Source organism: Nicotiana sylvestris, chromosome 10 (assembly GCF_000393655.2).
Source record: "Nicotiana sylvestris chromosome 10, ASM39365v2, whole genome shotgun sequence".
NCBI classification, from domain to species: domain Eukaryota; kingdom Viridiplantae; phylum Streptophyta; class Magnoliopsida; order Solanales; family Solanaceae; genus Nicotiana; species Nicotiana sylvestris.
In genome coordinates this window covers 2966216-3088111 of record NC_091066.1, presented here as the reverse complement: position 1 = coordinate 3088111, position 121896 = coordinate 2966216, and the positions used below count along the sequence as shown (strand labels likewise).

General features: G+C 37.6%; 7 protein-coding genes, 1 long non-coding RNA gene and 1 pseudogene across 11 annotated transcripts; 4 read left to right on the top strand and 5 right to left on the bottom strand.

Moving 5' to 3' along the window:
* Positions 1 to 924: 924 nt before the first annotated feature.
* LOC138880400 (uncharacterized) lies at positions 925 to 8588 on the top strand. Its single transcript, XM_070160496.1, has 7 exons — positions 925 to 1566; positions 1610 to 1832; positions 1882 to 2569; positions 2788 to 3019; positions 4091 to 4804; positions 6606 to 6736; positions 8318 to 8588. Exons 1-7 carry the CDS (start codon positions 925 to 927, stop codon positions 8586 to 8588), a joined length of 2901 nt encoding a protein of 966 aa, XP_070016597.1.
* A 10008-nt stretch (positions 8589 to 18596) lies between these two features.
* Positions 18597 to 41570, bottom strand: LOC104223926 (pleiotropic drug resistance protein 1-like). Its single transcript, XM_070158497.1, has 20 exons — positions 41137 to 41570; positions 40450 to 40570; positions 40209 to 40382; positions 39887 to 40046; positions 39740 to 39816; positions 28819 to 28872; positions 28329 to 28721; positions 27959 to 28240; positions 27542 to 27858; positions 27283 to 27443; positions 26939 to 27199; positions 26687 to 26862; positions 26257 to 26589; positions 25850 to 26140; positions 25674 to 25757; positions 25241 to 25602; positions 24977 to 25148; positions 24634 to 24888; positions 24104 to 24548; positions 18597 to 18695 (listed from the first exon to the last, which is right to left on the bottom strand). The coding sequence occupies exons 1-19, from the start codon at positions 41484 to 41486 to the stop codon at positions 24291 to 24293; spliced, it is 4281 nt and encodes a 1426-aa protein (XP_070014598.1). The 5' UTR covers positions 41487 to 41570; the 3' UTR covers positions 18597 to 18695; positions 24104 to 24290.
* Positions 41571 to 43999: 2429 nt separating this feature from the next.
* LOC138880331 (uncharacterized mitochondrial protein AtMg00810-like) lies at positions 44000 to 49429 on the top strand. Its single transcript, XM_070160176.1, has 2 exons — positions 44000 to 45948; positions 46325 to 49429. Exon 2 carries the CDS (start codon positions 47321 to 47323, stop codon positions 48311 to 48313), a length of 993 nt encoding a protein of 330 aa, XP_070016277.1. The 5' UTR covers positions 44000 to 45948; positions 46325 to 47320; the 3' UTR covers positions 48314 to 49429.
* On the top strand, positions 44315 to 45283 carry LOC138880399 (uncharacterized). Its single transcript, XM_070160495.1, has one exon. It carries the CDS (start codon positions 44315 to 44317, stop codon positions 45281 to 45283), a length of 969 nt encoding a protein of 322 aa, XP_070016596.1.
* Positions 48832 to 50151, bottom strand: LOC104247414 (pleiotropic drug resistance protein 1-like). The gene is made up of 5 exons (XM_070160494.1): positions 50059 to 50151; positions 49880 to 49963; positions 49447 to 49808; positions 49185 to 49356; positions 48832 to 49107 (listed from the first exon to the last, which is right to left on the bottom strand). Exons 1-5 carry the CDS (start codon positions 50149 to 50151, stop codon positions 48832 to 48834), a joined length of 987 nt encoding a protein of 328 aa, XP_070016595.1.
* Positions 50152 to 64639: 14488 nt separating this feature from the next.
* Positions 64640 to 64952, bottom strand: LOC104247419 (uncharacterized). The gene is made up of 2 exons (XR_011402917.1): positions 64858 to 64952; positions 64640 to 64742 (listed from the first exon to the last, which is right to left on the bottom strand). It is a non-coding gene; the product is annotated as an uncharacterized lncRNA (long non-coding RNA).
* A 12517-nt stretch (positions 64953 to 77469) lies between these two features.
* LOC104247415 (octanoyltransferase LIP2, mitochondrial-like) lies at positions 77470 to 80118 on the bottom strand (annotated as a pseudogene).
* Positions 80119 to 81406: 1288 nt separating this feature from the next.
* On the bottom strand, positions 81407 to 86053 carry LOC104247416 (uncharacterized). Its single transcript, XM_009803429.2, has 8 exons — positions 85688 to 86053; positions 84480 to 84589; positions 84337 to 84393; positions 83956 to 84255; positions 83360 to 83607; positions 82371 to 82677; positions 81996 to 82269; positions 81407 to 81754 (listed from the first exon to the last, which is right to left on the bottom strand). Exons 1-8 carry the CDS (start codon positions 86012 to 86014, stop codon positions 81500 to 81502), a joined length of 1878 nt encoding a protein of 625 aa, XP_009801731.1. The 5' UTR covers positions 86015 to 86053; the 3' UTR covers positions 81407 to 81499.
* Positions 86054 to 100022: 13969 nt separating this feature from the next.
* LOC104247418 (non-structural maintenance of chromosomes element 4 homolog A-like) lies at positions 100023 to 102192 on the top strand. Of its 4 annotated transcripts, none has more exons than XM_070160671.1 (6): positions 100023 to 100136; positions 100724 to 100994; positions 101082 to 101175; positions 101326 to 101551; positions 101685 to 101753; positions 101884 to 102192. In XM_070160671.1, exons 2-5 carry the CDS (start codon positions 100969 to 100971, stop codon positions 101744 to 101746), a joined length of 408 nt encoding a protein of 135 aa, XP_070016772.1. In that variant the 5' UTR covers positions 100023 to 100136; positions 100724 to 100968; the 3' UTR covers positions 101747 to 101753; positions 101884 to 102192. The 4 variants fall into 4 exon arrangements, with proteins under 4 accessions (XP_070016772.1, XP_070016771.1, XP_009801732.1 ...); XM_070160670.1 differs by having other exon boundaries at positions 100023 to 100142; XM_009803430.2 differs by lacking the exon at positions 100023 to 100136 and having other exon boundaries at positions 100497 to 100994.
* Positions 102193 to 121896: the final 19704 nt, after the last annotated feature.

Genomic DNA, 121896 nt, shown 5'->3' with positions numbered 1-121896 from the left:
TAAGCAGAGATGGTTCGTTGCTTAAATATTTGAATTAATATTTGATTATAGTATTGCTTTTAATATTTGATTTATTTAAATATTTGAATTAATCAAAAGTATTTGGTCATGTTTAGTGATCGAGTGCCGGTCTCGGCTTGTTCAGAAAATGGGTTGTGACAAACTTGGTATTAGAGCCTCAGGTTTATGGAGTCCTAGGGGTCTATGAAGCCGTGTTAGTAGAGTCTTGTTTATGTGTATGAAGCGCGCCATACTTATAAACATGAGGCTACAAGCATTTAGGAAATGTCTCTTTTTTTTCATACTTTAGATCGTGCAATAGAGTCTACCTCTAAGAAATTATCTAATTTATTCGTTTCTCCAAAACATGCAGAAATGGCTCGTACTCGCAACTCTGACACCGACACTTAGGATGCTTCTTAAGAAACCATCGCTACTATTGTGGCTCAAGGTAGAACTAAGAAGGCTTCGACTCAGAAAAGGAGGGGAAAATCCGCAAAGGGAGTCCAAGTACCCCGGGTTGAACAAGAAGAAGGGGTAGAGCATGATGATCCAGTACCTCAGGATCCAATACTGCCCCCAACAGCAGCCCCGGCTCAGGCAACTATATCTCCCGAGGTGGGTTAGATGTTTAATGCTGTCAACAATGCTATGGAGATATTTAAAGCCTTTATGGCCAACCAGAATGAGAGAAGAGATGAGATTCCACCTCAATCAAATAGACAGAGTCATCCTGAGTCCTCAAGAGTGAATGAATTTTTGAAGTTGAGTCCTCCAGTGTTCTATGGTTCTATAGTTGATGAAGATCCGATGTTATGGCTGGAGGGTGTCAAGAAAGCCCTCCGAGTGATGAAATCATTTGATGATGAAGCTGTAGAGCTAGCTGCTTACTAGTTTAGAGATGTGGCCGGCGCTTGGTTTGAGATGTGGGAAGAGGAAAGAGATGAAGATGATGGTCCGCCTACTTGGGAAGAATTTGAAGAGGCCTTCATGGCTAACTTTATCCCAGAAGAGGATAGGGAAGCTAAGGCTACAGAGTTCGAACAGCTCAAGCAAGAGAATAAAAGTGTGCAAGAGTACTACATGGAATTCATAAGGTTAGCTAAGCATGCTCCTCACATGGTTAAGACTGAAAAAACAAAGATCCGTACGTTTGTGGGCGGTTTAGCTTACCACATTAAGGATACGACATCAGCTGCAGCAGTAGGGATGGAAGCCTTCTCCTCTGTTGTGGGATTTGCCAAGCATTTAGAGAAAGACAGACAACTAAGGAGAGAAGAAAAAGAGCTTAACAAGAAAGCCCGTACAACGGGCAGGTTTAATGGTACATCCAGCGGAGGTGGAAGAGATTCCTCTAATAAGGAGTCATTAGCACCATCTCAGTTCAGTCATCAGTCAGGTGGTGGGTCTTCCTTCAGACGTACTCAGAGTAATGGAAATCAGTCTCGCCAGAATCAGAATTTTAGGACATCATCCTCACATAGCTGGAATCATGCTGAGCAACATTCACACCAGCAAAGTCTTTGTGGAACATGTAAGCGGCAACATTCAGGTGTGCAAGCTCGGGTTTCATGGTTGCTACAATTGTGGAAACATTGGTCATATAAAGGCCAACTGCCCAAAGTTGCGATGTAATCTCAGTGGTGGACCAACTCGTCCTTCTAGTTCCTCAGCTACTACAGTTGCACCACCTCAGGCTCGTGGTTCTCATAATCAGATCGGGCATGAAGCAAGCAGAGGTGCAGACCGAGTTAATCAGGGAGGGGGACAACCCCGTTTGTTTGCTACACTTGATCGTCAGAGTGCAGAGGCATCTGCAGAAGTTATTACAGGTAATACTTTTAGTCTGCTCACATAATGCTTATGCCATAATGGATCCAGGTTCAACATTTTCATATGTGACTTCATACTTTGCAATTAACCTCGGACTAGAACCTGAACAACTTAGTGAGCCATTCCTAGTATCTACTCCAGTTAGCGAGTCAGTGAAAGTCACCAGAGTCTATAGAGGTTCAGTCCAAGGTCGCAACACCAAAGCCAATCTCATAGAATTAGAAATGGTGGATTTTGATGTGATCATGGGTATGGATTGGTTGTCTTCCTGCTATTCCATATTAGATTGTCATGCTAAGATAGTCAGGTTCCAATTTTCAAATGAAAAAGTCTTAGAGTGGAAGGGTAGTTCAACATCGCTTGTAGGTAAGTTTATTTCTTACCTTAAGGCACAAAGAATGATCGGTAAGGGGTGTCTCGCCTATTTGGCTCACATTATTAATCTAGAATCAGAACCACCAGCTCTTCAATCAGTGCCAATTGTTAGAGAATTTCCAGAAGTTTTCCCAGATGACCTTCCCGGACTTCCTCCCGAAAGAATCATAGACTTCGGCATTGATCTCATGCCAGACACTCAGCCCATATCTATACCTCCTTACAGGATGACTCCAGCAGAACTTAATGAGTTGAGAGAACAGTTGAAAGACCTTCTTGACAAGGGTTTCATCAGACCGAGTGTTTCACCATGGGGTGACCCGGTCCTATTTGTAAAGAAGAAAGATGGGTCTCTCAGAATGTGTGTTGACTATCGGCAATTGAATAAAGTTACCATTAAAAACAAGTACCCATTGCCAAGAATTGATGATTTATTTGATCAACTTCAGGGTGCAAAGTACTTTTCAAAAATAGACTTGAGGTCGGGGTACCATCAGTTGAGAATCAGAAAGAGGATATATCTAAAACAGCCTTTAGAACTCGCTACGGGCACTATGAATTTCTAGTGATGTCCTTTAGGTTGACAAATGTTCCAGCTGCATTCATGGACCTCATGAATAGAATTTTCAAGCCATTCCTGGATACCTTTATTATTGTGTTTATAGATGATATTTTGGTGTACTCTAAGAGCAAGGAAGATCATGCAGAATACCTCAGAATAGCCTTGCAGACCTTGAAGAAGAATGAGCTTTATGCCAAGTTTTCAAAATGTGAGTTCTGGTTGCAGTCAGTGGCATTCTTAGGCCATGTGGTATCTAGTGAAGGAATAAAAGTAGACCCTCAGAAGACAGAAGCAGTCAAGAACTGGCCTAGGCCGACAACGCCAACCGAAGTCAGGAGTTTCTTGGGGTTAGCTGGCTACTATAGAAGGTTTGTAGAGGGGTTTTCCTTACTTGCAGCTCCATTAACTAAGTTGACTCAGAAAGCAGTTAAGTTCCAATGGTCAGACGCTTGTGAGCAGAGTTTTCAAGAGTTAAAGAAGAGGTTGACCACTGCACCTGTACTAACCTTGCCGACAGGTTCGGGTGGGTTCACAGTGTATTGTGATGCCTCCAGAGTGGACCTTGGTTGTGTTCTTATGCAAAATGGAAAAGTTATTGCTTATGCTTCCAGGCAGTTAAAGAATCATGAAAAGAACTACCCCACACACGATTTAGAGCTCGCAGCAGTGGTGTTTGCATTAAAGATATGGCGACATTACCTTTATGGCGAGCATTCTAAAGTGTTTACAGACCACAAAAGCCTCCAGTACATTTTCAAGCAAAAAGAACTAAATTTGAGACAGAGAAGGTGGCTCGAGCTATTGAAAGATTATGACATCAATATCCTTTATCACCCGGGCAAAGCTAATGTGGTAGCAGATGCACTTAGTAGGAAGTCAATGGGCGCTTTGGCCCATCTTGCAGAACAAAGGCGATCTTTGGGTCGAGAAATTCAAAAACTAGCAAATGATGGAATTAGATTGGATGAGACCGAAGAAGGAGATATAACTACTTATGCCTTAGCGCAATCCTCCCTTGTTGTGCATGTTAAGGCTAAGCAAGACGAAGATCCGCACTTAGTGAAATTAAAAGAAGGAGTCAGAAACAAAGAAATCATTGCTTTCACTCTAGGAAGTGATGGAGTTTTGAAGTTGAATGATCGGTTATGTGTGCCTGATGTAGGTGGTCTTAGGAAGGCCATAATGGAGGAAGCTCACAGTTCGAGGTACTCTATCCACCCAGGTGCTACCAAAATGTATCTAGATTTGAAAGAGTTGTATTGGTGGAAAGGCATGAAGAAACAAGTAGCAGATCATGTGGCTAAATGTTTAAATTGCCAGCAAGTCAAAGCCGAGCATCAGAGGCCTAGTAGCCTAGCTCAAGACATAGAGATACCACAGTGGAAGTGGGAGATGATTAATATGGATTTCGTAGTAGGTCTACCTCGCACATACCGTAAGCATGATTCAATCTGGGTTATTGTAGACCGACTGACAAAGTCCGCACATTTCCTACCAGTAAAGACGACAGATTCTGCAGAGCAGTATGCGCAGTTGTACATCAAAGAAATAGTTCGATTGCATGGTACTCCAGTTTCAATCATATCTGATAGAGGCCCTCAGTTCACAGCGCATTTTTGGCAGGCATTTGAGAAAAGATTAGGTACCAAGGTCAATTTAAGCACTGCTTTTCATCCACAGACCGATGGCCAGGCAGAAAGGACAATTCAAACTCTCGAAGATATGCTGCGTGCGTGTGTTATAGATTTTGGAGGTAATTGGGATGATCACTTGCCACTTATAGAATTTGCTTACAATAACAGCAATCAGGCCAACATTGGTATGGCTCCCTATGAGGCGTTGTATGGGCGGAGGTGTAGGTCTCCAGTGGGTTGGTTTGAACCAGCAGAGGTGCCGTTGATTGGTCCAGAGTTTGTTTGTGAGGCCTTGGAAAAAGTTCAGCTAATTAAAGAAAGACTTAAAGCGGCTCAGAGTCGTCAAAAGTCTTATTCTGACAAGAGGCATCGTGAGATAGAGTTCATGGTTGGTGATAAGGTATTTTTGAAAGTTTCACCGATGAAAGGAGTTATGAGGTTTGGTAAGAAAAGGAAACTTAGCCCTAGATTTATCGGACCTTATGAAATTCTAGAAAAGAAAGGAAATGTGGCTTATAAGCTAGCGCTACCCGTTGAGTTGTCCTCTGTTCATCCTGTCTTTCATGTGTCTATGCTTAGAAAGTACATTCATGATGAGTCGCATATAATACCTACCGATACTATAGAAATTAAAGAAGGCTTGACTTATGAAGAGGTACCTATATAAATTCTCGATAGGCAAGTAAGAAAGTTGAGAACAAAAGATTTAGCATCGGTAAAAGTTTTGTGGAGTAATCATGATTCAAAAGAGGCTACATGGGAGGTCGAGGAAGATATGAGAAAGAAATATCCATATTTATTTGAGGAAAAAGGTATGTGAACCTAAGTTTGGTTTGACATTTATATTTCATTTATTAAATACAAGTTAGCAAGTGTTTCTGTCATTCCTAGATTATATGTAGTTGTTGTAGTAATTTAGTTTATGTCGTAGTATATTTAATTCATTAAAGTGATTTACTTGTGCTAAAGTTTTTGTACCTTAGATTCTTGTTAGTTATTGTGGTACCTCCTTGCTGGAGTGTGAGTAATTAATTTATGAGCTGTGTATGGTGCCTATGAATGGCCTGTTATGGTATATTTGGTTGTTGTTGGTGTATTTGTGGTATTTGTGACAGGGATATTTTTTTGGATAGTCCAATTTACAAGGGAAACTCTGCCGAAATTTTTGAAAATTTAGGGAGTTAGCCAAAATTTTGAGTCCCTTGGAAGAGTTAGTAGTGCCAAGAAAATTTAAGAGGTTCAAGGACCTAAGGTATGATTGTTAGCTTAAGAATAAGACCCTAGTAACATTCGAGGACGAATGTTTTTAAGGAGGGAAGATTGTAACACTTCTCAAATTTATAAAAAAAATAAAAATTCGAAATACGCTATTTATAGAATTAAATTATTATTATTATTATTTTTTCTTGCCTATAGTGAAAACATATAGATATATACACTTAAGTAGTTGGATGTACAATTAGGAGAATATTAATAATTTTGTTATTATTAAATATTAAAAGTATATATAAGTTAATACTAGTTAAGTTAAAACCAAAAAAAAAAAATGAAAGAAAAGAAAAGAAATGGGAAAACAAATAAAGAAAAGGAAAACGTGAAAACAAGTCCTAACCCATAAAGGGTTATGGACTGCAAAAGAAGTAAAAAGGTTTTAGGACTAAGAAACAGAATACGCTGAAACGCTGAGTTAAAAAAAGGGCCCTCGTTCACGCACAAACGCAGAATCGTAAGACAGAGTCTTGCTGCTCAATACTCCCGCAGGCAACGCGAAGTTTAGGTTTCTTTACAAGTCGCTAATTCTTGAACTCAGGTATGTAAAATCCCCTATTATCAATTACCCTACAGTAGTAATAGGTAAGATTGAATAGCTAATTCCCTTCTTCCTCTATATCATCAATAAATTTCATAATTAGGTGTAGTACTTGAAATTAATTAAAATACACTGGTTGTTGTAGAATCAATTGTTTGACGGATATAAATTGGATTGGAGCCTACGTATTGGTTCGAGAAGTTTTGAGGTGAGTTGACATAACCCTTTACTAAAGTGGTTTAACTCACAAAAGCACACATACAAGGTGTTTGATGAATTGCTTAAAAGAGTTTATCTTTATTTAATTAGAGCGAGTGAGTACCCATTAATTTAGAATTGTTCTAGCAAAAGTTTAAATGATCTATTATGCTATATGTGCTTAAATTTTCAGATTTTTGTGTTGTTCTTATATGCTATTTTCATGTTGAAAATTATGAAGAAGAAAGAATCTTTGGAAATATTTTTATATGTTTATTTCATTCTTATGCCATGCTTTACATTTAAGGACACCAATATGAGCATGTACATAATGTTCTTTAAAGAAAAGATTTAGACTTGAAAAATCACAAGAAGAAGTTTTAGAAAGAAAAGATTTTTGGAGAGTATCCTTTATTCTGAGAAGGGGTCATCGTCCAGGCCGAGGGTCCTGACCAAGGCGATGACTTCCTGAAACTACTTGTGCCAAAGTAGGGAGCATACGATCCGAGGGTCTTGTTGCTGAGAATTTACTTAGCCATGCTAAGGTATGATACATGAGCGCTGAGAACCATGAAGCGAGTGACACCTCGTGGATTGGGCCTATTCGATCAGGTTGGGATCGAACCCGTGCCGATCACACGGTGACTGAGACAGAATTAAGTCAGGATAGTTGGAACTCCCAAAGTATAAAGTGAAGTATTTTTTTTAAAGAAAGAAAAAAAAGAATTTCTTTTAGAATATTCATAAATTGCTATTATGCAATTATTTTAGAATTATTCTTATAAGCTTTATGTTTTACATGCATTTAGAACCTTTGCTTGTAATGTATATGTTATTAAAGTTTCTCCCCCTGCTGTTGAGACTCACTGAGTACAGTGGATGGTACTGACGTTCTCTTTTGGGAACCTACATTGGTCTGCGGTACAACATAGGAATCAGATTTGCAGGCGAGCAGGCTACGAGTTAGGACCTCCATCCCTTCCAGTGATATTGGTGAGCTCCGCTTTTGTTCGTGGAGTATTCTTAGAGTCATTTTTATTTAGCTATTTCTTTGTTTATTTAGAGAACTGGCCAGGTAATCTCATGTCCTGAGCAGTGCATCAGTTTATCAGTAGATGCTTCATAGACATAGTCATTGGGTTGAGATTCAGATGTTATTTTGTAATAACTTAGCAGTAATTCAGTAGTTACTACGAATAAAGCTTTTGGAGTTGATTTATTTAAATATTTGAATTAATCAAAAGTATTTGGTTATAGTATTGCTTTGTTGTATATAAAGTTTGGAGTTATAATAGGTATGATAAGCAGAGATGGTTCGCTCGGTCATGTTTAGTGATCGAGTGCCGGTCTCGGCTTGTTCAGAAAATGGGTCGTGACAGGAAAGACGTGATTGGTCGAGAATCACGACGGAAATCTTGGAACAAATTAAGTCAAGGATGGTTATTTAGCTAATCGTGGGATCTCATTCTATAATTGGAATTATACCATAAATAGGGTTCCTCTACAATATAAAGAGGGTCTTAACCATTTGTAATCACCTTACATTCCCGCATATCAAAGCAATACATTACATTTTTTATCTCTTGCAAGCTTTGTTGTTCAGTTCATACTTTTAATAGTTCGTTCGGTTGGTTCGAGGGCAATTAGTTCAAGGGCCATAATTATTCATCACACTGGTTTGCTTTATTTCACTGTAATTTCTATCATTAATTCTTACATTTATCAGTTTGTGCCAAATGAAATCACATATCCTTAAAATCACTTATAAGTTTAATTGTTATATGATTTTAAGGGTAAACAGTTTGGCGCCCACCGTGGGGCTAAGGATAACAGTGATTGCCTGGTATTAATTCTCATAACACACACTGCTTTACGCTTATTCTCATAAGTATCTTTTGATTTCAGGATCAACATGTCAAACTCTCAAGTAGGATACACACATACAGACAACGGCCTTGGTCTTCATGGAGAGAATGAAATCATAGCCGCCCAGGGAAACGGAGTACCTCCAGTCAACCCCGATGGACCGCCGTCCATAGACCAGTCGATGTCAGCTCCCTTATTGCCACTAATGGGAATTTGGGCGTCGGCCGTAAAAATAGCATCCATAGAGACGCTCGAACATCTGATCAGAATGCACCAAACGGAGAAGAAGGCAAAATTAGCCTTAGAATGATATTCGAGATGTTGCAGACTCAACAAGCTCCAATAGCACAACTCCAAAATCAGAATCGTGCACCAAGCAGAATCGAGCTCGAGCCATCGCAAGAAGTTGTTCATAGAGCCGAATCCGTGCCAAAGAGATCGAACGAGTGAGAATCGGAGACTAGTCTTGCTATCGTAAAGATGCACGAGGAACTAACGAAGCGAATCGAGACAGGGGAAAAGAAGATTGAGGAAAATGATAAGAAGGTGGAAACTTATAACTCCAGGGTCGGCCAAATTCCCCGGGCACCACCGGCATTGAAAGGACTTGATTCCAAAAAGTTTATATAAAAACCTTTCCCCCAAGTGAGGCTTCGAAGCCAATCCCAAAGAAGTTCCGTATGCCCGAGATACCGAAGTATAACGGGATGATAGATCCAAACAAACATGTCACTTCACACACGTGCACCATTAAGGGAAATGACTTGGAAGATGACGAGATTGAATCCGTGTTGCTGAAGAAATTAGGAGAAACTCTATCGAAGGGTGCCATGATATGGTACCATAATTTACCACCTAATTCTATTGATTCATTTGCTATGCTTACATATTCTTTTGTGAAGGAATACGCTGGAGCCATTAAGGTTGCAACTAGAAAGTCAGACCTATTCAAGGTAAGGCAAAAAGACAACGAGATGCTCAGGGAATTTGTATGTCGATTTCAAATAGAACATATGGATTTGCCACCGGTAACTGACGATTAGGCTGTTCAATCTTTCACTCAAGGTCTCAACTAACGGAGTTCCATAGCTTCGCAATAACTAAAGCAGAATTTGATCAGATATCCAGCCGTCACTTGGTCCGATGTACATAATCGATATCCAGTCGAAGATTAGGGTCGAAGAAGATCAACTGGGGGCTCCAATTGGTTTGATTTATCCCAACAGGCCCGTGGACAGAGTTAAAAGAGACGTCGATCGGGAACCGTGATCGAATAGAGACTAATAGCAGCCATACGATGGAGATCAAAGAAATAACGGGCATGGGCACAACCCCGCTCAGAATGATAGAAGGAATGATCGGGGACAGAGCTCCCAAGGGCTCATGAGCAAGAGTGGTTTCTATAGGGATACCGAGTCCAAAGAAGCACCTTGATTATTAGAATATAACTTCAGCAGATGCTTCCATCATAGTATCAGCCATTGGGCGTATCAAAGATACCAGGTGGTTGACCTCTGCAGAGCGATCCAGCCTAGAGAAACCCAAACCAAATATGCAAGTATCATGGAACCCATGGCCATAAAATAGAAGATTGCAGACAACTAAGAGAGGAAGTAGCCTGATTGTTCACCGAGGGGCACCTTCGAGAACTCCTAAGTGATCGATCCAAGAACCACTTCAAAACAGAGATTCAAATAGACAAAACGAGTAGGAATAGCCACAACATGTGATTCACATGATCGTTGATCATTGGAGGAATCGATATTCCTCAAGGACTAGTATTCAAACGCACCAAGGTGACAATCACAAGAGAAAAACGGACTCAGAACTATTTACCAGAAGGGACCTTATCTTTCAACGACGAGGATGCTAAAGGGATCGAACAACCTCACAACGACGCGCTGGTTATATCTATCCTTATGAATAAAATTCAAGTTAAATGTATGTTAATTGATCCAGGTAGCTCGACCAACATTGTTCGATCAAGGATCATAGAGCAACTCAGACTACCAGATCAAATTGTGCCAGCAGCTCGAGTACTTAAAGGATTCAACATGGCAAGTGAAACCACCAAAGGGGAAATTATTTTGCCAGTAAATATGGCCAGGACCATCCAAAAAATAAAGTTCCATGTGATCGAGGGTAACATGAGGTACAACACACTGCTCGGAAGGCCTTGGATACATAACATGAGGGCAGTACCCTCGACACTTTATCAAGTCCTAAAGTTCCCAACATCGAAAGGATTCAAAATGGTGTACAGTGAAAAATCCGCCACCAAATAAATATTTGCAATCGACAAAGTGGTACCAGTATCTGCGCTTTTATCAACAAAGGGATCGGAGTCGAAGGGAAAGCAGGAAGTCAAATAGCAATTACAGTCACTGGCCTCGGCCCAATCGAAGGAGCAGGAAACTTTCGAGGATGATGATTATATGATACCTCGAACCTTCATAATCCCCGATGATTTAGACGCAACGAAGTCAACGGTCGAAGAGCTGGAACAAATCATACTGATCGAGCATCTGCCCTATCAAAAGGTATACCTGGGCACAGGGTTAACTCCCGAGCTTAGGAAAAAATTTATTCAATTCCTTTTAGATAACATAGATTATTTTTCTTGGTCCCATCTTGATATGATAGGGATCCCACACGAGATCACCACCCATCGACTAAGCTTGAACCCGAACTTCCGTCTAGTAAAGCAAAAGAGAAGACCCCAGTCTGAGGTTAAGCATATATTCATCAAGGATGAGGTAACCAAACTTCTCAAAATAGGGTCCATTCGAGAAGTAAAATATCTCGAATGGTAAGCAAACATAGTAGTAATCCCTAAAAAGGGAAATAAACTTAGAAGGTACATAGACTATAAGGAATTGAACAAGGCCTGCCCTAAGGATTCTTTTTCTTTGCCAAACATCGATCACATGATCAATGCCACGGCCGGCCACAAGATTCTCAGTTTTCTTGATGAATATTCCGGGTACAATCAAATACAGGTGAACCAAAAGATCAGGAAAAAACTTCATTCATCACTAAATATGGCACCTATTGTTATAAAGTAATGTCGTTCGGACTAAAAATGCTAGTGCAACTTATCAACGCCTAGTAAATCGAATGTTCGAAGAACAAATAGGGAAATCTACAAAAGTTTATATTGATGACATGCTAGTTAAGTCCCTGCGAGCAGAGGACCATTTGAAACATTTGGATGAGACTTTCGATATACTAAGGAGGTACAACACCCAGAAAAGTGTGCATTCGAGGTCGGCTCGGGCAAGTTTCTCGGCTTCATGGTGTCTAACGGGGGATCTAGATCAACCCCAATAAAATCAAAGCTATTGAGGATATCAAAGTCGTATATAATGTGAAGGCCGTGCAAAAGCTGACCGGGTGCATAGCCACCCTAGGACGATTCATCTCGAGGTCCTCAGGTAGGAGTCACCATTTCTTCTCATTACTTAAGAAGAAGAGCAATTTTGCATGGACTCCGGAATGGCAACAAGCCTTAGAAGAACTAAAACAATACCTGTCAAACCCTCCACTGCTTTACACCCCGAAAACGGACGAGCAACTCTACTTATACTTGGCGGTCTTAGAAATAGCGGTAAGTGGGGTACTAGTCCAAGAAGAACAAGGTACGCAATTCCCTATTTACTATGTTAGTCAGACCTTAGGCGAGGCTGAAACTAGGTATCCTCACTTAGAAAAATTAGCGCTTGCTTTAATAAGCGCCTCTAGGAAACTAAAACCGTATTTCCAATGTCACCCAATATGTGTTGTAACGAACTATCCCCTTTAAAATGTTTTTCATAAACCCAAACTTTTGGGGCGATTGGCCAAATGGGTCGTAGAACTCATCGGGTACGATATTGATTATCAACCCCGAACAACCATCAAGTCTCAAATCTAGGCAGACTTCGTGGCTGACTTTATGCCAGCCCTCATACCCAAGGTCGAAAAGAAACTGTTATTAAAATCAAGTATATCATCAGGGGTATTGACCCTCTTCACGGACGACACTTCGAATGTGAAAGGGTCCAGGTTGGGCATCATTTTGAAGCCGTTCACGGGTAACATAATTAGACAATCCGTCAAAACTTCAAAGTTAACTAACAATGAGGCCGAGTATGAGGCCATGATTGCAGGTCTCGAACTTCCTAAAAGTTTGGGAGCAGAAGCCATCGAGGCCAAATGTGATTCCCTACTTGTGGTAAACCAAGTCAACAGAACTTTCGAAGTTCGAGAAGATCGAATGCAGAGGTACTTGAACAAGTTACAGGTAACTCTACATCGATTTAAGGAGTGGACCTTACAACACATACCTCAAGAATAGAACAGCGAGGCTGATGCCCTTGCAAACTTGGGGTCATCGGCCGAAGATGACGAGCTTAACTCGGGGACTGTCGTACAACTCTCGAGATCAGTAATCGAAGAGGGCCACGCTGAAATAAACTCTTCAAGTTTGACTTGGGATTGGAGAAACAAGTACATTAAATATTTGAAGAACGGGATGCTCCCATCAGATCCGAAGGAGTCGAGAATTCTAAGCACGAAGGCAACACGGTTCACTTTGGCCGAAGATGGAACGCTATTCAAGAGGATGTTTGATGGGCCAGTGGCGATATGTTTGGGGCCAGGAGACACCGACTACATTCTACGGGAAATTCATGAAGGCACTTGTGGGAACCACTCCGGTGCCGAATCACTGGTCCACAATGTTACCAAAGAAGGGTACTATTGGGTTGATATGGAAAAGGATACAAAAGACTTCGTTCGAAAGTGCGACAAATGTCAGAGATATGCACCGATGATTCACCAGCATGGGGAGCAACTTCACTCGGTCTTATCCCCATGGCCGTTCATGAGATGGGGAATGGACATCGTCGGCCCTCTACCATCAGCCCAGGTAAAGCTCAGTTTATTTTATTTATGACTGATTATTTTTCTAACTAAGTTGAAGCACATCCTTTCGAGAAAGTCAGAGAAAAAGAAGTCATAGACTTCATTTGGGACCACATTATATGTTGATTCGTGATGCCTGCTGAGATTGTGTGCAACAACGGAAAGCAATTCATCGGCAGCAATGTAACTAAATTTCTCGAGGATCACAAGATCAAAAGGATTCTATCAACGCCATACCATCCTAGCAGGAATGGACAAGCCGAATCGACCAACAAAACCATCAGTCAAAATTTAAAGAAAAGATTGACCGACGCTAAGGAAAAATGGAGAGAAATATTGCTCGAGGTTCTTTGGACGTACCGCACGATTTTGAAATCCAGTACGAGGGAAACACCGTTCTCTTTGGTCTATGGCATCGAAGCTCTTATCCCAGTCGAGGTCAGGGAACCTAGCCTCAAGTTTCGATAAGCGATAAAAGAATCAAATAACGAGGCTATGATCACGAGCCTAGAATTGTTGGATGTGAGGCCGCCCTAGTTTGATTGGCCACATAAAAACAGCGGATCGAAAGGTACTACAATCGAAGAACCAATCTTCGACACTTTAAAATAGGGGTCTTGGTGCTAAGAAAAGTCAGCCTCAACACTCGAAACCCGAATGAAGGAAAACTGGGTCCAAACTGGAGGGACCATATTAGGTCCTCGATATTATTGGAAAGGGATCCTACAAGCTCGGCACGATGAACGACGAGCAACTGCCAAAAAATTGGAACGTATCACTCCTAAAGCGATACTACTGCTAAGGTACGACCTTCTCCATTTTCATTTATATTTTAAGCTAACCAATTGCAGGTATTCGATCAGGAATGGCGATGGATCCTTCAACACAAAGTCTTTAGGTCTGAAAGCATGCGTCGTACTCTTTTTCCCTTGGGTTTTCCGGTGAGGTTTTTAAAGAGGCAATCATTGGTCGTGGTAACTTAGACTAATTCAACTGTATCCGAGGTTTCTTTACAATCAACCTCGAATACTGGGGGGCATTACCCTCGAATGTCAACTTTGTTGTAAGGAAATTACTTCATAACAGCGGGGTCTCGATAGGTAAATTTTGTAAGGGCCAAATGGTCGAATAAACCATGCTCGTATAGGTTACTCGAGCCCTAACATCAAACATGTACGCATGTATAATTATCTATTGAAAGAAGTATTTTCCCTTGCCGACATCTCATGCCTTAGAAAATTTTTCTACTTTATTTCATACTCTTGATCTATTGTGTAAACAGGCTTAAGGTCTGATCATAACGGAATGCCACACTCGGGGACTGCCGTTCGAAAGACAAAAAACATCGAATTATAAAAACTTTGAGACCATACGACCTTAAAAGGCGACCCTTGATTTTTATAGGCCACGACCACCACACTCGGTGACTGACATTTCGGGCAAGCGCGAAGTAAAACAGGAAAATAAGCCCAAAGGGAAAGTCCCAAATAAAAAGGCTACGACTAAATTAACACGATTCGGAGACGTCCGAATTTCGTAATAAAACAGGCCTTCGAATATTCTTATAAACCGGTTAAAAGGCTACCCTCAGCAAAATGACAAAGGGCTTCGATAATATCAAGCCTCAAGTACCCAAATGAAAGCCTAAGGACCATCTTTCATTTTGAGTTTGAGGGATCATCCTCACTTAATTAAAAAACCTAAAGATTACCCTACTTCGCAAAAATGACAAGGGAAAGAAGATCCTTTGTATAAAAAAAATCATTTACGAAGGCGGCATGGCCAGATCTGAACTCTTTACAAAGGCCAAAACGACCTTAAAAGAAACACTACTAGTCCTAAGTCCTAGTTTTCTTCGCGAGCAGCTTCTTCGCCCTCGGAGTCTTCCACTAGATCTGCTTACATCCTCGGAATCCTTATCGGGAAATGCTAACTTCCGAGCCTTTGCTTCCTCAGTCTTGGTAATCTCGAGATCAGCAGATATGTCAAAACTATGAGCAAGAACCCCCTCGAGAGCCTCCCTTCGAGCTTGCCATTTCGAATGATCTACCATGCCCTTGGTTTGATCGAGGGTGGCTTCGGCGTTGACTTTGTATTGAGCCGCAGTAGCCTGGGTCTTAATATTCATCGCGGCCACTTCAGATCTGGCAACCTCGAGGTCCTTTGCCAATTTGGCCAAATTGGACTCGAGCTCCTCGACCTTCTTCACCTGGACCGAGGCATTGTTCCTTACACATCAAAGTTGTGACTTGGCGGAATCCAGCTCTAATTGAACGGTCTCCTTTTGTGCAGCCAAAATATCCATACATCCCTTGAACTATTCGGCCTCGGCTTGCACTTTATCTATTTGCTCTTGAAGGCCCTTGATCTGTTCGAGCCTCTGTCGAACCTGCAGAATGGGATTGTTAGTTGTTATCTCTGACTCATCCTCACTATCATGAATAACTCGGAATATCTTCTCGGCCATCTCTTCATGCGCATCTCGAGCCTCCACCAGGTCTACCTGAATCTTCTCACTGAGAAGCATGTAAGTATTGCATTTCTTAGTGAGACCTTGGACTTCGGCCTTGCCTTCCTCTCGGATTCGAAGAAAGGCCTCATGATGCAACACCGAAGCCTACGAAAAAGGAAGAAAATGTTAGAGATATTTACAATTCAAAGTCATTAAAAGATAATGGCCCTTGAACATACCCGATTCAGAGCGTGCTGGGCCTCGTTGAACAAGCAGGCAACGTCCACTGCATACATTATGGCTTGGCCCTCTTCATTGAATAAATATCAAAGATAGCTAGCCACCCCTATAGGGTAGAGAAACCTTGAGTATCTTCCGGGAACGAGATGATAAGTGGTCGCTTACGCTCAGGATCGACGCTGGGAGCAGGAAATTGGTTGGTCAGTTTAAAGCTCGAGGATGCCTCATTCGAGCTCTTCCTCGGTACGACCAAGTCACCCAGACCGTTGACATCTTCCACTTCGGTAAAGTAGTCAATGAAAAGGTCTTCTGCTTCATGCGCCTCTCCGCCTTGACAAGTCTCCACAGCCTGAGTATAATGTATCATCGAATCCGAAACTGGAGGGAATGAGGAAGAGCCCCCGATCTCTATTGACCCAAGTGGGTCCTTCGAGGCATCATCTTCATTCTGAGGGGCTTTCATCTCAATTTCTGCACCAGTAAAGACCGCCTACTTGACAGTCTCCCTATCTCAAGGTGAAGCATCTTCGGTTTTTTCTGGCTCAGACCCATTAAGTCGGGGCAAAGTAGTTTCGACTGCCGCCGGTCCAGTGGCTCCTCGAATCTCAGTGCCAACTCGCGCATGAGGCACCAATCTATAGTTTTATTCTTCTTCATTTTCGTCTTCGGTCTCATCCAATAGCTGGTGGGCGAACACTAGAGTTACGTGGATAACATCCCACTTAGGTTTGCGGGGCCTCCTGGCCAGCCTTTTCTTTTTCGGGATTGGGGAACTCGGAGCCTCCTTTATTTTCTTCTCTTTGCCCTTATTCGGGGCAGACGGGGAAAGGAGTGCCTCTTATTCAGCAGAGATGGGGCTCATTGGCACATCCTTCTCGAGGCCTATAGAATGAAAAGGAGGAGTAAGTACAATAACAAAACCCGAATGAAAACCTTTCTAAGGAAAGAAGATTACCATGATTACGAGCCTCCTATTGGCCCCTTGACACCTCCTTCCAATCATGCTCGGAATAAGTTTTTTGTGACACCAATCCCTCGACCCATTGCCTCAGGTCAGAGATCACTTCCGGCACAACAACCACAGCTGCAACACAAAGATTTGGGTGAGGGGAAGACAAGAAGTAAAACGGCAAAAATGGATATTCGAAGGTAGAACAGTACTTATGTTTCATGTTCCACTTTTCAAGGAACGGCATGTCTTCGGCAGGAATTAGATCCTTTGTCTTTATTCGGACAAATCTACCCATCCAACCTCGTCTTGAGTTTCGTCTATGCTTCAGAACGGGGGTCTGGTGGCTTAGCGGTGGAGCTTGATCATGCCTCCACGATAAAGCCGAGAGGCGTAGAGGAGCATGAGGTGATCGAGAGTAAAATGATGCCCCTCAATCTTGCTTACAAAGAATCAAAGGAGGATCATGATCCTCTAAAACGATGGGTGAATTTGGCCCTTAGCGACATCGTACCTCTTACAAAAGGCAACGATGATAGGGTCTAAGGGACTTATCATGAAGGGGTAGGTATAGACACTCAGATACCTCTCCTTGTGAGTTGTGATGGATTCCTCGGGGCTAGGCACTACTACATCCTCTCCTACCTAGTTGCACTCCTTTTTCACCTTCTCGAGAAGACCTTCTGTGATCGTGCACATGTACCTCGATATTGGTTCACACCAACCCGGTGTCGGGGGTTTATTCTCCACCTTGAAATCAGTAGCAGTGGCACACTTCGTCAGAACAAAGTCCGCAAGGGGATATTCCGTTGTGGCCGCAGTGCCGACGGATTTGATAAAGAAGCCTTTTCCTTCAATGGAACAGTTTTCGATGTTTTGGCCATTTTGTTTTTGCGAACAAGGAAGAACGGGGATTAGTACCAAGATCATAGAACATTGTCCGTATGGCCAAGGCGACGAAGATTGTAAAGAGAAATCTGATTGCAGTATAAGCAGGATTACGCCAGTATGACCAGTGTTGCTTCCAAAGGTAAGCCATACATTGGGTCCAAAATGGTTGTGCATATTGGCTGTTAAAATGCAGGTTTTTCGTACCTGGACAAGGCGCGTTGAGTTCACAAATCAACACTTTATTACACGACATAGTGGTGGTTCTTTTTGTTTTCTGACAATATCTATTGCTAGCAGCTGGAGAAGGAACTTTCCAAGGTAGTGGTGTCTAAAAAAGTGATGCTTTCAACAATTTTAGAGATGGCTTTGTCTCTCTGACTCTGCCAGGGTTTTACATATTAGTTAAATATACTTTTTCTTTTCGAATAACTAAGAGTAGAATTTCATTTTCTAGCTTATTAGAATATCTTTTCATCAACTCACAAATGCTGCTAAGTGAGTGAGTTCTTGTTTTAGTGAGTAGAATTTCACTTATTTTACCAAAAATATGTCTTTAAATTCTCTATCTGCAACTTCAATAATATTTTTGTGTGGTGGTGGTGGGTCACTTTGTAGTAGAGGCGGAGCTAGAATGCTGGGAGTGGGTTCGACTGAACCAGTAACTTTGATTTGAACCCTGTAGTTGTCTTAAAAAATCTATTGAATATATATAAATTATTAATTTAGAACTCAGTAACTTCAAAAATGATTAGAATTTCGAATCCATAAGTTTGAAATCCCGACTTCGCCTCTGCTTTATAGGAGCAAAATCTTAGAATACTCACTTTCGTTTCTTTAATTTTGCTAGGACAAACATGAAAATATGATTCTACTTTGCATAATAGTAAGAAAAAGGTTGTATTGTATTCCTTTTCTTTATCATCTGAGGAAGAATTCTCTTTACTGAAATGTGCTTCACAATTGTTACTGATGATGTCCATCTCATTGAAGAAGTATTAGGCATGTGCCTAATAAGAGTTTTCTTTGGTTTGGTAGCCAACCTTGTTGACTTGGTTTGGTTGGTAGCCAACCTTGTTGAATTAGTTTGGTTTGGTAGCCAACTTTGTTGAATTGTGAAAAGTGTGTGTAAATTGTTGAATTGTGAAAAGTGTGTGTAAATTGTCAAATATGGTAGGCTTTAGAGAGTGAAGCTTTGGCTATAAAAGGAGAGCTTCAACTCTCATTTCCACACACCAACAAAGAGAGAAAGAAAGAGTGAGGTTTCACAGACAAGGTATAAGAAAATAGTCTGTGAGGAAAATAGAGAGTGAGCGATATTGTAGTGAGATGGGAATATCAAAAGAGGGTTATTTCTTTTGAGTGTTGTAGTGGTCTTTGGAGTATTTATCTCCGACCTACAAAGTGTAAAATTCCTTACTATAGTGATATCAGTTGCTCCTCTCGGGGTCGTGGTTTTTTCCCTTATTCAGAAGGGTTTTCCACGTAAAAATCTTGGTGTCATTGTTACTCTTTTATTCTTGTTAATTACCGTATCTCGGTGCTACATTATTATTCCGCTTTATTACCGTGAATATTATTTTGGTAAGGGGTTTATTCCCAACAACTGGTATCAGAGCACAGGTTCTGCTCGTTCACTGAAATACTATTCACTGTCGGTAGTACTATACTTGGTGAAAAATAAAAATGTCCGGAGTAAAGTACGAGGTAGCAAAATTCAACGGAGATAACGGTTTCTCAACATGGCAAAGAAGGATGAGAGATCTGCTCATCCAACAAGGATTACACAAGGTTCTAGATGTTGATTCCAAAAAGCCTGATACCATGAAAGCTGAGGATTGGGCTGACTTGGATGAAAGAGCTGCTAGTGCAATTAGGTTGCACTTATCAGATGATGTGGTAAATAACATCATTGATGAAGACACTGCACGTGGAATTTGGACAAGGTTGGAAAGCCTATACATGTCCAAAACGCTGACAAATAAATTGTACCTGAAGAAGCAGTTATACGCCCTACACATGAGTGAAGGTACGAATTTTTTGTCACATTTAAATGTGTTTAACGGACTAATCACACAGCTTGCCAACCTCGGAGTGAAAATCGAGGAAGAAGATAAAGCCATCTTGCTATTGAACTCGTTGCCATCTTCGTACGATAATTTGGCAACAACCATCCTGCACGGTAAGACTACTATTGAGTTGAAAGATGTCACATCGGCTCTTCTACTCAATGAGAAGATGAGAAAGAAGCCTGAAAATCAAGGACAGGCTCTCATCACAGAAGGTAGAGGCAGGAGTTATCAAAGGAGTTCGAACAACTATGGTAGATCCGGAGCTCGTGGGAAGTCAAAGAACCGATCCAAATCAAGAGTCAGAAATTGCTACAACTGTAATCAACCAGGTCACTTCAAAAGAGATTGCCCAAATCCAAGGAAGGGCAAAGGTGAAACCAGTGGCCAGAAGAATGACGACAACACAGCCGCCATGGTGCAAAATAATGATAATGTTGTCCTCTTTATAAATGAGGAAGAGGAATGCATGCACCTGTCAGGTCCAGAGTCGGAATGGGTGGTTGACACAGCGGCATCTCACCATGCCACACCGGTAAGAGATCTTTTTTGCAGATATGTAGCAGGTGATTTCGGCACAGTGAAAATGGGTAACACAAGTTACTCAAAGATTGCGGGGATTGGTGACATTTGTATCAAGACAAATGTCGGATGCACATTGGTTCTAAAGGATGTGCGGCATGTACCTGATTTGCGGATGAACTTGATCTCGGGAATTGCTTTAGACCGAGATGGATACGAGAGTTATTTTGCAAATCAAAAGTGGAGACTCACTAAGGGATCATTGGTGATTGCAAAGGGAGTTGCTCGTGGCACGTTGTACAGGACAAATGCAGAAATATGCCAAGGTGAATTGAACGCGGCACAAGATGAGATTTCTGTAGATTTATGGCACAAAAGAATGGGTCATATGAGCGAGAAGGGATTGCAGATTCTTGCCAAGAAATCACTCATTTCTTATGCCAAAGGTACAACTGTAAAACCTTGTGACTACTGTTTATTTGGTAAGCAGCATAGAGTCTCATTTCAGACATCGTCTGAAAGAAAATTGAATATACTTGATTTAGTATATTCTGATGTTTGCGGCCCAATGGAAATTGAATCAATGGGCGGTAACAAATATTTTGTTACTTTTATTGATGATGCTTCACGAAAAATTATGGGTTTATATTTTGAAAACCAAAGATCAGGTGTTTCAAGTTTTCCAGAAATTTCATGCTCTAGTAGAAAGGGAGACGGGTCGAAAGCTAAAGCGCCTCCGAAGTGACAATGGAGGTGAGTACACTTCAAGGGAATTTGAAGAGTATTGTTCAAGTCATGGGATCAGACATGAAAAGACAGTTCCTGGAACCCCACAGCACAATGGCGTAGCCGAGAGGATGAACCGCACCATTGTGGAGAAGGTGAGAAGCATGCTCAGAATGGCTAAACTGCCTAAGTCATTCTGGGGTGAAGCAGTTCAGACAGCCTGTTACCTGATCAATAGGAGTCCATCAGTTCCGTTGGCGTTTGAAATCCCAGAGAGAGTTTGGACCAACAAGGAGGTGTCCTACTCGCATCTGAAGGTGTTCGGTTGCAGAGCTTTTGCACATGTACCAAAAGAGCAGAGAACAAAGCTGGATGATAAATCTGTTCCCTGCATATTTATCGGATATGGAGATGAAGAGTTCGGGTACAGACTGTGGGATCCTGTAAAGAAGAAGGTCATCAGAAGCAGAGATGTAGTCTTCCGAGAAAGTGAAGTTGGAACTGCTGCTGATATGTTAGAAAAGGCGAAGAATGGTATAATTCCTAACTTTGTTACTATTCCTTCTACTTCTAACAATCCCACAAGTGCAGAAAGTACAACCGACGAGGTTGCCGAGCAGGTGGAGCAACCTGGTGAGGTTATTGAGCAGGGGGAGCAACTTGATGAAGGTGTCGAGGAAGTGGAGCACCCCACTCAGGTAGAAGAACAACCTCAACCTCTGAGGAGATCAGAGAGGCCAAGGGTAGAGTCATGCAGGTACCCTTCCACAGAGTATGTCCTCATCAGTGATGAGGGGGAGCCAGAAAGTCTTAAGGAGGTGTTGTCCCATCCAGAAAAGAACCAGTGGATGAAAGCTATGCAAGAAGAGATGGAATCTCTACAGAAAAATGGCACATACAAGCTGGTTGAACTTCCAAAGGGTAAAAGACCACTCAAATGCAAATGGGTCTTTAAACTCAAGAAAGATGGAAATGGCAAGCTGGTCAGATACAAAGCTCGATTGGTGGTTAAAGGCTTCGAACAAAAGAAAGGTATTGATTTTGACGAAATTTTCTCACCTGTTGTCAAAATGACTTCTATTCGAACAATTTTGAGCTTAGCAGCTAGCCTAGATCTTGAAGTGGAGCAGTTGGATGTGAAAACTGCATTTCTTCATGGAGATTTGGAAGAGGAGATTTATATGGAGCATCCAGAAGGATTTGAAGTAGCTGGAAAGAAACACATGGTGTGCAAATTGAATAAGAGTCTTTATGGATTGAAGCAGGCACCAAGGCAGTGGTACATGAAGTTTGACTCATTCATGAAAAGTCAAACATACCTAAAGACCTATTCTGATCCATGTGTATACTTCAAAAGATTTTCTGAGAATAACTTTATTATATTGTTGTTGTATGTGGATGACATGTTAATTGTAGGAAAAGACAAGGGGTTGATAGCAAAGTTGAAAGGAGATCTGTCCAAGTCATTTGATATGAAGGACTTGGGCCCAGCACAACAAATTCTAGGGATGAAGATAGTTCGAGAGAGAACAAGTAGAAAGTTGTGGCTATCTCAGGAGAAGTACATTGAACGTGTACTAGAACGCTTCAACATGAAGAATGCTAAGCCAGTCAGCACACCTCTTGCTGGTCATCTAAAGTTGAGTAAGAAGATGTGTCCTACAACAGTGGAGGAGAAAGGGAACATGGCTAAAGTTCCTTATTCTTCAGCAGTCGGAAGCTTGATGTATGCAATGGTATGTACTAGACCTGATATTGCTCACGCAGTTGGTGTTGTCAGCAGGTTTCTTGAAAATCCTGGAAAGGAACATTGGGAAGCAGTCAAGTGGATACTCAGGTACCTGAGAGGTACCACGGGAGATTGTTTGTGCTTTGGAGGATCTGATCCAATCTTGAAGGGCTATACAGATGCTGATATGGCGGGTGACATTGACAACAGAAAATCCACTACTGGATATTTGTTTACATTTTCAGGGGGAGCTATATCATGGCAGTCTAAGTTGCAGAAGTGCGTTGCACTTTCAACAACTGAAGCAGAGTACATTGCCGCTACAGAAACTGGCAAGGAGATGATATGGCTCAAGCGATTCCTTCAAGAGCTTGGATTGCATCAGAAGGAGTATGTCGTCTATTGTGACAGTCAAAGTGCAATAGACCTTAGCAAGAACTCTATGTACCATGCAAGGACCAAACACATTGATGTGAGATATCATTGGATTCGAGAAATGGTAGATGATGAATCTCTAAAAGTCTTGAAGATTTCTACAAATGAGAATCCCGCAGATATGCTGACCAAGGTGGTACCAAGGAACAAGTTCGAGCTATGCAAAGAACTTGTCGGCATGCACTCAAACTAGAAGACAGTGCTACCTCCTCTGGATGAATGAGACTGGAGGGGGAGATTGATGATGTCCATCTCATTGAAGAAGTATTAGGCATGTGCCTAATAAGAGTTTTCTTTGGTTTGGTAGCCAACCTTGTTGACTTGGTTTGGTTGGTAGCCAACCTTGTTGAATTAGTTTGGTTTGGTAGCCAACCTTGTTGAATTTCTTTGGTTTGGTAGCCAACTTTGTTGAATTGTGAAAAGTGTGTGTAAATTGTCAAATATTGTAGGCTTTAGAGGGTGAAGCTTTGGCTATAAAAGGAGAGCTTCAACTCTCATTTCTACACACCAACAAAGAGAGAAAGAAAGAGTGAGGTTTCACAGACAAGGTATAAGAAAATAGTCTGTGAGGAAAATAGAGAGTGAGCGATATTGTAGTGAGGTGGGAATATCAAAAGAGGGTTATTTCTTTTGAGTGTTGTAGTGGTCTTTGGAGTATTTATCTCCGACCTACAAAGTGTAAAATTCCTTACTATAGTGATATCAGTTGCTCCTCTCGGGGTCGTGGTTTTTTCCCTTATTCAGAAGGGTTTTCCACGTAAAAATCTTGGTGTCATTGTTACTCTTTTATTCTTGTTAATTACCGTATCTCGGTGCTACATTATTATTCCGCTTTATTACCGTGAATATTATTTTGGTAAGGGGTTTATTCCCAACAACTGGTATCAGAGCACAGGTTCTGCTCGTTCACTGAAATACTATTCACTCAGTTTTGTGCCTGAACTCCAATATATGGCTAAACAAATATAGTAACATGATCCAATACAAACAAAACATATATGTATACTTCTTCAAGTGGTAACCTGTATACACTGAGTTTTATAATCAATCTATTCTTCGATTTTCCTCGTATAGATCTTCAGCAGGTATAACATCTTCTATCTTTTCTGGAAGTTGAATACTTTAATAGCCAAAGCAAATGTGAAGGCAAAAACAACAGCATATGCAACAGTCACAACTGCAACTACTCCAAGAAAATCATGTTTGAACCCGAAGTAACGTCTCAAGAATTGTTCGACTGTTTCATTATCAGTTATTTTGTTTTGGAGGTCTCCAAATTGTGATACAACCAAACCATACAAAGTCCAGGAAACAGGACAACCCCAATAGTACCATCTCCACCATATGGCCATACGCTGTTTTTCGACGAAAAAAACATGTCATTTTCGAGCTCTAAATTGATGTTCATGTAACAAAAATGGAAGCGGTTTAAGAACTTACAGGTCGTGGAATAATGAATCCTGAGAAAAGATTCCACATGGCAAAGAAGAAGAGAGCAACAATTTGTGCAATATGTTGATTTGGAGTAACTGCAACGCTCATCAAACCATAAAAGGTGAAGTACAAGAGAGTGAAATACGTGATGAACAAGTACCAAAAGAACTTGGTTACTGTCCATTCAAATCCAATCATAGCATAGACAATGACGCCATACAAAACAGCTTGCACAAAGACATACGGCATTTCAATGAAAACCTGCAAGATAATTAAAAAGATAATATGTAATTTAGACTTTTTTTTAAAACCAGTAATTGACCTATAAGAGGTTAAATTCTCTGCTTACTTGTCCAAAGGCATAAGGGAAGGCAGAATACATTCCAGCAGCTCTTTCTCTGTAAAATACTGTACGCTCAATGGCTACAACGGGCAACACTGATGCTGTATTTTGAAAACCAAGGAAAAAGACAGCAGCATACATTGATCCCATAGCATTAAATACATCTTGGCTCTTACCCCTGTGAAAAAAAATTAAGCTTTTAGCATTAAGAACTAAAAGTATTTTCCAGATTATATGAGTACTTATTTCATCTCATATGTTTGAACTTACACTTTAGTACCAAGATCCCAGAACATTGTCCCTATGGCCAAGGCGACGAAGACTGTAAAGAGCAATCTGACTGCAGTATAAGCGGGATTACGCCAGTATGACCAGTGTTGCTTCCAAAGGCAAGCCATACATTGGGTCCAAAATGGCTGTGAATATTGACTATCGAAATACAGGTCTTTTGTACCAGGGCGAGACACGCTGAGTTCACTAATCAACACTTTATTCCTCCTGTAAAGATCTGATCTCTTGTATAAATCAGTAAAATCAACCCCCAAAATCATTTCTTGAGCCGAGGTTGTGACTTCTAACATCCAAGTAGCTGGATTGTAGCCATCTTGTATTTTACTTATCCCAGATATTGACTGAATGCAAGAAAAATTAGTTTAGTATTTAATCGAAAAAAGAAAAGCTCTTTATCACTTAGACAACTTACCTCAAAGTATTTGATCAAATGACAGGAACGGTGACCTAATGGACCAACATATATCTCTTGTCCTCCTCGTTTCATTAGAAATAGCTGCAAAGAGTGGTTTTATATTAGTATGCAATGTCAAAGGAGAAAGAACACATTATCAGCTTGGTTGAGTTCAAAATGGTATTAAAATTCACCTCATCAAAGGCTTCAAAAATGTCAATACTAGGTTGATGGATGGTACAAACGACGGTTCTCCCTGTGTCAACAGTGTTCCTAACAGTTCTCATCACAATCGCAGCAGCCCTTGCATCTAGCCCTGAAGTTGGTTCATCCATGAAAATGATAGAGGGGTTTGCTACTAATTCCACTGCAATGGTCAACCTTTTGCGTTGCTCAGTTGAGAGACCGTTTACTCCTGGCAAACCAACTAAGGCTGATCTTAATGGTGTAAGCTCCACAAGTTCCATAACTTCGTCAACAAACATCTGCACAGGGATAATAAATAGGAAATGTCATATGATTTCTACTTTCTTTGTTGTGTTTAACGGATTTTTGGGCGAGAGATTCATGTTATGGAAGGAAATTTTCAAAAGGTGTGAACCTTTCTAGTCCCTTCATCAACATCATGAGGTAAACGCAGCCAAGCTGAGTATACTAGCGACTCATAAACTGTAACATAAGGTGAATGGATATCATTCTGCTCACAGTATCCAGATATACGTGCGAATGTTTCTTGCTTCTTAGGATAGCCAGAGATCTTGATACTGCCCTCAATATATCCTCCTGTTTTCCGTCCTGCCAATACATCCATCAATGTTGTTTTTCCAGCCCCACTGACTCCCATTAAAGCTGTCAAAACACCTGGCCGAAATGCTCCACTTACTCCCTTCAGAAGTACCAATCTATCTTCAGTGGCGCCCTGATCTTTCATTTCCTGCAAGTATCATCGGAAAGTTCAGTACGTAACATATTGTTGAAATGCAGGATTAGCATCAGTAGTTACTGATCAGTAACAATTCCTGGCTAGTTACCTGAGGCATGTCAACAGAGTATATAACTTCGTCAAAGGTGATGGAATGCGGTTCAAATGGAAGAACCATTCCCTTTTTCTTACTCTGACCCTCACTATTGGACTGTTCTTTCTCATCGCTAGTTGTTTTGACATCTTCATTGTCTTTTGGTATCATAGCTTGCGGCTTGCCAAATGCTGTTGATATTCACACTAAGCATTCAATTTTTTCACCTTTTTGAAAACTAAATGTAGAAAGTCGAGAGATACTCACGGTTCAGATAAGCAAGTGCAAGACTGAAGCAGATGTTAAAGAGGATTGTGAATCCAATAAGTGCAACAACACCTATCCAGTACCAGTATGCATCTGGGAAGAACCCTCGAGATCTTACAACTGCAACTCCAAGTGGCTCAGTTCCATTTGGTGCAATATGTTTCCACCTTTTCCCGTCAAATTCATTCACAAATATTGAATTTATAGAATACATCAAAGGTGAAATCCAGTAACCCCATATCCACCATTTCTTCACATCAACTACAACATTAGCCATAGACTATTAACACTAGTCGGTTTAAGCAAGTCAAAAGCTTCTACAGACATAAAATCACCAAATATACCTCGCGAAAGAACGAATCCACCCAATGCAAATTGTAAAAGGAGCGCAAATGTTCCAAATGTATTAGCAACTCCCATGGTCCTTCCAAGTGCCCCAATGAAGCGGAACAATCCTGATGCCATCAGGTTTACTAATACGAGTATCACGAATTGTTTGAGCAATCTGGAAAAAAAAAAGACTCCTGTTTAGTAATCACGAGAAAAAGGGAACTATTGAAGGTAACTTGATCTTTATTTTGAATCATCATTTTCTTCCCTTACCTTACAGGATTCGGATCAAATCCAATGACATAGTAAGTGAGGAACACCCATATACCAACTTCAACAAACGTTACAGGTATTTTGAGCATCCATGAGGGAATTGCATAAGCCCATGAAGGGAAAAAGAGAAGGTCCCTTTGCTTGTAGAAGACAGGAAGTTTATAAATTGTCATGGCTATCTCAGACATACCATTAAACATATTCATAACGACCGCAAAAAAGAGGGCACCAGCATATATTCCTCCATCATCCATACTGTCACGAGACATTTCAGTTCGGAAAAAGAGGGTCATTGCCACGATTGCCATAAATGAAAGCTGAAAACATATCAAAACAAAGAGGCATTAGTGCTTGCAAGCAAATATGATGAGATAGAGACTGGAAAACTCAATACATTTTTTAAGACCAATTTGCCACCTGAGTGAACTTAAAGATGTAAACAAATGAGTTCCTCTTCATTAGCAAGAATTCTCTTTCAGTGCAGATCTTTATGAGTTCTTTCTTCCCTATACCATACTTTTGAGTTGTCAAAGCCGCAGGATGGCTTTTGCTCTTGTCATATGAAGCTGCAAGCTCGTTCCCAAGTTTCCTCCCGACATGGAATGATTGATATGCCTCAGCAAATTCTTTTGATGTGATGTACCTGTAAGTCTCATCCCTCCTCACCCAATATTGCTGTTGATCCTTCTTTGATGTCACCTGCAAAGAGTTCAAATTTGTACCATCAGAAGGGCAAATGGATCAACGCTTGTCAACCTTATTAGTCGTAGTCCATCGTAAGACATACTTCCTGCAAGAAGTCGGCCACGCCTTTTCTATCTGGGCATTTGAAACCCATGGACTCGAAGAAGCCAAGGACATCCTCTCGAGGGCCCTGATAGACAATTTTCCCATCTGATAACAGAATAATATCATCAAACAAGTTGTAGGTCTCGGGTGCTGGCTGCAGGAGAGATATCACAGCAGTTCCATTCAAGATTTGTACAGATTGTCTTAGAGAGTTCACAATGGAGTAAGTGGTAGAGCTATCCAATCCAGTTGATATTTCATCCATGAAAAGTGCCTTTGACGGTCCAACGAGCATTTCACCTGTTGTCACACGCTTCTTTTGTCCTCCTGAAATACCCCTTATCATTTCATCTCCCACCATAGTATCTGCGCAAATATCCAGCCCCAACAGCTGCAGATGGAATACACAAATCACTTTGTTATCAATTTTTTTCTGTCTTTTCGTTGTCGAAAATGAAGAGAAAATTATTGGACATAATTTTTATTACCTTAAGAACATAATCAGTAACAACATTGGCTTCTTGTCCCTCTGTTGCTGCTGCCTACGTTGTCAAAAAACAATTATGGTTATAAGCAGTTTCTTCAGGAAACCAAGTTTTCAACTTGGTTCAATTACTAACAAATTTTTACACAGATATCAGCTAATTTTTGGTATTGTCTTTTCCTTTTTTCAGAAAAGTATTATGATTTCTCTTTTATTTGGAATTAGTAGACTTGTTTTCTTTTTTCACTTTTTTCTAAAACCTTTACCGCTTATACTATTCTTCAATTTGTTTCAAACCGTTTCTCTGTTGTAGTTTTGTATCTGGTCTTTAAAGGTGGGTGGGGAGAATATTTAACTAGCTCGTATGTGCCGGGTGTGCGAACAAAGTCTTATATTAGTAACTGAAAAGATTGGAAGCCCACATATAAGGTGTACAGATCTTTTAGTGGTCTGAGACCTTTTGGGGAAAACCGTGTGGGCTTGGCCCAAATCGGATAATATCACACCATATTAAGAGTCAAGTATGACGATGATAGAGTGATGTTGCGGGGCACGGTTTGATTACCCTTACGAGCTTGGAGATGCGCTGTTACACCTTGTGTATTCGGCGTTATCATGCTGTAAATGGGATAATTCGATAGGAAGATAATTTCTATGAGATATTTAAATGATGCGATAGTTATACATTAAGATTGGAAGTCATTTGAGTTGTGATTAAAAATTCGACAAAGATCGCGCGCAAGTTACGGGTTTAAATTTTACTGGAATATGGATAAAATGTTGATGAGCATTTCTCTCAATATACTGGGATTTATGGTGTGTTCTACCTACCAAATCGAAGGTCTATGAGTCTAGTTTCCAACGCAACAAACCGTTCGTTAATACGACTTCGGAGTAGAGAGATATTAACATTTTCGTACATGGGTGCACACTGTTACGGGAACAGTGTGCCTAGTCGGGTTTAGCCAAAATTTCTTTATTTAAGTCAATTTTTAAAACAGAACCCCTGCGTTTTATCCTCTCCAAAACAGAACCAAAAACCTAGGGATTTCCTCTCAAACTTCTCCCATCCATCTAGCCAAGCATAACAACAATTTAGTCATCCTCAAGATGGAGAACACCATGGTAGCTTCGGAATCGTGAATTCTTCGGTGTTTCACTTTTCATAGCAAGACTCCGCCTTGAAGTAATTTCGAATTTTGAGTAATTCTGGTCACATAAGGTATGATTTAACTTCCTCTTTGATCTTTGTAAGCTTCTACCATAAGAATTCTTAAGAAATAGTTGAAACCTCTATAGAAATATTCTTGATTTTTTTAGAAACCTCTCTTAATATGGCTTGATTGTTGGGGCTGTTCTATATGGTTTTATTGTGTTGTTTTGATCTGTGAAGACATGGATGGAATTCTGTTGATGAGGAGATGTAGTAAAGAAAAATTTGGTGGTGTGTTGGGGGGAAATTAATCTACAAAAGAGTCTACAAATTCATGGCCACAAGTTGTTCGCGTAAATGTCTAAATGAAGAATTATTTAAGCTATGAGCTTGAATTTGATTTTGAATGGTTTGTATTATGTAGGAAATCATTCCTAAGGCTTTTGAGGTCTTGGAAACAGTATATAACTCCATCGACAAGGTATGTAGGGCTTTCGCTATACTTTTCGGCATGACTAGAATTCGAATAAACGTTTATCGAATTGTCTCGTCGGATTCGAGTTATTTCACCTTCAACTTATAAAGATGCTTAGACCTGATCTTTTCTCATAGATTGCTTACTCTAGAGGATATCTATGAATTCTCGGATTTCCTTGTTCCTTGCTTAAAAAGAACTAGAGCCTTTTTACTCGTTCTCATTTCGACATTCATATAAATCATGAATAAGGAACACTTACTTCAAAGGTATTCATAATACATAACTCTCATGTTCTTAGTACTTGTTGGCTCGTAGTTGAAAAATTATATATTTTAGCCACAACCATGATAGTCGAGGAATAATGATGATAGGCCACTTCGACTCTTCTTAGAATACGTCTTTTAAAGTTGGTTTCGCATTGCACCTATATAATTCATGATTTAGTACATGTATGTATTTACTTTCATTACCGAGCCGCACTATAGACGGCGGGTATGACACATATTGTGTAACCACTGATCAGTTTGGATTACCGAGCTCCACGTGGCCGGGTACGATTCTACCGAGCCTTTATTATGGCCGGGTATGTTATGGATATTATAGCCCCACAGAGGGATTTATTATTATATAATGTGATATATTATAAGTAGCGATAGTGAACGACGGTGTCACGAGCATACATTTATATCCATGTTGAATTTTAGTTTCCTACCGAGGCTAGTTTCAGAATTTAAATTATCTCTATGCCTCTTCTCTTGTTAATTACATTTTTCATGTTACACTTGTCGCCCTACATATTTAGTACATATTTCGTACTGACGCATTTTTATGCGCTGTGTTCATGCCCACAGGTTCGAATAGACAGAGTGGCGTGCCTCCTCAGTAGGACCCCCAGGATCAGCGTTGGGTTTCGCACTCCACTTCTTCGGAGTTGCTGACTTTGAGTCCATAGGTACTATTACAGATGTATATGTGTGGTTTTGGGCATGTCGGGGGCTTTGTCCCGCCCTGTTGAGATTGTCTTACACTCTTAGAGGCTTGCAGACTAGCGGTCATTGTATATATATATTTTTCTCGTATTGCCCTATCGGCCTTCTAGATAGCTGTTATACTGTTGCTGCAGCCTTGTTGGCCTAGTTTATATATATATATATATATATATATATGTTGTGTTGGGCTCTTCTGCCTGCAGGTTATTATATTTCAGATCATATCTCATGGTTGGTTCGCTCGGGCCTTCGGGCATCGGGTGCCAGCCACACCTCCCAAGGTTGGGGTGTGACAAACTTGGTATCAGAGCAGGTCAGTCCTAAGGGAGTCTACAAGCCGTGTCTAGTAGAGTCTTGTTTATGGTGTGTTGTGCACCACACTTATAAACATGAGGCTATTGGGCATTTAGGATTATTACTTTCTTCTTGATCTAGATCGTGCAATAGAGCCTAATCATAAGTGTTCATTCCTAATTCTCTTTTTGTTTACCTTTTTAGTGATGCCTAACACTAGGAGATGACAAATGGCTATGAAATTTATTCAGAGGTTGGATGAGGAGGCGGGAGAGGGCACAAGTCAGGTGCCACCTGCTAATGTAGATCAACATGAGCCACAGAATGAGGCTGATTCTCAGGCTTCCAGGGCAGTACCCCCCACCACCCCCGGAAGGGCGTAGAGGAGATAACATACCTCCAGTCCCTCTCCCAGTTGTTCCTGATCAGGACCTAGACATACGGAGTGCTATACAATTGCTGACTCGAATAGTGGCCTCCCAGGCCCAACACCAGACCTTCGGTATTGCTGATAGGTCCGTGAGTGCGAGAGTTCGAGACTTTATCAACTTGGATCCTCCAGTATTTACAGGGGTTGATCCTAATGCTGACCCACAGGATTTTCTGGATCTTATGCAACGGACCTTACAAATTATACATGCCACGGATGTTGAGTCAGTGGAGTTTACTTCTTATAGACTACGTGATGTTGCTGTGACATGGTATGAGACTTGGAAGCAAACTCGGGGGCCTAATGTGCCACCAGTGACATGGAAGGAGTTCTCTGAGGCATTTTTACAGCAATATTTGCCAATCGAGCTTCGAAGAGCCCGACGAGATAGGTTCTTACACTTAGAACAGGGTAATATGAGCGTTCGGGAATATAGCATGCAGTTCAACTCTTTGGCTAGGTATGCTCCTACGATTGTTGCTGATATGAGTGATCGGGTACACCAGTTTGTTAGTGGTTTGGGGGCACACTTGATAAATGAGTGCACTACAGCTTCTTTAAACCAAGGAATGGATATTGCCCGTATTCAAGCATATGCACATGGTCTAGAGGATCGCAAGAGGCAACAACGAGCCAACCGAGAGCATGATAGATGGCAACAGAAGAGGGCGCGGTTCGCAGGTAACATAGGAGAGTTTCGAGGTGGATTTAGGCCACAGTTTCCCCGGCGCCAGTCTTATCCGGCAGCCAGTGCACTGCCATAGTTTCAAGGACAGCACCAGGATCGGACCACTTATTCTGGTCCAGGTCAGAGTTCACGGACCCCAGGTCCACATTTTAGAGGCGAGTTCAGTCAGATGAGGCCTCAGTTTCCTAGATGTGATTGATGTGGCCGAAATCATTTTGGACCATGTCGCCAGGGTTCTGATGCATGTTATACATGTGGACAGCCAGGTCATATTATGAGACATTGTCCGATGACAGGTGGAGGGGGTATGGCTCAGCCGACGGCATCTGCAGGGGCTTCTTCTTCTTCGGTACGTCCTCCTAGACAGAGTATGCAGACATCAGCTGGCAGGGGTAGGGGAAGATTTGGAGCTTCTGGTTCAGGAGGTCAGCAGAATCGCATATATGCTTTATCGAGTCGTCAGGATTTAGAGTCATCTCCGGACGTGGTTACAGGTATACTATCCGTCTTTTCTATCGATATGTATGCCTTGATAGATCCTGGTTCTACATTGTCGTATATCTCCCCCTTCGTTGCTAGTAAATGGGATAGAGAGCCTGAATTGTTGCAACAGTCCTTTGAGGTATCTACGCCAATGGGTGAGTCTGTTGTAGTTAGACGGGTATATCGAAGTTGTGACGTGAAGATTCATGACCGCCATACGTTAGCTGATTTGCATGAGCTAGAAATGGTTGATTTTGATATCATTATGGGTATGGATTGGTTGGCTTCTTGTTATGCCAATGTAGATTGCTGGACAAAGATTGTTCGTTTTAATTTTCCAAGTGAGCCTATTATTGAATGGAAAGGTGATGCTGCAGCGCCTAAGGGAAAGTTTATTTCTTACCTTAAAGCTCGAAGGATGATTTTGAAAGGGTACATCTATCATTTGGTACGAGTGCATGATATGGAGGTGAAATCTCCAACCCTTCAATCGGTTCCCGTCGTGAATGAATTTCCTGATGTATTTCCTGATGAACTTCCTGGTCTTCCTCCAGAAAGAGAAATCGACTTTGCTATTGATATGCTTCCAGATACTCAACCAATATCTATTCCTCCATACAGAATGGCTCCTACTGAGTTAAAAGAATTGAAAGCCCAGTTGAAGGATCTTCTGAATAAGGGCTTTATCAGGCCCAACACATCTCCCTGGGGTGCACCAGTGTTGTTTGTTCGTAAGAAGGATGGTTTGTTAAGAATGTGTATTGACTATCGCTAGCTCAACAAAGTGACTATCAAAAACAAGTACCCTTTACCCAGAATTGATGATTTGTTTGATCAGTTGCAAGGTGCCAAATATTTCTCAAAGATTGACCTTCGATCCGGCTATCACCAATTGCGAGTTAAGGAGAGAGATATTCCGAAAACGGCTTTCCGGACGAGATATGGCCATTATGAATTTCTTGTGATGTCTTTCGATTTTACTAATGCGCTAGCAGCTTTTATGGATTTAATGAATCGGGTTTTCAAGCCATTTCTAGATATATTTGTAATTGTTTTCATTGATGATATTCTGGTATATTCTCGATCAAAAGCAGAACATGAGGATCATTTGCGTGTGGTATTGCAGACTTTGAAAAATCAGAAATTATATGCTAAATTCTCCAAATATGAATTTTGGTTGAATTCAGTGGCTTTCCTTGGGCATATCGTTTCCGATGAAGGTATTAAGGTAGATGGTCAGAAAATTGAAGCAGTACAAAACTGGCCTAGACCTACAACTCCTACGGAAGTTCGTAGTTTCTTGGGCTTAGCTGGTTATTATCGGAGATTTGTTGAGAACTTCTCTTCTATTGCTGCTCCCATGACAAAATTGACACACAAAGCCGTTAAGTTCCAATGGTCTGATGCATGTGAAAGGAGCTTTCATGAGTTGAAGAAACGCTTAACATCAGCACCTGTTCTAGCACTTCCGGAAGGATCTGAAGGTTATGTGGTATATTGTGATGCATCCAGGGTTGGATTGGGATGTGTTCTAATGCAACATGGAAAAGTTATTGCATATGCTTCGAGGCAGTTGCGGAAGCATGAATACAATTATCCGACTCACGATATTGAGTTAGCAGCCGTTATATTTGCCTTGAAAATATGGCGTCATTATCTTTATGGTGTTCATGTGGATATCTATACAGATCACAAAAGTTTACAATATATATTTAAGCAGAAAGACTTGAACTTGAGACAAAGAAGATGGCTTGAATTGCTGAAGGACTATGATGTGGATATTTTGTACCATCCGGGCAAAGCGAATGTGGTAGCTGATGTATTGAGTCGCAAATCCATGGGCAGATTGAAGCATGTAGAAGCTGGGAAATTAGAAATGACTAAAGAGATATATCAATTGGCTAACTTGAGTGTACGGCTACATGATACAGGTGACCAGGGTGTAGTAGTCCAAAATATTGCGGGGTCATCACTGGTAGCTGAGGTAGAAATGCGTCAATTTGAGGATCCGGAGTTAGTCAAAATTAAAGAGAGTATCCCTTTTCAGAAGAAGCAGTTGTTCGAGCAATGTGATGATGGAATTCTAAAATATAAAGGCCGATGGTGTGTACATAATGTTGGGGAGCTTCGTAAGCAAATTATGACAGAGATGCACCAGTCTCGGTACTCAGTTCATCCTGGTTCAACCAAAATGTATCATGATCTTCGTCAGCTATACTGGTGGAACGACATGAAGAAAGATGTAGCCACATTTGTGGCTCAGTGTCCCAACTGCCAGCAGGTTAAAGCTGAACACCAGAAACCTGGAGGGCTACTTCAAAATATTGAGATTCCAGCTTGGAAATAGGAATCGATTAATATGGATTTCATTACAGGATTGCCCAATTCTCGTCGTAAGTTCAATTCTATTTGGGTCATTGTGGATAGGCTGACGAAATCAGCTCACTTTCTCCCAGTTAGGACCACCTATTCAGCTGAAGACTATGCGAGCCTGTATATCAAGGAAATAGTTCGGCTACATGGAGTTCCGTTTTCTATTATATCTGACAGAGGTGCCCAATTTACAGCTAATTTCTGGAGGTCTTTTCAAGAAGGTTTGGGTACTCTTGTTAACCTTAGTACAACATTTCATCCGCAGACCGACGGACAAGCCGAACGCACTATTCAGACACTCGAAGATATGTTGCGAGCTTGTGTCTTAGACTTAAAGGGAAGTTGGGAAGATCATTTACCGCTTATTGAGTTTGCCTACAATAACAGTTATTATGCCGGTATTCAGATGGCACCTTATGAGGCACTATATGGGAGGAAATGCAGATCTCCTATTGGCTGGTTTGATGTTGGCGAGACAAAGTTGCTAGGACCTGAATTGATACAGCAAGCTGTAGAAAAGGTAAAGTTGATCTAGGAAAGGTTGCGTACAGCTCAAAGTCGACAGAAATCATATTCAGATAACCGACGTCGAGACTTGGAATTTGCTGTGGGAGACTGGGTATTCTTGAAAGTGTCGCCTATGAAGGGTGTAATGAGATTTGGTAAGAAAGGAAAACTCAGCCCTAGATATGTTGGGCCATATCAGATTGTTCAGAGAATTGGGCGAGTAGCCTACAAACTTGACCTGCCACCAGAATTAGAAGCAATCCATCCGGTATTTCACATTTCCACGCTTCGAAAATTCTTAGGTGATCCTTCTTGCATCAGCCCTATCGAGGATATTGAAGTTTCCGAGAACTTGTCATATGAAGAAATACCTATTGCCATTCTTGACCGTCAAATCCGTAAGCTACGGACTAAAGAGGTAGCCTCAGTAAAAGTACTTTGGAGGAGCAATAATGTAGAGGAAATGACATGGGAGGCCGAGGAGGACATGAAGTCCAGATACCCTCATTTATTTGAGTCTTCAGGTGATATGCTTGAGACAAATATGGCAGGTGTTGCACATATATCAACCAGTGACAGTTGAGGTAATAAAGTTATGGCTAACCTTCTTATTATCATTATTGTATAAGTAAATGGTCGTGTGAGGCCAAGTTGATGTTATTATTATGATGTGTAGCCCTGTGTGGCCTTAGATATGTATGCTTGGGCTGATGACAGGTTTTGGATATCCCTATTTATAGGGGAAACTCTGGCGAAATTTTTTTAAAAATAAATAAATTTCAGAAGTTAGGTTAACCGTTAACATTCGAGGACGAATGTTCTTAAGGAGGGGAGAATGTTACACCTTGTGTATTTGGCGTTATCATGCTGTAAATGGGATAATTCGATAGGAAGATAATTTCTATGAGATATTTAAATGATGCGATAGTTATACATTAACATTGGAAGTCATTTGAGTTGTGATTAAAAATTCGACAAAGATCGCGCGCAAGTTACGAGTTTAAATTTTACTGGAATTTGGATAAAATGTTGATGAGCGTTTCTCTCAATATACTAGGAGTTATGGTGTGTTCTACCTACCGAATCGAAGGTCTATGAGTCTAGTTTCCAACGCAACAAACCGTTTATTAATATAACTTCAGAGTAGAGAGATATTAACATTTTCGTACAGGGGTGCACACTGTTACGGGAACAGTGTGCCTAGTCGGGTTTAGTCAAAATTTCTTTATTTAAGTCAATTTTTAAAACAGAACCCCTGCGTTTTATCCTCTCCAAAACAGAACCAAAAACCTAGGGATTTCCTCTCAAACTTCTCCCATCCATCTAGCCAAGCATAACAACAATTTAGTCATCCTCAAGATGGAGAACACCATGGTAGCTTCGGAATCGTGAATTCTTCGGTGTTTCACTTTTCATAGCAAGACTCCGCCTTGAAGTAATTTCAAATTTTGAGTAATTCTGGTCACATAAGGTATGATTTAACTTCCTCTTTGATCTTTGTAAACTTCTACCATAAGAATTCTTAAGAAATAGTTGAAACCTCTATAGAAATATTCTTGATTTTTTTTAGAAACCTCTCTTAATATGGCTTGATTGTTGGGGCTGTTCTATATGGTTTTATTGTGTTGTTTGGATCTGTGAAGACATGGATGGAATTCTGTTGATGAGGAGATGTAGTAAAGTAAAACTTGGTGGTGTGTTTGGGGAAAATTAATCTACAAAAGAGTCTACAAATTCATGGCCACAAGTTGTTCGCGTAAATGTCTAAATGAAGAATTATTTAAGCTATGAGCTTGAATTTGATTTTGAATGGTTTGTATTATGTAGGAAATCATTCCTAAGGCTTTTGAGGTCTTGGAAACAGTATATAACTCCATCGACAAGGTATGTAGGGCTTTCGCTATACTTTTCGGCATGACTAGAATTCGAATAAACGTTTATCGAATTGTCTCGTCGGATTCGAGTTATTTCACCTTCAACTTATAAAGATGCTTAGACCTGATCTTTTCTCATAGATTGCTTACTCTAGAGGATATCTATGAATTCTCGGATTTCCTTGTTCCTTGCTTAAAAAGAACTAGAGCCTTTTTACTCGTTCTCATTTCGACATTCATATAAATCATGAATAAGGAACACTTACTTCAAAGGTATTCATAATACATAACTCTCATGTTCTTAGTACTTGTTGGCTCGTAGTTGAAAAATTATATATTTTAGCAACAACCATGATAGTTGAGGAATAATGATGATAGGCCACTTCGACTCTTCTTAGAATACGTCTTTTAAGGTTGGTTTCGCATTGCACCTATATAATTCATGATTTAGTACATGTATGTATTTACTTTCATTACCGAGCCGCACTATAGATGGCCGGGTATGACACATATTGTGTAACCACTGATCAGTTGGGATTACCGAGCTCCACGTGGCCGGGTACGATTCCACCGAGCCTTTATTATGGCCGGGTATGTTATGGATATTATAGCCCCACAGAGGGATTTATTATTATATAATGTGATATATTATAAGTAGCAATAGTGAACGACGGTGTCACGAGCATACATTTATATCCATGTTGAATTTTAGTTTCCTAACGAGGCTAGTTTCAGAATTTAAATTATCTCTATGCCTCTTCTCTTGTTAATTACATTTTTCATGTTACACTTGTCGCCCTACATATTCAGTACATATTTCGTACTGACGCATTTTTATGCGATGTGTTCATGCCCACAGGTTCGAATAGACAGAGTGGCGTGCCTCCTCAGTAGGACCCCCAGGATCTGCGTTGGGTTTCGCACTCCACTTCTTCGGAGTTGCTGACTTTGAGTCCATAGGTACTATTACAGATGTATATGTGTGGTTTGGGGCATGTCGGGGCCTTTGTCCCCCCCTGTTGAGATTGTCTTACACTCTTAGAGGCTTGCAGACTAGCGGTCATTGTATATATATATTTTTCGTATCGCCCTATCGGCCTTCTGGATAGCTGTTATACTGTTGTTGCAGCCTTGTTGGCCTAGTTTATATATATATGTTGTGTTGGGCTCTTCTACCTGCAGGTTATTATATTTCAGATCATATCTCATGGTTGGTTCGCTCGGGCCTTCGGGCATCGGGTGCCAGCCACACCTCCCAAGGTTGGGGTGTGACATGCGCATACAAGAAAAAGCTAGTTGCGGGCTTCAGTTGTCATAGGTACTTTGATGATTTGGGTGACATACAATAAATCTCGAAAATTGACGCGTGGATCGTGGTAATGGGCCACGTGTAACTTGGTTCGAGGGGAAGACCCGTGTATCATGTTAGTGCGCCACATTCGAGGGGGAGATTATTGGGTGAACGAACAAAGTCTCACATTGGTAGATGAAAAAATTGGGAGCCTACATATAAGGTATAAGGATCTCTTGATGGTGTGAAACCTTTTGGAAAAAATCATACGGGCTTGACCCAAAGTGAACAATATCACATTAAGAGTATCATTGGACCGTTTTAGCTCAATAACATCTAAACATGATTTAATAATAGCCTTTTACCTTCATGAAGATATCAATATCAGGATCGGGCTTGATTTTAGCTGCTTTCTCTCTTCTTGACAGTTCAACCAACATATCTGCAAAATTGTTCCAAGAAACATCAGTCGATATATCTATGTTCGTTAAATCTCAACAGAAAATGCTAACCATAACGAGAGCCAACTCCCTGGCATCTGGCAGAGAATTCCAAGGTTTCTCGCACAGTCATTTCTCCAATGTGTAAATCATGCTGGCTAATATAAGCAGCAGTTCTTTGTGGCACAAATTCATTCATTTCATGTCCATTATAGGTCACTTTCCCAGTAACCTGATTTTCACAACCAAAAAATATTCAGAAAATTAGAATTTGTTGTTTCATTACACACATTTAGTTTTGAGTTTAAGTTCTACGCACGACGGTTTTGATAGCATTAATTGGTAGCCTGGTAAAAATGATAACTAATTTTTTCTATCAATAAATATAACTTACCTTAAGGGCAGGGTCAAGCTTTCCAGCCAAAGCTAATAATAGAGTAGTTTTCCCAGAACCTGGAGGTCCTAAAAGCAAAGTCATTCTGCAAGGCTTAATGATACCACTCACATCATCAAGAATAGTGAGTTTCCTCTTTCGATTTGGTAGGATATGGAGAGAGTTCAACATTGCCTACAAACACCATACTTGTTAAAAGAGAATTGAAACTTGAAATCAAGATTTTCTTTTAGATTTTTACCTCAAGAAAATTAGTCAAGAAGTTGGTAAATGTAGGCAAAGCTCTGCTTCCAATATATGCATCTGCCTCAATATTTAGATGCTCATATCTTACTTCTATTGATGGCAAATCTATCCCAACTCTGTTTAAAAAAAAAAAAAAAGCAATGTCAAACTACTTAAGTTAAGGGAGGAAAGAAAACTACTCATAGATAAACCACACTGTAACAACAACTTCGTCTCATCATCATTGTCCATGGCGCTCCATTTAAGCCCGTGTCAGTTAAATATTATGAAAACTAGTTTTGCTTAAGTTGAAGAGAGCCTTGATGCAATGGCAATACTGTCGCCCTGTGACCAGGAGGTCACGGGTTCAAGCCGCGGAAAAAACCTCTTGCAGAAATGTAAGGTAACATTACATGCATAAATAAGGCTCAATGTGGGCCGACCATTCCGTAGACCTTGTACATAGCGGGGAGCTTAGTGCACTGTAATACCCTTTTTTTCTCAAACACTACAAGATATGTAAATCTCTAACATGGCTAGAAGACTCCTAACAAATATTGAACCTAAAGTAAATATACCAATATTACTGAAATTTAATCTCGATTACTTGGTATCATCTATATAGATCTTTTTTGTCCAACAATATAGCCCAAAGAAGAAAAAACCACACATACAGAGAGGACAAAAAGATGCATTTACTTACCTGTCAATTCTTTGCCTGAGTTTCAACAAGAACTTCTCATTATCCTCATCGGCAATTTTCACAAGCCTTTCAAGCAAGTTCTTTCTTTCTTGAAAACCAAGATCATGTATATCAACTTCAGCAGCAGCACCTTGAGATCCAAACAAGAGACCTTTTCTTAAACGATCAAATGTTGGAAGTTTTTCAAGAGCTGCCCATTTAAGAGCCTCTTCATCATCTTCATTTCTCGACGAACGACTAAAAATCTCCACACCATTGTTCCTCCATATAGATTTAGTACTATTCACACTTAACTTTAAGCTTCCTCTTAAACTACTCCCTCTTATATCACTTATATTTGTTGGCTCCATTTTGAACCAATAACACACTCAATCAACATGCAAGAAATTCTAGCTCTTTTTTTTTCTTTCTTATACTGATGTGTAGTTTGTTCTATTATGAAAAAGCCTTGAGTTTTCTTCTTGTGTCCACTTCCTAAGCCTAAGTTAGAGTGTTATTAAAGTTTGTAGCCAATGGAGTTATTATATGGCAGCAAGTATAAATGAAGTCGGGCTATTGAATAGTAGTTACTGGTTTAGGAAAAATTTCTTTTTGCAGAAATGCTTTGTCTATAATTAGGTATTGTTGAATAGACAGATTAAAAATGTGTATATACAAACTCTACCTCTAATTCAGTCTAAAAGTTATTTTTAATCTAGACTACATCTTTTAAAGATATACAAAAGCCCAAACAGACTATAAAGAGTCTATAAATAGTGGGTTCACCTCTTGTTTACATAGCATTATCTCCCTAGTCTTTTCTCCTATACACTTATAGACCCTCATAGATAGAGGAGTTCATTGAATAAAAAAGTAGAAGCTACAGCCTACCAGCAAAGATCGTGCCTTTATAACATGGATTTTTACAGGAGTCATAAACAGCCGAGGGGCAGGCAGGGGCGAAGCTACATTGTCCTAAGGGTGGTCAATTGACCAGTCAAAGAATTACACTGTGTATACAGATAAAATATTAGCTTTAGAGGTATATAACATATACGGAACACTTTTTATCGGAGAATTATTTTAACTTTTTACAAGTTTGAACACCTTTAGAAAAATTTCTGGCTTATTCTACTGGTACTGGCGGAACCAAGATTTATTCAAATCACCAAAAATAGTAACATCATTGGCAAAATTAAGACGGATAAATAACATATCCTTTTTGTTTCATCAAGTAAATTTTGAATTCATTTTCGGGAAATTACGAGTTATGTCCATTTATATTTAGCTCATTAAAAAAATTGGTCAATTGATAAAATATTACTAATATTAGCCAATTAGCTATTTGTAGCAAAAAAATATCAAACTTTTTTTTTGAGTGGGTGTTATTAGAATAGATTGGGCACAACTTAAGGAGCTTGAATCTCAGTTTTGGGATGATTTGGTGAAGTTTTGAGGTGGTTTGAATTGAAAATTCGGTAAAACCTGAACATGAAAAAAATAATATGTTTATCACATATGTATCATATTTGTATCTGTTATGTATCACATGTATATCCATGTATACCTGTGTGCGAGATACATGTTTGATACATGTGTCGCAGAAAACTTTTTTGAACTCCATTTAATTACGAATTTTGATACAAAACCAGTCCAAATCACCTCCAATCTTCCTCAAATTTTGTATATTGATTTATCTATATATTTTCAATGAATTTCAACTATACCCATTGAAAAAGTTCCTTTTTTGTTTAGATTTTTGGAATATTGTATATATTTTTTGTATTTCATCACCTTATTTGCTACCTCATCCATAAAATTTCCTTTCCGTCTTGTATCTAGTGTTGCTAATCACGCTTAAAAATATGGAAGGTGATTTTTGCATGTGATTCTTTGAGAGAAAGAACCCTATTATTTGGTTTTTCAATTTTTATTGGCTAGTTTTGGTAAGTCTATGATTAATGACTAGAGGTTGGTAAGTTGAGATTTATTTGGGACATTTGTGTAAGTTTCCCTTCATTTTCACTAACAAAGTTACTTATTTGGCAATACATAGGACAATCTAGTAGAGAGTTTCTTAGTCTAGAGATAATTTACTTAGACTCAGAATTGTTGGATATGGTTTATATTCGAGATGAAAATTAAAACCAAAGACAGGGTAAAATATATTCAGATTTGTTGTTTACAATAATCAATAGATAAAGACATATACAGTCAAACCTTTCTATAACAACCTTGCTTGTTTCGATATTTTTTGGCTGTTATAGTGAAGTACTGTTATAGAGGACATATATTATAACGTAACATAAGAATCGGTTTAGAGAAAAATATGAATTTTATAGTGAATAATTGTTATATAGAGATGTTCTTATAGAGAAGTCTGATTGTATTTTATATGCATAAAGTTATTTTAATAGCAGGATATGCAACAATCACAACTCCAACTACTCCAAGAAAATCATGTTTGAACCCGAAGTAACGTCTCAAGAATTGTTCCACTGTTTCATCATCAGTTATTTTGTTTTGGAGGTCTCCAAATTGTGATGCAACCAAACCATACAAACTTCAGGCAATAGGACAAGCCCAATAGTACCATCTCCACCATATGGGCATATGTTGTTTTTCAACGAAGAAAACGTGTCATTTTCAAGCTCTAAATTGATGTTCATGTAAAAAAAAATGGAAGTGTTTTAAGAACTTATGTGGGGTCCATACCTCACCTACTAAATAAAGAAAAATGTGGAGAAGACAAAATAGGCATCTGGAAAATTTGCAAAAGTATGGGCAGCTGGACTTTGCAAATTATTAAACCAATCAGATTGGTTGGGTAGGTAAAAATTGTGCCTATAAAAGGAGCTATCCATTCCTCATTGAAGATATACCAAAATAAAGAGAGAAGCAACATATAGTTAGTGAGAGTAATCCACAGATTATTGTCTGTGAGATAATTAGTGAGTGGTAGTAATATTGTAGTGAAGTGTGTTAAATAAAGAGTGTTATTTCTTTCAAAGTTGTAGTAGTTTCTTGACACTACTAAGTTGCAATATTATAGTGATAATATTGCTCCACTCGGGTATTGTATTTTACCCCGCTAAAATATTTGGTGTCATTGTTACTCTCTTGTGTTATTATTATTTGCTGTGGATATTATTCCTGGGCGGGATTATTTATTTTATCCCAACAATGTGGTATCAGAGCCATGGCAAATAATGGTCCGCTATCTTTTCAGTACCCCGGTCTGACAAAAGATAATTATGAGAAATGGTGTCTACGTTTGAAAGTCATCCTTGGCTCTCAGGATGTATGGAAAATCGTAGACAGAGGGTATGCAAAACCCGATAATGATGAAGCTCTGCCCCAAAATGAAAAAGAGGTCTTGGCAAAGACAAGGAAGAAGGATCAACAAGCCCTCACACTCATCCACCAATGTTTGGATGATGCCATGTTTGAGATAAAGGAAGCTTGGGAGATTTTACAAAATTCTCTTCAAGGAGTTGACAAGGTGAAAAAGGTAAAACTTCAAACTCTAAGGGCTGATTTTGAAGTTTTAAAAATGAAAGAATCCGAATGCATCTCGGATTATTTTTCAAAAGTGAAGGCTGTTGTAGATCAACTAAGAGGATACGGGGATGACATAAAAGATGTCTGTGTGGTAGAAAAGATCCTTCGCACTTTAACACCTAAATTTGATTTTGTGGTGTGTGCTATTGAGGAGTCTAAAGATTTAGACTCTATGATGGTGGAGCAATTGGAAGGTTTTTTACAGGCCCACGAAGAAAAGATCAAAAGGAGACAAGAAGTGTCATTGGAGCAACTTCTTAAAACTCAGGCATCCTTCAAGGATTATGGAGGTGAAACAAGCTATCGAGGAAACGGACGAGGACGAGGACGAGGTCGAGGATGTCATGGAAGAGGAAGAAGTAATGGTAACAACTTCAACAATGAAGTTAAAATCCACCAAACATTCAGAGGTCGTGGTCGTGGACAAAGAGGAGGAAGAGGATGTGGATACTACCAAGAAAATAATGGACAAAGGTATGACAAATCAAAATTGAATGTTATAATTGTCATAAATTTGGCCATTACTCTTGGGAATGTCGTAGCAATGTTGAAGAAAAGGCTAACCTTGTTGACGACAAGAAATAAGAAAATGAGTCAATGTTGTTGATGGCACTCAAGGAAGAAGACAAAGATGATTGCAGCTCGTGGTATTTGGACAATGGAGCAAGCAATCATATGTGTGGATGCAAAGAGAAGTTTGTGGAGATCAATAAACAGCGAGAGGTAATGTGTCCTTTGGAGATACCTCAAAGGTTCAAATCGAAGGGATAGGTACGATTCTGATCTCCTGTAAAGATGGTAGTCACAAGTTAATTCAAGATGTTTATTATGTGCCAAAATTAAAAAGTAATATTTTAAATTTGGGCCAACTTCTTGAAAAGGAATATGACATCCACATGAAAAATATGCATCTTTGGCTTAGAGATTCAAGTGGAATTCTAATTGCTAAAGTGCATATGGCAAAGAATAGATTGTTTTCTCTGAATCTTAAAACAATTGATGCAAAGTGTTTGAAGGCTAATGTGCAAGATGAATCATGGTGTTGGCACATGCGATTTGGGCACTTAAATTTTGAAGCGCTCAAATCAATGGGAGAAAAGAACATGGTGCATAGGATACCATCAATTAACCATCCCAATCAATTGTGTGAAGCTTGTCTTCTTGGAAAACATGCAAGGAGGAGTTTTCAAAAGGAGGCCACGTCAAGATCAACCAAGCCGCTCCAGCTTGTCCATACTGATGTGTGTGGACCAATCAATCCACTTTCTTTTGGTAAAAGAAAATACTTTTTATTTTTCATTGATGACTTCAGTAGAAAGACTTGGGTTTATTTCCTGAACTAAAAATCTGAAGCTTTTGCTGTTTTTAAAAATTTCAAAGTACTTGTGGAGAAAGAAAGTGGCTATGAAATTAAAGCTCTAAGGTCCGATAGAGGAGGCGAATTCACCTCAAACGAATTTAATGACTTCTGTCAACTTCATGGAATTCGTCGCCCTCTAACGGTACCTTATTCACCTCAACAAAATGGTGTTGCAGAGAGAAAGAATCGAACGATTCTTAATATGGCTAGATGTATGTTGAAAGCTAAAAGTATGCCTAAGGAATTTTGGGCCGAAGCTGTTTCTTATGCAGTTTATTTGAATAACAGGTCTCCAATAAGAAATGTTAGAGATCAAACCCCTCAAGAAACATGGAGTGGAAGAAAGCCAAGTGTCAAGCACTTGAGAATCTTTTGGAGCATAGCTTATGCTCATGTGCCACATCAAGGGAGAGCGAAGCTTGACGATTGAAGTGTCAAGCATGTATTTGTTGGCTATGATACGAGTTCAAAAGGCTACAAGCTATACAACCCAAGCAGCGGCAAGGTGGTGGTAAGTCGTGATGTTGAATTTGATGAAGAATTGACATGGAATTGGGAAGCTGAGGAAGAAACTTCATATAATTTTCTTCCATACTTTGGTGATGAAGAAGAACCAGAGACCGTGGAACCTGTGCAGGACACAACTCCACCTCTTTCTCCAACAAATGTTGCATCTCCCTCTTCTCAAGAAGGTTCAAATGAACAGCCGCAAAAGACAAGGAGCATTCAGGAGCTCTATGAGGACACAAAAGAAGTTACTAATTTTGATTTTTTATGTTGTCTCTTTGCTGACAGTGAACCAATGAACTTTGATGAAGCTGTTACAAACAAAAGATGGAGACAAGCCATGGAGGAGGAGATCAAACACTTGGGAGTTAACAACTCTTCCCAAGGGTCATCGAGCAATTGGAGTGAAATGGGTATACAAAATAAAGAAAAACGCTGATGGAGATGTGGAGAAATACAAGGCACGACTTGTGGCTAAAGGCTACAAGCAAAGGCAAGGCATTGACTATGAAGAAGTCTATGCACCTGTTACCCGCATGGAGACGATTCGTTTGCTGATCTCTTTGGCGGCGCAAATGAAGTGGAAGATTCATCAACTAGATGTCAAGTCAGCCTTCTTGAATGGCTATCTTGAAGAAGAAGTCTATGTTGAACAACCATTGGGCTTCGTGGTCAAAAACCATGAAGATAAAGTGTTGCGGTTGAAGAAAGCTTTATATGGATTAAAGCAAGCCCCACGAGCATGGAATAGTTGCATCGACAAGTATTTTCAAGACAATGGGTTTACTCGTTGTCTCCATGAATATGCTCTTTACCTTAAAAGTTCATACTAATGGAGATATTTTACTCGTTTGTCTTTATGTTGATGATCTTATTTTTACGGGTAATAACCCAAGTTTGTTTGAAGCTTTCAAGAAAGATATGTCCCGTGAGTTCGAGATGACAGATGTAGGGCTCATGTCATACTACTTGGGCCTAGAAGTGAAGCAGATGGAGGATGAAATTTTTATCTCTCAAGAAAGCTATACAAAGGAGATGTTGAAGAAGTTCAACATGCTCGATTGCAACCCCGTGAACACACCGATGGAAAGTGGGACAAAATTGTCCAAGTTTGATGAAGGAGAAAAAGTGGATCCCACATTCTTCAAAAGTCTTGTGGGAAGTTTGAGGTACTTGACTTGTACCAGACCAGATATACTTTTTGCAGTTGGAGTAGTAAGTCGCTTCATGGAGGCTCCTACCTCTACTCACTTGAAGGTCACTAGAAGAATTCTTCGTTACCTAAAAGGTACAATCGATTTTGGGTTATTTTATTCTTCTTCTAATGATTTCAACCTTGTGGGATTTTGTGATAGTGATTATGCGGGAGATATTGATGATAGAAAAAGTACAACTGGTTTTGTATTTTTCTTGGGTGATTCTGTTATTTCTTGGAGTTCAAAGAAACAGTCCATTGTTACTCTCTCGACTTGTGAAGCCGAATATATAGCAGCAACATCATGTACCTGTCATGCTATTTGGCTAAGGAGATTATTAAAGGAGCTCAATTTGCCACAAATGGAAGCTATAGAGATTTGTATTGATAACAAATCTGCACAAGCACTTGTCAAGAATCCGGTGTATCACGATCGAAGCAAGCATATAGATACAAGGTATCACTTCATCAGAGAGTGCGTTGCCAAGAAGGAAGTCGAGCTCAAATATGTGAAGTCTCATGATCAAGTTGCAGACATTTTTACAAAGCCTCTCAAGTTTGAAGATTTTCAATGATTGAGAACAAGACTTGGACTGAAGAAGAAAAATCAAAATTAAGGGAGAGATTTGTGGGGTCCATACCTCACCTACTAAATAAAGAAAAATGTGGAGAAGACAAAATAGGCAGCTGGAAAATTTGCAAAAGTTTGGGCGGCTAGACTTTGCAAATTATTAAACCAATCAGATTGGTTGGGTAGGTAAAAATTGTGCCTATAAAAGGAGCTATCCGTTCCTCACTGAAGATACACCAAAATAAAGAGAGAAGCAACATATAGTTAGTGAGAGTAATCCACAGATTATTGTCTGTGAGATAATTAGTGAGTGGTAGTAATATTGTAGTGAAGTGTGTTAAATAAAGAGTGTTATTTCTTTCAAAGTTGTAGTAGTTTCTTGACACTACTAAGTTGCAATATTATAGTGATAATATTGCTCCACTCGGGTATTGTATTTTACCCCGCTAAAATATTTGGTGTCATTATTACTCTCTTGTGTTATTATTATTTGCTGTGGATATTATTCCTGTACGGGATTATTTATTTTATCCCAACAACTTGTAGGTCTGAAACGATGAATCCTGAGAAAAGATCCCACGTGACAATGAAAAAGACAATGACAATATGCGCAATATTTTGATTTGGAGTAACAGCAACGCTCATCATACCATAAAAGATGAAGTACAAGAAAGTGAAATACGTGATGAACAAGTACCAAAAGAACTTGGTTACTGTCCATTCAAATCCAATCATAGCATAGACAATGACGCCATAGAAAACCGCTTGCACAAAGACATATGGCATTTCAACGAAAACCTGCAAGATATTAAAAAATTTATATTTAGACTTCTTTGCCAGAAATTGTCTTATAAGAAGCTAAATTCTCTGCTCACTTGTCCAAACGCATAGGGGAAGGCAGAATACATTCCAGCAGCTCTTTCTCTGTAAAATACTGTACGCTCAACAGCTACAACGGGCAACACTGATGCTGTATTTTGAAAACCAAGAAAAAGAACAACAGCATACATTGATCCCACAGCGTTAAATAGATCTTGGTTGTTACCCCTGTAACAAAAAAAATAGCTTTTAGCATTAAGAATTTAGTACTTTCCAGATTATATGAGTACTTGTTTCGTCTCATTGGTTTTGACTTACAGTTTAGTACCAAGATCCCAGAACATTGTCCCTATGGCCAAGGCGACGAAGATTGTAAAAAGAAATCTGATTGCAGTATAAGCAGGATTACGCCAGTATGACCAGTGTTGCTTCCAAAGGCAAGCCATACATTGGGTCCAAAATGGCTGCGCGTATTGGCTGTCAAAATGCAGGTCTTTCGTACCTGGACGAGGTGCGTTGAGTTCACTAATCAACACTTTATTCCTCCTGTAAAGATCTGATCTCTTGTATAAATCAGCAAAATCAACCCCCAACATCATTTCCTGAGCCGAGGTTGTGACTTCTAACATCCAAGTGGCTGGATTGTAACCATCTTGTATTTTACTTACCCCAAACATTGACTGAATGCAAGAAATATTAGTTTAGTATTTAATCAAAAAAGGGAAAGCTCTTTATCACGTATACAATTTACCTCAAAGTATTTGATCAAATGGCAAGAACGGTGACCCAATGGACCAACATATATCTCTTGTCCTCCTCGTTTCATTAAAAATAGCTGCAAAGAGTGGTGTTTATATTAGTATGCAATGTCAAAAGAAAAAGAAGAACACATTATTAGCTTGATAGAGTTCAAAAAGGTATTAAATTCACCTCATCAAATGATTCAAAAATGTCAATACTAGGTTGATGGATGGTACAAACAACGGTTCGTCCTGTGTCAACAGTGTTCCTAACAGTTCTCATCACAATCGCAGCAGCCCTTCATCCAGCCCTGAAGTTGGTTCATCCATGAAAATGATAGAGGGGTGTTGGGATATGTTATTAACCATGCGGTTTAGATATAGTATTATATTTTATTTTTTATGGAACAATTGTTTATTTAATTTATTCAATTCAATAAAGTACTATTTTAAATAGATCATTTGTTACATGTGTGTCCTTTTAGTTATGTAGTAGACAATTTAGTGTATGCAGTTTTAGCTCATGCACAGAAGATTATATTATTGGTTCTCATAATTAATAAACTATGTTCACAATCAAAGATATTGTTGGACAAAATATCTTGATGATTGTAGCACAAAATTATCGTATAATTTATCTTGATTATGTGAGTAGTTTTACTCCAACTTCTTGTGCTAGTATACTTAGTGTATATTGAACGGACCAAGTAGAGAAAAGATATTTTTGTACTGAATATATAAAACATTTTCTCTAATTCATTAAATGAGCTTATACTCCTAATCTTGATATAATTATTATGATCAGTGTAATTTGTTTATTGTTTTGATTTATCAAAAGGTACGACTCTATTTAGAGTTAGTATATGCATAATAGATTGGACAATAACGAATAACATTTGTGAATAATAATTAGATGATAGAATTCATGACTCGACTTTGGGTTTGATGATACCCCTTTATGTAAGCTTATAAGTTTTCATGTAAAAACCCGGCCGGTGGATTTTGTATCCGTCACATGAAATAGTTTAAGCGGAATTATAAAGGATTTAATTAGTTAATTGAATTAAATTTTCAGTGATTTAATTTAATTAACTGGTATTTGAAATCTTAACATGGGGAGTTAAAATAAGTGTTAATGAATTTTCGAAATTCATATTGAGGAGTTCAATTGCAGTTTTTTAGTGGAATAAATTACAATTAATTATAGTAAGAATTAATTCATGCTAATTTCGAATTAATACTATAATTAGTAGCCTCTTATTATTTCTATGGTCCCTACTATACCTAGTAAAAACCTGGACAGACTTGAGTAAAACCTGGTTGTATGCTTGCTTCTGCTGCGCATGATATAACAATTGGTATCAGACGACGTCTTACATCTAACTAGATAATGTAATACAACATGCATAGAGTAATATTAAAACGTGTTGTTTATTGATACATGTTTGGGATAATTATTCTATGTTAAAAACGTGATTGTATTTATTAGTATCTTAATTATGTAATTCTAAAATTATGAATTAATATGCACATGTATAAAAAGTGATATTATATTTAAATAACAGTCTTTTTTTAAATTACATTTTTTGCTGAATAGCAATTTTTTTTGATAAAAACGTTACTGTGTTTTTGAATGCTATTAATTCTGTAATTAATACATATGCATAAACAGTGAATTAATATCATTAATCTATTTTAGTTGTGTTATGTCCATAATCACTGTGTTATATTAATAAAAACTTGACTGGTTTGTATGATATTAGTTCTGTAATTTTGTATTAATATACATAATTATGAACAGTACCGTTTTTACTAGTGAAAAACATATTGTTTTTACAATTCTATCTAAACACGTTTTTATTAAATAAAAAAAATTATTTTGAGTTTTGAAATCATGTGTTAACAAACATCAGTATATTATGTGATTTGAACAAGTCAAAATAATTAAAAACTCTTAAAACGCCAAAAACAGAATTCTAGAAATTTTAGAATTCTGAAATTCTTACATGTTGAATGAAACTAGAGTTTATAAAAGTGATATTTACCTATCTTAAATTAACAGTTTACTCTCCATCTGAGTTGGTCCTGTTTAAATTTATGGGGTTAATATCTTACATTACTCATATATTTTGCATGAATAGTTAAGTTTCCTAACGAATCTAACTGTTCAATGAGCATGGTTATATGTGTAATGTATTGTTTTGAATTTAATCATTCTAAATACATATCTAATGATCTATTTAATGTAAATATCTCTCAGATTAACCATGTCTTCATTCAACCCACTTACCTTAATTTTGAACCAAAACAAGTTAGAAGGACATAATTATGTTGACTGAAAAAGGAACCTTGATATTGTCCTAACTGATGAAGGTTACAAATTTGTAATCACTAAGCAGTGCCCAGAAAAACCTGAAAATGCTACTGATGATCAGGTTAAGGCCTATGACAAATGGGTTAAGGCTGATGAGATGACGCGATGTTACATTCTTGCCTCTATGGCAAATGTTTTGCAACATCAGCATTAGTCTATGGGGTCTACTTATGATATGATCAAAAGTCTCAAAGAGATGTTTAGTGAGCAAAATCGTGCAGCTAAGCAGACAACCATGAAAGCCCTTCTGAACACTAAGATGGTTGAAGGATCATCGGTCAGGGACTCTGCCTGACAGTTTTCAACAGTTTCGCTTGAACTATAATATGAACAAAATGGATTTGTCACTAACGAAATTGTTGAATGAGCTACAAGCAGCAGAATCTATTATCAAATAACAAGCTCCAGTTGTGGCACTCGATGTTAAGAAAGCTTCGGTTTCTAAGTCGAAAGGCAATAAGAAAAAGAAGTAGGCTCAAAAGGTTCTGGCACCTGGTGGTGCGGTTGGTGTGAAAAAGCCCAAAGACAAATGCTATCATTGCAAGCAACCTGGGCATCACAAGAAGCAATGCCCTGTCTATCTGGCAAAGTTGAATAAGCAAGATAATTCAAATTTAAATGTTGTTGAAACTTGTTTAGCGGCTGTTTCTACCATGTTTTGGTGTATAGATTCGGGAGCCACTAATCACATCTGCACTACTTTGCAGGGGTTTCAGAAAACGCGACGGCTAAGTGAGAAATAAGTTTGCGTTTTTCAAGCCAATGGCGTACCAGCACCAGCTTTAGCTTTAGGAGATATTAGAGTTTTGTTTAGTAGTGATAGAGTTTTAGTTTTAAAAGATGTTCTCTATGTACCTTCTATTAGAAGAAATTTGATTTTGGTTTCGAAAATAATGGATGCTAGTTATAATGTTTATTTTGCTAATAACATTGTTGTTATTAAGTTTAATAAACGTTTTATCTACACTGTTGCTAGAGTACATGACTTTTTTATTCTTGATATATCTCCTCATGTGCTACAACAACCAAAAGAACTAAATAACATTAATCTACCACATAAAAGAAAACGTACTTCTGAATTGAGTCAAACTTATTTGTGGCACTTCTAGGCCATATAAATCTAAATAGGATTTCGAGATTGGTCTCTGATGGATCTTTGAGTTCATTGAAAGTGGAGTCACTACCAACATGTGAATCCTGTGTAGAAGGCAAAATGACCAAGAGACATTTCCCCTCAAAAGGAAATAGAGCCAGTGATAAGCTAGAATTAATTCACTCTGATTTGTGTGGTCCTATGAATATACAAGCAAGAGGCAGTTTTGAGTATTTTATGACTTTCACAGATGATTACTCAATATATGGATATATTTATCCGTTGTGACGTAAGTCTGAATGCTTTGAGAAATTCAAAGAATTTAAGACGGAAACGGAGAAACGACATGATAAATATATTAAAACATTGTGATCTGATCGTGGTGGTGAATACCTTTCTGCGGAATTCATAAAATACTTATCAGATAATTGAATTACATCTCAATTATCTACCCCAGGAACACCACAACAAAATGGTGTGGCAGAAAGAAGAAATAGGACCCTTATGAAAATGGTTAGATCAATGTTAAGTTATTCCGATTTTGCCTTCTTCCTTTTGGGGATATGCTTTAGAAACAACAAACTACATTCTAAATCTGATTCCCTCAAAGTCCGTACCTTTAACTCCAATAGAATTGCAGACTGGGCGCAAGCCAAGTTTATGACATATTCGGGTTTGGGGTTGTCCAGCACATGTGCTAAAAGAGAAAGCGGATAAATTGGAATCAAGGACAAAAGTATGCATTTTTATTGGATATCCAAAAGGAACTAAAGGCGGTTTATTTTATTGTCCCAGAAGGTAATTGTTACGACAAATGCCAGATTTTTAGAAGAGGACTATCTAACGAACCATATTCCTAGAAGTAAACTAGTTTTACAGGAATTAAACAATGGAGTAACTAAAGACTCATCTCTAGAACGTATCCTGGAAGCCAGTATTGACATACCACTGCATTATCGTAGTGAGAGAAATGTCAATAGGCAGCAGATTACACAAGAGCAATTGCCTGACATCTCATTACCCCAAAGTAGTGGGAGTAATGTTGAGCAACCTCAGATTGTTGAGCAACCTCAGATTGTTGAAAAACCTGAAATTGTTATGCAACCTACACTCCAGGAAGAAGTTAATGATATCTCAGCACCGCAAGGTGTGGAGGATAATATTGAGGCTTCAGTTCCAGGAAATGATGTTGTGATTATGATATTTAGCTTAAAGTATATATATTTCTATGTATATCGCCTCATATTTTACTTTTATTTCGTGAATTTAGGATGTTAAATGTTATGATTTATATTAATTTGAAGTATTTTTACTTGTAGGAATGATTCGGGAGCAATTGGGGGATAAACGCACAAGATTTGAGCTAAAACGAACAAAATCGGGAAAAATGTCATTTGGGCGCCATAGGTAGCGCCTGGCGCCACCTGTGGCACTAAAAACAGTGTTGGTAAATTGGGCAGCACCCTGGTGGGCGCCTGGCATCAAGTTGGGCGCTGCTGACGTGGATTTCATCCAATTTCGCCCGGGACAAGGTTATTTCAGCCCTAGACCTACCCAACATGTATAAAAGCAAGAATAAACCTATTTTTGAGGGGAGAGATGCACTTAGGAGGGAAAAAACACACCAAAAACATCCAGGAGCAAGAACATCTCAGAATTCTTCATCTTTTCTAGTATTTTCAATTGATCAAAACTTATGCAATTGTTTGATTACATCATGAGTGGCTGAACACCCTTTGTTCTGGGGTTGTGATTTAGCCATGAATATTGATTTTCTTGACCTTGATTATAATTCACCAATATATGGTTGTTTCTTCAATTCTGTGTTTAATTGCTTAATTGTCTGGCCAACAGTTAGTTTCTATTTACTATCTATGATATGCTTGGGATAGCTGTGTTTAGATTAGAGAAGAATTGAAGAGAGCATGATCTTAACCCTTAGGGGAAGCGGATTTGTGGTTAGGATAGGAATATACCGAGTTACCGTACTTAATTAAATATCGTAATCCTAATGTATTCTTAATAGATTGATTTCATAGGAATGTAGGCATTAATCTATAGAGAATAGGTGAGTAGTACTTCGGGAGAAGGCTATGAGAGCATTTATTGATTAATTAGCAACCATGAGTGGATTATATAAAATGGAGAGTTAATTAGAATACAATACGAATGGTGAATCGATCACAACCTTGGAATACTCGTCTCTACTGAATACACAACAATCAACTCGTTACTTGATAATTTAGTTATTATTTAGAATCGTAGTATAATATAATCATATTAGTTGACTTTGATTTTAGATGGATTGAATAACAATTTTAGTGATTTAGTGAGTAGTTTATACAAGTCTCTATGGGTTCGACACTCAACTTATCATTATATTACTTGTCGACCACGTATACTTGCATGTGCATTTGGGAGAAACATGTTTTTAGTGTCGTTGCCGGGGACTTGAATATAAACTACTTTCTAGTTTTTGCTTTAATTGTTTATTTCGTCTAGTCTAAAGTTACTTGATTGTTGCTCTAATCTCAGAAATTTTGATTGAATGCGTAGGGTCAGAAGCCAGGACAGACTCAACGGCTTTGACCCCGTACATGAGAAAACATTTCACAGGAGGTTGAGGGAAGCAAGGGATACAAACAATATTCAAGCACTCATTCAATTTCCTGTGAACATGGAAAAGGAGCAACATATGGTTGTTCAGGAGGTAGCAATGCCTAGTATTGCTAATGTTACCTCCAGCATAGTGAAGCCTAGAATCACTGGGCACTTTGAGCTAAAACAGAGCATGATCCAGCTACTTCATGCAAATGGGCAGTTTATAGGTCTTCCACAAGAGGATCCACATCAGCATATTCTGAACTTCTTAGAGATTTGTGATACTTATATCACTAACGGGGTCACTCCAGATTATGTGAGGCTCACACTTTTTCCATTCTCTCTGTTGGGCGAAGCTAAGCGATGGCTAAAGGCAGAACCAACTAATTCCATTACATCATGGAATAATTTGGCAAGAAAATTTCTAGCAAGGTTCTTCCCTTCAGGCAAAACTGCAAAGATCAGAAGTGAGATAGTTGCCTTCAAACAGAAAGTAGGGGAATCTTTATACCTAGCTTGAGAAAGGTTCTAGGGGCTACTTAGAGACTGTCTTCATCACAATCAGACGAATGAAGTGTTAGCTCACACTTTCATAGAAGGGCTCCATCCCCAAACAAAAATTATAGTCGGTGTTGTAGGTGGAGGTCAAGTATTGGAGAAAAGCTTCGATGAAATTTATGCATTATTGAACAAATTCTCCAAAAGCAATCCGGATTGGCAAGGAGAGATGGGTAGGAACATGGTATAAAAATTACCAGGGGTTCTTGAATTAGATGTTGTCTCAGCATTGTCAGCACGGGTCTCTACGCTGACCAACCAAGTCAATCAGATGACCATGATCATTAACAAGCAACAAACCCAACCAGTGCAACAAGTTCAAATATTTTGTGAAGTGTGTGGAAAGGGTCACATGAGCAATCTATGCAGCAAATCCAGAGTCTGTATAGTTTATGGGTAATGCAAATTGAGGCCAAACAAATCAGTATGGGGACACTTACAATCCCAACTGGAGGAATCACCCAAACTTCTCCTGGGGTGGAAATCAAGGCAATCAGAATCAATACCGGCCTCAAGCACCTCAACAACAATCCAGACCACCTCAAGCTTAACAACAAGCTAGCCTTGAGGAGATGATGAAGAAATTGATGGCCGACCAACAAACTTTCAATCAGAAATTAATAGCAGATCAACAAACTTTCAATCAGAAAATAATGGCTGATCAGCAGGCTCAAGCCGCAACACTGCGAAATTTGGAGCACCACATGGGCCAACTTGCTAGAGCCCAAAATACCAGACGAGTAGGGGCTCTTCCTCGTGATACTGAGCCCAATCCTAATGCTCAAGTCAATGCGGTTACCTTGAGAAATGGAAGAGAATTAGAAGAAGTTCCAAAGAAAAAGAAGAATACAGCTCATCCTGAAGGAGAATTAGTTCCCAAGCTAGTTGAGGGGAATGAGAAAAATGATAAAGGACCCGAGCCAGTAATTGAGACTAGTCCACTACCTCTGTTTCCACAAAGACTGCAGAAACAAAAAGATGATGCTAAGTACAAGAAATTCCTAGATATTTTGAGCCAAGTGAGTGTGAATTTGCCTTTGGTGGAAATTTTGCAGGAAGTACATAAGTATGCAAGGTATCTCAGAGATATTGCGGCAAACAAACAAAGACATGCAGAGTTTGAAATAGTTGCACTTACTGAAGAGTGCAATGCTAGAGTTCAGAGTAAACTTCCTCCTAAGTTGAAGGATCCTGGGAGTTTCACAATTCCTTTGTCTCTTGGAAAACAAGAAGTTGGTAGAGCCCTATGTCATTTAGGGGCTAGTATAAATTTTATACCATCCTCTTTGTTCAAGCAACTCGGATTGGGGGTGCTTAGACCTACTACAATTACTTTACAATTAGCAGATAGGTCATTAGTTATGCCAGGAGGAATTATTGAGGATGTGTTAGTTCGAGTGAGAAAGTTTATTCTTCCTGCTGATTTTATTGTTCTTGATTATGAGGCAGATGAGGAAGTTCCCATTATTTTGGGGCGACCATTATTAGCTACTGGTGGAGCAATTATTGATGTGAAGGCAAGGAAATTAAAAATGAGAGTTGACGATGAGGAGGTCACTTTTAATGTTACAAGGCACTTAAGCTTCCTAAGTATTATGAGGACGTGTGCATGATTACTGTGGTCGAATTAAAGGGAATAGAGCAGAGTCAGTATATGAATTATGGTGATCCAAATGGGACAAGTGAGTTAGAGGAGGTGGTGTTTCCAGCTGATCGTGTAAAGATGATTGAGAAAAGAGCTAGAGATGAAAGAGGAGACCTTCCGAGAGTGTGCAAAAAGTCTAGACTTCATGGGAGAAAGAAGAAGAGAAAGTGCCCCGCCTGAGCAGAGTAGCAAAATCGTGCCACGACTATAAATAAGGTACTTGTTGGGAGGCAACCCAACATGTATATCTTTTATTTATTGATTATTTTTTTAGTATCAAGTTTTGTGTTATTTTTATTTTGCAGAGTAGGGGAAGTCTGAGTACCCAAAGTTGAAGCTGAGGAGCATGTTTGAGCTTAAGTGTGGGGTCGCCCCGACCCTTAATATTGAGGATCATGTCCGAGCTACGCCTGAGAGGGTCTCAGGGAGTATTTCTCACCCTTGTTTTAATATTTCTCTATGATCATGCATCGAGGACTATGCATAATATAAGTGTGGGGTGGGGAAACTACTTTCTGAAGTGATATTGTATAAAAACTACTTTTTTATTTAGTTTTTCTTTAAAAACTCGTGGTAGACATAGTCTTGTTTAAAAAATAAAATAAATAAATAAATAAAAACGAAAATAGAAAAAAAATAGAAAAAGTTCAGATTTTTCCCGACGATGGATCTTTTGGACAATTTTCTTAAGGGATAAAGTCCGATTAAAAACACCAAAAAGATTTTTTGTTTTTTAGGATAGTTAGGCAGTATTCCTTGATTTTTCTTTGGGCGCTGGTTCTTTTCCAAGGGTGTAGCTCGAAGCGGGTACTTTATTTATTTTTTTAGGAGTAGTTTAGGAAAACACTAAGTCGCTCTGAGATATTCATTGACATGGTTGATGCTGGCACATTAGGCTATGACATACATTCTATTTTTCCGTGTATTTGGTTTGAATTGTGAAGCCTAAGTAAAGTAAATAGCCTATTTTGTGACGCCCTTTTTCAGTTATTTGACTCGTATGCCACATAGTGCAATATCGCTTAAATTTCTCAATTATGTGTGCTTTCTTGACTTGAGAGTTGAACAGAACCGTCTTGATTGAGTCATGTGCAACGTGTGTGTAAGGATTTGTGATTTTCTGTGCTATCCTATGTAGACTAGAGCTTGCCCCGTGTGTTAATTGAAGCGAAATTGTAAGTTGTGCTAATCTAGGAGATGATGTAGGTGTTTTCTTGCTTGATCATGGATGTACTTGTCACATAAAAATAAAATTTTCTGTTGCTAGCCCCTTTGAGCCTATAGACCTTTTCTTTGGCAACCACATTACAAGTCATATCCCTATTTTGTTCTTAATTTGATATTGATTGAACCTTTACCTCCTAAGGCACTTAGTCGCTAAAAGAAGTAAGGTTAGAGATTGGGGAGTAGCTTTTGGGTGGAACCATGGAAGGGCCTGTTGGTGCACTAAAGTTGAAATCAAAAGACACTAGCCAATGAACCTTAATGTATGGAGTGTGTGAAAAGAAAAAAATAATAGTTTAAATAATGTAGAAAAACACATACACCTCCAATTCTTATTGATGTGTGCTAGTGGAAAATAGAAGTGCTTAATTGAAAAGAGGGCTATGTTGCATATGGTGTGTGGCAAGTGAATTTTGAGAAGAATATGTGCTTGAATTGTGAATGTAGTGTATTAAAGTGCTTAGGAGGGTTAGTCACTATCTCTAAATGTATCATACCCGTCCATTGGCCTACATTACAACCTTAAAGTCCTAATTGATCCTAGATTTGACTAGCTTAAATTAGTATAAATATACACTACGGGCAAGCTTATGATACGATCACGGGATGCATATGAACTCTTTGTGAGAGCGAGTGAATTTGGTTCACTTGTGTGATGTCCTTAAATTATGTTCAAAAGCATATTTGAATGTGTGAAATCGTCTATATTCACTCTTTTGTTTGTTGGTTAGGGCACATGATCTCATGAATGATTGGTAATGTTGTAAATTTTCTTGTTGAGTAAGTGCATGAATTGAGGGTGCTTAGTAGTTACAAGTCGGGTTTTGAGGTTTGGTGGTGACAAACAGGCTGTTGAAATTGATTGCATTGAAGAGTTATACTTGGGCATGCTTAAACGGGAAGAATGTGAATTTTTGTGTGTCCATGCTTGTGTGCTGGTATTGATCATAGTCAAGGGTATCGTGTGTGGTTAAAAGTTGAAGTGCTCCTCTATAATCGATACTTTGTACGTAGTTGAGGGTTTATTAGATTGTCCCATTGCTCGAGGACGAGCAAGAGTCTACGCGTGGGGTGTTGATGTTTAGCTTAAAGTATATATATTTCTATGTATATCGCCTCATATTTTACTTTTATTTCATGAATTTAGGATGTTAAATGCTATGATTTATATTAATTTGAAGTATTTTTACTTGTAGGAATGATTCGGGAGCAATTGGGGGCGAAACGCACAAGATTTGAGCTAAAACGAACAAAATCGGGAAAAATGCCATTTGGGCACCACAGGTAGTGCCTGGCGCCACCTGTGGCACTGAAAACAGTGTTGGCAAATTGGGCAGCGCCCTGGTGGGCGCCTGCCACTGGGATGGGCGCCGTTGACGTGGATTTCATCCAATTTCGCCCGGGATAAGGTTATTTCGGTCGTAGACCTACCCAACACGTATAAAAGTAAGACTAAACCTATTTTTGAGGGGAGAGATGCACTTAGGAGGGAAAAGACACACCAGAAACATCCAGGAGAAAGAACATCTCAGAATTCTTCATCTTTTCTAGTATTTTCAATTAATCAAAACTTATGCAATTGTTTGATTACATCATGAGTGGTTAAACACCCATTGTTCTGGGGTTGTGATTTAGCCATGAATATTGTTGTTTGATATTAGCTTGATCTTGATTATAATTCACCAATATATAGTTGTTTCTTCAATTCTTTGTTTAATTGCTAAATTGTCTGGCCAGCAGTTATGTTCTATTTACTATCTATGCTATGCTTGGGAAAGTCGTGTTTAGATTAGAGAAGAATTGAAGAGAGCATGATTTTAACCCTTAGGGGGAATGGATTTGTGGTTAGGATAGGAATATACCGAGTTACCGTGCTTAATTAAATATTGTAATCCTAATGTATTCTTAATAGATTGATTTCATAGGAATGTAGGCATTAATCTACAGAGAATAGGTGAGTAGTACTTCGGGAGAAGGCTATGAGAGCATTTATTGATTAATTAGCAACCATGAGTGAATTATATAAAATGGAGAGTTAATTAGAACACAATACGATTGGTGAATCGATCACAACCCTGGAATACTTGTCTCTACTGAATACACAACAATCAACTCGTTACTTGATAATTTAGTTATTATTTAGAATCGTAGTATAATATAATCATATTAGTGGACTTTGATTTTAGCTGGATTGAATAATAATTTTAGTGATTTAGTGAGTAGTTTATACAAGTCTCTGTGGGTTCGATACTCAACTTATCATTATATTACTTGTCGCCCACGTATACTTGTGTGTGCGTTTGGGAGCAACAAATTCAACAACAAAATTAGCCTCTACCTGTAGTGACTCGTCGTAGTGGGAGAATTATTAGAAAACCTCTTCGGTTTGCACTCTTGGGAGAATCTTATGATAGAACCCTGAAGAGCCTAATACAGAACCTATTAATTACGATGAAGCACTGCATGATACAGATGCTGATAAATGGGTTGATGCTATGAAATCTGAAATGGAGTCCATGTACTCCAATCAAGTCTGGGATCTTGTAGAACCACCTACAGGAGACAAACCCATAGGTTGTAGATGGATCTATAAGAAAAAGAGAGGAGTGGATGGAAAAGTGCAAACTTTTAAAGCTAGGCTTGTTACAAAAGGGTTTACTCAAAAAGAAGGGATAGATTATGAGGAAACTTTTTCGCCGGTAGCCATGCTTAAATCCATTAGGATTATCTTATCCATTGCTGCTCATTACGATTATGAGATCTGCAAATGGATGTCAAGACCGCTTTTCTAAATGAAAGTCTTGATGAGTGCATCTATATGGCACAACCAGTTGGTTTCATAGAAAGTGGCAATGAGCACATGTTATGGAAATTAAAGAAATCCATTTATGGATTGAAACAAGCTTCTAGGGCACGAAACACTTGTTTTGACGCATCGATTAAGACCTTTAGTTTTGATCAATGTAAAAATGAGTGTTGTGTTTATAAAAAGTGGAATGGAGATAAAGTTATATTTTTGGTTTTGTACGTAGATGATATTTTGCTCATAGGAAATAATGTGAGCATGTTGAATTCAGTAAAGGAATGGTTGTCCTCACATTTCGATATAAAAGACTTGGGACAGGCAGCACATATCCTTGGGATCAAGCGTATGCGAGATCACAAGCAAAGGATATTAGGCTTGTCCCAAGCACTTTATATTGATACTATTCTCACCAGATTTAGCATGCAAGATTCCAAGAAAGGGTTTCTCCCCTTTAGATATGGAATCTCTCTGTCAAAAGATCAGTCCCCAAAAACGACTGATGAGATAGAAAAGATGAAGGCGGTCCCTTATGCTTCTGCTGTAGGGAGTCTTATGTATGTTATGCTATGTACTAGACCTGACATATGCTTTGCTGTTGGCATGGTTAGTAAATTTTAGTCTAACCCTGGTCGAGAACACTGGACTGCTGTTAAGCATATAATTCCTTAAATCTACCTCAGGATATGTTTTACCTTAGGAGGTGGAGCCATAAGTTGGAGGAGCATCAAGAAATCATGTGTTGCTGATTCCACTATGGAAGCCGAATATGTGGCTGCATCTGAGGCAGCTAAAGAGGTTGTTTGGCTCAGGAACTTTCTGAAAGAGCTTAATGTGGTTCCTTCGGTTCAAACACCAATTGTACTTTATTGTGACAATAGTGGTGCAGTTGCAAACTCAAAGGAACCAAGAAGCCATAAAGGGAGTAAGCATATTGAGCGTAAATATCACTTAATTCGGGACATAACTCAGAGAGGTGATGCAAGAGTGTTGAATATTGCGTCTGATGACAATTTGGCAGACCCATTTACAAAGAGCTTGACACAAAAGATTTTTGATAAGCATGTAGAAGGAATGGGTGTTAGAGTAGTAGACGCATGGTTATGAGTCTAAGTGGGAGATTGTTGGGATATACTATTAACCATGCGGTTTAGACATAGTATTATATTTTATTCTTCATGGAACAATTGTTTATTTAATTTATTCAATTTAATAAAGTACTATTTTAAATAGATCATTTGTTACATGTGTGTCCTTTTAGTTATGTAGTAGACAATTTAGTGTATGGGGTCTTAGCTCATGCACAGAAGATTAAATTGTTGGTTCTCATAATTAATAAACTATGTTCACAGATATTGTTGGAAAAAATATCTTGATGATTGTAGCACAAGATTATTGTATAATTTATCTTGATTATGAGAGTAGTTTTACTCCAACTTCTTGTGCTAGTATACTTAGTGTATATTGAACGGACCAAGTAGAGAAAAGATGTTTTTGTACTGAATATATAAAACATTTTCTCTAATTCATTAAATGAGCTTATACTCCTAATCTTGATATAATTATTATGATCAATGTAATTTGTTTATTGTTTTGATTTATCAAAAGGTACGACTCTATCTAGAGTTAGTATATGCCTAATAGATTGGACAATAACGAATAACATTTGTGAATAATAATTAGATGATAGAATCCATGGCTCGACTTTGGGTTTGATGATACCCCTTTATGTAAGATTATCAGTTTTCATGTGAAAACCCGGCCGGTGGATTTTGTATCCGTCACATGAAATAGTTTAAGCGGAATTATAAAGGATTTAATTAGTTAATTGAATTAAATTTTCAGTGATTTAATTTAATTAACTGGTATTTGAAATCTTAACATGGGGAGTTAAAATAAGTGTTAATGAATTTTCGAAATTCATATTGAGGAATTCAATTGCAGTTTTTTAGTGGAATAAATTGTAATTAATTATAGTAAGAATTAATTCATGCTAATTTTGAATTAATACTATAATTAGTAGCCTCTTATTATTTCTGTGGTCCCTGCTATACCTAGTAAAAACCTGGACAGAGTTGGGTAAAAAGTAGCTTGGGAGAAAAGTTATCCTTTTGAGTTAGAGTAGGATTCTACTTGCATAATCCTACACGTTTTTGAGCCCCTATTGTGGCTTAATTTCGGGTCTATTAAAGGAAGACTAGTTTCACCTAATAACTTACCTTACAGTTATATTGTTCTTGCCCACCCAATATCAAAATCGTCCAAGGTTTTACTAGGCAAATAGCAGAAGACTACAACCTTGGATTCTTGTTGCTTGGAAGGTTTGTGCAACTACTTCAAGAGGTTAGTGCTTATAATCTCGTTATTATTGCGTTGTCTAGTTTACATGTATTTGATGCCTGGTTATATACTTGCTTCCGTTGCGCATGATCTAACAAGGGGTTCGCTACTAGTTCCACTGCAATGGTCAACCTTTTGCGTTGCTCAGTTGAGAGACCGTTTACTCCTGGCAAACCAACTAAGGCTGATCTTAATGGTGTAAGCTCCACAAGTTCCATAACTTCGTCAACAAACATCTGCACAGGATAATAAATAGGAAATGTCATATGATTTCAACCTTCTTTGTTGTGTTTAACTGATTTTTGGGCGAGAGATTCATGGTATGGAAGGAAATTTTCAAAAGGTGTGAACCTTTCTAGTCCTTTCATCAACATCATGAGGTAAACGCAGCCAAGCTGAGTATACTAATGACTCATGAACTGTAACATGAGGTGAATGGATATCATTCTGCTCACAGTATCCAGATATACGTGCAAATGTTTCTTGCTTCTTAGTATAGCCAGAGATCTTGATACTACCCTCAATATATCCTCCTGTTTTTCTTCCAGCCAATACATCCATTAATGTTGTTTTTCCAGCCCCACTAACTCCCATCAAAGCTGTCAAAACACCGGGCCGGAAAGCTCCACTTACACCCTTCAGAAGTACCAATCTATCTTCAGTGGCGCCCTGGTTTTTCATTTCCTGGACATATTATTGAAATGAAAAATTAGCATCAGTAGTTATTGATCACTAACAATTCCTGGCTAGTTACCTGAGGCATGTCGACAGAGTATATAACTTCATCAAAGGTGATGGAATGCGGTTCAAATGGAAGAACCATTCCCTTTTTCTTACTATTGGACTGTTCTTTCTCATTGTTAGTTGTTTTGGCATCTTCACTGTCTTTTGGTATCATAGCTTGCGGCTTGCCAAACGCTGTAGATAATCATACTAAAAATTCGTTCTTTTTTGCCTTAGGGAAAATTAAATGGAGAAATTAAATGTGGCACAAATTCATTCATTTCAGGTCCATTATAGGTCACTTTCCCAGTAACCTGATTTTCACAACCAAAAAATATTCAGAAAATTAGAATTTGTTGTTTCGTTACACACATTTAGTTTTGAGTTTAAATTCTATGCACTGACGGTCTATTGTAATTCATTAATTCATAGCCTAGGAAAATTAGTAACTGATCTTTACACTATCAGTATATATAACTTAAATCCGTTTGATACGTAAAGCTAATGGTCTTACCTTAAGGGCAGGGTCAAGCTTTCCAGCCAAGGCTATTAATAGAGTAGTTTTTCCAGAACCTGGAGGTCCTAAAAGCAAAGTCATTGTGCAAGGCTTAATGATACCACTCACATCATTAAGAATAGTGAGTTTCCTCTTTTGATTTGGTAGGATATGGAGAGAGGTCAACATTGTCTAAAAATAACCTACTACTATTGATGGCAAATCTATCCCAACTCTACAACAACAACAACAACAATCCAGTATAATCCCACATAGTGGGGTCTGGGGAGGGTAGTGTGTACGCAGACCTTACCCCTACCCTGGGGTAGAGAGACTGTTTCCAAATAGACCCCCGGCATCCTTCCCTCCAAGAGCTTCCCACCTTGCTCTTGGGGAGACTCGAACTCACAACCTCTTGGTTGTCTATCCCAACTCTGTAAAAAATAAAAAAATAAATGTCAAACCACTTGAATTAGGGGGGGGGGAACAACTTGTTATGGATAACCAATAGTATGAATACTCAAGTTAATACCCTAAAACCCTTTAAGCTATTATATTTTTGTCAATTTCCTACTTAAATTTTTCAATGTACCCAAAACCCCTGGAATTATATTGCCCTTCATATTTAAATTCCTCGTTGCTTACCTGGCACAACGTGTGTAATAACACGCTTAGGAGCACGTGACCGCTGAAAAAACTATTAAAATGGTCCACGTAACAGAATGTAATGGCTAATTAGCTTAATGATCTTTCAACTTTGTTTTTTTTAAATATTCTCCTTATACCCTTTATATCCACTTTTTCTCATTTTTTCACCATTCTTTCCTTATTTCCCACCTTTCTTCTTTGTTTTTTGTTACCTCCTCCTCCTCCTCCTCCTCTTTCTTCTTCTTCCTTTTTTTTCACATTTTTTCTTCTGTTCTCTATATGGGTTTCCTTTGATTTTTTTTCCCTTTCTTGTTTTCTCTGAAATGATTTTATTCTCTTTCTTGTTTTAGTCTTCTTTCATGTCTTACACATATTGTTAAAAGAACACATATCTTGTAGAGAATAAAAATAAATCTCTTGAACCATGTATGTGGTATCTAGAATTAGAGAATGTAGTTGCTGGTTGATTAGTTTCTTATTTGCGAAATATTATTTTGTGTAATCTTATTTATGTAATATAAGATTTTTAATAAATGCAACACTATATGCCTTCATTGATTTTTTTTTATTGTGCTTCAAAATAAATATAAATAAAGACTTATTCAATTGGAGTCTAGCATAAAGTACAACCACAATTAGACCGAAAATTAATACATTACATTAAATATTATTTTGGCAAAATCTCCTAGAATTAATCAATCATCCGAGAGTCATACATTAAACTACATAAAAAACTTAGTACAACCATAAGTTAACATAGTTAGACAGACACACCTCTAAGAATTCAATATGGGGTTTTAATATATAGAGAAATATAATTTAGAGGGATTTTGGGGACACCAGATAGTTTAAGTAGGTAACTCACAAAAATGATAGTTTGAGGGGGGGGGGAAGGTAGGCTGAATTAATTAGCCACGTGTAGTGTCACATGACATGTTTTTTTAGATAATTAGGAGAATGTACTAGATGCACCTCTAAGAATGCAACAAGGGAGTTTAATATGAAAGATAATATAGTTTCAGGGGGATTTTGGAGGCATTGAATAATTTTAGCAGGAAACTGACAAAAACGTGATAGTTTATGAGAGTTTAGAGTATTAACTATAAATACTATTATATCTTAATTCTAAGCAAGTCGGATAGATTACATGAATCATCATTGTCCATGCTGCTCCATTTAAGCCCTTCTCAGTCAAATATTATAAAAAATAATTTCTCTAGCACTACAAGTTCTCTTGATTTCTAAGAGCATATAAAGCTATAACAAGTCGTGAAGACTCCTAACATACATTGAACCTAAAGTAAACATTCAAATATTAACATGTATCGCCTACACAGATCTTTTTTCGTCCGTGCAAGACAACATGCAGAGAGAGACAAAAAGATGCATTCACTTACCTGCGGGGGCGTACGTAGGAATTTTTGTAAGCGGTGTCGAAATTTATAAAAGAACTGGAGTATAACTTTGATTATCATATTTTTAGACAAAAAATAACCTTAGTCTATTGGTTTTGTTGAGTCTTAGAAAAGGTGTTCAATTCTACTTCATCACAATTTTTACTACAAAGGCCCTCTCAAATATTTGTAAAAGAAAAATGTCCTAGTTGAGGTTTGAACCTTTGACCTCTTGGAGAAAAAGCAAGCACATTACCAACACACTAAGACACAATTTATATCAAGTGGTGTCATTTTTCCTACTTATCCGTTTTCGTACAGTATTAATATATATATATTTAGTAAAATTTTCGGACGAAGCAGTGTCGCATGACACCGCTTCGGCAGGAATAAATCCGCCCCTGCTTACCTGTCAATTCTTTGCCTGAATTTCAACAAGAACTTCTCATTATCCTCATTGGTGATTTTCACAAGCCTTTCAAGCAAGTTCTTTCTTTCTTGAAAACCAAGATCATGTATATCAACTTCAGCAGCTGCACCTTGAGATCCAAACAAGAGACCTTTTCTTAAACGATCAAATGTTGGAAGTTTTTCAAGAGCTGCCCATTTAAGAGCCTCTTCATCATCTTCATGTCTCGACGAACGACTAAAAATCTCCACACCATTGTTCCTCCATATAGATTTAGTACTATTCACACTTAACTTTAAGCTTCCTCTTAAACTACTCCCTCTTATATCACTTATATTTTCTGGCTCCATTTTGAACCAATAACCACTCAATCAAAATGCAAGAAATTCTAGCTCTTTTTTTTCTTTTCTTATTCTGATGTTTAGTTAAATCTATTATGAAAAAGCCTTGAGTTTTCTTCTTGTGTCCACTTCCTAAGCCTAAGTTAGAGTTACTAAATTTTGAAAGCTGAGGAGTTATTGTATAGCAGCAGGTATAGAAGAAGGCGGCCTATTGAATCATCATCATATCATATCATCATACTATAATCATATCATATCATCATACTATACTAAAAGTGGAACATCCTTCTTTCAAACTTAATTTACTAAAATCAGCATCATCATATTCATCATACTATACTATACTAAAAACGGGAACGTCGTTCCTTCTGACTTAGTCATCATACTATACTAAAAGCGAGAACATCCCTCCTTCAAACTTAATTTACTAAAATATCTTTTTTAAACTTGGAAAAATGCATAAGTACCCTCTGGCCCTTAGTGCTCATGTGGCAGAAGAGAGCGTATGCCACCCTCCTTAGGAGAGTGTGAAAGAGAAGGAATGCTGAAATTTTATTTTTATAAAATATTCTATTTTTCTGTTTTTTCTTTTCTCTTGACTTTCTTTTTCTTTTCCTTTTCTTTCCTCTAATTTTGTTACTTATAGATCGGGTTGAAGATTTTATTCTTTCCTCACCATATTTAACTATACTTTGTAGAGGATTACTGTTACTTGTAATCTCTTTACTCACCACTTTTGAACTTTCAATTGCAATTGCTTCTCATAAAAAGAAATGAAAAAATCTTGTCCCAAGATTAATTTTTCGATTAAACCCAGAAGAAGCCCAAAAAAGACTGAACAAGAAGAAGTGTTTAGATTATTAGTTGCAAAAAATATTCTCGCCATGCTCGCTGTTATCCGATTGAGGCCTTCAGCCTTTCACTGCTTTAGGTAGTGAGGTGGCGGAGGGGAGCCCTATTTTTTTAATTAATCAAATTTACATAAAAGAGAGAACAAGGAAGAAGAATTTGGTTGTTGATTGTTGAATGCTAGGAATTTTTCTAGAAGCTCACTGTTTTTTGATCTGCTTTTTCAACCAAAAAAGTTTTGCTACTTCACTTGTGGGTTGGGGGATGGAAGAAGCTGGGATGTGTGAAAAGGGAAAAAGAATTCTAAAAAATACAAAAAAGTGAGTTGGGAAAAGAAGTAGATGGAGAAAAAATAAGAAAAAATAATTTTAGTGGAAATACATATGTTGGATGCGTGTATTTCACCACTAAATACAGATGTGGTAGTGACATTTCAGGGTGATACTAATTCCATTTAAAAATAGTTCTTGGAGGGGGGAGACGGGGAAGGAGGTTGGTAATAGGAACCCCGCAAAGATAAGTGTGTAGTTGGAAATTCCGCTATAAGCGAGGAGGGTAGTTATGCATTTTTCCTTTAAACTTTAAAGGATATTTTAAAATTTAATGCTATGTGACCATTTTATCGTTGAGCCAAAAAAATGATTACTTAATTACTTTTTCTCCATCAGTTTAGTGTGATTATCTTAATTATTCAACCATGATTATGTGTTTCTCTAACTTCCACGGATCATTACTTTTATTCCATCAGTTTTGTAAGTTTAATTATCTTAATTATTCAGCCTTTAATTTCTTGTTTCTTTATCTTCCATCTATTTTGTGAGTCTCCCTTGACTGGGTATATCAATATATTTGATTTGTTAGGATGAATATTTTCACAAATTCGTCAGAAGGTGGAGATAATCACATCCTCAAGAACAAAGTCATGCATTTCTTTTTCATTGGACAAAATTTCGATGAATTTATTTATAATGTATTAGTTAATCAAATAAATTTAGCAATCTAAACTATCCCCTAGCAACGACAAACCTCTATGATTTAACTCCAGGCATGAATATATTAGCTTTCTATAGTTCACATGTCTTTTGAGATTTTAATTTTAAATAATTTTTTAGTTTTTATATGTAATATTAGAAATAAAAATATTTTTAGATAATTTTTATCTATAGCAGCAAAATAATATTTAAACGTCAAATTCTCTTATAGGTGTATAACAGTCATTCTCAAAAAATATTAAATCAAACGATATTGTTATTGCAAAAAAGGTTTGATTGTATACAATATATGACATACGCATGTAATACACGTATCCAAAAACTAATAGTAAATATTAGTTTAAGAAAAATTTGCAAAAATGCTTACTCTAATTAGGTATTGTTGAATAGACAAATTAAAAAGTATTGCATTAAAACCATCAGCGACTAATTATATTAAGAACGTGCATATTTATATGGTCAGAGATGGCCCAATATTATTGGTCATTCTGGTTATTATATTGTAGTCTATCAGCAATTGAGAACTAATAAATTTCTCTTTTAGAGTCCATATGCTTGAGATTTAACATTTGGAAATTGGAACTAAATAAACTATGTTACTCCTATATATTTCAACTCTGTGGCGGAGACAAAATTTTCGGGAATCAAAAAAATAAATATATGAAGAAGTCAACGGATTCAGCATATATATATATATATTACGAAATTTTTTACCTTATATACGCAATGTAATTTTCTAAACCCCTCGTCTCGCCCCTAATTCAGTCTAAAGTTTTTTTTTTTTTTTTGGGTCTACACTACATCTTTTTCTTATAAAGATATACTCCACAAAAGTCCAAAGAGACTATAAGAGTCTATAATTAGTGGGTTCACCTGACATAGCATATCTCACTAGTATTTTTCTCCTATCTACTTATAGACTCTATATTTATCTACTTAAAGATATACTCCACAAAAGTTACACATATATATGTCTATATTTATATTAAAAAAAAATTAAAATCTTATGGTGCATATATATTAAAGTTATATATTAATTTTTAATTTTTAGTTCATTGTCTTTGCATTTTAGTTTGATTTGTTCTTTATTTTATAAATTTAAGAATTTATTTTATGTTAAAAATATTTTGTTTGGCAGTGTATGTCGCATATAGTACGTTCGCAAGAATGAAACTCAAAGGAATTGACGGGGGTCCGCACAAGCGGTGGAGCATGTGGTTTAGTTTGATGCAAAGCGAAGAACCTTACCAGGGCTTGACATGCCGCGAATCCTCTTGAAAGAGAGAGGTGCCTTCGGGAACGCGGACACAGGTGGTGCATGGCTGTCTTTAAAAAAATATCAGAAATCGACAAAAATCAAATGGATTAAAAACCGACTTAATTAGTTTAAATAGATTTGGTTCCAATATTTAAAAACCTATTTATTTGATTTAATTTCTTTTTGAGGAAAATTTGATGTAAACATCGAAATGTTAGTCTAATTTTTTTAAAGAACTTAGACAATTAAACTTGTGACGAAATAATCACTCAACTGTCCTTCACCTCCTTTTTTCAATCTCTAGATTCATTTGATTTAAGGTTTGATTTTCTTAAGGGTCCACCATACCTATTCCTTAATCAAAATTTAATTTGCTTCACTTAATAGGCTGCTTAGTTTGACTTATTTCAAAAAATGCTTACTTTTTCCTTGATCTTTCCTTTTCAATGGATAGTGACACATAGGGTTGGGACTTGAGCGTATATCGGGTAAAATCGATAGCCCGAAACGAAAAAAGTTTATTGGGTTATCGGTATCGGATTATTAGATTAACTGTTCGGTAATGGTTTAGTGTTATTTTACTATTGGGTTATCGGTTCGGGTCTCGATTTGTCCAATTATATTAACGGTTTAACCGATAATCCAATAAACTTTATAAAATTTAATTTTACCCTTAGGTATATAAAATTTCCAGTTCTCCCGATTCTCTATCTATGGTTGTAACCTCCCAAATTTGTCATTCAATACAGAGAAACAATGTTGTAAGGTTTATTATATTCTTTGAGAGGATTATAATATTAGAGAAAGTTTATCATATTCTTTAAATAACCGAATCGATAACTGATATCCGATATCTTATCGGTTCGGTTATCGATTTAGCATATTTATAAACCAATAATTTATATGCCAAACCGATAACATTCATAACCGAACCGAACCGACTGATGCCCATCCTAGTGAGACATTGACTTCGAAGTTCATCAAAAACCAAAATAATCAACTCAAAATCATTTAGCGATGATAATGGTTCCCAAAATAATATTTGCTTTGTTTGAGTTTTCCACTCTCTAATATCTCTTAACAGTTACTTTTCTAAACCAGAAATTTTTATCTTATTGGCTTCATGGACATTGAGTTGATCTAGGGTTGTTCATAGTCCGATTTGAGTCGATTTTTGGTTAAAATCAAAACCAAATTAATTTAGTTGGTCTTTTAATTATTAAAATCAAATCAAACCAAATATAATACACATTTATTGGTTTGGTTACGTTGTTATTTATTTTTATCGGTTTGGTTCGATTTTTCAATTTTTGACAAATTTAATGATATTTCTCTTTTTTTTTTCTCCTGCAATCAGAAAAGAATTCTTCTCTTTTACCAACTTATAATCCTCTTTTATCCTTTTATTGTGGTGGTTATAATTTTCTTTTATTATGGAATGTTTGGAAATCTATAAGCTTTAATCAGATGAATAAAGTTCATAAAATATACAAAATAAGTTTAGGTAAAAATCAAAGAAATTGCCTGCTAGAATTAGCCACTTTTTGAGTCGGCTACTAGAGTTTAATCGGTATTTGAAATATAATGGAAAAAATGGATCAAATATGGATAAGATCTATATTATCCACTTAAAAATTGGATAATTAATGGGTTTAACTTTTATATTTGCAAAGACTCAAATTGGAAGTTTTCTCAAGTTTAGGAGACTAGGAATTCTCCAAAAATGATCTTATTCAAGAAAGCATGAATAATATGTATATCCATATTATCCGTCGGTTAACCTATTTTTGATCTGTATTAAATATGAGTCGGGTTGGATATTTTATTCATTTTTGCATTATTTGTTTTCAACCCGCCTATATTCAAGAAACAACCTAATGATAGTTATTACTTCGCCATGACTGTTCCTCATTTTTTTGGCGTTTTAGGACCATAAAAAGGAATTCAGGATGATTTTCAATTTTTCGTGTTTTTGTGTCCATGCCATACACATGAATTCGAGCGATGGGCTTTGAATCGCATAAAATTTTGTGGGCCCATCAGTAACGACCTAATGAACAATAGTCATTGAATCGTCGTTACCGTTCCTTCATTTTTTGGCATTTTAGGGCCATAAAATAAGAATTCAGGATGACTTTCAATTTTTCGTGTGCTAATATCCAAACCATCTTTATGAATTTGGGCGACATGCAGCGAATCACCTAAGATTTTGTACGCCAGTCAGAAATGATCTAATGATCAATGGACACACAAAATTTTAGAAGATTCGCGATCGCTCGCCTGAAATTCATGAAGATGGCGTGGATTATAGTACACAAAATCTGAGAATCGTCTTGAATTCATGTTTTATCGCCATAAAATACCAAAACTTAGGAACAATCATGGCGAAGCGATAACTATCATTCATTAGGTCATTCTTTGACGGGTTCGCAAAATTTTAGGAGATTCGAGGCCAGTTGCCCGAATTCATGTAGATGGCATGGACTATAGCACACGAAAATCTGGGGATCGTCTTAATTCCTATATTATGGCCCTAAAACGTCAAAAAACGAGAAACGATCATGACGAAGCGATGATTATTGTTCATTAGGTTATTTTGATGAACCCATAAAATTTTAGGAGATTCGGGTCCGGTCGCATGAATTCATGCAGATGGATGGACTATAGAATACGAAAATCTGGAAATCGTCCTGAATTTCTATTTTATGGCCCTAAAAAGCTAGAAAACGAGAAAAGGGTCAAGGCAAAGCGATGACTATTGTTCATTAGGTCGTTTTTTATGGGACCGCAAAATGTTAAGAGTTCAGGGCTGGTCGCCGGAATTCATCTAGATGGCTTGGCTACACGAAAATCTGGGAATCATCATGAATTCCTGTTTTATGGTCCTAAAATGCCAAAAAATGAAGAACGTTCATGGCGAGACGATGACTATTGTTCATTAAATCATTTTTGATGGCCTCACATAATTTTAGGAGATCCAGGACCAGTCGCCCGATTTCTTTGCAGTTTCATTAAGCTGGAATAATTTATTTGCTACATTGAATCGGTAATCAAATTTGTTATGCAGTTTGAACTTATAAGGTTTCCAAGAATTGTTACTGAATATTGAAACTCCAACATTAATATATATCATTCTAGACAGTTACCTTCAATTACTTTCTAAGTAACCCGACTCTTTTAGAATCGGATATTGGATAGGCTAAGCTAGATATAACCCGCTTTTTCTACGGTTTTGCTTGAACTTATCAAGCCCGGACCGATCCACTGGAGTGGAATCTTTTGAGCTAGCGGACGGTCCCGTGCGGTTTGTATTAGAGGGGCCCCAGTCTGGATTTCTCTACAAGTTGATCGCTGAGGAAAAATATCATAGCCCCCTTGAGTCAACAAGCCAACAACCAACAATCCAGTGAAATCTCACAAGTGAGGTCGGGAAGGGTAGTGTGTACGCACACCTTACCCTACTCCGAATGAGTAGAGAGGCTGTTTCCAATAGACCCTCGGCACAAGAAGATGGAACCATAGCCCCCTTGAATCATTGTACAAATATTTTACACTATCAATATATAGAAATTAAAATCTTTAATTATACAAAGGCAAGAAAAGGATTTACTTATATATAATCTTTGTAAACAACTTTTACACACCAATATGTATTTTGACCTGTTAGCAGGTAACTTCCAAGTTCTAGAGGGGCTTAAGAAGGCAAGACCAGACTTTTATGGAGATTGGAAACAAGGAAATAACAGAGAGATTCAATAATAATATACCAAAATTTTCATACTACTAAGTTACATTTACATGTTAATAGCAAGTAATTAGTTTTTTTTTTCATTTTTAAAATTACAAATCTCATTTTTTGATGGAGAAGTACCTATAAAAGTATAATAATTTGTGTACAATCTTTGGTGTATAAAAGCGAAATTCATTTGGAAAAAGTAAGTTTACCATTCCATTTATATTAAGAATTAGAATGAATTGAAGTGCCATAGAGGTAGGTTTCTTCATAACTAGTTCTAATTTTTGGCACTCAAGCTATGGTCGATGATCTCAATGGAATTCAGGATTTAAACTTTATGGGTTTATATTCGTAATTCTACCTAGGGGTGTAAATGGATATTCGAAAACCGACTAAACCGACCGAACCGTACCGCACCGAACCGATTTGTAGGTTTCCTTTTAAGAAACCGTAGGTTCTTGTATAAATCTATAACTGCACCGATAATTAGGGTAGGTTTTTTATTTTATAAAAATAAACCGAAAAAATACCGAACCGTACCGAATAAATTTTACATGTGGAAAATATATTTATTTGGTAAGTTTAAAAATAATAATGCACTAAATTTTCTTTCGGCCTTGGAATTATGAAAACTATTACGAGCCAACAAGTAATTAAACTCAAAATACTAATTCCTAAAACCTACTATGCTACTTCTACTTAAACTAAGTTATTTCAAGTATCTTTATTAGCAAGACACAAAGTATTTTATCGATTATGAGTAGCAAACTACAATGTATTGAATATGTTTCCTTTCATATAATTTAGATTTATCTTTTTGAATATTTTATCTTCTATAGACTTTATTCTTGAGTCCCATCTTGGTATATCTTTCAATTAGTGTGATTTATATTTTCTTTGCCTTTGTTGATTTCTTTTACGTTGTTGTAGAACAGTTGATGAATCTATATTCTAGCCATTTTTTTTCTTAATTCATCACCCTTTAAACAGTAAATATGTCTAGAGAATTTTGCTAAATCCTATAAAAACGTATGTTATTGCATTCTACTTCTACTAGTGAATTTTACATGATATTTATAAAAATACCGAAAATTAACCAAACCGTACCGATACCGAAGAGAAACCGACATGATTGGGACGGTTTCGAAAAGTCTAATTTTGGTTATACATAATAGAATAACCGATAAAATGGTATGGTACAAATTTTATGAAATAACCGTCCGAACCGAACCATTGACACCCCTAATTCTACCACATCTCTTCTAATTGAATGGGTTCACATATTTAAAAATTATTGGACAATAATACAAGATATGAGTGAAATCTACGGGTTCATCTACCCTGGATACGCCCTGCATACCATGTAATGCTACTATCTACTAATGAACAAAGATAGAAATGACACCAAGTAGCCACTCTAAAATGTACTATTTAAAAATTAGCCAGTGCGTCCTGAACTTTAATTTTTCAGTTCAAATTTTCAGGACAAAAATGTCCTGAATTGTCCTCAAGTTGGAATTTTTAATTTAAAATTTCAAGACAAAATAAATACTGGTTAATCTCTAAATAACATCCCTGAGAATAACTATTTGTGCTCTTGCCCCGAATAAAGTGCTCTTTCTACCCAAAATAAACTTTTAATTTTTGGGGAAAAGAATAGTACTTTACGCCGTAATCTTGAATTAAAAGGTGGCTCAAATGAATACATGGAATTGAAGAAACAACCCTAACTAGCTTTAATATTAATAGTTGAGTTATTCTTTTCAGATACAAAAATTAGTTTTATATCTTTAAGGCAATCTTTTTGGTTTCCCACCCCGGTGTCCGGTACTCGCATTGGAGCCCGACTATATCTGAATTTGCGCCGCGTAGCGCCCCATTTGGGGGGAAGTGCTCTCTACCAAGAATTTTTTTGGTTTCCCACCCCGGTGTCCGGTACCTGAATTGGAGCCCTACTATATCTGGTTCGCGCCGCGTAGGGCCTCATTTGGGGGGGAAAGTGCTCCCTATCAAGGATTTTTCCATACCCAGGGCTCGAACCCGAGACCTCTAGTCAAGGGAAGAGCAGACCCATCCGCTGCACCACATCCTTTGGTGGTTCCTTTAAAGCAATCTAAGGCACCAACATTATTAATAGAACTCTTAAAAGAAACATAACACATTGCCAAGTTATATGCCAATGTTTGTCAAGATTTTTGCTTATCAAACTATTACAGATTTGACTTACCTTTAAAGTTTACATCAGTGTACCCTAATATATGCACAAAACAAGAGATTAACTGCTCCTGAATTACCTCTTCAGCAGGAAGCTCTATATCTGCCTCTTTTTTCAACGACGTAACATCTTTATCTGCAATCCCACAAGGCACAATATGCTTGAAGTAACTTAAATCTGGATCCATATTGAATGCTAATCCATGAGATGTAATCCCAGATGAAATTCGTACTCCAATCGCACCAATCTTTCTATTATCAACCCAAACTCCTGTTTCGCATCTTTGTCCAGTCTGTGCTTTCACGCCGTACATTGATGCTAATTCAATCATCGTTAGCTCGAGTTTTTCTACATACTTTCTAGCCCCCAAACCGATATCTCTCAACGAGATAATCGGATACAAGATCGCTTGATGAGGACCATGATAAGTAATGTCACCTCCTCTTTGTGTATAGTGAAGTTGTGCCTATAGCTTTGAGCTCAGAATCAGGAATGAGTAGATTGTGAACCGTTTGTCTTTTGCCAACGGTATATGTTGGCGGATGTTGCAGACATAATAGGGTATCGGAAATTTTAAGGGCTTTTCTATCAGATGCCAGCTTCTCTTGCAGCTTCAATGCCTCCAAGTAGTTCACAGTGCCCATTTTCCAAACCTCAAGGCTACGCCTCATTTTTCACGTAAATCACAGATCAATCGTTCATTCATACGATGCCAGATAGCATCAAAATCTTTGGAACAATTAGCAAAGTACCTGTTGCTGCAGCATGGAAATATGACTCAAAAATGCATACGCTATTATAAAAAAAGTATACTGGTACAGTTTTAAGATGGACTTTCATATGTTTACAACAATAACGGCCCAGTGTATTCTCACAAGTGGAGTCTGGGGAAGGTGAGATGTATGCAGCCTTACCCCTACCCTGGACGGGCAGAGAAGCTGTTTCTGATAGACCCTTAGCTAACGAAAAGATGAAAGAAGCACTGATATCAAATAATAACAGTACAAGATATTTAGAAAACTGAGACTAAGATGACTTTCATATGTTTAACAGAGTAAAATAGGAAATGACATGATCACTTATGTCCAAGGTAATACAAGGTTAGTTTACAAACAAATAAAAAAATAAAAGGAGCTTACGAACTGGCTAAGAAGGAAAAGAATTTTGTCAAAATGATATCTCGCAGCTTCAAACGAGACTAAGAAGAGAGTCTTGTATCGATGAGAGAGGTTTTATAAGTTTACTTCAAAAATTCCAAAGTATTTTTTTTATGAGGTACTTCAAATCCAGATAGACTGTACCTATCATGAGATGGGGAAACGCGAAAGCAACCATAGAACGATTTTCTTGAGCCATCAAATAATACAACTATAAATGGTATAAGGGAAGTATGGATACTTTCTCTTTTACTAAAGAATTCCTAATCAGATAGATCACAGCATACACCCTCGATTTCATTTTATATGTCACTCTTTCTTTTTAACTCGTTCAGAAAAGAATCCCCAGTAAAAGCAAACTGATTTGTTGTCTTTTATGACACCTGAACTTGACACTCATGTTTTTTAATTAACTGACCTAACCCAACAATTAAATACCCAGATAAGGAGGAAAATCGAGTTTTGGGGACAATCATACTTCAAAGATTACATTAGACTAGACTGCCAAATTTAAAAATCTTTCTCCTACAATTGAGATTGTAAAGCAAAGATGGAAACAAGAAGCGTTTTAAATAGGGGCTCCTCATCCGAGACAGACGCAAATTACTTGTTCCCATATTATCTGACGTTATATTACAGGAGGTCACGGGTTCAAGGAGTGGAAACAGCCTCTTACATAAATACAAAGTAAGGTTGTGTACAATAAACTCTTGTGGTCCGGCCCTTCCCTATACCATAGCGGGAGCTTAGTGCACCGCGGTGTGAAGAGAGAAGATACTACAAAATACGTAAAAAAAATATGAGTTTAAAAAAACATTCAACCCAGCCTAATTCAACAATTAAGTATCAAATAAGGAGAAAATAATGAATTCTTGGGAACATCCATACTCTAAAGATTACAACTTGAGTACCAAATTTTGATATGCTTTGCTCCAACAAGAAGAGTATCAAAAAGGGTCTCCAATTTAAGGTGTCTGTGTTCCATTTATAATTTAATCAATTCCCAAATTATCTGATTCTCAATCCAAGATTCATACTTGAAATTTTACATTTTTATTAAATACCACATTAAGACTTGCCTGTCAATCTTTTCTCATACAATTAGAGGTGTAAAGCAAAGATGAAATCAAGAAGAATATAGAAAAGGGTCTCTAATTTAAGGTGTCTGATATCCTTCTGCAATGTGCTCATTCACATATTATCTGGTTTTCGTTCCAATTTTTTATTATAGATCAGAGATTAACAGCAAGATTACAAGTGTAACGGAATGCATTTATCGATATTAATGATAAAAAACAGAGAAAAGAAACTTACTTGAACAGTTCACTGTGTAAATTAAAATGGAGCTACAGTTGTGTGGATTGAGAACTCTCCTCTTTGCTGGAAGTGGTGGACCTGGCGAGGGGACATTATTTTTGGATAATATAGTACAAATTTAAAATGTACCCGACCCGAAATTGAACAAAAGTATCATGACCCGACCCGGATCCACTTTCGAGCTTTTTTTTTTTTTGTGATTTATATATGTAACACTCCTCAAATTTATAAAAGTTTCGAGACACGCTATTTATAGAATTAAATTATTATTTTTTTCTTGCCTATAGCGAAAATATATATATATATACACTTAAATAGTTGGATGTACAATTAGAGGAATATTTAAATTATTTAAAAGTGTTTGGTTACAGTAGTGCCTTGTGGCATATAAAGTTTGAGGTTATAATAGATTTGATAAGCAGAGATGGTCCGCTCGGTCATGTTTAGTGATCGAGTGCCGGTCCCGGCTTGTTCAGAAAATGGGTCGTGACAATATATTACTTTGATTTTATAAGATTCTCCAAATTCCAAGCTAACAGGTGGTGTTGTTTATACCTTTGTGTTTTAGCCTGAGTTGGAGTCCATGTAACACTTGAACCCACAAGTGATATTATCCGTTTTGGATCTAGGTCCGTACAGTTTTAAAACATGTCGCGCGCTAAGGTCTAAGATCTGTTTATCTATATACCCAGCATCTCTTCTGTATTTTGTCGATGTAGGATTCGTGCCACAGATCAACTAAATTTTGTGGTACCATCTCCACATTCTTGTGTTAGAGAAGAGTTCGATGAAGGTCGAATTTTTTTCCGAGATGTTGAATTTGGATTGTTGATCCGATTGAAAAGTATTTTCATTCTGAAAGGGGTTAAACAATTCTTTCTTTAATAATGATTACAAAAACATTTTTTTTTTACAGAAAATCTATAATTTATAACTTTTTTCTGTGAAGTTACTCATATGTATAGTTTATGTCGTTAAACCTTCGGGACCTGCTCACGGGTATTTTAAAGGTATTTCACTTATAGCTCGCGCTAGAAATAATTTACATTTGATAGCCGAAAAAGTATATAATTTTTGTATATAACACACAAAATATATACATTTTCTCGGCTATTATTTTCTAAGTGACTATACAGTGTCAATTTCCCATTTTTTAGACGGTGGTTTTTCGATTAACCGGTGAACTTGCAGGAAAGAAAGAGATTAAACAAAGAAGAGTACTACTATAGAAAAACTCAAATTTTTTCTATGTTTGCAGAAAGAGCTGGATATCCTCCTTGTATCGTGACTGCAGGGCTACTCCTCCACTTACAATACACTGTTGCGTATTAATGACCAAAAAAAAACAAGAACGTGGAAAAGACGCAAGCAAAAGGAGCGGCTATACCTTTTACACATTACTACAAGAAAGAATATTTCTGGTATATACAAAAACTCTTGTATTACATAGTGGAAATCTTATGAGGAACAAGAAAGCATGCATACACCCGGACGATAGGCCCATGCTGGAGGCAACCGTGCGTACTTCTCCATACCGGGTTGTTCATCAAATGGACATTGCATTACCTTCAATAGCTGTCGAACCTCCCCAAAATCGCCTTGTTCTGCTGCATCAATAGCAGTCTGGCATAAATAGTTTCTAAGTATGTACTTTGGATTTACAGAATTCATCGAAACCTTCCTCTCCTCGTCAGAAACACCAGTTGTAGAGAGCTGCAAGAGGTAGAAAAGTGACACCTTAATCATCTCACACATACAAGAAAGACCTTGACAAATTCATTATATTATATGCATTATTCTTTCGGAAACGGCCTCTCTACTCCTTCGGGGTAGGGGTAAGGTCTACGTACACACTACCCTCCCCATACCCCACTTGTGGGATTTTACTGGTCGTCGTTGTTGTTGTATTATATGCATCATTGTTATTTGAAGAAAAAATGTCATTGTCACATACCTCTTGTATGTAAGACTTTACCCAGGTTGTCCAGGCTTCCTTGCGTTCCTCGCCAATATCCAAGAGAACAGCTTTAAGAGGAATCAATAACTGGTCCTCTGGAATTGTAGGATCAGCTTTGACGTTTGATAGCAATCGAAAGAAATTTGTGTAATCAACTTTATCAATGGCCATATTCTTGAGTAGTTCACTAATCAACTTTTTATTGTACTTTGCCAGACCAAGTTTTCTGGTCATGATAACTTGGTAATCATCCATAAACTTGTTGCCATATCTAAAGAAGTCAGTAGATAAGCATCGTCAACAGTAAATAAGAGGAAAAAATTCAAGCGAAGACACTTGAGAACATGGCCAAATTGTAGTATTTTAAGATACCTTTCCATGGCATAATCTGCCTCCTTATCACTTAGCAACTCCGCAATAGATAGCGCAGAGGTAAACTGTGCAATATTCCATAAACCTACATCTGGCTGATTCGCGAAACAGTATCTTCTGCCAGGAAGATCAGTGGTATTTGGTGTGAAACTGGGATCAAAAGCATCTAAAAATCCAAAAGGGCCATAGTCGATGGTGAGTCCTAACACGCTCATGTTATCAGTGTTCATCACTCCATGTGTGAAACCAACACCCTGCCACCTGGCAATCATGGAAGCAGTCCGCTCAGCAACTTCCACTGCCCATGCTGAAATAATGCACCCATTCATCAACACATGCGAGAAAGCAAATTGTCAAAGTATGCATAGACCACGGCATCTACTTTTCTTTCTACAAGTCTTTGCTACTCATACCCCCCCCCACCCACCCACCCCCACCCCACCACCCCCAAAATTTTTATTTATTTATTTATTTTATTTTTCAACAAAACAAAGGCGAAAACACACCCAACAAACAGTAAAAAAGAAGATGAATATCCAATAAATCAAGAAAAAGACAATTTACTGGATATGGTGGGCCAATGCATAGAAGATTAGAGTGCCACAGAGAGAGCAATTTAGCACTATATCATTAAAGTTACAAAGAGAAGGAATTTGATGACAATTTTGGGTTAGTCATGAGACTAAGAAATTTATTCTATGGGGTTGGTGCTTTATTCAGATTATAGATAAAAACCCTGTGCCACTCAGATTCAAACTCACTTGGACAACCAAGTAAACTGAAATTTAATGAAGTTCACAAAATCTGAAGCACAATATCCGAATATGATTTAAGACTGTCACCAACAATGGAGAAGTTTGAGACAAGGATTAGTCGTCGATGAACAACTCCCATTACTCTCCTTCCCCACACTATATTCAGTCTTAAAAAGGAGATTAAATTTTTCATCGGCACAGGAATCCATCCTAAAAGATGACCTATAATTTTACCTGCATACTTGTTTGAACTTAAATCCACAGCTGATTTGTCCTCCTCGCCTGTGTTGAATGACATACTTTCACTCCTAGCCATGTTCTCTAAATGGGGGAAGTGATATCTAATGGCGTAATCTGCCAAAGCACGGACAATCTCAAGATCCTTTTTACCTCTGGAGGCATGTAGCTGATAAGAACCAAAACGCAGGAAGGATTGGGCAACTCTGCAGACAATTGCACCAGGCTCATCTTTGGGATTTCCGCTGCATGAGAAGGAAGATAATAATCAATAGATGAAACCATAATGCACTAGAATGGCGAAGTAACAATTATCTGGAGTATAAATCGAAGACACAAATCCCTATGCAGACTCCGAACCTCCCCCGAGACAAGTCTATAGGCGCTTCTCATCAATTTATTGATAAAATTCCTCACAGTATCATTCTTCCAAAAGGATAGGAGATTTGTCTTTTGAAGCAAAAATGAAGACATGCTCTGTGCTATTAGCTGATAAAGAGAACAAAACATGCAAGTCAAGGCTAGGTAGATGATTTCTTGCAGATATATGCAGCCTATCAACAAAAGAGAAATATCGTGGCTGCGGAACATACTCATAAAACATATCCCTCATGACACCTTTTCCTGTTGTCACTAGACAAAGTGCTCGTGTCGTTGGGATTCCAAGACTATGCATTGCTTCACTGCAAAGGAATTCCCGAATGCTGCTACGAAGCACTGCAAGACCATCCGCAAAACGACTATATGGAGTCTTTCCAGCACCCTTCAGCTGCAACTCCCACCTTTGAGACTTCGAATTCAAAATCTCTCCAAGAGTTATTGCCCTACCATCCCCTAACTGACCGGCCCACATGCCGAACTGATGTCCGCCATAATTTTGGGCATAAGGCATCCTGCAGATTCAAACCCAACTTTGGATGTTGTTTCATTACTAAGAATTTAAAGACAAAGCCGACAAGCTTCGAGAAACTTACGCTCCCACTAATGGTGATGCCCCCGAGAATATAAGAGGAAAATCAGGCCTCTCAAATCTGAAAGATTAAGATAAGTCTATATCAATTTTATGAAGCCACAATTAGCATGACCATAACATTCAGTAAGATTCTGAAAAACTCACTCTTTGGGATCCAATTCGAGTAACTCCGCCACTGATTCCGACCATGCAACAAGCTGAGGGTTATCGACCTTTACGGAGGGTAACACTTTTGTGTAGCAAGCATGCAACACCTACAAGCGCAATGTTTGACACAGATAAAAGACTTGCAAAAGGATTCTATCTTCCAGTTACTAATATTTCAAATTAAATGCAAGCTGCATTGCTTATCACATAGGTAATATCCACTTTCCACTTTTTCCTATCTACGAATTCTATGATAAACCAGCACGAGTATCCAATATAAACCTAACTTGTTATCTACTTATGATTAAATAGTACTCCCTCCATCCCGATTTATATGTAATTCTTTCCACGTTGAGGTATCTAGAATATTCAACATAATGCCATTTCTACACACCCACAACTTAAGTAATTCAAATTTCCCTATACATTTATACATATCACGTTTTAAACCTCAACGTGAAGCCTTCTCTATCAAACTAACAGTTCAACCATTACATTATTATTTTCTTCCACTCTCACTAATATAACACTTCCTCCTCTCCAATTTATATGGCACACCCTATTATTTTGGACGCAAGATTATTACACAATTCTGACATAGGTTTCACAACATTCAAGAATTCAACTTATCGAATTTTAAATTTTGATATGATTTACCAAACTAACTTTCAACCATTACCTTAATATTTTCTTCCACTACCACTAATACAATATATAAGTCAAATTTAACAACTTAACCACCGTGTTCTGCAAGCACAGACACACAAAATGGGACGAAGAGAGTAATTCAGGAAATTCTAACAAATTTCTCATGCATTCAAACAAAAAATCAATTTTGAAAATGCATAATCATTCAAATGAGCTTTCCTATCATAACTTCTCCATCAAACTAAATTTTCAACCACTATTCTAATATCTTCTTCCACTATAACTAATATACTCCCTTTGTTTCAATTTACATGATATTCTTTCCTTTTTAGTCTATCCCAAAAACAATACTATCGTCTTTCTGTATTTAGAAAGAATTTAACTTTAAAATTCTCAATTTACACAAACGCCTATAGCTTGTTTTAGCTCACCACCACATATACTGGGGAGGACGGAGTATAAAAGAGTAATATGCCTGATTAAAAAAAGGACCTTTTAGGTTCAAATTGATAAAAATTCAATAGAAATATAAAAATATTTGAGAAATTAAAACAAACCTCTCTTGGAATACAATCACTTCTGGGATCACCAGGCAATTCACAAACGAAAGAATTATCCCAATTAAGCTCTTCAAGATTCAATTTACGACTAATATCAACATTTTCAGTTCCTTTTAAGCTTTGTTTCTTTAAATCATTAGCAACAGAATCAACGGTGGCAGCTGAGTCCATTGAAGAAAACACAAAACGGTGTTGTTTTTGTAATTTGGAGGGTTTGTAAGGGCAAAAAGGGAATCTGGGTCGAAGAGATGGGCGGCGGAGGAGGAAGGAAGCGGTGGTGGTGGAAGAGGTATGAGAGAGTGAAGCTGAAATATGGGAAAGCATTTTTTGTAATTTTGTGGGGACTAAAATGAATGAATAATTACTTGAGGAAGTAGAAGTCTTTCTTTTTATGTTTTTGGTTTTGGCTTTTTGGGGTTCAATATTTGTTTGTATTATCCATTTTGCTTCCCCATTAAAAATGTGAGGTGGTTTCTAAAATGTTTATATATAATCTCATTTGGAATTTAAGGGGATATTTGTGGATACAATTTTGAAGAAATGATTTGGTTAATAATCACATTATGCGCTTGGTTACTGTCATGACCCAAAACAAACCGTCGTGATGACACCTATCGTAAAACTAGGAAAGTCACTACTCAACCATATTAACACAATAAAATCTTTAATAATATAGACGGAAGCAATTAATATCTAAGAAAAACCTTTTGGAAACAGAAATAAATCCGCAACACAATACAATATATTCCAAAATCGGGGTGTCAGCGAGTACATTAGCATCTATGGCGGAATATTGTCTACTACAATGTCTAAGAAGTAAGAACTGAAACACAGATAAAGATAATGAAGGAGAGTCAAGGTCTGTGAACGCCATGCAGCTACCTCGATAGTCTCCGAGATCCTGTCTCCTCAATCAGCAGTCGCCGTGATCGGAAGCATCTGGATCTGCACACGAGGTGCAGGGTGTAGCGTGAGTACAACCAACTCAATAAGTAAAAAATCCAACCTTTGGACTGAAAGATAGTGATGAACTCAACCGGCACAGTTCAATATAGAAATAATAGTGCAAAAACGTAGGCATGCTTTTAAGTTCAATAGATAGCTCAAAACAGTAAAATAGATCAAATCTAAATGATATGAAGAATATAACTATTCTACTTCTACATGCATGTGCACATGTTATATGTGATGCACCATGCTGACAGCCTCGTGTGCTCACACTCTCAAATGCTCAATCACTCGGTACTGTATATGGCCCATACGGCCCAAGAAAGATCCATCCCGGGATATATACATCATTGACCATCGGTCACCCAGTACCTAGTATGGCCAATTCAGCCCGTGGAGAAGATCCATCTCCAGGTATATAATGCTTCGGATAAGATCCATGTCAAGGGAACATCCATCCTCCGTAATATCAACCGCGCTCACTAGGGGGTGTATGTAAACTCGGGAGGGGCTCATTCAGCCCAAGCACTATCATAAATCAGTGTAACCGCTGTGACGTGCAACCCGATCCCATAATTTCCACTCATAATCAGGCTCTCGGCCTCACTCAGTCATCAATCTCTCCAGTCTCACTCATGCGCGTACAATGTCATGAAACTAGCCCGAAAATAATGATATGATGTATCAATAAATAACAACGGAGACTGTGATATGATATGAAATGCATGAATATGAAATATCAATGAAGTCAATAAGACAACAGCAAGAAACAACAATTATGGGTCCCAACAGTACCGCATAAAGCCTAAATATGATATCTAGCATAATCGACAGCTCAAGTACTTTATCACATGATGAAAATACGGATATCAACAAAATAGAGCCACTATACAGTGCCATCGAATCGACCAGGTCAAAATTCTCACGGTGCACTCCAGCACGCCCGTCACTTGGCATGTGCATCACCTCAATACCCATCATATATCACATAATTCGAGGTTTCGAACCCTCAGAACCAAGTTTGAAAGTGTTACTTACCTTAATCGGGGCAAAACTCTACTCCAACATGCATTTGCCTCTCAAATCGATCTCCAAGCGTCCCGAATCTAGCCACAAGGAGTACAATACAATCAATATAGGCTAAATGAATCAATTCCACAAGATAATATACGAATTTATAAGCCAAAATCCGAAATTGGCCCAAACCCGACCCTAGGCCATGTCTCGAAATCCGACAAAAGTCACAAAACCCCAAAACACATTTACTCACAAGTCTAACCATACCAAATTTACTCAAATCCGATAACAAAATCTCATTCAAAACCTCAAAAATCTAATCCAAGAACTCTTCCTCGTTTTCCCAATTTTTCACTCCAAATCACAAATTAGATGATGGAATTAAAGACATAAACATCCGATTTAGCCAAAAGTAAGTAAGAATCACTTACCCTAATCAACTCCTTGAAAATCCCTTCAAGAATCGTCCAAATCCGAGGTCTCTAGCTCAAAATATGAAAAATGGGGTCAACCCTTCATTTTTGAAATTTATCAGTGTTGCCCAGTTATTAGCTTTTGCGATCACGGAACAACAGTCGCATTCGAGTAGAACAATTTTGCCCAGCTCACAAAATCCTCTTTTGCGATCGCACGAGCCCAATCGCGAACGCGGAGAACCACCTTTCCAATCTTATACGATCACGATCCATAACTCACAACCGCGAAGAACACTGTGTGTCTCCCTAGTTGCCTCACTTCCTTGTACATGAACGCGGTTCACTGTATGGGTTCGCAAAGCAAAAGCTTCTCAACTTCCGCGATCTTGTCCCTTATTTTGCGAACGCATAAAGGAAAAATCCAACAGCCCTCAAAGATCCTTCGCGATCGAGGATGGGATCGCATAGAAGGAAACTAGAACACAGAACATCAGCAGACTTCAGCAATCTTCAAAGTCCATTTCCAATCCGTTAACCATCCAAAATTCACTCGAGGACCGAGACCTCAACCAAACATACCAACCAATCCTAAAATACGATACGAACTTAGTCGAATCCTCAAATCACCTCAAACAAAATCAAAAACACGAATTACACACAGATTCAAGCCTAATGAACTTTGAAATTCCCAAATTCTACAAACGATGTCGAAACCTAGAAAATCACGTCCGATTGACCTCAAATTTTGCACACAAGTCACAAATAACGCTACGAAATTACTCCAACTTCCGAAAATCCAATCCGACCCCGATATCAAAAAGTCCACTCCCAGTCAAACTTTCTAAAATTCCAACTTTCGTCATTTCAAGCCTAATTCTACTATGTACCTCCAAATCACAATCCGGACATGCTCTTTAGTCCAAAATCACCTAAAGGAGCTAACAGAACCATCAAAATACAAATTCGAGGTCGCTTACATATAAGTCAACACCCGGTCAACTTTTCCAACTTAAGCTTTCAATTAAGAGACTAAGTATCTCAATTCACTCTAAAATCTCTCCGGACCCGAACCAACTAACTCGATAAATCATATAACAGTTGTAGAACACAAAAAGGAGCAATAAATGGGGGAACGAGGCTACAACTCTTGAAACGACCGACTAGTTGTTACATTTATATTTTGGGATAAAATGAACATATAATTTTTTTGCTTATTTTGTCATAACAATCTTTTGATTATATTAGAGATTTATATTTCAAAAGAAAGTATATAGAACTTTTAAAAAAAGTTACTTTTATAATATTAGCCTGACATAAAGTTTAATTAAAAAATACAATCAATGAAGATCCTTACAGAAAACTTCCAATACATTTTATTAAAGATACATACATAATTGTTGATGTTGTTGTTATCTAATTAGTATTAGTTCTTTTATGTTAAGTTATTTTTATTGATATCTCCCGAATAAAATTTTCAACCTTGGAAGTTGTATTTAATAGTCTGGCATTATAAGTATGATTAACATTCAGACACATGTTAATTAATTGAGTTCTTTTGGACTAGTAGCACCTTAATAGGTGCAAAAAAAAAAAGATGACATTTTTATATATAGCGCCCAAATACTGGGCGCTATACATTAACGTTAACTGTGCCGTTAATGTATAGCGCCCAGTATTTGGGCGCTATATATAAAAAGCTGACACGCCCAGGTATAGCGCCCAAATACCCGGCGTTATACCCCTTTTTAAAAAACGATCGTCTTCTTCATCACGACGATTCTGTTTCTTGTTCCTCAATATTTTTATCTCTTCTTCTTCTTGGTCCCCCACTCCCATACCCACTGCCCCACCATTTAAAAAAAAAATTGTTGGGTCCCCCATCACATAAAGGTGAAGAACGTAGGTCCCACATTCGAGTAGAACTTCGTATTATTGTTGATTCATACTTTCGGAGTCAAAATTTCAATCTATTTGCTTTCCGAAAATTCTAAATCGAGGTATTTTGGTTTATTTTAAGTTAAAACTTTTATAATAATGCATATTATTTGATTTGTATGTGTTCTATTTCAGTTTGTGTTTTTTTTTCGAAACTAGTATGTTAAATTTATCCGGATTTGATATTAGTGTTTTATAAAAAATATAAATTTATCAAATAAATTTGTCTGTTAATATCCTGATTTATATATATGTGTTTTCATGCCGTTTTGTATTTTATTTGCAATTAAATTTATTTGGTGTTTATGTTTAGTTTAGATTATTTTTTGGCGTAGTAAAATCTAGACCTTTTTAGCGTAGTAAAATATAGACCCTTTTAGCTTAGTAAATTTAGAGCCTTGTAGCGTAGTAATGTGTAGTATTTTAGCTTAGAATTCATTTTGCTTAAGTATCTTATACTGGTAGTTGAAAATGCAAACTTTGTGCAATTAAGTTAATAATTGTATCAACACACATAATTACTAATGTTAATTTGGTGCCACCGGGCTTCAAAATATCAAGCCTGAAACCCATAGGTATATATATATGTATATATAATTTGTACAATTAAGTTATTAAAAATATGAACTTAAATTATAAAACAAACACATATAATGATAATTTGGTGCCACTGGGCCTCAAAATATCGAGCCTGGAACCCATAGGGGTGTGTGTGTGTGTGTGTATATATATATATATATATATGTAATTTGTACAATTAAGTTATTAAAAAATATGAATTTAAATTATAAAACAAACACATAGTTATTAATGATAGTTTGGTGTCACTGGGTCTCAAAATATCGAGCCCGGAACCCATATATATATATATATAATTTGTACAATTAAGTTATTAAAAAATATGAATTTAAATTATAAAATAAACACATAATTATTAATGATAGTTTGGTGCCACTGGGCCTCAAAATATCGAGCCCGGAACCCATAGGTATATATATATATATATATATATATATATATATATATATATATATATAATTTGTACAATTAAGTTATTAAAAAATATGAATTTAAATTATAAAACAAACACATAATTATTAATGATAGTTTGGTGCTACTGGGATTCAAATATAGTGCCTGAAACTCATAGGTATAATTTCTGTATAACGCTAAAAATTGTGTATCTCAATAAATTTAATATTTAATATACAGAATAAAATACAATTAATGTTGTTTTAATTTACAGTTGACGACATGGACGCGACTATACATCCCGACCCTCGGATGTTGGATCTATTAACCCTACAACCCCAGCATAGATCCGAGTATATATGGGACGGATAGTTGCTTACACAGACTTTACGGGCCAGGAGAGTGGATCTGTTGTGGGAGTTTTTGAGCCATAGAGTTCTACATCCCCGCGTGGTCCATTACCTGGAAGAGATGAGATTATATAAGATTATTAAGATTGGCCGGATACAGCTCGACTGGGCTTTGATCACGGCCTTGATTGAGCGGTGGCGACCGGAGACGCACACTTTCCATCTGCCCATCGGCGAGGCCACCATCACACTCCAGGACGCTGAGATTTTATATGGCCTGTCCGCTGATGGCTTGCTAGTTTTACTGCCTGCGACCATGAGATATTATTCGCGGCAGTCTTATTGGGATATGCTGCACATGCTCACGGGTTTCAGGCCGGAGGACGAGATTGTAGCGTCTGGGTCTAGTTGTATGCAGTTGGTCCCCATCAGAGACCACCTGGAGCAGATCCACCATACTATCACCGACGAGTCAGCGGAGATGGATGTACATCAATATACAAGGCTGTTGTTGCTCCTTCTACTTGGGGGAGGGGGGGTCTTGTTCTCGAACAGTTCGGGGAACCTAGTGAGCCTCCGTTTTCTGCATCATATTAGCCTGTTCGAGGATACAACCATCTACAACTGGGGTGGTGTTGTCATCTTATATTTGTATAGGCAGATGTGTCGGGCTTGCATCTACACATAGAGAGATGTTGGTGGCTTTCTGCCGCCTCTACATGTGACAACATATTCAAATAATATGTCCATTAGTTACAATTCTACCTAGTTATAGTTAATCTTATACTTTACGTCAACTTTGTATGTTAGGTTTGGATCTGGGAGCGATTTCTGCAGTTTCAGCCACCTCTATCACAGCTACCGGCTAATGTAGAAATTCTGCATCTCCCTCTAGCCTGTAGGTGGGTTATGCGTCTTACTCTTGCACGAGAGTATGATGCCCATCATAATCTCCCCTTCTGCAGGGATGTGTTGGATCTGCTGGAGGACGCACAAGTGAATATCTAACTAAACTTACCTGTTATAGATTAACTTAGTGTTGCACATACTAACAGTTTGTGTTCTTATTTGATAGTTCATCTGGACGTCGTACAACGATGAGGTGATAGGTACCCTGCCAGTGTATTGCACGTTCGGCCGACATATTTGGAGGGCATTTGTCCCGCTCATATGCCTCAATATTGTCGAGCATCATGCCTCCGAGCGGGTATTTTGTCATTTTGGCCTGCCGCAGCCTATACCGAGTCCGCCTGCATGGCTTGCTTTACATTATGAGAGGGATGATCGATCCAGGGCGGACGATACATTTATGGCATGGCTTGACGAGCAGTTGGGTACATGGGACAGGCGAGGGGACTTGACCCCACCTCTGCAGCACTTTCCTATTCAACGTTATATGGCATGGTACCTTACTGTTTCCCAACTTTTTATCAGGAACCAAGTTCATCAGGCACACGGTCGGTACGTCCCATACGCCGAGAAACACGAGGCCCTGGTATGTTTTCTGTTATTATTAATTATATACTTGTAATTTAGTGCCAAATATGTAGTTTATATTTTTTACTTTGTGCAGGTGATTGGATTGCATATCGTCTATCATATGGGGCAGCAGATGCAGAGTCATGTCCACGATCCTGAGGCCATGTAGGAGTATAGTCATCGATTCATGGATATGGCTGCCCAGACACTGCAGCGAGCCCGATCGGATCAGCGTTTGGCACACGAGGCTGCTTATATGGACCCAGCGCAGTACTAGCGAGGTCGTGGTATCCCACGAGCTGGACGTGCCCGACGAGCTAGTGGTGCCGGACGACGTGGTCGTGGGTAGAGAGGAGGTGGTCCCCAGCAAGGGGGCGTTGAGGCTCCTGCTGATGATGTTGTTGCTGATATGGCAGGTGGCATGCATGAGATGGACATGCTGTCTTACAGCCTTGGAATTTATCGCACTCTAGTGCCATCACAGGTGACCCCATCGGGTCAATTATTGATCACGGGCTCGGATATTCAAGGAGTAGATTGGGGTAGATACTTTCCAGGCCCGTCTACCACTGATGAGGATCGACCGACCTGAGATTTTTATAGTGGGCACCGACTGAGTTATGGCTCCACATCACATGCGCAGGTATGAGTTTATTAGTATTGAATTTGAATTTATTTTAACTGTAACTTATTTATTTTCTTTAACTTTATTAATTTCCTTTTTAAGGCTTCATGCGATGTTGCGACAGATGACTACATTCAGGATCCAGACACGATGATGGTAGGACAATATAAATTGTTGTGAATTGTTATGTAGTTTTCTCTACTAAGTTTCATATTATTATGTAGCCTTCTACTGGACCTGACAGCACCACCGATATATGTCGCATCCGACTATAAGTAGGCGACATGACGATGATGATCCTGATAGCGCACCCGGGCGGGAGGGGATGCGGCTCAGGCCAACGGCTGCATTGAGACACACCGGATGCGGGATACATTGATTCGACCTTCCTTTTTTTTATTTGGTGTAAATAACATTTTCGTATACATTAACCACAATATTTTAACGAATATGCCCATTACTTTTTTTAGTTTCCCATTCGTTTTATAGTTTCATATAACAACACAAGCACTTAAAATTAACTTTCACTTTAATTAAAATAAAATTTAGTACAAAAAACAAGGAAAACATTACTACAACACAAACACAAGCACAAACACAAACATAGCAGGCCAACATAATAAAAATACATGAAATGAAAAATACACTAAACACATACATGCCAATGTTTAGCCCCAGTTGCCATTTATTGTCCACTCTAACCATTTAAATCGTTCTTTCAGTTGTTCTTTTTCTTCTTCTACCTCTTTCAGTTTCGCCTTTACCTCCGCAAGTTCCTGTTTATATTTTTTTTGACGTTCCTTTTGTGCTTCACAATTCCATTGCGTGTTCCATTTTTCTTCTCCCACCTCCTTCAGTTTTGCCCTCAAGTTTGCAATAATTCTATTGCTTTATTTTTCATGTTCCCGTTGTCTTAAACACAAATTATGAAGATACTGCAGTTGTTCTCTGTAGCATTCCTGATAACATGGTTCATCAACCCATTCCTCAAAATCACAAATAGGTTCGCCGGGAACCTTGTAAAACTGGTTCATACAATGCCAGTAGTGGCGTCCAACTTCACCACCGTCCCAACAATTTTGCATCAAGCATGCTTTTCCACACTTGCACTTTGGTGGACGAAGAGGTTGAGCCATTTGTGAAATATTTGCTTTTAGTAAAAAAACCTAACTTTTAATGAAATATTTGCTTTTAGTTAATTTTGAGCACACAAAATAACTACAATGATCCCGTTATTTATAGGCGAGACAACACACATATAACGTAGTATGCAACCGCACTAAATACATAACGTACTATCTAATGGCGCTATATTTTGCGTGTTAAATATCATGATGTTGACAAGACAACTTTATGTCAGTTGGTCAGCTTTTTCAGTTCGACAAGACAACACACACATAACGTAGTGTTCAACCGCGCTAAATACATAACGTACTATCTAATGGCGCTATATTTTGCATGTTAAATATCATGATGTTGACAAGACAACTTTATGTCAGTTGGTCAGCTTTTTCAGTTCGACAAGACAACACACACATAACGTAGTGTTCAACCGCGCTAAATACATAACGTACTATCTAATGACGCTATATTTTGCGTGTTAAATATCATGATGTTAACAAGACAACTTTATGTCAGTTGGTCAGCTTTTTCAGTTCGACAAGACAACACACACAAAACTGTATATTTAACTGCGCTAAATATACAGATAATTTTATTAAATTATTATTTAAATAGGTAAAATGGGAAAGTACAAATCATTAACAAGTATAATTTTATTTCATAAATCTTGCAACATAGACATAACAACTAATTATTACAACATTAACTCATGAGTAGTTAGGTACACTAGAAGAACACTCACCACGAGCTTAATTAGTTTTGCCACCCAAACCAGCTGAAGGACATTTACGATGGTCGTGTCTTGTTTGCGAGCATATACCACATTTGCGCACATAAACAGTATCACTAACATTCATTTGGTTCCGTATACGCGTTCTCTTCTGCACCTGTATTTTACGCAAATAAGACTTGTTACACACCATTTTAAATGGTTCCGGAGGCCAATAATGCTCAGCACCCACTGGCTGCAACTGACCACTATATGTGTTTAGGTACTTGAAAACACTATATTGTTGATCAACAAAGTTGGTCTCCGCATAACCAACACGTTGAAAACACTTGATGGCATGTGAGCAAAGCATGTGGTAGATGGACCATTTCCCACAGAAGCATAACCTTGCTGATTCATTTATAGTATGTACATTATTACCCCGATTATTATGGATAGCGATGCGAACTTCAAAAACACCTCTTTCGTTATCATACTGCAAAAATGAATTCCAATGTGCTTGCCGTCTGTATTTCTCAAATCTCTGCATCGGCACTGGCATAAATTCAACACCCCTTTCCATCAATTCCGTTGCAACTGCAGACCATTCAACAAACCTCTCCGCTATATGCTTGAACGACATCCGCACCATGGCTGTGATGGGAAATCCTCTTGCCAACTTCAATAACCCGTTGAATGACTCTGACACGTTTGTAGTAAGAATTCCCCATCGTCTGCCACCATCCGCATGCAAAGTCCACTTTTCCGGGTGATGTCGCATTAACCAACAATAGGCTGCCTCATCTTCTTGCCTGATAGAATCCATATGCCTCCAGAATTTATGTTGTTGGTGGTCTGTTGCTGCCATCCACATCAAATCATGTAGATCCTTGTTGGGATGTGCCTTCGTGAAATTGGCCTTAAAGTGCCTCACACAGTAACAACGGTATGCATAATGTTCTTTCCATGCAGGCAAGTTCTCCACAGAATTTAATATACCACAGTGCCGATCAGATATTAGACAAATACCTGAACGCTGTTTGACAACGTGCTCTTTCAGGTTGTTCAAAAACAGCGTCCACGTCTCTGTGCTTTCATTGGCACAAATAGCAAAAGCTAGAGGAAATATCTGTCCATTAGCATCCACTGCCACGACTATCAATAGCTTGATATCGTACTTTCCATAGATATGAGTTCCGTCTATGGATATTACGGGCCGGCAATGCGAAAAACCATCAATTGTGGCTTAAGCACCCAGAACACGTAATTGAATATGTATTCTGGTGTTCCCGGACTTCGCTCAAGCTTCCATTCAACAACTGTCCCGGGGTTAAAGTGCTGCAGTGCGGTCATGTACTTTGGCAGAGATGCAAATGACTTATCCCAATTACCGTAGACAATTTCAAATGCTCGTTTGCGCCCGAGAAATGCCTTTCTTTTTGTAATGGTATGGCCATATTCCTGGTGGACTGATGTAATGCACTCTTTGATTTTATACCTTATGGACACTTCGAGGTGTGGAATAAGTATAAGAGAAATCAAGTTAATATCCAAGTTGAAGTGATTCCCGTTGAATGTGTCCATTTCGCATGTATGGGTGGGAATGTATTTCCTACTTTCCACATACCTATCTTCTTCTTGGTCGCACGCAACATCCAATTACATGGCCAAAACCACCTGTGACAAACAACCTTGTATACCATCGGACTTGACTCCCATACCTGCATCTCACGACACTCTTTTACGTTGTGCATTTTACAAGCCCTGCTTACACGCACTTTATCAGGAAAAAGTATCCCCTTTGCAAGCACCGTTGGTCTAGACTCATCCCACATTGTTGTCCGGATTTCATCAAAATCCCTTGTGAGAGCTTCCACATCCGGCACGGTTGACAAGTTATCAATGTAAGGAATCTCCCTTGAATGAAACGACACTTCAGACTCGTACACTCTTCGTCTAGGGGGGTCTCTCTTCAAATCGGTCCTTCTTCCTCATCCTACGCATCACCATCCTCACGAGGAAAGGGTGTCTCGTCTCCGGATTCATTGGCATTGTTATTGTAATCACTGTCATGTTCCTCACTCTGTGCATCTGCCAGATCCCGATGTAATACGTCATTTTCGGGCAATTGAGTGAGTACGGGTGGTTCAACTTACTCGTTTTCACTGCAAAACCAACAAAAATATAAGCTACTGAATTAATAAATACTTTCCATATGGCTATATCACTTCACTTACAAGTAGTAATATGATGAAATTCCACGATGGACGTTTTCAATTAGGTGATGACTACCGGATGTGCCACTTGTAAAATTCATATCCGGCCGGTACCCCATATTAAATATATGAGCGTTAATACAAATTCAATACACCAAAAATATACATAATTAACACAAATAAAAATTGAAGTTTACCACTCGTCTTGTGAATTATGGAAAGCAGAGTATAAATTATTTTCTCGCTGCTCATTCGCCGGCGGTGATAAGTTTAAATCAAGGAAAACTCTTTCATCCAGAACTTGTCCGGCAAAAACTGTTCCAGAATAACCACCCGATGACTGGGGGTTATCTCTACTACGCACAACCTCGTTTTTGGAACGTCTTCGACCTTCATGTACATCTCCAACATTGTGATTACAAAAAATTCCCGGCATTCATCCGGAGTCTTCAGAGAATCACTCAAAGTTTCATCATCGTCGATGTTAAACTCCGAGTAAAAAGCAACCCCTTGCGGAGTGACGGAATACGGATATCTTCCGGTTACTTTAAGTATCACTGAACGTTTCCTCACACTCAGTTTTTTGCATAACAACGATATTAATTTATCGTACTCCATTGTAAGTGGCAATTTAACATGACACTGAGCAGGTAAACTGTAGCCCACAGAGTTATTCTCCATCACAACCTCACCCCCCAATATAATGAAACTCTTATTCTACGCTCTTCAGACATAATGAAAAAATGCTGGAGAATTTAATAACAATAAACGTTTCAACAAGAGTATGGAAATGGCTAGCCAAGAAATTTCTATGCTATACACATTTTGAATGAATTTCTATACAATCCTAACCTCTTTATATAGGAAATGGCTAGCAGGGAATTTATATATATATATATATATATACCCAAAAAGTGGGCACTATACGTTTTTGAATTATTGAAGCCAGAGATTATTGGTGGGGCCAGGAAAAAGGTATATAGCGCTCAAATACTGGACGCTATACATAAAGTTTTATGTATAGCGCCGGGTATTTAGGCGCTATACCTGGGCGTGTCAGCTTTTTATATATAGCGCCCAAATATTGGGCACTATACATTAACGACACAGTTAACGTTAATGTATAGTGCCCAGTATTTGGGTGCTATATATAAAATGTCATTTTTTTACACCTATTAAGGTGGTACTTGTCCAAAAAGAACTATATTTTGGTTCCGGGCATCTTTACGTAAGCCTATAACGTAAAAGCTTACGCAAGAGATATGACAATGTACTTGAGTACTTAAGAAAGTCTTTTCATATTCATATTCAAAAAACACTAGCTAACCTTCTTTCCTTATTCAAACTCCCACATATCCCAATGCAGTAAAGCTCTTTTTATTTCTCACTATTTCAACTTCCAAACCATTGCATAATCATAAATTCTATGGTATTTGTTGTCTCGTGGCAAACAAAGAAAAAGAAAGAAGTAGTAGAGAAAGTGCAAAGCCATGAGTTCCATAACTAGAGCTAAGAAAGTTAAACAGGAGAAAGAAAAAAGAGATGAAGAACTAAGTAGAATCGATGCTTTATCAAAAGGCTAAATAATCTTGTTAGTTTCAATGAGTTCACTGACTTCACTCATCAATCTGATTCACTTCGTAGGAGTGTTTGGTCACAGTACTCTGTGATTAGAGCCATTATTGATGGTATTTTTAACTATTTTTGTTAAATATTGATTCTATAATTTTAAGGCTCTTTTTTATTTGTTGATGCATTTTTTGACTTTTGGGGGTTTCTTGAAATGCAGAGAAGAAAGATGAAATAGGAGCTGCAGAGTCAAATAAGTTCAACATTGTCTTGGCTGGCATTGACGACTTGTATCGCAATGGTATATATGCTTCACTTTATTAGCTCCCTTTTGTGTGTGTGTGTCGCAAACTCGCAATGGTATATATGTTTCACTATATTAGCTCCCTTGTGTGTCGCAAACTTGCAAAGGTATATATGTTTCACTTTATTAGCTCCCTTTTGTGCGTGTGTGTATCTGGTATATGTGCTTCACTTTATTAGCTCCCTTGTGTGTGTGCGCGTGTGTGTATGGAAATAGTATATGTGCTTCACTTTATTAGCTCTCTTGTGTGTGTGCGCGCGCCCACGTATGCGTGCGTGTGTGTGCGTGTCGCAATGGTATATGTGCTTCACTTTATTAGCTCCTTGTGTGTGCGCGCACGCGGGCGTGTGTGTATTGCAATTGGGTATGTGCTTCACTTTATTAGCTCCCTTGTGTGTGTGTCTGGTATATGTGCTTCTCTTTATTAGCTCCCGTGTGTGTGTATCGCAATGGTATATGTGCTTCACTTTATTAGCTCCCTTGTGTGTGTGGTATATGTGCTTCACTTTATTAGCTCCCTTGTGTATGTATGTGTCACAATGGTATATGTGCTTCACTTTATTAGCTCCCTTGTGTGTGTGTGTCGCAATGTTATATGTGCTTCACTTTATTAGCTCCATAATGATTACTATTTGATGCTATTTTTTCCCTCTTTCCTTATCGTCTTTTGTCTCCCTCTTCCTTCTTCCTCCCACCTCTTTCCTCTTCTTCCTCTCCCCTATTCTTCCTTTCCACGTTTTCTTGAGCCGAGAGTCTATCGGAAACAACCTCTCTATCTCTCCAGGTAAGGGTAAGGTCTCGTACACACTACGCTTCCCAGACCCCACCCATGATTCCCAGACCCCACCCATGATTCCCAGACCCCACCCACGAGATTATACTGGGTATGTTGTTGTTGTTGTTGTGTGTGTAAAGTGTTCATCTGCCACAAATGAGTAAGAAAAAGTCAAATTATTTGGACAAAACTGTAGAAACATACACACACATTTTATACATACACATACACATTAGGTTGACATCGTTTAAAAATAATATCAAGGTGAGCTCCACTTTACCAGCTAACCAGGGGCGGAGCTGGATGTTAACAAGGGGTTCAATTGAACCCCCTTCGTTGAAAAATTATACTGTTCAAATAGGAGAAAATAAATTCTTTCGTCACATATAAATCGTTAAGTCCTCATGACATGAGGGAATGTTCTAGTGGCAAAGGGAGTTTTAAAAATAGCATTAGGTCATAAGTTCAAATTAATCCAAGTGTGACATTGTAGTATTTGTTTGAATCCCCGTATATTCTTGGCTCCACAACTCTACTAATTATGCGTTCCTAAACTATAAATGTGATTTTAAAATGTGTGTACATGGTTTTTCCAGTTAAAAGGCCAAGAGAGCAAGTGTTAGATGCAGAGGCCTTGCTCGAACTTACTAATACTGTGGTGGAATCGTTTTAATTACGTTCCCATGATTGTATCTCACCTTCTGTGTTCGTCTCCTATTTGCTTAAATCCTATGGCTTACGAAAAGGACGTTCGAAGAATGCTACACAAAGTTTGATATTTGGGAAATCACAGAAAGCTGTGAATTGGGAAAAGATTGGAGCTGATGTTTCCGTTGTGTTTATGGAAGGCAAATGTTGCAAGACGATGTAAGATTTTCGTTCATTTAACTTGTAACAAGGAGCCAAGAAAATGTAAATTTGTTTAATTTGTGATTGCTTTCGGCTCTTTCTCAGGCTTGGAGTTCTGAAAACTGAATTTAAGCCAAAGAAACTTGTCGTTTATAGAAAAATGCCTCCGAGGATGGTCTACCTTACTCGACCAAAATTGGTATTGGTCATTTCCCACACTTTTAATTTTCTTTACTCAAAGAACTTGAGTTATATACTGAATTAAGGAAAAGGAAGAATGTTGCAAGAGCTTGAGTTTTACTTTGTTTGATTGGTAAATAATTTATCATCTGCTGAGTCTTTCTAACAGGTTGGTGTTGAAACTGCAAAAGACAAACCTGATGTTAACAAGAATATGTCAACCATATCGGAGCTTTTACAGGATAAGAAATGTGTCATGCTCGACGAACTCCTTTTTAGGAGAACTTCCTTTGCTCATACTGTTGAGAATTTATTTGCACTTTCCTTTTTAGTACACAATGGGGAGGCTGCTATTTCCGTTGATGAAACTGGTTCTCGTTTTCTTTGCGAGATAGGTAATCACTCTGCTATTCTTTATGAGATACTCTATCAAGACGTTAGACCAAATGCACATCATCTGTTCATTTGTAATTTTCTGTGATTCTGTTTGTATCTGTAATATGAGTATATGATGAATCAATTCTCCAGTTCCACGGAGCAGTGCACGTTTTGAAGTTCCACGGAGCAGTGCACCTTTCTATCTCTCATGAGATAAGGGTAAGGTCTGTGTACACACTACCCTCCCCAGACCCAGTTTGTTGTTATTTTTGTTGTTTCTTTAGTATCTATATTTCTGTCGAACTGTCGACCTCTTACTTGTATGTTGACCATGTTAAACTGCTCTCAGTTGATGCAAGATTTAGTGCCAGAAGTAGAAGATCTGATGCCAAATAGGGCTGTCTCCGGCTTTAAGCAATGAGGACTTGTTCTAATGTCACCTCCAACTATGACTGAAGAAAAAACTGCTATGGAGTAAATGTCATCTGCTGTCATTTTGTGCAATATCCGGCTGTGAAATGAAGCGATATATATAATCAAGCTCTGTTAATAGGTATGGTCTGTTTATTTGTGTATAATCAAGACTTATCAGTATGTCTTTTGGGGAAACAATATGTTACATATGTATATATTTGAAGCTGTGTAAACTGATCCACATTATCTTTTGGGCAAATGGCCTGTTTATATGCATATATTGAAAGTTGTGTGAAGTCATTTGCATTTGTGCAAACAATGCCTATTGATTTTGACAATCTTTTAGGACTGTCCTAGATAATACTCTTTAATCTCGAACAATTAATGCGAACTCTTTCACCACCATGTGGTGTGGTGGGTGATTTGGATACCACTACCTTTAATCCTGTTGGGAATAAACCCCTTACCAAAATAATATTCACGGTAATAAAGCGGAATAATAATGTAGCACCGAGATACGGTAATTAACAAGAATAAAAGAGTAACAATGACACCAAAATTTTTACGTGGAAAACCCTTCTGAATAAGGGAAAAAAAACCACGACCCCGAGAGGAGCAACTGATATCACTATAGTAAGGAATTTTACACTTTGTAGGTCGGAGGTAAATACTCCAAAGACCACTACAACACTCAAAAGAAATAACCCTCTTTTGATATTCCCACCTCACTACAATATCGCTCACTCTCTATTTTCCTCACAGACTATTTTCTTATACCTTGTCTGTGAAACCTCACTCTTTCTTTCTCTCTTTGTTGGTATGTAGAAATGAGAGTTGAAGCTCTCCTTTTATAGCCAAAGCTTCACCCTCTAAAGCCTACAATATTTGACAATTTACACACACTTTTCACAATTCAACAAAGTTGGCTACCAAACCAAAGAAATTCAACAAGGTTGGCTACCAAACCAAACTAATTCAACAAGGTTGGCTACCAACCAAACCAAGTCAACAAGGTTGGCTACCAAACCAAAGAAAACTCTTATTAGGCACATGCCTAATACTTCTTCAATGAGATGGACATCATCAATCTCCCCCTCCAGTCTCATTCATCTAGAGGAGGTAGCACTGTCTTCTAGTTTGAGTGCATGCCGACAAGTTCTTTGCATAGCTCGAACTTGTTCCTTGGTACCACCTTGGTCAGCATATCTGCGGGATTCTCACTTGTAGAAATCTTCAAGACTTTTAGAGATTCATCATCTACCATTTCTCGAATCCAATGATATCTCACATCAATGTGTTTGGTCCTTGCATGGTACATAGAGTTCTTGCTAAGGTCTATTGCACTTTGACTGTCACAATAGACGACATACTCCTTCTGATGCAATCCAAGCTCTTGAAGGAATCGCTTGAGCCATATCATCTCCTTGCCAGTTTCTGTAGCGGCAATGTACTCTGCTTCAGTTGTTGAAAGTGCAACGCACTTCTGCAACTTAGACTGCCATGATATAGCTCCCCCTGAAAATGTAAATAAATATCCAGTAGTAGATTTTCTGTTGTCAATGTCACCTGCCATATCAGCATCTGTATAGCCCTTCAAGATTGGATCAGATCCTCCAAAGCACAAACAATCTCCCGTGGTACCTCTCAGGTACCTGAGTATCCACTTGACTGCTTCCCAATGTTCCTTTCCAGGATTTTCAAGAAACCTGCTGACAACACCAACTGCGTGAGCAATATCAGGTCTAGTACATACCATTGCATACATCAAGCTTCCGACTGCTGAAGCATAAGGAACTTTAGCCATGTTCCCTTTCTCCTCCACTGTTGTAGGACACATCTTCTTACTCAACTTTAGATGACCAGCAAGAGGTGTGCTGACTGGCTTAGCATTCTTCATGTTGAAGCGTTCTAGTACACGTTCAATGTACTTCTCCTGAGATAGCCACAACTTTCTACTTGTTCTCTCTCGAACTATCTTCATCCCTAGAATTTGTTGTGCTGGGCCCAAGTCCTTCATATCAAATGACTTGGACAGATCTCCTTTCAACTTTGCTATCAACCCCTTGTCTTTTCCTACAATTAACATGTCATCCACATACAACAACAATATAATAAAGTTATTCTCAGAAAATCTTTTGAAGTATACACATGGATCAGAATAGGTCTTTAGGTATGTTTGACTTTTCATGAATGAATCAAACTTCATGTACCACTGCCTTGGTGCCTGCTTCAATCCATAAAGACTCTTATTCAATTTGCACACCATGTGTTTCTTTCCAGCTACTTCAAATCCTTCTGGTTGCTCCATATAAATCTCCTCTTCCAAATCTCCATGAAGAAATGCAGTTTTCACATCCAACTGCTCCACTTCAAGATCTAGGCTAGCTGCTAAGCTCAAAATTGTTCGAATAGAAGTCATTTTAACAACGGGGGAGAAAATTTCGTCAAAATCAATACCTTTCTTCTGTTCGAAGCCTTTAACCACCAATCGAGCTTTGTATCTGACCAGCTTGCCATCTCCATCTTTCTTGAGTTTAAAGACCCATTTGCATTTGAGTGGTCTTTTACCCTTTGGAAGTTCAACCAGCTTGTATGTGCCATTTTTCTGTAGAGATTCCATCTCTTCTTGCATAGCTTTCATCCACTGGTTCTTTTCTGGATGGGACAACACCTCCTTAAGACTTTCTGGCTCCCCCTCATCACTGATGAGGACATACTCTGTGGAAGGGTACCTGCGTGACTCTACCCTTGGCCTCTCTGATCTCCTCAGAGGTTGAGGTTGTTCTTCTCCCTGAGTGGGGTGCTCCACTTCCTCGACACCTTCATCAAGTTGCTCCCCCTGCTCAATAACCTCACCAGGTTGCTCCCCCTGCTCGGCAACCTCGTCGGTCGTACTTTCTGCACTTGTGGGATTGTTAGAAGTAGAAGGAATAGTAACAAAGTTAGGAATTATACCATTCTTCGCCTTTTCTGACATATCAGCAGCAGTTCCAACTTCACTTTCTCGGAAGACTACATCTCTGCTTCTGATGACCTTCTTCTTTACAGGATCCCACAGTCTGTACCCGAACTCTTCATCTCCATATCCGATAAATATGCAGGGAACAGATTTATCATCCAGCTTTGTTCTCTGCTCTTTTGGTACATGTGCAAAAGCTCTGCAACCGAACACCTTCAGATGCGAGTAGGACACCTCCTTGTTGGTCCAGACTCTCTCTGGGATTTCAAACGCCAACGGAACTGATGGACTCCTATTGATCAGGTAACAGGCTGTCTGAACTGCTTCACCCCAGAATGACTTAGGCAGTTTAGCCATTCTGAGCATGCTTCTCACCTTCTCCACAATGGTGCGGTTCATCCTCTCGGCTACGCCATTGTGCTGTGGGGTTCCAGGAACTGTCTTTTCATGTCTGATCCCATGACTTGAACAATACTCTTCAAATTCCCTTGAAGTGTACTCACCTCCATTGTCACTTCGGAGACGCTTTAGCTTTCGACCCGTCTCCCTTTCTACTAGAGCATGAAACTTCTGGAAAACTTGAAACACCTGATCTTTGGTTTTCAAAATATAAACCCATAATTTTCGTGAAGCATCATCAATAAAAGTAACAAAATATTTGTTACCGCCCATTGATTCAATTTCCATTGGGCCGCAAACATCAGAATATACTAAATCAAGTATATTCAATTTTCTTTCAGACGATGTCTGAAATGAGACTCTATGCTGCTTACCAAATAAACAGTAGTCACAAGGTTTTACCGTTGTACCTTTGGCATAAGAAATGAGTGATTTCTTGGCAAGAATCTGCAATCCCTTCTCGCTCATATGACCCATTCTTTTGTGCCACAAATCTACAGAAATCTCATCTTGTGCCGCGTTCAATTCACCTTGGCATATTTCTGCATTTGTCCTGTACAACGTGCCACGAGCAACTCCCTTTGCAATCACCAATGATCCCTTAGTGAGTCTCCACTTTTGATTTGCAAAATAGCTCTCGTATCCATCTCGGTCTAAAGCAATTCCCGAGATCAAGTTCATCCGTAAATCAGGTACATGCCGCACATCCTTTAGAACCAATGTGCATCCGACATTTGTCTTGATACAAATGTCACCAATCCCCGCAATCTTTGAGTAACTTGTGTTACCCATTTTCACTGTGCCGAAATCACCTGCTACATATCTGCAAAAAAGATCTCTTACCGGTGTGGCATGGTGAGATGCCGCTGTGTCAACCACCCATTCCGACTCTGAACCTGACAGGTGCATGCATTCCTCTTCCTCATTTATAAAGAGGACAACATTATCATTATTTTGCACCATGGCGGCTGTGTTGTCGTCATTCTTCTGGCCACTGGTTTCACCTTTGCCCTTCCTTGGATTTGGGCAATCTCTTTTGAAGTGACCTGGTTGATTACAGTTGTAGCAATTTCTGACTCTTGATTTGGATCGGTTCTTTGACTTCCCACGAGCTCCGGATCTACCATAGTTGTTCGAACTCCTTTGATAACTCCTGCCTCTACCTTCTGTGATGAGAGCCTGTCCTTGATTTTCAGGCTTCTTTCTCATCTTCTCATTGAGTAGAAGAGCCGATGTGACATCTTTCAACTCAATAGTAGTCTTACCATGCAGGATAGTTGTTGCCAAATTATCGTACGAAGATGGCAACGAGTTCAATAGCAAGATGGCTTTATCTTCTTCCTCGATTTTCACTCCGAGGTTGGCAAGCTGTGTGATTAGTCCGTTAAACACATTTAAATGTGACAAAAAATTCGTACCTTCACTCATGTGTAGGGCGTATAACTGCTTCTTCAGGTACAATTTATTTGTCAGCGTTTTGGACATGTATAGGCTTTCCAACCTTGTCCAAATTCCTCGTGCAGTGTCTTCATCAATGATGTTATTTACCACATCATCTGATAAGTGCAACCTAATTGCACTAGCAGCTCTTTCATCCAAGTCAGCCCAATCCTCAGCTTTCATGGTATCAGGCTTTTTGGAATCAACATCTAGAACCTTGTGTAATCCTTGTTGGATGAGCAGATCTCTCATCCTTCTTTGCCATGTTGAGAAACCGTTATCTCCGTTGAATTTTGCTACCTCGTACTTTACTCCGGACATTTTTATTTTTTCACCAAGTATAGTACTACCGACAGTGAATAGTATTTCAGTGAACGAGCAGAACCCGTGCTCTGATACCAGTTGTTGGGAATAAACCCCTTACCAAAATAATATTCACGGTAATAAAGCGGAATAATAATGTAGCACCGAGATACGGTAATTAACAAGAATAAAAGAGTAACAATGACACCAAAATTTTTACGTGGAAAACCCTTCTGAATAAGGGAAAAAAAACCACGACCCCGAGAGGAGCAACTGATATCACTATAGTAAGGAATTTTACACTTTGTAGGTCGGAGGTAAATACTCCAAAGACCACTACAACACTCAAAAGAAATAACCCTCTTTTGATATTCCCACCTCACTACAATATCGCTCACTCTCTATTTTCCTCACAGACTATTTTCTTATACCTTGTCTGTGAAACCTCACTCTTTCTTTCTCTCTTTGTTGGTATGTAGAAATGAGAGTTGAAGCTCTCCTTTTATAGCCAAAGCTTCACCCTCTAAAGCCTACAATATTTGACAATTTACACACACTTTTCACAATTCAACAAAGTTGGCTACCAAACCAAAGAAATTCAACAAGGTTGGCTACCAAACCAAACTAATTCAACAAGGTTGGCTACCAACCAAACCAAGTCAACAAGGTTGGCTACCAAACCAAAGAAAACTCTTATTAGGCACATGCCTAATACTTCTTCAATGAGATGGACATCATCAATCTCCCCCTCCAGTCTCATTCATCTAGAGGAGGTAGCACTGTCTTCTAGTTTGAGTGCATGCCGACAAGTTCTTTGCATAGCTCGAACTTGTTCCTTGGTACCACCTTGGTCAGCATATCTGCGGGATTCTCACTTGTAGAAATCTTCAAGACTTTTAGAGATTCATCAGTAGGATTGGTTAAGACGAGCTCTATCTACCGTAGACAGAGACTATGGTGTGCTAAATGAGGTCGTCCGCCTCATTGTAGATACTCGTGTTGTGCAAGTATTTTATAGCATCGATGTATATAACTTATATTGTTACATATAAGACGGAAAAAAAGGATCTAACTTGTATATACTAACTGTATATACAACTTTAACACATCATTGTACTTTTAACTTTTTAGCAGGTAACCTATCTTATTTTACATATTACTAATCTCGTCTTTTTATGAACGATTACTTGTAATATTTTTAAATGACTTGATAGCATAAAAATTCTTTGGCTTTAAAGAGGGTGAAGAAGTATATGATCATGTAAAATATAAACACATGAAAAGAGATTGAAAAATATATACAATCCATAATTTGACATCGAGGAGTCCATCGTCAGTTCGTGTATGCCTTACGATTGAATTATTTTTACAAATATTAACTCATTTTTTTCCTAGTTAGGCACTACGATCTATTATCATAAAATTCAAGTGTAAGATTTCAAAAGAGTTTAATTTTTATACCCTCTGGTTACATTCACATGTTGTAACAAGTATTAATTTATGTTATTTTTAAGATTACAAAATTAAATCTCTCGTTTAAAGTTACATGTAATAATAGTGTGAAAAATTATGTATACTCTTAGTCTCGGTGTATATAAACGAAACTCAATTGAAAAAAAGTTATTCTACAAATTCATATATACCAGGAATTAAAATGAATAAAACGTGTGCCATATGAGGTAGGCTTAATACTTTATTCATAAATAGTTAATAATTCGTGGGGAAAAGAATAGTGCTTTACGCCGTAATCTGGAAAAGGGGCTGAGGTGAATAAGTGGAATTGAAGATTAAGCCCCAAGCTAGCTTAGGCATCTCCAACCCATTACACTATTTTTTACATAAAAAAAAATAATATTTCTTTTATATTCTTTTCTCTCCTATATTATATTATTTTCTTTATAAAACAAATCCTTTCTTTTTTCTTTTTTACATATTTATCCCATATAATTCATATTTCTTTCTTATATAACCATTTAATATAAAATTATTTTATACCTTTAATTTTTAAATAATATAAATTATAAGAAAATATTATACATTATACATATAAATGTATAATTCAAATAAAAATAAAATCATTGATAAGATATAAGTAAATAGATATTACATTATGGTAAAATTTAGTTTAACTTTTACATAAATATTCAACTTACATGATTAGTATGTTGCTCCCATAAATGCTCTATTAATGCATTACGAAGTGCAAAATGAGCATCTTTGTCCTTAATTGGTGGATGTGGAAGCGGCCTTCTAATGTACTAGATTATTGTTGTAATTTTCTCATCCCATTATGTTATTTAATGTATTTTCAATTTAATCTATGTCAGTCGCTATTGTATTAAATATTTATTTTTATGACAATCAATGAACACTGTGTAATTTATTAACAACATATTATATTTCAGTTTTGCACTTTTCATTTCTTGATGGTTATATATTTTTATAAAACTATAACTTATAATAAAATTAACTTATAATTTTATATAAAAATAAAATATATGAAAATTAATTTATAAAAATTATACACCAAAATTAAAATATAAAATTAATATTATAAATATATTACATAAAAACTACAATTAATTACAAAATTATAATACGTTAAATTAAAAGTGCTATATAATGAAAGATAATATTAAAATAATGGTGAATAGTAATGGTGTTGATGAATAGTGTTATACCAAATTTGGTATAACACTATTCACACACCAAAATGGTGTAAGAAATGGTATTGGGTTGGAGCAAAAAAATATCAAATCTTACACTAAAATGATATTTGGTGTCAAAATTGGTGTTGGGTTGGAAATGGTCTTACCGACTTTTGGCCAGATGGATTAGTGAATAGATGACACGTATAGCATCTATATTATGTTAAAAGGAGAGTAGTGAAACATGTGATTAAGCCAAGTGACAAGCTAAAATGAAGCCACTTGGCAATTTTAAGACAACATTAATTATTAAAAATTATAAATAAAAATATAATTAATGGAAGTAGTTTAATGAATCTTATACATAATCTAAATAGATCTTAGACAAATCTAATCTATACATGTATATTTGTATCTATATATTGATCCACTCATAGCTTTTTTTCTATATTATCTAGAAATATGGAAGTGAAAAATTAATTAAACATCAAAAAACTATAATAAAAAATACAGAAATACGTAAATTGAGATAATCTATGACTATTTATATTTTGGAGTATGTTAAAATATAAAATAAAATTAAAATTTATTTATGATATTAAAAATTTATTGAGTATAAAAATTAAATAAAGTCAAGCAGCAAAATAAGATCTTACTCAATCTATCTATATTATATTAAAAGAGAGTAATGAAGCATGAAGTTAAGCCAAGTGGCGTATTGAGAAAAAGCCACTTGGCACTTTTATGAAATCTATTTGTTGGATTCTATTTGTATAACATTGAAAAAAATATTATTCGATATTCTTTTGTATCTAATTATTAATTGGATAAAAAATCTGTTGGGAAAGAAAGATGAAATCGAGCTATCCGTGAACATATATTACCATATCTAGATTATATTATATATAAGTTCATGGTTTCCGTCAAAAAATTATTATTTGATGTTCTTTTGTATCTAATTAATAATTAATTTTTTTTGGTGGGAATGAAATATGAAATAGAGTTGTCCGTGAATATATATAACCATATTTGGAGTAATATTACATATGACAAATATTCTGTTGAAATATGAAATTAATACTTTGAGTTAATATGGGTAAGAGAAAAAGGTATGAAATATTCTGCTAACATAAAAATGGAAAGAAAAAATTCTTTCCAAAAACGTGTTATGGACCAAAGTCCAAAAATAAGTAAAAGAAAAAGATCATTGTTTCATGACAATATATGATTATTCACACTTGCTATACAAAATTACAGGATCATCGATTTCTAATACTATTAAGGATTTCTTTTATGGTAGGCATGCTTTTTTGAGAAAGAATCAATTATAATTTTATTTTGGATCTTACACATTAATTTTAAGTTGAAATAATAAATCTATATTTAGTACAAGCTTTGTATCTGACCTTATTTGCGAACAATATATATTAATATAGGTATCATATACATTACTATAAGTATCTTTAATTAAATTTTGTGTATAATTTAATTATGGTACGTATTTTTTTTCAAGAAAGAATTAATTAAATAAATATTTTGTCTTACGTCTATATTATGCTAAAAATAGACTGAAAAATTTAAGAAAGAATTAATTAAACTAAAATGTTCTCTTTTTAATGACCAAAGTAGAATTTTTTGGTCGTACACACAAAAAAAAGACACAATTTTCATTAAGCAGACCAATATACTATAATTATAGGTATCTTTAATTAAATTTTGTGTATAATTCAGTTATGGTAGGTATCCTTTTTTTTTTAGAAAGAATCAATTAAAATTTCGTTTTGTATTTTACACATTAATTTTAAGTTGAAATAATAATTCTATATTTAGTACAAACTTTGTATCTGACCTTATTTACGAACAATATACATTATTATAGATATATTTAATTAAATTTTGTGTATAATTCAGTTATTTTAGGTATTCTTTTTTAAGAGAGAAATAATTAAATAAATATTTTGTATCTTATATCTATATTATATTAAAGGAAATAATATTGAAAAATGAACAAGAGGACAAAGGTAAAAGACAAGAAAAATTAAGGTTTGGTGGTTAACAAATTTTAATTAACCACAAAAAAAATGTTGAAAATTAAAATAAGCCAAAAGCTAAAAAATGAAGATCCATATCATTTTTTGTGCACTCACTCATACAAATTGATTTACACATACCTTTTTAAAAATTAGGATTTCATATACTTAAAAATTGATTTACTAGATTGTCTTTCCTTAGGAATCTTTATTTAAACAACTTTTGCTTATGTTTGGCTTCTCTACATTACTTAGGGTTTAGCTTCCACACAAACTTCTGCAAAGTATAGCTCCAAACTATAACTATATCAGCGAAATATTAATGTCCAAAATGAGTTGGAATTTAAAGGGTCGTGTTGTTAGATTATGACACATTCCAGATCGCGAGAAACCAGAAAATTCTAATTTAATTGAATTAATTATTCAAGATGAAAAGGTACATACTCTTTTACATGTTATTTTTTTCGAGTTGTGATGTATTTTCTTCAACTTATGCGCCTTACTAACTTAAATTTCTTTTCAAATTTTTTATTTTAGGGAGATCGAATTCATGCAACTATTGGGATTTTCGTACTTTCAATACAAGCATTAGGAAATGTAATGTGTCTTACGCATAATTAGGTTTTCAATTTTCCAAAATGTTAGTGACAGGGGTTTACCAGAAATTCTTGAGTTTTTACCCATATTTTTTTTGTAGTGATAAACCTCAATACAGAGGATAACTTCTGAAAAATGCACTGCAATATGTAATGAGCATTTGCTACAAAACTGTTCCCTTAGGCACGTGCTACATATCAAGCAAATTGTATAGCATCATTATTTTTTGTGGAATATTCATATCAACAAATTGTATAGTATCATTATTTTTTATGGAACATTTATTAGGAGATGGAATAAAAGTTTTACTGGAGTCTTAAAATATTTTTAATGTTTGGTTGTAAAGATGGTATTAACACTAACATATTAAACTTTATGGTGTAAATCGTTCTTTTTAATTATCCGCGCATCGCGCGGGTACTAATACTAGTTTAATGTTAATGACAAAGTCTTGATATTATCGTAACACTTGGCTTTGGGATGTATCCAACGGTTAATGCTTACTGCATTCGATGTTTACATCAAAATGTAAGTTTTTTTACCTCGATGTCGTTCTAATATCACATAAACGAAAAAATGTATGTATAATTATTTCATCTGATGATCCATATCTGCTTAGGAGAAGAGTACTTTCCACGCTACCATAACCATTGCAGATGTTCTTCGGCATACCAAATTGAACAATATTTTTGGTGTTGGCTCTTTTAGTCTGGCTTCTTTCATTTTGAATGGTTTCATAATGATGCAGAGTAAAATAGTTACTAAAGTGTTATATCGGGAGTTAATCAAGCTAGATGGATGAGCTAGGGAAATACATTAATATTATTAGTATTTATATTACTTTGCTAAAGATAGTATATTAGCATTAGTGATAAGCAATGCGAAATCAGAAAATTCAATAAGGGTGTTCAGATTTTGAACACCTTTTGTCAGTGGGCTATGCAAGGATGTTCAAAGTCTGTTTTTAATCAATAACAAGTAATATTTTACCTTATATGTAAATATATAAGGTTGATCACCCTTCAACCAAAGTAGCTTCGCCCCTGGTGATAGGTCATTAGGTAAATATATTAGGAACCTATATATCCCAATAAATTTATATTATTTAGGCCAGTAAATTTCAAATATCACATGGTTAAACTCTTTTTGTGAGAAAGATAAAGTTTGTTTTTTCATGAAGAGAGAAAGGTAATTGAAAAATTAAAATAGTGCGAGCTCTTTCCTCTTGGATTAATTAGCTTAAACCGAATATGCTTACTTTGAAAGACAGAAAAATGTTACCGGTCACAATGTGTTATGGACGTATATGAGTTATTGACAAAATACATATCATACGGTAGAGCAAAAACAAAAAATGCATTTAAACCACGAGAAAAAAATACTATATATCCATTAAATAATACTCCATATATTATAAAATAATTCTTGTATTTAAATGCCCTGCCTAACTTGTTTATAAACCAAAAGGCGAGGGCTACTGGGTCCCAAAATATAGGGCATTATATATACAACAAGATTGAACCTTCAAGGCAAAGTACTACTTACGTTTCATGTTTCGTTTCTCGGGAAATGGAATGTCTTCGACAGATCAGGTTCGAAGTCTTTATTCGAACAAATCAACCCATCCAACCTCGGTCCCAAGACTCGTCTATGCTCGAGAACGAGGCCCTACTGGCCCAGCGAGCAAGCTTGATCAGCCCTCCTCGATAGAGTCGAAGACTGTAGAGGCACATAAGGTGATCGAGGATAAAAGGATATCCCTTGATTTTGCCTACGAAGAACCGAAAGAGGATCACTATTCCCTAGAAGGAGAGGTGGATCTGGCCAAGAGTCATGTCATACCTCTTGCAGAAGACAATGATGATAGGGTCTAAGGGACCCAAAGTGAAGAGATAAGTGTAAACACTTAGAAAACCCTCCACGTGGGTAGTGATCGATTCCTCGGGCGAAGGCACCACCACAGGCTTATTGGCCTAGTTGCAATCCTCTTTAATCTTGGTGAGGAGATCGTTGGTAATTGTGCATATGTACCTTGAGACCGGCTCACATCGACCCGGTACCGAGGAGGTCTTTTCAACCTTAAAGTCGGCAGCGGTAGGCCTCCCTGCCGGGACAAATTCCTCAGAGTGAGGCTCCACTGCAGCCCTGCCATCGGCGGGTTGTGATGAAGAGGCAGCCTCCTTTTGCTGTACGGTCTTAGAAGTTTTCGCCACTGTATAACAGAAGAAAAGAGAATTAGTGTCACGACCCAAACCGAAGGGCCGCGACGAGCACCCGGTGCCTTACTCAACCGAGTACCAACATAACATATCTTTCTTATTATACTATCTTGAGTAAATGAGCCAGAAACCCGTCATGAGATAACAAGAATAAAACATAAGGGAATACTCAACATATGACGACCCAACATGATATACAAACTTATACATGTGACATACGGGCCTATAAGGCCGACATGACCATTTGTAAACTCAGCACAGAGGCCAACAAGGCCATACAAGTATCCATAAACCTGACATCTGTCTACAAGCCTCTAAGAGTACATAAAATCATAAATGTCGGGATAGGGCCCCCGCCATACCAATCAATACATATCCAAAGCATACTGATCAAATAGGCAACTTCGGAGCAAGTGGAGTGCACCAACACCTCCGCTGAGCTGATAGCCTACTTGGAGGAATGTCAACCTATCAATTGGGACATGCGGGCATGAAACGCAACGTCCCCAGGCAAAAGGGACGTCAGTACAAATAAAGTACCGAGTATGTAAGGCAGAAAAGCATAAACAAGAACAGTAATATAAAGAGAGATAGATGAGATACAACCTGTAACATCTGCGTGCCTTTGAGGGCTACTGACATGAAATGCATAATACATATATATACATAAACTTTTAAAAATATACGCCTCTGTAGGCATTATCATCATTATATCGTACCCGGCCTCAAAGAGGACTCGGTAAAAATGTACCCTGCTATCATAAGGCTCGGTAGAATCGTACCTGGCCATGTAGAGCTCGGTAAATCCAACTAATCAATGGTTTCACAATAGGTGTCGTACCCGGCCTACTATAGCGCGGCTCGGTAGAGTAAAATAGATACTATATATAATGCATGCTAGACTCATGGAATCACGTTCTAAACCTTTTGGAGTGACTTAAGGTCGTTTCACCTTCGATTAACATTATGGACATCATACCATCAATATGAGCTTCTATAGGATTCAAGGATCATACATACTTGCTTAAAATAACTTTATAAGGAAAGAACAACATGGACAACCTTAGTTTCTAGGAGTAGATCCATTATGAAATAGCGTATTCATTTCACTTTAGATCATGCCAAAAGAAAGAGGGAAGTGCTTTAACATACCTTAACCATGGTGAGTCCTTAATACCTCCCAAGCTACTCTTCAAACAACTCAACTCAAACTACCATTGCATAAGGAGATTCAAAATCAGTGTTGAATAAAGGCTAAGTCTGCAACTTAAACTTGTAGCTCATTTATATAAATTCGGGCAGCATCTCCCATGTAACAAGAGCCTCCTCCAATATCATATACCAACAACAATTACCAGAGAAATAAGCAATACATAATTGTCAATAACAAGACACCATAAAATAACAACAAGTCATAACTATTTTACGACGAGCGACAAGCTCCAATTGGAATTCGTATACCCCATATCATCCCTTATATACTTTTTACTTTAACTTAATAGTATCATTAACATGATAATGAAGTAATTCATCAATAATTCCAGCCTTAGACCATATATCCATAACAAAGAAAATGATTCACAACTCCAATTATTCTTAATTAGCAACTTTATTCACTAGTTCATCCATTTAACTTAACCGATGTCAATATAATCTTAAGCACCTGTAGGAACACAATATAATTACCTCATACAGTAGATGCAAGTCTAAATCCATGTTATATTTAGCTTACAACAGCCCAACACACCCCAATCGATTCATACCCAAAACGACGACTATAGTAGTGTCAAACACCCCGAAAATATTACAAAGAATGACTAATCTATTATTTAGTAATTATGTGGTGTGCCTACACACCATTTCTCCTCCAAAAACTATATCAAATATCAGCAAAATATACAGCCCAAAATCTACACCGAAACAGCCACAAAATAGTCCATTACAAATCAAATAACTCAAACTCACGGCTTCCGATCACCGTCCCGTGAGTTCTAACTATTATGAAATGAATTAATCAACCTTCCTTGGCATTTAAAATCTTAAAACCAGAAATTACGCATTTTTATTAACTTCAAAATACCTTCTAAACTCAAACTATAAAGAAAAAAAAGTGATATAGCGATACTTACGTTACAGGGATCATTTTGATGTTATCGCTACTTGATTTCGTGCCCCGGATGATAGTATCGTTGAAAATTCTTATGGAGGACTTGAGGGTGAGTTTAGGAGTGTTATATGGTCGAGCTCTCTATAAAACTAAAGTAAGAGACGATACAGAAAGATAAACATCCCATTTTCTAAAAGTCAAAAAGGTACCACGTGCCACTCTCTCATTGGCCCTTTTTCAAACGCTTGTATCTTTTTATCCGGATGTCGTATGAACGAACTGTTAAGAGCGTTGAAAACTACATTAAAATACCTTCAATTTGGTATATAATATGTCCCAAAAAAACTTCATATAGCACACGAAATATATTTCTCAAAAAACTCAGTTACAAGGCAAATTCTTAGTCGGTTTTTCCGCAACATAAATCCGATTTTTCTCAAACTTTATACTTCATATACATATATAGTCATATCATGGCTTTAAAATCATTTAAATCATGGTTAACAAGTCTCATATTCATCTTAGCTTACTTAACACTTCGACAAACCTTTCTTATCCTTATAGAAGGATTTCATCCTTATTGAGTTTACATTAGATAATTCTATAATGATAGTAACATCTGAAGTACAGGCTGTGACAACATGTACCCTTATAACATTTGTCTTTGAATATTAACTCTCAAAGGCTTGCATAAAAAATATGGGACGTAAAATCACTTTATATACTTTCCAAGAGGATCTCATTTCTGAGCTTACATCAACGGACTTACGACGTACTTTCACGTACAAAAACATGGGTTGTAATATTATTTCCCCCTTTGGAACATTCGTCCTCGAATGTTGACAGATGCGCTTCTCATTCTCATACCATATGGCTCTCATGAATACTTTAATATTGTCCTTTGTTATCTAGGCAATTGTTTTGTGAATAAATTTAAAAACCAGGGCATTCCCCCCTTTAGTCCTATTTTCACCTCGTGAATTATGGCCGGAGTTCTTCCGATCTTGCAACTTCGACTACCTTCTATGATGTATCCTATATGACTATGTCCTTTTATGCATGACTCTTCTCTCCTTTTTCCTCCAGCTTTTTGCCAATCTCTTGGCTTCACTTTGTGAATACATATATAGAACTATGACAAGATGTCCCTCTGGGCATATATAGGTATACTTAAGATCTTCGCTTGGTACTTTGCTGAATGTACGACTATTGCTATATTTCGTTTTATAGCCTTGGTATTATTACCGAGGTGTGCTACACAACTCTAGGTTACTTTCTCATTGCTTGTCCCATAACCTGCCGGCGTAACGCTGCCATATTAGGAACATATAATCGAACTCGATATCTGAGGACTCAATCTCACCCTGCCACATTAGGAACATATAATTGACCTCAATATCTGAGGACTCCATCTCCTATAATCTCAAATAGTGTCTTTTCCTTTTGAGGGGTTGTATCTCTATAATGATCTAGCACATGATCTTCATACTGGCATTCCTTCACTTCAGTTACTAAAGAGGAGGTTTCCATGTCCTAAGTAGTAACTCTAGTACCACCTGCATCTAGTAATCGAATTCCAAGATGCCTCTAAATATGATAGGATACACATAGATCTACAATTGAGGGCGTTGACTACTACATTAGCCTTCCCTGGATGATATAAAATATAAACATCATAGTCTTTCGCTAAGTCCAACCGTCGCCTCAGATGTAATACATTGTCACTAAGGCTCGCGTCTCATCAGGGAATATCTGAAGTGATTGTCTTGATGCACCTAGGGACGATACTATACTTCAATAACTGCATTTTCATAACATCCCAACGTATTCATCTTACGGGGGCATTCTAATACCGTGCCATCCATGAAATCCCTTTTCTTTAAATCATTACTCAATCGAAGGCCCAAACGTTATTCTCTTAACTATCACAATTACACCTTTATTCTACTACTAGGGCAGTATTCTATCTCTTCTAATTGCTCCTGTTCTTAGATTCCTCTGAGTTCATTCAGAGTGTACCGAGCTTTATATAGCTCATGGAAAGCATCAACTCTCTTGTTTTGACAGGTTTAATCCTGAGACCTTGCCTATTATTGTCACCTTATCACTCACATTTACCATACTTACCTTTAAATCTCGCACAATATCTTCTATCTATTTCATAACTTCCCTTATACATTGGTGGAATTCACATCCATACCTTAAAGCTCTACTATAGTACTTGCAACCCTGGTGTATACACAATCTGGTGGGAGCTTCGTATTAACGTCTTATGAGGCAGGTACTCTTCTAATTGCTTTATCATAGAGCTTTTATAGAATATAATTGTTGTACTATCTCTCTTATACCTCTACTATTAAAAGTGTTCCTGGTATGGTTTGAGTCACGATTTCTATAATCATCTGGGTCTAACAATCGGACTCATGATGTAACTTTCGAGCTTCTCTTCCTTTTCAGCCTTTAATTAAGCTTAGGCTATCTTCCAATCTTCAGCTTAGAGTATTAGCTATTACATTAGCCTTTCATGGACTCTATGTAGCATCCATGATATAATCTTCTAACAATTCAAGCCTTTATAGGTGACGTGTACTTAATTCTTTCTTTTAAATTATACCAGAGTCTCCTATAACTGTATGAATGTCAACATATATGCTGCATGAATATAACTCTAAAGTCTTAAGTGCATTCACAACGTAATTAACTCTGGATCATTGATTGAATTATTCCTTTAGTGCCTTCTCAGCATTCTTTAAATGTAAGGAATAACTTTTCCTAATCGTTATGCCACTTGTTGCATGAATACTTGGCTTATCTTATTGCCCACCAATGCTTGAATTTCCTATAACTCATATGATCTCAAATATCACTTTTGACTTCCCGTTCATTAGTCACGATAGGTGCCACTTTCTTATGGAGTGTATACCATATTGTAGTGAGACTGTTGTTACAAGACCATTTCTTTTTTATATCGTTATTCTTAAGTTGAAGTCTTATTCCTTATTTCCTCAGCTACTCTTTCTTTATAGTACTTAAGGAGACCTTCTGGATCTTGTAAAGTTACGATCTTGTTATATTGTATACCCGAAGGAATTTTCGATGTTCTTATTCGCCTACAAACATCCTTAGTTACATACCTTCATTCCCTTGTGCTCGTAGGGTTACTTCTAAACTCAGATTTTGATTGTCTCCTTAGTGGCACTCTCCATTATTTCCGTAACACTTATACGGTACCTTTAGTAACCCAACTCCTAGCTGAATATTTCTCAAGGTTACGACATCATATCTGCGAGACTAAATTTACTAGATTAGGATTCACTACGTTTATCTTGCATGATCTGCTGATTTGCTTATAACCTCTTGTATAGCCATAACTTGGCTCTTCCTGAATCAACTACAAACCACTCGTTGGTCCAGTCTCATATCTATATTCCGTGTAATCTCTCTTTAGCTATTTACTTTGTCTTAAGTTACCTCTCGCACTGGCTCCTTATGTATCAAGTGTTCATTTGCACTTATTTATCAATATCATCAGGTGCGTAACCCTTACCGCTTCTCTCCGACGTCATGCTTGCATAATGTTCAGGAGTCATATCATATCTATAGGATCTGAATAGATGCAATATCATTCCTTTCACCCTTTTACCGGTTCCTCATTTACTATTCCATAGTTACCACTTCATCTTGGCATTTTGTTTTCACATCTTCGCTAACATCTTACTCGCGTTGTGGTAACCTCTCTATACCAGGGATAATTGAATTTATTACGCACAAGGGTGGCACTTAATGTAACTGGCACACTTAGTCCCTCAAGCTTAACTTTGCTCCACGTGCTTGCTTTAGGGAAACATCTTCTTAAATGAACCTTAAAGGCTATTCTTTTGTTGTCCATTCTATTATTGTCAGAATGTTATCTCTGAAATTCCCATGATACCAACTATTATAAAATCCTTCAGTCCCTAATTCATATTCAGTTTATCTTGTTCACCAGTCCATATTGATTTCTACTACTCTGGAGTCTAACCATTCCTCCTGGTAATTCGTTGAAGTCACCAACTTATTTCTCGAAATAAGAATATGACTTTATGGCTTATACTCTTTTATTGCCTCAAGGCCTGTCACCTCTTGTATTTTCCTTCACTTGACTATGGACTCTGTCATCGTGTCATAATTTGATTTACCGTTATCATCCATTTATCACATCTTACTCATGATGCTTCATTTACTTTCTTCTTATTCTCCGGATAATATCTTTATCTATCACTTTATTCTGAAAACTCTCACAAAATATTCTTTCCCTTTTAGCTCCCCTTTCTTCATCTCACTGGCTCTTCGGAATGCCTAACGTTCTCTTTTTTTTTACTCGGGGCTGGAGTCATACTAAGGTAAATATTTGTCCCTTCTAGGATCCCACCGCCTATCTTCTGAAATTTTTGAATAATCTAGTATTCATTTGATTGTACTATTCTAAAGTTCACCATCTAGGTGTCTCACAAGGAGATCTATTACCACATTTGCTATCCTTCGGATATATTAGTTAATGATAACAATACATCCATAATTTTGGGTTACTCTAACCCGAATTGAATCTTGATATCACCTTCTTCTTTTAAACTATATTTGTTAGCTCCCACAGGGCACAACTGAGATGGGTGTGGTCAATTGTATATATCATCATTAATATTGAAGGTAACATCAATACTTACATTTCTCTACCTGAATTGTAAATACTGATAATCTTCATTAACTAGGTACCTCGTACCCTTCGTCATGTTGCTTGTTTTACTTGCTAAAACTTGTGTCTACTTTCCGATTCACTTATTCCTTTTTACTATACGAGTGGATAAATATTCTTGCCTTAGGGCTCCTTATCAAGAAGCTTACACATCTTAGCACATATATGATCTGCTGACGACCCCACATTTGCTCATCATAAGCATGATGCAAAATCGAGTTCCTCTGACTCAACTCTTCCACAACCACATTCAATCTCATACCTTTGTAATGCACCTGCAACATTCCAACGGTGCATGATGGCCATTTTCACAGACATGGTGGAAGACATTATGGAGGTCTTCATAGATGACTTCTCAGTGGTGGAAAATTCGTTCGATGAATGCCTAGCAAATTTAACCCGCGTACTGAAGAGGTGTATTGAGACGAATCTAATGTTGAATTGGGAGAAGTGCCATTTCATGGTACAAGAAGAAATCGTCTTGGGGCACTTAGTGTCGAGTAAAGGGATTAAG

Coding starts and splice junctions, on each gene's coding strand:
- LOC138880400 (XM_070160496.1), top strand. CDS start 925: ATGTGGGAAGAGGAAAGAGATGAAGATGATGGTCCGCCTACTTGGGAA. Junction 1,833..1,881: donor ATCTGCAGAAGTTATTACAG/GTAATACTTTTA, acceptor TAATGGATCCAG/GTTCAACATTTTCATATGTG. Junction 3,020..4,090: donor TGGCATTCTTAGGCCATGTG/GTATCTAGTGAA, acceptor TTAAATTGCCAG/CAAGTCAAAGCCGAGCATCA.
- LOC104223926 (XM_070158497.1), bottom strand. CDS start 41,486: ATGGAGCCAACAAATATAAGTGATATAAGAGGGAGTAGTTTAAGAGGA. Junction 27,859..27,958: donor ACATCTTTAAGTTCACTCAG/GTGGCAAATTGG, acceptor ATATGTTTTCAG/CTTTCATTTATGGCAATCGT. Junction 27,444..27,541: donor TTTGATCCGAATCCTGTAAG/GTAAGGGAAGAA, acceptor TTTTTTTTCCAG/ATTGCTCAAACAATTCGTGA.
- LOC138880399 (XM_070160495.1), top strand. CDS start 44,315: ATGGCAAATAATGGTCCGCTATCTTTTCAGTACCCCGGTCTGACAAAA.
- LOC138880331 (XM_070160176.1), top strand. CDS start 47,321: ATGGGTTTACTCGTTGTCTCCATGAATATGCTCTTTACCTTAAAAGTT.
- LOC104247414 (XM_070160494.1), bottom strand. CDS start 50,151: ATGAGAACTGTTAGGAACACTGTTGACACAGGACGAACCGTTGTTTGT. Junction 49,964..50,058: donor TTTTTGAATCATTTGATGAG/GTGAATTTAATA, acceptor CACTCTTTGCAG/CTATTTTTAATGAAACGAGG. Junction 49,809..49,879: donor ATTTGATCAAATACTTTGAG/GTAAATTGTATA, acceptor TCTTGCATTCAG/TCAATGTTTGGGGTAAGTAA.
- LOC104247416 (XM_009803429.2), bottom strand. CDS start 86,014: ATGCTTTCCCATATTTCAGCTTCACTCTCTCATACCTCTTCCACCACC. Junction 84,394..84,479: donor CTCGAATTGGATCCCAAAGA/GTGAGTTTTTCA, acceptor TTAATCTTTCAG/ATTTGAGAGGCCTGATTTTC. Junction 81,755..81,995: donor TAAAGTCTTACATACAAGAG/GTATGTGACAAT, acceptor TACCTCTTGCAG/CTCTCTACAACTGGTGTTTC.
- LOC104247418 (XM_070160671.1), top strand. CDS start 100,969: ATGGAAGGCAAATGTTGCAAGACGAT. Junction 100,995..101,081: donor GGCAAATGTTGCAAGACGAT/GTAAGATTTTCG, acceptor GCTCTTTCTCAG/GCTTGGAGTTCTGAAAACTG. Junction 101,552..101,684: donor TCGTTTTCTTTGCGAGATAG/GTAATCACTCTG, acceptor TCAATTCTCCAG/TTCCACGGAGCAGTGCACGT.